Source organism: Ochotona princeps, chromosome 2, assembly GCF_030435755.1.
Source record: "Ochotona princeps isolate mOchPri1 chromosome 2, mOchPri1.hap1, whole genome shotgun sequence".
NCBI lineage: Eukaryota > Metazoa > Chordata > Mammalia > Lagomorpha > Ochotonidae > Ochotona > Ochotona princeps.
Genome location: NC_080833.1, coordinates 166,359,134 through 166,503,312, shown reverse-complemented (window position 1 = coordinate 166,503,312; position 144,179 = coordinate 166,359,134). Strand labels below are relative to the sequence as shown.

The 144,179-nt window shown below is 47.3% G+C and overlaps 1 protein-coding gene across 2 annotated transcripts; it reads right to left on the bottom strand.

Annotated features, from left to right (window-relative positions):
• Positions 1–41,519: 41,519 nt before the first annotated feature.
• VIPR2 (vasoactive intestinal peptide receptor 2) lies at positions 41,520–141,845 on the bottom strand. 2 transcript variants are annotated; one of them, XM_058660745.1, is made up of 13 exons: positions 141,726–141,845; positions 139,136–139,235; positions 105,157–105,264; positions 101,249–101,346; positions 73,079–73,176; positions 54,723–54,864; positions 49,500–49,650; positions 48,662–48,722; positions 47,699–47,768; positions 47,175–47,266; positions 43,324–43,453; positions 43,212–43,253; positions 41,520–41,796 (listed from the first exon to the last, which is right to left on the bottom strand). In XM_058660745.1, the coding sequence occupies exons 1-13, from the start codon at positions 141,750–141,752 to the stop codon at positions 41,623–41,625; spliced, it is 1,293 nt and encodes a 430-aa protein (XP_058516728.1). In that variant the 5' UTR covers positions 141,753–141,845; the 3' UTR covers positions 41,520–41,622. The 2 variants fall into 2 exon arrangements, with proteins under 2 accessions (XP_058516728.1, XP_058516727.1); XM_058660744.1 differs by lacking the exon at positions 141,726–141,845 and adding an exon at positions 141,135–141,419.
• Between the last annotated feature and the right edge of the window lie 2,334 nt (positions 141,846–144,179).

Here is a 144,179-nt window from a genome sequence, read left to right as displayed (position 1 = left end):
TGAGTGTGCAGAGAGAAGATGTAACAAGTTGGCAGCAGGGATGTGAGCACAGCTGCCAAAGTTTGCATTGTTACAGCCCTTATCTAAGAAGCAGACTCTTAAAATTCACCATGACCTTTGTTTTGGCAGCTGCATTGAAGCAAGGAATGACATATGTAAAGTCATCGGAGTGTGATAGAAGTGGTCCTTGACTGAGGAGCGGGTGTCCAGGTGACTGACTGGGAAGTAGAAAGAGGCAAATGGGAGAGCAACTGCAGGCAGAAGCTCTGGGCTGGGCATAGGGGTGGGAAGAAGACAGATTGCAAAGCCAGAGAAAAAAGGATCAATCCTTTTCATTCCTGTAGGAAAGTTCCTGTTCCTAAAGACATGAACACTGGGAGAGGGGGAATTCTCAGTGCAGGTGGGACACAGCTCCTGGCGGGGGCGGGGGAAGAAGACACAAAGGGAGATAAGAAATAAAAACAGAACCAGTGCATCAGACAAGGACAGTATCAGAATGCCCAGTGAGGAGATCTTCAAAAGAGGGAGCTGCTTTTGAAGTGGGTTAGAACAGTTTCTGTTTTAGATTGCCTTCTGTCTGATGAGAGGTTTGGTGTTTAGCCAAACACAAGAGGTGGATGATCATACTGCACAAGATTGTTTTTGAAATTCTGTTTTGAAAAGGAAAGTAGACAGAAGGTGCCATCTCTCTTCAGTAACAGCAGTGAGTCAGTCTGCTGCAAGACCCTTAAATCATCACGGTATTGAACATAAAACTCGAGGCTGATAAATAAACTAATAACACTACTTTAAAAATATCTCCAGCTGCCACTTGCAATCATGGTATTAACAGAAAATGAAGGTTTTAAGTTGTTTTCATTAATATCAGATAATGATGTTACAAATCAAAGCCATGGTATAGGAATGGAACTCGAGCACTCAGCACATTCATTGTTCGTCACCGTTAGCAAGCTACTGAGTGTTTGCTTAAGAGAGAAACATGGCTGCTGCTACTATTCAAAAGTCTAGTGTGAAATGGAGAAAAGAAAAATCTCTGTGTAATTTGGGAAGCAATGCACCTCCTTTGTCTCAGTTTCACACAGCAATTGAAATGGAGCTATCAAGGTGATAATTAGGTATCTATATTGGATATGATATGTCCAGAGTTATAATGAACATATCATGGATGTCACATTGTGAACATCTCTAGTACCCCAATAGTAGTCATCACACATGCTGAAACTCTCTGTAGGTCAAATTCGGTCTCTATTGAGCTATTACCGAATAAGCTGTTCAGATTTTTATTTTTTATTTATTTTAAAGATTTATTTATTTTTATGGGAAAGTCAGATTTACAGAGAGAAGGAGAGACAAAAATAAAGATCCTCCATCCACTGGTTCACTCCCCGAGTGGCTGTAATGGCTGGAGCTGAGCCAATCTGAAGCCGGGAGCCAGGAGCTTCTGGGTCTCCCACGTGGGTATGGGGTCTCAAGGTCCCAAGACCATCCTCGATTGCTTCCCCAGGCCACAAGAGGGAGCTGAAAGGAAGTGGAGCCTCTGGGATACAAATCAGTGACCTTGAGATTCCAGTGCATGCAAGGGGAGGATTTTAGCCACTAGGCTACTGTGCCAGGCCCAGATTTTATTTATTTTTAAGAGTTATTTATTTATTTATTTATTTGAAAGTTGAAGTTACAAGAGGGAGAGGGAGAATGGCAAGGAGAGGAAAGCGGTAAGGGGGAGGGAGAGTGAGAGAGAGGAAGAAAGAAAGATCTTTAATTTGCTGATTCATGCTCTAGATGTTTACAAAGGGCAGAGATGAGCTGATCCTAAGCTAAGATCCAAGAGCTTCTTCTGGGTCTGTCACATGGGTGCGGTGCTCAAGCACTTGGGCCATCTTTTACTGCTCTCCTAGGTGCAATTACTGGGTACTGGATTGGAAGTGGAGCAGTTGGGATGTGAACGGGTGCTTGTATGCAATACCAGTGCCACAGGCAGCAGCTGAACCGGGTAACCACAGTGCTGGCCCCTGTGTTCAGGCTCTAAAGTAGGCCTTCACTTTATCATCCACAACTGAGCTTACTAGGAAGGTTTACTCTTGGAACTTCATTGATGCTACTTATTTTTCACGAGTTTACCCTCTTTCTAGATAGAGTGCAAAATCACAAGGCTTATATGCTAAACCATAAACCTCAAATGTCAAATGTTGATAAAGAAAAGTCAAATTAATCCACAGCCATGCCTTTTCACATATGTGAGGTCCCTATGGAACTCCAGGATTGGTCTCTGCGTTTTACATAAACTCCATGAGTACACACACCGGAAACCAGAGCCCACACCGGCTACAGCAGGGGCTTGTTTAGAAAGCAGATCTGTTGCACTTCCCTTTGATCAAGTTTATCAACTCTTAGAACCACAACAGTTTGGTGACCCAAGGCTAATCATGTGTGTGCTGTTTTCCACAGCTTGTGTGGATGACAAATTAGCATGCTCCTTTTAAAATGTACTGCTGCAAAATTCCCACGAGGGCATCTCATCATGTCTCAAGCGCAGGTGTCTGCCAGCGGGGAGCCCTTCCATTACAAGCCGCCTGGTCTGTAAGGCATTCTTGGGGTGCTGCCAGGGAGGGGCCCTGGCACACAACTGCCAGCGAGAAGAGTCCCCATCTTTCCCTGGGTAAGCATGTGCTTTCCTGCAGCTCTGTATTTGTTTATTTTCTACATGATGTGAAAAGACTTAGATAATATTGTCCTGCTACAGTTAAATTTAAAACAATATATTTGTTCAAGAGGAAGAGACAGACATGAGCAGAAAGGGGAAGGGGGTGGGATGCTTCAATCTGCTGGTTAATCCCAAACACCTGCAATAGCCAGGGCTGAACCAGGCCAAAGGTGGGATAAAAACCCAGTCTGGGTTTCCCGCATAGATGTCAGGGATCCAAGTATTTGAACATTGCCTGTTGTCTCCCAGGGTCTGCACTGATGGGCAGTGGGAACCAGGTGAGGGGCATCCTGTGTTGAGCAGGAGCTTGGGCAGACCCAGGACCTGTGCAGGGATTAGGAGTTTCAGCACTGACAGCATTGAGCTGGAATCTGACCTGGTGGCTATGATTCTGCAGTCCAGGTCCTCATCCTGCAGCTCAAGGCCCATCAGATAGCTAAATATCCACAAAAGTCAGTAGGACATCAGTTTGTGTGGATTTTACTGTCTCATTCTGTGGGTGCACAGTGACAAATGGCTTGTTCTTACAAAGCTCTTCCCAAGCACTGCTACAACCCCAGCCTCCAGTATCTGAGGATGTCTCTGATGGGACAATGTCCATGACATTATCATCAAATCCTGACCTTATGTCCTGTTTAAACTTCTATTCCTCAACTCCCTGGGCTGGGCCCAGGGAAGGGAACTTTGTCAGCTTGGCCTTCCTCCCCAACCCTCCCTATCCATGCATGCAATAGGCAGACATGTTGTTTTCTTCTGGCCCCAAATCCTCTTAATGTCTGACTCAGAACTGCTAATCTTGTGGATTTTCAAGAGTTTATGGTTTGTGAATTATTATGACCACTCTCAGGGGAAGAAGGATGGGGTTGGCTTTAGAGCCATGCCAACACTTGGGGGAAACATTCCCAGGACACTTTGTTTTGCAGGACACCCACGGTCTGACACTGCACAGGGGAGGTGACCTTGCCTCTGGTGTGAGGCTGCACACCTCCCTATATGCCACCCACACAGTTGCTCCATGGCAGCTTGGGTGGAGCTTGGGGGCAGAACCAACCACTTGCGCACATCCAATCACACAGCTCCATCAGGGATCCAGCCCCTGTTCAGTTCCATCAGGGATTCAGCCGCTGCCCAGCTCCAACAGGGATCCAATCACCCAGCTCCAGTAGGGATCCAGCCATCACCCAGCTCCAATGCACTCAACACCCTGTGTACTTTCTCTATTGCTACTCAACAGCCTCATTTAGGGAGTTAGAAAATCAAGACCTGTGCTTCCTAGGGCAGGTGGGAAGAAGTACACTGAGAAAAACACAAGGTAGGTTGCATTGCAAATGTGAAGATGTGAGGAAAAGTGGATTCTTTGGACTGGACCACGTAATACCATGGTGGCTGGGACTGCTCCCTGGAAATTTCATCTGAGCTTTCTCAGGGAGTTGGGAAACAGCAGGCCTCTGTTACCAGCAACCAATATGGGTGCCAGTTTGCGCCCCAGCTACTCTACTTCCTATCCAGTTCCCTACTAATGTGCGTGGGAGAGTAGTAGGAGACAACCCAAGTGCTTGGGCCTCTGCACTCATGTGGAAAACCTGGATGGAGTTCGAGGTTCCTGGCTTTGGCCTGGCCCAGCACAGGCTGTTGCAGATGTTTGAGGAATGAATCAGCAGTTGGAAAATCTCTACAGCTACTCCCCCTCTCCTGTTGCTCTGACTTTTAAATTAAGAAAAAAAAGATAAATCTTAAAAGATAATTCTATCAATCTCCACACACAAAAAATTGCAGATGCATTTTCTTAAATTTTATTTCACTTTTGAAATTTATTTTTTAATTGAAAGAATTCCAGAGAGAGTAAGAGAGACAAAGAGTGAAATAGACAAGGAGAGAGAGTCTTCCGTCTGCTGGGTCACTCCCCAAATGGCTGTAAAAAACTCAACTGAGCAGACATGATGCCAGGAGCCAGGAACTTCCTCCAGGCCTCCCATGTAGGTTCAGAGGCCCAAGGACTTGGACCATCTTTTACTGTTTTCATGGGTTGTAAATAGGAAGCCACATCAGAAGTGGCACAGGCAGAATATGGACCGGCCTCCATTTGCGATGCAGACACTGTAGGTGGAGGATTAACCTGATATGCCACCATGCTGGCCTCTGCATTTTCAACAAAGGAATATTCTAGAGTCAAGGTAACCATCACACACCCTTTGTGATGTATCTTTGGCTATGGTGAACTTGTGTAGGCGATTCTCCCCTCACACATTTCACAGAGGGCGGGGAAAGCATTTGCAGTAGGATCAACATGTGAGGATGATCCCAATTTTCTGCTAATGTGCATCCCGAAAGGCAGTAGGTAATGGCTTAAGGAGCTGAGTTCCTGTCACCTGCGTGGGAGACCCAGATTGAGTTCCTTGGTCCTGGCTTCAGCTTGGCCCCGTCCAAACTACTGTGGGCGTTTGGAGAAGAAGCTAGCAGATGGAAGATCTCTTTTCCTCAAGTACATAAAATAAGTAAATAAAACGTGAAGATGCAGCTGACCACCATCCCTCCTCCACCCCCCTCTCTCGCTGGGACAGCATCCCTGCTAGTCCTCATCAGAGGGTGATGAGCATGGCTCAGGTAGATTGGTTGCCATGTGGAGACACTTACAGACAAGAGGTCTGACACTCACCCTTGATCTTAGAATTGGCAACGTGACATTTCCTAGCATGTCACCTACACATTTGGCACTTGGCATACATCAACATTGTTGGGTACTGAGACACAAGGCCTTTAGAAATAAAAAGGCTTTGCTCATACCATCTCATGGTGCATGGCACAGACTCGGCCTGCCACAGCTCACACTGAGGGCCAGAGCTTGGGATTCGACTCTAGAGATCATCAAGGGGCAGCCCAAGCCAACAACCTCCCACATGCCTGGGTCTCACAGACAAGAAGAATCCCAAAAGAAAACCCTGGGCGGTATCGAATGGTTGCCCATTGTTTTATTTTGGCTGGTAAATGCTGAAGACAGCAATCTCGTTTGCCTGTGTTCTTCACTACCTGGATGAAATGAGTAGCATTGGTGTCTTAGCCCATTATTGCCATCACTAAAACACCTGAGGGAAGCTGTTCATGAAGGAAGATGCATTGGGCATCAAAGTTTGGGGGATTCACTGTCCAGGATGGGGTACCCTCTTTGGCATTTGATACAGGTGGTGGATAGCAGTAGGTGTTTGTAGGGGACACTACATGGCCAGCTGGGACACAGGTAGCAACAAGGAGCTCATTCATCAGTGAATTGTATGTTTCCCTTGGCATGTGATTCGAAGACAGAGACCAATCCCTGGAACCTTGCCAATCTAACCACATCTTCAGACTCCACAGCCAGATTAAGTCTGTACCCTTGCTCCAACCATCATTAATGTAAGATTTTGGGGACCATGGGCTTTTGGAGGGGTGCACACACTAACATCCACATATAGCTATTGAGAACAGCAACTGAGGCTTCTGACTGCTAGCCTGGTGTTCTTCTCCCTGTGAAACATAGTGTGCACCCTTGGGAGTCTGCAGAGTGGGACATGGTGCCCGTTAACTTCTCAGCTGGACTGTCCTTGGAGAGGGCACCAGTGTTTCTGCAAAGAGCAGGTGCCGAATGGCCTGGGGCGCTGGTGCCAGGGCAAGTCCTCTCCGGGCTCAGGAACAGCTTCCTGCTGAGTGACTCCTGTTGCTCTGCCAGTCAATCAAACATCAAGTCCTGTCAACTGTGCGGGCCAGCAGGGCAGGTCTCTCTTACTTTGTCCTGGATGTTTCAGAGGATAATCTCTGGAATTTGTCCTCTGACCTTCCTTCCAGTTTTGTTCTTCCTAACTGCCATCTCCACAGAGACTTAGGTGCCAAGCACAGGGCAAGCGGAGCTGCTAGCCCAGCTTGCCAGAGGTCTGTGTGAAAGGACCCTAGGGTGTCATTCCTGTAGTTTCTGGGCTACTCTTCACATTGAAAATGTTGTGAGGTTTGGTAAGGCTAATGCCCCAAAATGAGCTCCCATGGCGGGTTTGCATAGCTGGCCCGCCACGCTGATTCAGGTTAAGCTCGTTCCCATTTTTTTTCCTTTAGCCCTCCCTTTGAAGCAGTTGACACAGCCCGAGGACAGTTTTTGGGTCTTATTTAAAGGAAGTTTGTTGTCCTAAACTGCTGCCCAGAATGTGTGATGTTCCCTTCTACTGAGTTGAACGGCTGTCATGTTGACTTAATTGTAGATGGCTTCTATCTCTGAAAATGAAGAGCCCCATTCATCCCAAACTCTTGCCCCACAGTGCAACATCTGATAAGAAGACGGCTTCCCACCTGCAAAGGGAGGGGCTGGCCATGTGAGCTGGGCATGACACTGGTCTCCTTCCTGGAGACGGGGGCTGTGGCTGACAGCTACAGGGGGCCACGGGGTACTTGTCCAGTATGTCCAAAGCCCCATCATGACCTCGGGGAAGCAGAATCTTTTGCAATTTTTTCTGTCTTGCTGGTAATAAACAACTACCTTCAGGTGATGTATTTGTTGGTGAAGGTCATGGGATTGGGACAGCCCTGGGTATCTTTGACAAAACAGGTGGAGGGTGGACATTAGGACTCAAATACACGGGTGCTCCTTAGAAATGTGTTGATGTGTGACTGCCTATTGATTTCCTAGGAGTTGGTGGAGTGCTGTTTTTGATTCTAGGAGTAGACTTTTATTAGGGAAGATCTGTGAGTTGGCCAGGGCTGTAGTTGTCACACTACACTTGTAGTTGTTGCACTCCTGTGCAAGGATCCATGCCCCCCACTTTCAAAAAAAATATTTGCTTATTTATCTGAATGTCAGAGTTAGAGAGAGAGGTGGCAGAGTCTCCCGTATGCTGGTTCACTCCCCAATGGCAGGGGATGGACCAAGCCAAAACCAGAGGCTAAGAGCTTTATCTGGATTTCCCAGGGCAGTAGCAGAGACCCAAGGACTTTGGCCATCTTCTGCTGCTTTCCCAGGTGTGTTACCAGTGATCTGGATCAAAAATGGAACAGTCAGGATTCAAACCGGCAGTGGTTTTACCTGCTGTGCCATCACACTCAGCCCCTTCCCCCCCAACTTCTAGTCCTTCCAGGCTTTGTTTTTCATCTACAACAACACGTCTGGTGAGCATCTGCTTCACGCCCAGTGATCCAGAGGGCTCCTGTAAAGCCTTGTCCTTCACCTGCAGGGTCTTAAAACCAAGCAGGGAGCCTGAAGATGTTGGGACAAAACCAAGCAGCTGTACCTGAAGATGTTGGGACAAAACCGAGCAGCTGTGGGAACTCACAGAATGCCGATCCAGCAGGAGTTCACGGGAAGAAGAGATGTTTGGTGAAACCACTTACAGAGGATGCCAAGCTACACTAGGATTTAAAGCTGGATCTTCTGCATAAAGGGTCGGGGGTCTAAGAGGCTGGTGAGCTGGAGCCCACACCATGCATCAGACTGCTCAGGCCCAGGCTGTGATAGCAGCTGCCCCACCCATGAGTCTGTCTCCAGTGCAGGTGGTACATACCTGGATGGGTCTGAGTGTCTGGCCTAACCCTTCCTCAATGGACCAAACTGGGGACTTTTATCGTCAAGTGGGACTCCGACTCCCTGCCCAGGTGTGTCTCTCCAGAGAGCTTTGGGACAGACACATGATGCTGAGCCTGGCGAATGTATTTGTCCTCCCCCTAGAGGTAATTTTGTTGCCTATAGCTTGAATGCTTTATTCTGCTCCTGAGCGATTCTTTGATGTGGAAAAGAATTATGAAAGAACAAGGATTACAGATGATTTTCAGAATGATGATTCTTTGTTGAAAATAGTACGTGATTTGGTATCTTCCTTTATTCAGCTAAGATTGACTCATTTCTGCATCATATAGTGAACAAGAACAGACAGATGATAAAGACAATGCAAGGTGCACCCCTTGGTCACCCTGGGGGCTCCCGTGCTGCTTTGCCATAGCACCCCAGGGTTGTCAGCGTTCCTTGAGATTCACATTGAAGACGAGGAGGAGGCCAGGCTTGTGGAAGGTAAGATGAGATCTGGGGAGAAGCAGTAGGAGGGCATAGGCATCATCTCAGATGCCCGTGGTGCTTCCCACGACTCAGTCACCTCCTGGTTTGTGGAGGTGGAGGAGGTGAAAGTGCAGGGTGGAGGGTGGGTCTGAGCCTGTCTCCAGCCTCCCTAATGCCTGGTAGACACACTGGGCACAGGCCAGGCCTACAACTCTCTTCCTCTCCAGCATCTATTCAAGTCCTCCAGGACTTGACCTACCCACACACAGGGCAACAAAGGTCGGAGTCTGGTGGTGGCCCCAAGCCTGGGAGAAGGCACAACGGAGGGCAGAGTGGGGGTTATTTCTGGTGACTCAGCTGAGAGCTGCTTCTAGTTTGCAAGGGACTTCAAGACCCTAGATATTAATGGAATGGGACGATTGCTCAGGCAGGATGTAGGCTGTGGTGGGCTGGGCAGACTCTGACGCTCAGACCAGACCCTCTCCTATTGTGGCCTTCCTTCCCTGTCTCACCCCTTTATCCCTGTTGGTCCTGGAAGCTCCAGTGACCCGCTTTGGAGTCTAGTGTATTGTGTGTGTGTGTTTGTGTAGGGGTTTCTGACTTTGGCCCTTGTCTCGGGGTCACTCCTACATGCTAAGCGCTTGGAGAGGGGTGTCACAGGGAACCTGCCTGTACCATGAGCTGCCCAGTCACAGGCTGAGAGATCTGTGGGTTCCTAGGGTTGGGTGGTGGGAGAAGGTGCCTTGGAGGAAGATTTCTCATGAGCCCAGCACAGGTGTCAGGGCCCGAAGAGGCTCTGGGTAGAGACTGATATGTGATTGAACAGGTGTTCACGCTCTAGAATGCTGAGCTGTGGATGTTTTATTATTTATTTATTTTTAATTAAGAAATTATTTGCTTAATTTATTCACAATTCAGAGAGACAGAGATCTCTCATCTGCTGATTCATTCCTCAAAGGATTCAATAACTGGGGCCAGCCCATCAAGGCCAGGATCCAGGAACTCGCTCAACCCAGGGTATTTGTAAAATGGAAAAATCTAAGCAGAGAGGGCACAAATGAGCTGAGTGGGCAGCTGATTGCATGCCACCCACTGTAGAGGGCATAGCACAGCTGTCCCCGGATGCTCACTGGACATGAGGATGCAGAGGACTGTATCTTGTTCCTGGGCAAGGCAGATTTCCTCAGATCCTCCCAGTTCAACAATGAAATGCTTGACTTGAAACGAGTCTTGAGTGGTTGGATCTGGCGTGTTCTGAAGGGTGACAAGTTTAACAGCCCATAGAGTACATTGCTGCTTCTCATGGACACATGACATTGAGTTTTCTCACATTTTTATGTAATCCTTTGGGGTGGCATAGGTGCAAATTTACCTCTTGCAATTTTTTTTTAAAGATTTATTTTATTTTTATTGGAAAGTCAGATATACAGAGAGAAGGAAAGACAGAGAGGAAGATCTTCTGATGATTCACTCCCCAAGTGACCGCAATGGCTGGAGCTCAGCCAATCTGAAGCCAGGAGTCCGGAGCCTCTTCCAGGTCTCCCATGCAGGTGCAGGATCCCAAGGCTTTGGGCCGTCCTCGACTGCTTTCCCAGGCCACAAGCAGGGAATTGGATGGGAAGTGGGGCTTCCAGGACTAGAATCGGCAACCCATATGGGATCCTGGCACAATCAAGGCAAGGACTTTAACCACTAGGCTATTGTTCAGGACCCTACCTCTTGTAATTCTCACAAAACTCCCCAAACCCACACAGCCCCTCTGTCATAGCCTAGGGAACTGTCCCATCAATGTTGAAGAGAGATAGACCAGAACTGATAAGAACACAAATCCCAGGGCTGGCATTGTGGCTTAGGGGAGTCAAGCTGCTGTCTGAGACTCTGGCATTCTATTGAGCACTGGTTCAAGTCCAGGCTGTTCTACTTCTGATCCAGCTTCCCCTTCATGCACCTGGGAAAACATCAAAGGATGACCTGAGTGCTTGGACCCCTGCCATCCATGTGGGAGGCACGATGGATTCCAGGGACCTGGCTTCATTGCAGCCATGTGGGGAATGAATCAGCAGATGGTCTCTCTGTCTCCCTCTCCCGCTCTCTGTAAATCAGACTTTCAAATGAATGAATGAATGAATACATACATACATCTTGCAAAAAAAAAATAAAGCTCACAGATCTCTCAAGGACAGAAAACCACCACACACAGTGAAGTAGAAGGCTAGATGGGAGGAAGCCGCCACAGTCCCAGATATGCCAGGTCAGGAAGTTGGCTATTCTGCAGCTGTGGGCAGAGCACACATTCTCCTTGGACTGGTAAGGGATGGCTGATTAAGTTGCCACCTGCCCTTCAGATAAAAAAAAACGCAAATTGTAACATGCTGAAAGCAAGATCATGGGCTCCAAAGGGTGAAAGGTTGTTTGTTTGTTTGTTTTTCCAAATCAATCTTCCCTTGACTTTTCCACTTGAAAGAAGTAGCCCTTGAGTGTTTGCACATCCAGGAATGTGCAACCTGCATTGTCATTCTGTAGTGAGTAGGCCCTGGGTCTCTCTGCCTCTGGCTCTGCAGGATGCCCAGGGTCAGGAGCTGCCTTCCCACAGCACAGTTGGGATTCTCTCCTCCAGAACATTCAAAATCTCGACCACAGAGATCCACGTGCTGGGAAACGGAATAAGATGCAAGGGACTTCAAAAAAGTCAAGGGAAATGTTGGTGCAAAGATTTTCAAAATTCGTTCATGGTTTTTCCAAAGTATGTATTTTCCATCAACGTTTTGAAAACTATGAGTGTTAATGAATTTTAAAAAATTACATCAAGATAAATTTGCCTTTTATTGTGATTTTCATGAATTTTTTGAAGTATTCTTATTAATGAGAAAAACATATTTGACATGAAAAGGAGAGACTTAAATTAGCCAATTAAAAATGACCCTAGGGGTGAGTATAGTCGTTTGGATGCCTGCATTCCACATTGGAGTTTGTGGGTTTGAATCCCAGCTCTTCCCTCAATTCCAGCTTCCTGCTAAGGCAAAATATTGGAGCTAGCAGATGCTGGCTCCAGTCGTTAGGTCCCTGCTACCCAAGGAGGGTTTCCTGGAGTAGCCAAGGTCGAGCTCCTGCTTCCTGGTCCTGACCTGACCCAGCTCTAGCGTGAGTATTTGGAGGGTGGACTGGAAGATGAAAGAGTGCTCTCTGTCTTTCTTTAAGTCTCTCTGCCTTCCAGATAAAAACAGGGGGAGTAGGGGGTGGTGGCAGCGGAGGATGATTCAGCAATTCCACTACTGGATGTCTGGGCAGAGGAAATGACATCAGCAGGCTGAAGAGATGTCTTCACTCCTATATTTATTGCAGCGATATTCACAATAGCTGAAAAATGGAAGCAAGTTGAATGTTCGTCAACCGATGAATGGATACTTAAAATGTGTACACGGACACAATGGGATATTTTCAAGCCATAAAAAAAGATGAAATCCTGTCATTTGGGACCATATGAATGAAACTGGAGGACATCGGAATCAGTGAAATAAACCAGACACAGAAAGGAAGCACTGCATGATCTCATTTACGTGTGACATCTAAAAATTGGATCTCATTGAATTTGAGAGTAGGAGATTGGTTATCAAGGCTGGGAAGAGTGGAGGATAGAAAGTGAAGGAAAAGGTTGATTCATGAATACTAAGGAGAAACAAGTTCTAGTGTTTCCTTAAAATGGTAACTACAGATAAAAATAATGGGCTACATATTTTGGAAAGACTAGAAGAAAGGATTTATTAAAAAAATATTCAATTGAAAGAGTTATAGGGCGACATAGGAAGAGAGAAAGAGAGAGATATTTCCTTTGTTGGTTCATTTCCCAAATAGTTACAAGGGCCCTGGCTGAGCCAGGCCACACCCTGAAGCTTTATTTGGGTCTCCCACACATGGGTGGAAAGGGCCCAGGTATTTAGGCCATCTTTCTCTGCGTTGAAGGAGCTGGATCAGAAGTGGAGCAGCTGGCACACAACTGGTGCCCACAGGGGACACCATTCCACAACGCTGGCACCAGAGAAGGCATTTTAAACTTCTATTGGTTTTTTTTTTTCTATTTTGATTAGTTTTTTCCTTTTGGATTTTAAATATTTTTTATTGTAAAGAAACGATAAACTTCTGAGTTGGTTGATGTTTACCGTGATTTGAACTTTATACTAAGTTTACTTCACATCATGATTTAATTATCAGTAAGGAAGGACAGATAAGCAAAATCTATTCCTTTGTGGAAGATGTCAATGTAAATACTCACAACTGGTAAAGCAGGAAGTAGCATTTAAGATTATGATTGGCAATGTGATGGTGATGATCCTAGTATCCAAGATGAGTCTGAAGTGGATCTTGGGTCTGAGGGTGGGTCTGGGGCAGAGGGAGGCCTTTGCTTATACTCCATCTTAACACTTATCATCACAAGTGTGCTTTGAATTGCTTACAGTTTCTTTTTAGAGATTACTACTGCTTCTGCGTTTGGTCTTTATGGAAATGTTTTTATTGTGACTATTTCTGGCTCACTACAAGCCTTTAGTCATAAGACGAGTTTATGGTTCATAGCACATGGCTTGCAGTCAGCGGCTCCTGAGGCGGTACAGCTGGCACTCTGATCGGTAGCCTGGAAACGTCACAACGAAAAATGAAAAACGGCTGCACTGGTTGTGGGAGAATGTGCTGGCTTACCAAACCTGCTCCTCTCCAGCAAGAGGCAGGTTTTGGTTAGCCCATGGGCCTGTGGGTGTAAGCAGATGGAACTGGAACACCTGCATCTCTGGGGCACCCAGACCAGGTACAGGGAGGAGAGACAAGATATCGAAACTCTGGCAGCCCAGGGTTGAGTGTCCCTGCTTCAGAGCAAAACTGCTTGACCCGAGCACCTGTGTCTTCAGTGAAACTAAACTTTATACGTGAGCTCCTGTCATTCTTGCCCTCTACTACATCACTTCTTATTCCCAGGGAGACAGCTTCGGAGAGCTCCCTCTGGATTTGTAGAGCCTGGGCTCAACTCCTGGCTGCAGCTTGCTCACCTCTTGAGCCTTGCTTTCTGCATTTGTAAACAGAGCCAACAATCATGCTCAAGATGGGCTGCTGAGGTGATGAAAGGAGGTGATGCATCCTGGTATGTAGAAAACTTTCAGTGAATGTTGCATACTAATATGATATTATGAAAATTGTATTAAATGCCTATTATGCATGCAGCACTGTGTACTCAGGGTTGGTGCGCAGAGTGACAGCAAACAGTACCTGTCCCCAAGGAATTCACAATTCTTCCGATTGACTTGTACATGCAGAACAGTCAACAGCAATTATACATGCCATACGGGCTTCACTCACTCAACAATTCTCTATTGAAGGGTCTCTGTCAGACTCCAAAGCAGGCACTAAGGTTCTAGAAGCAAGGTAAGACGAGTAAATGGAGTTTCGTAGGGGCATGGGTTCGAGAAAGCTGCGAGGTTGGGAGATCCCTGCTACTGCTTGTGTTTATAAATAAGATGTGTCCTCAACAGCCTAAAGATCAGAGAGTGCCATATGGCTCATCTCAACTCCAGGATTAGGAGAAAGCAGGTGCATTCTTGGGGAATGGAGTTCAGTCCTCAGGCGATTCATGGTTTCTCCCCCAGAAACTATTTCAGGCATTGCTGTAAAGGCCACATGCTCTGAGCTCCCTCAGCAGGAATTTTAGTGCAAGGATGGTTTGTTTCAGAGTTTACATATTTCTCCTCCTAAATATTTGAAACTGAGACTATAGTCTGGGGCTCCACACACTAAAAAAATAAGCTTCTACTTTAACTTTATAAGCTCTGGGGATTTCTATTTATATAAACAATGACCAGAACATGGAGAATTCATCAGAACCTACAAGTAGAGGAGTTAGACTGAAGGCGACAGACTTGGTCTGAACACTTGGGTGAGAAGTTGATACCCTTGGCTGTGGATTCCTGGGTAATGCTTAGGGATGTGCCATTGGGAGGGATGTTGGACAGCTCACCAACAAAGAGTTGGCCCAAGGTTGGACAAGCCCAGGAAATCATGAGACCGGCTGTAGGCAGGGGTGTGTGGAATTTGGTTTTGTATATATTTGCTGCTATGATTGGTAAGATTTTTTCATATATTCAGACTTGGTCCAAGCTGCTGTTAGAAGCTTAGAATTAAACAAAAAAGGATGGAGAGAAGATGACAGGAAAACTGACAAGATAAACAAGTAAACCAAGAGAAGGCGAGTGCTAGGCATGGAGAGAATGTCTTGATGGGGTGTAAAAACTTGGAAAGTTAGATGAATTTGAACAAGTTTGCTGCAGTAAGCAATTGGATTTGGGATTAGAAAACATGGATTTAAGTTGGGTTTTGCCACTCAGGGATGATGTGGGAAAAAAAACATATCTAACTGTTTTCATTTTAATTTATTTGCATTTTGTTTACAGAGTAGAGAGACAGAGAGAGAGAGAGAGATCCCATCTGCTCGTTCACTCCTCGCTAAGTGTCTGCACCAGCCAGGATTGGGCCAGGCCTGAGCCAGGAGCAAGGAGTTCATTCCGGATGTTTGACATGGGCAACAGGGATCTGGCCACTTGAGCCATCACCTGTTGTGACTCAGAGTGTGCGTTACAAGGGCACTGGAGTTGGAAGCAGAAACTTGAATCCAGGCATTTTGATGTGTGGGATGTGGTGTTCTCAATGGCAACTGAAAGGCTGTGCCAGACTCTTTGCCCCTGTAACTAATTTTTGTCCCAGCACTGAACTGTTGCAAACCAGACAGAATACTCTGGGTGAGAGTAAATTCAGTTGCTCCCAGAGAAGTGAATATTAACCCGTTTCCCATGCATAGGAAAACTGCCTGATACGTTTTTCTCCTTTCATTGCTTAGCTATTGTTTTAGGCCATCCCCACACTTCTCTGGAATTTCTAATATTTTCTTTGGACTTGGCCTAGGGGCTGCATTGAGAATTCTCTCTCAAAGTTCCATCATCACCTCAATCTTCCACTAGAGGATCAAATTCTGTCTTATTTTGGGATGGAAAACTGTTTTATGCCACCTTATATCCTTTTTTTCACTCTGTGATTTATGATATCATCTCAATGCTTTGGAACCATCTTGGCCCTTTATTTTGTGGAGCTCCAGAGAGCAATTTTCTCTTAGGAAGACTGGTTCAGGCAATAGAAAGCTTCAGATCTCAGGACATCGTGTGTGTCTGAGAGGCGATTTTTAAAAAACCAACTGAAAAGCCAATTAACTTCACTTCTTGGCTTTATTCAGATGCCCTACAACTCAATCCTTGGGTAGCAAATTCTATGACTCATCTAGCTGCTTTGGGAAAACAAGAAATTTCCAAGGAAAAAGAAATTCTCTTGGTTGTTTTGCCATAGCCCACTCTGGTGAACTTTGTCCCTTGTAAAAAACCTTGACTTCCTTTTTAGTTCTCAAGAAATGAGAACCATATGACTGTTGGGATTCTTCCCCTTAGTCTCCTGTAATACCATGGTGCTGGATTCTTCATCTGTTGCTAGATGAAGTTCAGATTCTTCTCCATTGACTGTCAGCCTGTACGCTATCATAAAGGCAGGAACACTGTAGAAAGTAAGGTTTCTCATGAATACGTAGAGAAGACTTGTGTCTTTGCTAAAAACACAAATCCTTGCACTATAATGTGTTCAGTCTAGAACAGGTCCCGGGAATCCCCATTTTTTATAATTTTTTAAAAATTTTCAAGCATGCCAGAGGATACTATGTTTTGGGAAGGACTGCTGTGTTTCGTGATTGGCCAACCTAAGCACAGCTTCTCTCTTCAACAATGTGTGAAAAGGGCATATGCAAAAAGCAACAGGATCCCAGACCCTGAGGGACAGTTGACAGCAGACATAAATAACGAGGTGGCATGTATTAACTAGGTAGCTGAGTGTGAAAAGCAGCATGGTTGAAAGAGATGCTGAGATGACAGAGAGGAGAGGAGAGGGTGGTAGAGTATAGAGCTCCAGGGTTGTCTATCGGTCACTGTCAGTGCTGAGTAATGACCAAGCTCTCCTTATATCCTCAATCCGGGTCACAAGCCACATCCAAGCCCCCTGTCAGATGCTAAGCTACTGATTGTTGAGGCTACCTCTGCTCTTAATTTCCATACTAGTAAATGTGTTAGGAGCCTGAAAAGGTTTCTGTTCCTTGTCAATAGGACAGTCCCTAACTCAGAAATGGAATGAATCTTCTCATGAAATTCAGTGCATTGGCTAGAAGTGTTTCTGGCAGAATGTAACAGGGTTCTAGCTTTAAATAGCATAAATAAATAATGGCTTATTTTTGCCTGTATCACAGTCAAACAAGTCCAGTGCCAACACTGGTCCAGTGCCGTCTCTTCCCCTTGAAACTTTATATATAATTTAGGCAGGAAGAGAAACAGACAAAAAGATAGCCAGGCTCACTTCTCTTTTATCAAAAAAGCAAAGTTTCTTGGTCACCCTTGGTAACTCGTGTTCATTTTGTAACGGTGAGACTTGGGTAATGTGGCTGGCTCCATTGCTGAGACCAATAATTAGTCAAGGTTAGATTAGTATCTAGTTAAGCTTAGATCAATGACCAGCCAAGATTTTTGATCAATAACTTCACTTACTGGAGCTGGCTCCTCTGGCTTACAAGAGTCAATGTTAAGTTTCAGGAATTTTTAAAAGCCATTTATTGACAGACAGCCACGATTAAAAGTAAAATTTTATTGTCCTAAGACAATTACAGCAAGCACATTACATGAATTACATATGATAATATTATATAAATATACATATGATAATATTATATAAATAAATAGATGCAAACATAAGAAATATTAAAAATCCATCATTTCTTTACTATTATCTATGTTTTGGGGACATTTCACATCTGTTGTAGCCATATGCAGAAAGCTGTGTGGTAGGAGTATTCAATCAAAGAAAATGACAGATTTAGCAATAAAACTTATCCTATATAACCAAGAATTCCTTTGGCCTTGGTCAATATTCCAGGGAGGCCGTCTTTAAGTCCTTGGAATTTCATGAATGATAGGAGTGGCTTTGTGGTTCATGCATGCTCTCAACAAGGTGACTCATTGGTGAGCTCTCTGAGAAATTAAGCCAATGAGATGATTTAAGATAAGGATTGGCCATATCAGAGGGTTTAGAACAGTGAGGCTTTGAGCCAGATGATACCAATCCAGTATTCTGGGAGGGAAAGAGACTTGAGATTGAGCTCAACTTCATGACCAATGAGACAATCACTCATGTCTTTAATGAACCTCAAAAAAAACTTTGGACACCAAAGATTAGGTGAGCTTTCTGGTTGTGCTGTGGGGTGCTGCTGGTCCTGATGTCTTTGGATGGCTGTGTCCAGGTTCTTGTCCTCAGCATAAGAAATAATTTGAGAACAAGTTTTATTTGCATGCAAAGCAAGGGTACACATTCAAGGGGGGTGTGGCCACCCTCAAAAGTGAGCTGCTCTGTGTGATCTGGAGAGATAGTGCAAGCTGTATGGGGCAGGCCCTAACTGAATATTCATAGGGGAGAAGAGTGAGAGAACCGCCCACTTCCCTACTCATTTTTGGAGATTTTAGAAGCCTCAAAGTCTCCCATAAACAACTGGAATCGGAGCGTCAGCATTGTAATTTTATTATAATGATACTGCAATGAACTAAAAGCCGTCACAGCAACTCAACTGGCAGCTGTGTGGTTTTGTAGAAGTTGTAGAAGTTGCATGGATGAAGTTTGATTGGGGAAGGCAGGATGGAAGCTGAAGACTGGTGCTCAATTCATTTGGACATATTGGTTTGTCACAGATCAATTGTCTGGGAGGGAGACCCATCCTGACTCTAAGGGGTCCCTCTCAGATCTCATACTAATGATTCTTTTATTTTTTTCTGGTTCTAATTTGTATTCTTTCAGTACAATAAAGCTAGCATTTCCCCCCAAATTCTTGAATTATTCATAAAAAAAATCTGAGCTTGTGGACCATTGAGTCTCAGAGGCGAGATCTGCAATTAATACAGGGCTTCATCTAACCAATAGAAAGACCATGAAATCAAACACTGAGGCTTCCCCAAGGAGGAAGAGATTGCTTGAGGATGGCCACATGGGTGTCCTGTCTTGGGTTCTAGCCTGTTGGTCTGTTCTGCAGGTTACATACTTGTTAGAGCCATAATGGCAAGGCCCCAGTTCCTGGAAAGACTCTCGCCACTCTGCCACTGACACGAAATCCACATCTACACTTACATTTATGGATCTGTTGCCACTTCCCCCTCCTTTATGTAATCCACAGCTACAACTACATTTGTGTATCTGCAGCTCTCTCACTTCTATGGATTTGCATCTCTGGAGAATGCTGACTGATGCAGAGTGACTTGTGAAAATGCAGTGACAAAAATTCATTCAGTGAAAAAGTATGTCTATTGCATGTAAGTAAATTGGAAGGATTCTATTTATGGTGGCATGTAATTTGTGGATAAAACTGAAGGGTTAACTTCAGTTAACCAAGAGCCAGATTCAGTTAACCAAGATTCAGTTAACCAAGAGCCAGACATCTAGACTTACAGCCACAGAGGTGCAGAGGGGAGCAACCACTTCCTTGGCAAGCTGAATAGGAAGTTTCAGGCCTGGGCAGCCTCTTAAGCTCTGTGAGACCAAGAGCCAGTCTTCTGACCAACTAACTTTATCTTCATTTGTGAAGTAACAAGATGTCATTTAATTATAAACACATCCCACACTATCGAGAGAGCAACCACTCTGCTGAAGTCAAACACTCCCATTATTTCTACTGAACATGCCCTCTAGAAACCCAGAGGGGTCGGAAATGAGAATAGCTGTTGAGCTGCTTTTAAGCTACACTTCTGAAGGCTATTTTATAAAATGGATGGTTCCAGAAAACATTCTGTAGTCACTATGTTGAATGATGGCACAGTCATTGATGTAGCCCAAATCCCACTTTAGCAAATTATTGTATAAATAAATTATTGATGTGTGAGCAGAAGTTGGTTTATAATCCTTAGCATAGGATCCGCTAATCCAAATATTCACATCGTAAAATTCTAGGAAAGTATTCAAATAATACTTGAATAGAAATCTTTTACTTTTAGGGCCAAGGTTTCCTAAGACAAGAAAATAGTTGTGAATGTAATTACATGGATCATGTTGGGCTGGGCACATGACAAAGGTAGGGGAATAATTTAACTTTGCTGTTGTAAACAGAGCACAGCTATTCATGTTGGTGTTAAGGATCCTCTTGGGTAGCCATCTGTGCATTGGAGGTGAGTGGTACATGGGAGTGGTGGAGGAAGCTGGAGCTGGCTTGTGGAGCCTTCTCTCTTGCTGGGGTGCCTGACTGTGAGTCTGCATTAACGTGACCCCAGGGAGCTTGGACAATCCTGATGCTTGTGCCAAGCCCCAGGCCAATAAATCCTGGACACAGAGAGGGACTGTGCTTCATGCTGTGGAGCCTGCAGGTGTTTCCATGGCCCAGACAGTGCAAAGGGGCAGCAGATGGCTGCATCATGTAGGCAGTATTCCACCCCTTGGTGGCCTGGAACCAGTCTGTTCACGCATACTCATCTTCCCATTCATAAAGGATTCTGCCTAAACTTCTGTGGTCCTGTCATACTGCGAGAGAAATCAAAGTTTGGAAAATAAGGTTCAGAAGGAGGTATGCTGATTAAAATGCCAGGCCCCATCCAGGATCTTTCTCTCTGTTCCTGGGGCTACCAACTGCAGAGTGAAGAGAAAGAAGCTCCAGCGAGGATTGGAAGCATCCGTGTGGCCCCAGGACTCCCTCTACTGCCTGGGCAGCTCTTCCTGTCTCATCAGTGTGCACTCTGTTAGACTGCTGCCATTTCCACCCACCCTGTGCCAAATGGGAGCTTTCCTGTGGTCATTGTGCCCTCCATGGCTGTACCTTTTCAGTCAAAAAGCAGAGGGTGCCCTTTGGTGTGGTCCATGCCCTGACTTGACTGAAGGGACACTGGGGGTGTGGGTTAGGCCTTTTCTTATGAGAGAAAGGGAGTATGGGGTTTCTTACTGTAATTGCAATATGGATGTCCCTCAACACTTGTCCATAGCCATGGGTTACCTCTGACTCAGGCCTGCTCTGACAGGTGGCTCAGCAGCATGTATGAGGAGACTGGAGGGAGTTGTACTCCTCTCCATGCCCACATGGTGTGCCAGCACCATAGGAGGAGGATTAAGCTGATCAACAACTTGCTATTTAAATTTCCTCTTTGGCAAGTAGAGGGGTGTGATGACATAGTTACCGCAGGCCTCTGCCAAGGTAGAATCAAGTCAAATTCTTTCCCACCCTCAGGCTCTTAGAAGGCAGCCTCCTTGATCCTGAATCTCTGATGATGTCATTGTTGATGGATCAATATTTATAATACGTTCACCCATTGTGCTTGGACTGTGATCTTAGCCATTTAAAATGAAAACCCCAACCAGGGAAAGATGCTTTTGGTGAAGGCCTGCAGAGCCAGAACAGTGTTCCTCTGCATGACCTCCTCACATAGGTGTGCTGTGGGGTGAGCGGATGAATTCTGCTAGGTTGGGTCCCACTCACACACAGCACACCCCGGGCACTCTGCATCGCTCCCTGACTTGGAGTCAGGATTGTTTGCATCTCTGGCTCTAAAACGCTATGCCTTGTCCTTACTTAGCTCTTACTCGGAGTACTCCTTCCTCTGTAGGCTGTGAGGCCAGTGAGCCCAGAGGGCCCAGAGCAGAGCAGCCTCTTCAGGGCTGTGGGGAAGGCCAGGTCCACGTGTCAGAAAGGACACAGCTTGGAGCTTCCCAGTTTCCATTTTTTTCCACAGAGCCCACTGATCTCCTTTATGTTAAAGATCCCCAAAACACATATGCACCTTTTTTCTGGAGATGAGGGATGTAGGTTACACCTGTTGCTCTCTTACAAGAGAAGGCCTTGGAAATGGCTTTGCCTTTGACCTTAGAGAGGCCTTGGACCTTAGAGAGACCACAGAATCAGCATTACACACGGTCCTAAGCCAATCCTTTCTCATTTGGGCCCAGGGTGGACAGGGCAGCTGGGGCACAGAAACACCTGCTTTTCACAAAGTGATCTCTGCTTTTGCTGAGAACTGAAGTATTTTTTCTCAAAATAAGAAAAAAAATTGTTTCATGACTCCTCATTTCTTTCCCTCCCTTATTTCCTTCCTTCCTTCCTTGCTCTTTTTTTCCTTTACAATCTCTGTTTCACCAACAGCTTCTCAGTGGTGAGTCAAGACCACTTAGGTCACTCTCACCTTCCCCCAACCCCAACTCTCTCCATCCTAATTAAGGGATTTGCATCCTAATCCCATAGGTCTGCAGCCACCTCATATTTGTAATGAATATTAAAATAAAATGAATAAAAATATAAAACTATGCTTCAGATATTAAATACATACTTAATGGAGTTTTATTAAGTGACAGGCACTTATGGTAAAGAGTAAGTCCCCTCTCTTATGGAACTCATATTTGGCAGATATCAATAAAACACAATTATTGTGTAGGTCAGCCAAATCATGAATAGCAATATTTTTTTTAAGATAAAGATTGCCATTTCCTCTCCTTCTTTCTCCTTATCAGCCTTTCTTCCTTCCTTCTTGCATTTTTCAATCATTCCCCCTGGTTTTCTATATTGTTCTTTTGTAAATTGGTTTTCTTTTTTTTTTTAAAGATTTATTTATTTTGATTACAAAGTCAGATATACAGAGAGGAGGAGAGACAGAGAGGAAGATCTTCCGTCCGATGATTCACTCCCCAGGTGAGCGCAACGGCCGGTGCTGCACCAATCCGAAGCTGGGAACCAGGAACCTCTTCCAGGTCTCCCACGCTGGTGCAGAGTCCCAGTGCTCTGGGCCGTCCTTGACTGCTTTCCCAGGCCACAAGCAGGGAGCTGGATGGGAAGTGGAGCTACCGGGATTAGAACCGGCGCCCATATGGGATTCTGGGGCGTTCAAGGTGAGGACTTTAGCTGCTAGGCCATACCACTGGGCCCTGTAAAGTGGTTTTCAATCCATAAACTCATTAAGGGATGCAATTCTCCTGTAGATCTATAAAAGAACCCCAAGGTATTGCCTGCAGAAGTCCCTACCCAATTTGTGGGACTTCTGTTCCCTCCCACCGGTCCTGCAGAGCCTCTCTCGGGCATAGCCCATCAGGATTCCTATCCTGGGATGGTTACCTGCTCCTGGATGGGATGGGGCCTGAGGAACTCCTAGTTTGGGAGGAAGATGAGCCCTGCAGCCTGACTGCCCTACAACCCAGGCTATACCTCCCGAGACCCTGTCTGGATCAAGCTTCCTCTTTGGTAAAGACGGGATTGAATTTAAGGTTGCCCAGGACCCTGTATGGCATAATCAGGTCAAATTCCTTTCTACTCTGACTCTTGGCAGATAGATCGGCTCCTTGCTGTTACACTCCATTGCTGTCATTGTAGATGTATCAAAATGTGCAGAAAGCTCACAAATCGTTCTTGAGTTGTGATCCTCATAATTAAAAATGAAAACCCAAACCCTCAGCAAGTACTTTGTAGAATCTGAACAGTCTCCCTTGGTTGGTCTCCTGGATAATCTCACACAGGTGTGCTGTGTGAGCTAGGAAATTCCTCCAGGCTGGAGCCCAATCACCCTGTGAGTACTGGCTGTACAAGCATCAGTTCCCAAGTTGGGATTAGGCCTCTCCCCAAAGGCCAGAATGTCCTTATTTTCTTAAAACAATAAGAACAATACTTGCAAGATAGAGATCTCTCTTTCATCTACTGGGTCACTCTTGAAATGCACCCAAGAGTTGGGGTTGTGCCAGGCTGGAACTAGGAACCGGGAGCTGGGAATTCTATCCAATACTCCTGTGTAGGTGGCAGAACCTAATCACTTGAGCCATCACGAGCAGGATGCTGGAGTCAGAAGCTGGATCTGGGTATTGAACCTAGCTCCTCTGAAGTGGACTTGGACCACTTAGCTGCCAGCCTACCTGCCCACCCCTCCTTCCACCGTGGGAGGCAGAATCTAAATGCGTCCCCCCCCACATTGGTTCATCTGTTCAATGACAGCTCTGCTGTCTACTGCTGCCTCTCATGCTACAGTGCGGTGTATGCCAGCCAACACCGACACTGGGACTAAGCATCCTTCCTCTTCCTCTCTTGCTCTGATCTTCCCACATGAGTGGCTGCACTCTGCTATCTTGCACCTCTGAGAAACTCCAGCTTTCATGAGTTAGCGCCAGAAGACTTATCCCCCAAGCGTTCTAAATCCTTCAACTCTTTCTTCTCTGATACGGTTCCTGTGCTTTTTTTGTTAACAAGGCACTTGGAGCCCAGACTGTCATTCCTGGTGTTCTAAAAGCAGATGTCTGAGAAACTGAAATGCATATTTTCCTCCACAAAGATGAATAATCCTTAGATGATCACTGCTCAGAAGCGGTTCCCCGTCCACCAGAAGTTGTTTATGGGAAGCTGAGCGAGCTATGGCTCTATCCACAGCAGAAAGCCAGTGTGCTTGGGTGTGGCTGGTGTCTCCTCTCGTCCATCATCATTCAGGCTCCTATGAGTCTAACTATGCAGCTTTTATTAGTGTTCTGAGCTGGGATGAGTTTGTAAGGAAAGAATAACGGTGGCGATGGTGGCGCATGTTCTGAGCCTGTCAGTGCCGGAGCGCTGTGCTGGGCGAGGAAGCAGGCGCACCCTGACCTGCCCTGCCGCAAAGCTCTCCAGGGCGCCAGAGCCAAGAATGCAAATGAACCTGGAGCACTTTTGCCCTGGTGTTCCTTTCTGGAGAGGAGGGAGACAGTCCAGGACGCAGGTCACACAAATTCCTGTAAAGTGAGACAAAACCTTCCTTAGGCCTGATACAGGGTTCAGATAAAACAACAAAAACCCACCTGTCCAGGAAGATGAAATCTATTGTTTTTTAAGAAGTTCCTAAGAAATCTACTTATCTGAAGAAAGGCTTACTCAGTAAGTCCTCTTTGAGGTGAACATACCTTTCTCAGAACAGAGGTTAGCCCTAAGTCCACAGTTTCTTTGTCAAAAGTCCTGGGGTGCCCCACCAGCACCACTCTGCACACAGCCTCCCTGGCCTGACGTACACCTGCCATTGCTCGGCCTTCAGCCACCTCTCAGTCCTCAGAACGGACCCTCGCTCGCTGACCTGTTGCTCAGACCTGCTGTGGGATGAAGGCACTCAGTTGCTGTTGATCCCAAGGTGTGTGGGTGGTGATTTTGTTTATTTTTATTTAAAAAGTGTAGCATCAGAGGAAAAGGGAAAGATGGAGAGAGAGCTTCCATCTGCTGATTCACTGTCCACATGACTGCAGCACTCAGGGCGGAGCCAGGCTGTGGCCAGTAGCCAAGAACGTCACCCTGATCTCCCGCACAGGTGGCAAGGACCCTAACACTTGGGCTCGCTTCAGCTGCCTTCCTAATAATACATGAGCCAGGAACTGGATGGGAAATGCAGTGGCAAATGGTAGCTTCACTTGCCGCGCCACAGCCATGGCCCCAGACCCAGCTATTTGAGACTCACCCCTGCCTCTCAGAACTTGCACTGGCAGGAAGCTGGACTAAGGGAATAAAACCAGAACCCAAACCCAGGCACACCTATATGGGACCTGTGTGTTGTAACTGCATCTTTGTTTTTATATTCAGGTTTCTACTCTCTATTTTGTTTTGTTTGTTTTTACTCTTACATTTTTAATTACTATTGAACAGATTACATACAGTTTTGAGAAGACACCAACGTGAGAGTTAAGGACAAGTTTATTGTCCCACCTCACACAATGCTCCCACCCCGCACGATGCCGTTTCTTTCTTTTCCTTCCTTCCTTTTTAAAAAAAAGATTTATTTATTTTATTACAAAGTCAGATATACAGAGAGGAGGAGAGACAGAGAGGAAGATCTTCCGTCCGATGATTCACTCCCCAAGTGAGCCGCAACGGCCGGTGCTGTGCCGATCCAAAGCCGGGAACCTGGAACCTCTTCCAGGTCTCCCATGTGGGTGCAGGGTCCCAATGCGTTGGGCCATCCTCGACTGCTTTCCCAGACCACAAGCAGGGAGCTGGATGGGAAGTGGAGCTGCCGGGATTAGAACCGGCGCCCATATGGGATCCCGGGGCATTCAAGGCGAGGACTTCAGCCGCTAGGCTACGCCGCCGGGCCCCCTTCCTCTTTTTTTTTTGAAAGGCAGAGTTGCGCATGCGCACACGCGCACACACAGGTGTCCCATCTGCTGGTTTATTTTATAAATGGCCACAGTGTGTGGGACTGGGTCAAGATAAAGGCAGGAACCTGAAGCTTCATCTTGGTCTCACATGTTGGTGGCAGGGGCAAATTGAGCTGAAATGATAGGCCTGGCACGAGGAACTCCACGTTGAGCTGTGCTCCATCTTAGGTGAGGTAACCTGTACTCCCCAGTTGGTGGGACCGTATCCCAGCTGAGAAAACCACATCCTGCTTGGTAAGAACACTTAACCCCGTGGTTCAAGTATGGCTGGGAGAAAAATGAGTTTCACCTGGTATAGCAATTAAGGTTTTAAAGATAGTAATTGTTTTAACCCTAGGATAGTTCCACATTAGCTCAGTCCCCTTAAGCCCCTCCCGGTTTATGCAGTTCAGAGTTGAGAGGTCTTTGGGGCATAAGCTGTTGATAAAGGACTTTTAAATCTTATCAGTGTGAGTTTCTCCTCTGTAATGGCTCACTTGGGTACAACAGAACAGCTGCGCTTAGAGCTTGCACTCATGTGGGATGCTGGCTTCAGAAGCTGTGCTTCATCCTCTGTTAACACAACACCTGCCCCCTTTCATTTTCAAAATTTTATCTGGGGCCTAGTGCTGTGGCCTAGTGGCTAAAGTCCTCGCCCATATGGGCGCCGGTTCTAATCCCGGTAGCTCCAGTTCCCATCCAGCTCCCTGCGTGTGGCCTGGGAAAGCAGTTGAGGATGGCCCAATATCTTGGGACCCTGCAACCGTGAGGGAGACCTGGAGGAAGTTTCTGGTTCCTGGCTTCAGATTGGCTCAGCATTGGCCGTTGTGGTCACTTGGGGTGGGGGGGAATTAACAGATGGAAGATCATCCTCTCTGTGTATCTGACTTTGCAATAAAAAACATCTTAAAAAAATTTTTTTATCTGTGTGTTTGAAACGCAAAACAACAGAGGGAAGAGAGATCCTCCATCCACTGGTTCACTTGCTGAATGAGTGCAACAACCTGGTCTGGGTCCTGCTGAAGCCAGAAACCAGGAACTCATGCTTTTAAACAAAATTATTTTTGATGATATTTACATAGTTATTAGGGTGCAAACGGTCAAGGGCTAGCAGAAAGTGCATGAGACCATTATTTCCACATTTTAGTTTTTCGTTCCCGTACCTGGGGAAGGAGGAAGATAAGGGGAGAAGCCACACACAGCCTCCCAACCATCCCAGGATCCCCGATGTGGGGCATGCTCCAAGGCCCTGCCAACACGGTTTTGATAGTTCAACAGTTCCTTGCTGTTGATCTTGCCACTCCAATTACGATGAAATTTCTCCAGAATCCACTGGCTGACATAGTCCACTTTAGAGTCTCCGTTTGCCCAGGAGACTCTTGCCAACACTTAGCCGGGGTAGTTCATCGACTTGTTTTGTCCTCCATCCTCTGTTATGGTACCAAGTGTCCTCTCCAGGCTCCAGTGTACTGCATATCCTCCATGTGCACCTGAATATACTGTCCACTGCTCCATCGGAGTCACTGAGGAGGCCCAGCTCGGACACATGCACTCCAGGTCAGACCATGGAACCTGCAGTTCTCTCCATGGTTGGAGTTCTGAGTCCAGCGGTTCAGTCAGGGTGATCCCCAAAGAAACCCTGTGTGAGGTGATTCCAGACCTGATTCTTGTGTGTGCTTGTCAATACAGGGTCTGGCAGAGTCCGTTGCCCAAATCAGCCTATGCACACTGGTAGTTGCAATTGCTGGGTCAGTTGTTTCCAGCCCTGTCTTCTACACAAACCAATGGATGTTGCAGGCCAATCTGATCCTGCCCACGACACACTTGGCCTTCACATAAACCAGTGGAAGTTGCAGCCTAGTTGGAGTGACACCTAATAATTCCCACCAGGCCTGTCCCCTGCCCTGGTTCCCATGCTTACCAGTATGTACAGCAGACTGGTTCAGTCTGTCCCACATCCCATTCTGCTCTCATACATGTCAATGGGCACTGAAACCTAGTTCAACACAACCAGCCTTCACTATCCAGCCCACACACCTGCTGACGGATGTTCCTTTCTGTCTAGCCATGCCTGCCCTAGTCCTGGTTCTCATGCTCACCAGTGGCAGTGGCAACCCAAGAGGGAGATGCCCACTGTTTCCTGACTGGACCCACTCCAACTCTCGGATCTTGCACTCTCTAGGCGGTTCTGCAGTTCAACTTGACAGAATGTGTGCCCCACCCCAGTGCCAGTCTCTGTCAGCTGATGCTGTGGCAGGTCCAACCAACCCATATGCTTTCTGGCATATGCATGTACCAGTAGGTGCAAACAGCCCAGCCTGGCTTTCCTATAATCCAGCTCACATGCAGGCCTATAGGTGTAGCCCTGCCAGACCTGGGCTGCCCCTGATGCCAGAGGGAGTAGTGGCTCAGCAGGGGAGCCCCCTCTGTCACCCTACCAGGTTCCCCCTCTCCCTCCGTGTCTCATGTGTGTTGGTTGCACACTGAAGTGCAGTCTGGCATGGCCCACCTCACCTTGGCATTTGCCAATTGGTGCTATAGCCTGATCTGGCCCAACCCACCCCCAGTTCTAGCTCATGCTGGTGGGGGCTACTGCCTAGCCCAGCTCAGCCAGCCCCTAGCCCGGCCTTGTCTGGGATTTCAGCCTGACCCGACATGACCCACATACCATTTTGATTCTTGCCAGAAACTCTTTGTTAAAAGAAGTGTTAAGATTTTAGTTCTAATTTATTGTGAATAATACGTACTTTGAATTATTTTGATTGCATTTGCGTATATAGTTTGAGAATACATAAATAGGTGTTCTAATGCCAATTATTTTATATATCAATTTTTAAAAATTGCACATTGATGAATTTTATGTTTAGACTCAATGTGAAATCTTCCCCTAAAGGAGATATTACCTGCAGATTATTTTAAAACTTATATCTGAGAAGAAATTTCTGTATCACTGGCAATTACTTTAAATATAAATGGATTAAAGTCTCCAACCAAAAGTTAGAGGTTGTCAAAATAGGGAAGAAAAACCATAATTCAATCATGTATTCTATGTGAAAGACTCATATTGGATTCAAAGACCCAAGTAAGTGGAAAAAGATTATTGATAAAGTGTAATCAAAAGACAGCAGGATGACTATCCTACTAAAGGAAAATAGACTTTAAATTAAAAAAAAGTTTACATGATACCAAGAATGGCATTAATAGAAGACATAGAAAGACACAATTATAAACATTGATGCCAACATCAAAATAACGAAAGCAAAAATGGGTAGAATTGAAGAAAGACGTAGCTAGTCCTACAATACTCCATTAGACTCAATGCTCCGTTCTCAGATTCTTCTTCCTAGCATTCATCTGGAATCATGAGGGATTTTGAGGAGTTGAAACAGCTTTTAAAAACAAGAACAAAGCCAGAGGACATCCTGATTTCAGACCTACTTGCTGCTAATTGAAACTGGCATGAAGACAGAAGTAGATCAGTAGGGTGGAATAGAGAATTCAGAAACAAATCCTGGCGTCCATGACCCGACAATTTTCAACAAGTGTTCCAGGACCATCCAAGCAGGCAAGGGCATCCGTTCAGGAGCGGTGCTGGGAAAGCTGGGACGAGGCTGAGCCCTGATGCCCTGGTTTTAAACTACCTCTCGACCAGCTCCTCTTTGGGACCTCGCCCGCGCGGAGGGACGGTGGAGCCCAGGAGCCAGGCTTGGGATGGCGCCTCCATTTCTCCCGCCTTTCGGTGTCTGTGTTTCACAGAGCGTGCGACTGTGCAGTGTTGGGACAGGCAGTCCGGAGGTTCACGGGCTCTGTGGTCCGTAGGAGCCTCTACGAAGAGGGCCAGGAAAGATCTGCTGTTTTCTGTGGAAAACAAATGGAAGCTGCTGGCCGTGATGACTTTGTGTTCTGGGTCTGGATTTGCCGCACCCTTCCTCATTGTCCGACAGCAGCTGCTTAGGAGATGGGGCTCTGTGAGATGACATTTCAAGACATGCAGTCTGTGAAAGATGGATCAAGCTCTTGAACTCAGAGCGTGCTAGATATGTTTGTCAACAGACTTCTGACATGAATGCTGGCTGCCTCTTCTCTGGCACAGGGAATGCGATAGTGTAACCGTACCTACCTTAGGATTTGGAGCCTGTTCCACTGTTAGTTTCTTAAGACATGAATGATTATCCTGCCATGTTACTTTAAAAATTGAGGTTTGATTAATTTAATTTTAGTTTTTCTGAGTTAAGACATTGTTGGAAAGTTACAACATTAGAAAATGCGAAGTTAAAAAAAAGACTATTTTATGATCTGAGACATGAGGGCTGGGACCTCCACATGTGGATTTTGGGAGTGCTCTCTGCACCTTTGCACTCCCAGAGCCCCAGGAGTCTTACTCTGTAAGAAAAGACACATTTGGGGCCCGGCGGCGTGGCCTAGTGGCTAAAGTCCGTGCCTTGAACCCCCAGGATCCCATATGGACACCGGTTCTAATCCCGGCAGCTCCACTTCCCATGCAGCTCTCTGCTTGTGGCCTGGGAAAGCAATCCAGGATGGCCCAAAGCCTTGGGACCCTGCACCCTCGTGAGACACCTGGAAGAGGTTCCTGGTTCCCGGCTTTGGATCAGCGCAGCACCGGCCGTTGCACTCACTTGGGGAGTGAAGCATCAGATGGAAGATCTTCCTCTCTGTCTCTCCTCCTCTCTGTATATCTGACTTTGTAATCAAAATAAATAAATCTTTAAAAAAAAAAGAAAAGACACATGTAAATGTGTTAGCTAAAACATGGAACGATAAGTTTATCAAAACAAATGCATAGTCATTGGCCCCCAGTCATAATCACATCTACATGTTGTGCATTTGCTTTTGGCAGTTTTAACGTACTTAATGTGAATAAAGACTATAAATATTTTCAGTTCTGTCATACACATTATCTTTTACAATGAAAAATTCATAAGCATCCCCTTAGGGGGATGTAATTCCATTCTATCCAGTAAGTGGATGGAGTGGATTCGTCTTCCTACTTGTGTCCAGTTTTTGCTGTGATGTGAATCCTTGCACTTATTATCATTTCTGCTTCAAATGGATGCGTAGGTTACTCATTTCTCTAATTTCCATGGTAAATATAATTTCTTTTCATTAACCTAAGATATTGAAATTTCGCTTGTTTTTTCCCTCTCTAATCTATTTAGATGTGATTTACTTAAATGTTAATCACTTGCTGTTTTCTAGTTATTGGTATTAGTTTATAGTTTATTTCATTATGGCCAGAGAATCTACTCTATATGATTTTATTTATTTGAAACTCTTGAAATGCATAGTCCATGTTCCTGAAATTGCAAGTGCACTTTGTTTTTTAAAGAAGATTTGCCTTGTTTTTATTTGAAAGGTGGACTTACAGAGAGCGAGAAGAGACACACACAGAGAAAGAGCTTCCATGCACTGGTTCACTCCTCACATGGCTTCAGCGGCCAAAGCTGAGCTGACACACAGCCAGGCGCCAGGATTTTCTTCCAGGTCTCTCATGTGTGTGTAGTGACCATCCTCCACTGCCTTCTCAGGCCATAAGCAGACAGCTGGATTGAAATGCAGGAACCAGGACATGAACTGGTGTCCACATGGCATGCTGGCACTTGCAGGTGCCACTATTGAGCCACTGCACTGGCCCCCTACATACACTTGAAAAAGAAACATTCTCCAACTTTTTGGTGAACTGTTCTGTTGATTAGGCCAAGTTGGTTAATGCTATTGCTCCAGTGTTATTGCTCATTAAACTCACTAGGCTTTATTTCCAGTTAGCTTGTTTTCTTGATTGGAGAGAGGGAGGGAGGGAGAGAGAAAGAAGGGCAGGGAGGGGGAGTTTAAAAAAATTCCAATTATAATTATGGATTTGGCTGTTTCTAGTTCTGTCAATTTCATTTCGTGTATCTTGAAGCTCTGTTTCTAGGTGCATGCACGCTTCGGATCATTCTGCTTGCCTGGTGACCCTTTGTCATGGTAGAAGAGGAGGAAGAGGTTGAGTTTGGCATGGGATGTTCAGGTGAAGGCATCTGCTATACGGAACAAACACAGGTTGGAAGTCACATTGTGCCAGTTTGCCTGATGTTAGAGAGCTGGACTTTCCCTCTTTTTCCAGTTCATTTGACCACAGAACGCCTGTCCTAAATTTCACTACTCAATATCCTTGCTAGGTGACTAATTGGAACATGCAATTTGTGCTGCATTATTAATGGCTTATTTGCCAGAGTTAATGACTGCAAGGAATGTATGATGGTGGGAATTTCAAGTTGCAAGCTACAAGAGAGTTATTTTGACGCTGACAAATGCCTTTCCGATTGCATAGGGAACTTAACTGTTCCTTCTGCTCTTGGTTAACTCTTTCCCACTGTTCTGAGCTCACCTGAGAATGCAGAGCCTTGGCTGAGGTGGCGTGCATTCAGAAGGGAGGTGGGACTCAACCTTCTTGAAGTTACCTTTATCATATGTGGTGTTTTCTACGTGAGGGTCATCATCCCATATATGTGCCTTTTCAAAGGATTTGTGTATTTATTTGAAAGACACAGTTACAGTAAGAAAGGGAGAGTCAGGGAGATCCTCCATCTACTGGTTCGCTCCCCAAATGGCTGTAACGTCCTGGGCTGGGCCAGGCTGAAGCCAGGAGCTTCGGGGTCTTCCATGTGGGGAAAAGGGCCCAAGAACTTGGAGCATCTTCTGTTGCTTTCCCAGGTGTATTAGCAGGGAGCATGGGGTAACTGGAATTCAAAGCCATACCTACAGGGGATGCCAGCATTCTAAGTGGTGGACTTTCTCTACCACACCATAGTACCAGATCCCATGATTCTATAGGATGAATGATAATTTGTTTAGCCATTCTTTAACAATTGGATGTATTGCTTATCTCCACTTACTTGGTATTGATATTATAAATAACATCATGATGATCATTCTTATACATATCATTTGCGTATTTATTATAGTGAAAAGTTCTAGGAATGAAATTATTGGGTTAAATGGAATGAATAGTTTATAATAATATAAGCAAATATAGTTAACATAAGTTTCACAATTTTTTTCACTTAATGATAAAATGATATTTAAACTCAAAATCAGAGAAATCAACCATCTAGGCTTTTATCTTGAAGCAAATAATAAATACTTAGATAAAGGGATAGAGCCCTAAAGTCCATAATAATAATGGAAATAAACTGGTAGATAATATTCACTATAAAATATAGTAAGTATGACATTGAATTAGAATACTATACTAATATCACCATAGATGTTTATAGTATCATGCTATATAATATACTCTAAACTGATCAACATTATAACAGGAAATGTGCATTTCTTGTCTTTTTAAAAAATATATTTGTTATTTGATGATACAATTCCATAGACTCTGGAATTTCCCTTCCCCCACCCCTCTCCTCCTGACACTGATTTCCCACATATTATTACAATAGTATAGTCCTTCACAACCAGTCATAAATTCATCATTGAGTTATCTAAGTGTAACCTGACACTGTAGGCATGGACAATGGCAGAAAGTCTAGCATCCCATTGTCAAGATAAATTTAACAGTTTCATAGGAGAGTCCATCTTTGATTTGGAAATAGAGAATGCATATTGTATTGTATTGTATTTTCACATCTCAACATGCCAGTCTCTACTATCCAGTTACTATACATCCCTTTAAGTGAAAAACCACAAAACAAAATCAACAACAGGAATAAAAAATAGAAAATTAACAACACTAAGTTAAATAACATGCTACTGAACAACCGATGTGTCGCTGAGGAAATGAAAAAGACAATCAAAAACCTTCTTGAAGCAAATGATGCTATTCTGTGACCTATGAGTCAGTGAGAAAATGAATAGGGAAAAAACTTTTTGAATGAATGAAAATCACACTATATAATATATTCTAAGCTCACCAGCATTGTAACTAGAAGTGTGCAATTTTTACAAGCAAGCATTGCATCTAGTTTCAATGTTCTGTTTCTTAATAGAGACTATAATCTTTTCCTTCTTTTTGCCATTTACAATTTTTTTTTGTATATTGATGTATAACTTCTGAACTTCAGGGCACAAGGTTGTTCCTGGACGGGTGCACAATAGTCTCTCAGGCTGCCCAAATACAGGGCACATGATATATTCCAGGCAGGTGGGCAAGAGTTGCTCAGGAAGTCAACACCAGAGAGCACAGAAGTTCCAAGAAGGCAAACACCAAAGTGGCCAACCCCAGTGCACAGTCACACCTGGGTCTGGGTTGTGCCAAGAACAGAAGTGCCCCCTCTTTATCAGGCTGTCATCAGTGAGACCCTGACAGTCACAGATGTGGTCCACGCGGGGACCTGCAGGGCTTTGTTGCAATCATTAGTGATCTTTGGCTCTAAATATCGAGTGTCTGGCAAACACACTGTGTGGTTGCCTCCCGTCGCCTCTGTGCTGCTGGGATTTGCTAACCGCAGTGTTATAGAAATAGTTTTGTCCAAGAGAGAAGATGAGAGAAGTCTTTGGACAATTCCCTTTGGTATAGGAAAGCTTCTATAAGACAGGGAAAAACCATACATTTTTCTTTCTTCAAAGAATTTTTCATGCCACAGATTTAGAAACAAATGATTAAGTAGACTAATATTTTCAAAGTGATGTATTAGGGCTGGTGTTGTCGTGTAGTGAGTTCAACTGCCACTTGCGATGCTGGCATCCTACACAGGTGCCAGTTCGTGTCCCAGATGCCCCACTTCTGATCCACCACTCTGCTGGGAAGGCAATGGGGGTGGCACCAGCATGGGCCCATACCATCCATATGGGAGACTCAGATAACTCTCTTGGTCCTGGGCTATTGTGGCCATTTGGGAAATGAGCAAGCAGATGGAAGATCAGCCTTTTTCTCTGTCTCTCCATCCCTTTTTCTATAACTGTATCTTCAAATAAACAAGTAATTTCTTTAAAAATTAAAAATCAAAAAGCAGTATATTCACTGCAAAAGAGCAAAGGGTGACATTCGCTTTAAGGCATAGCGTGGCATCCACAGCTATGTGGACAGCTGAAGAGAATGCAACAGTCATCATACCTTAATGTGGAGGAAACCCTTAAATCCTGGGACCCCCCATATCTGGACATTGTCTATTTCATAGTCTATCCCTACTCTTTGGTCCCTGAAGACCACGGCTGGTGCAAGGGTGCCCACCTACTTATTTCTCCATCAGTCAGGCAACTGCAGAGCCCGCCTTCTCCAAACTGCCTTGACCCTCATTCCATTTTCCTAAAGAAGCCACCTTCTGCATCCTAAACATGGTCTGTCCTGCCAATCTGACCTGACCTCTGAGCTCACGCACGTTTTCTGCCAATTCCTTTCAGGGGCTGAAACTGACCTCCAGAAAGCAGCACCCAGCTCTACACTGGCCTGCACTGAAGGCTGTTTTCAAGTCATCATCTTTCATCAATGCCACGCATCCTCCTCTTAAACCCAATACAAGTCTGATCTTTTGCAACACTCACGTGTCGTCCCATGGTTAGACAGATGGACAGTGAGAAGACACTGTAGACATATATGCTTGACTACAATATGTATTTATTGATCCATGACCATTGATCAATTGTTCCCAGGATAGTGTATGAGCAAAAGAACCAAGTCCATGAATCAAGAGGAACTTTTTTTTATTTGAAAGGGAGAGATAAAGAAATTGCTCCCCAAACACCTTCAACAATCAGGGATTGGTCAGGCTGAAGTCAGGAGTGAGAAACTCGATCTCCTGTGTAGGTGGCGCTTTAAAGCCATCACCTGCTGCTTCCCACAGTGCACATCAGCAGGAAGCTGGAGGTAGAAGCCAACATCAAATCCAGGCATTCCCATATGGGATGTGAGTATCCCCAAGCAGGGTACTAAATGCTGGCTGTCATCAAGGGGGTTCAAAGCAACCCAAATCCCTTACATAGTCTTTTCCAGGAAGTGCAGTGGCAACCCCTGCACTTGGCTTCTCACAATCTCCCTTTTCTTGTGCATTCTCTGCTCTGCTATGTGGAGCTCAACTTTGCCTTCTCCTGGGCTGTATCGCCTAGCTTGGCCCCATGATCCTGCTCTCTGTATCTCCCCTTCTCTGCCTTCCTCAGACTCCCCTTTTCCAAGCCACGGCCTTGTGATATGCAGAAGGCTCTTGGGAGGGAGGGAAAACACAGAGTCAGAGAAGCTCCGAGAGAGAAGTGTGAATGCTGCCCTGTGGGCAGTCCTCCCTGGGTATTCATGTGCACGACAAACACATGCCTATTCCAGCCGTGCAAAACCTAGGCTAAGGTTTACAGAGACCGTGCCTGACATGTCCAGCCCAGAGTTCAGAATAAGCACAACATTTTCACTGCGGAATGAAGACTGTGAGCACACAACCCACTCATGCTCTACAAAAACGTGCATACTGCTGAGCCACAGCAATATACAACCTGCTTTTGAAATATGTCATTACTTATTGTATACTTTGGAAATTGCAGATTTTCCATATTCCAGATTCATGAATATATATATACACACACTATATATATACACACACACTATATATATCCACACACTATATATACCATGACAGCTTGGTTCTATAAGGTGCCTGGAATTGATGTACAGCTGTCCTAGGCTTTATTCACATACAACCCTCACACAGGAGGGTACGAAAAACCCCAAATCTGAAAACACAAGTGTTTAGTCCCACTCGGTCTCATGACTTTCTAATTATATTCTGATAGCTTGTCATCCTGTCTCATATCCTCAGTTTCTGCTGTGGAACAGAAGTAGCTTCAGAGACAATGTGGTAAATCCCTGGGGTATAAATGGCCCTGCTATGAGCGTGCTGTGTCCAGACTATGTCCTGGGAAGATGGAGAAGGAACTGAATCTCCCATTGGGCAGACCATCTGCCACCTGTTGCCACCTGTTCCATTTTCCTTGTTACACCTCCAGGCAGCATAAAGGAAGTAAGAGTCCCTTTTCTTTCCAGTTTTCAAACAGCGCTTTCTGTATAAAGGGTGCCCTAAATCCTTTGTACTATCCATGTCCCCACGCAGTGGGCTCTGCATGCATCCAGTTTCTGACAGTGACAATGCAGAGCCCACCAAGTTTCTGCTGAGCAGCCACTCCTGGTTTTTGTCCTATTTTCCCCAGAATAAAAACATTCATTTGTGAACTGGTGAGCAGGCTATGCACTGAGTGGGTGGTGGCCTGGAGAGGGCAGGGGCTGGTCACTCATCTGGTGATGTTCTGGGTCAAGTGGAGTCAGGGTGTTCAGTCAGAAATGAAGACAAATAGCTGTAAAGAAAGCTTACTGTCCCTCATGTGGAGAGATGCTCAGATTAAAGCAAGCAGCTCCCTGGGCTCCAAAGGATGGGATGAAAGTACGGAGGTGCTATCATGGTTTTAGAGTGGGTGACATGCTACCACAGACATTTGTCCAGGCGAAATGTGCAACCCTTTCCACACAATGCTCTCACTTTCAGAAATCTATCCAATTCGCATACTTGGGCAAATGTACAAACATAATAAAAAACAATTCACACACTTAGCAACAGGTCGAATGAATGATGTCCACATTGTGGGATCTACTGAAGCTGTTAAGAATAACATGGGTGGGGGGGGTCCTGGATCGGTAGCCTAACGGCTAAAGTCCTCACCTTAAATGAGCCAGGATCCCATATGGGCATTGGTTATATTCCTGGTGATCCCACTTCCCATCTAGCTTCCTGGTTGTGGCCTGGGAAAGCAGTCAAGGACGGCCCAACGCCTTGGGACCCTGCACCCGCATGGGAGACCTGGAGGAAGTTCCTGGTTCCTGGCTTCGGATTGGCTCAGCATCAGCCATTGTGGCCACTTGGGGAGTGAATCATCGGATGGAAGATCTTCCTCTTGCCTCTCCTCCTGTCTGCAGATCTGACTTTTCAATCATATATGTACAAAAAAAGAATAACATGGGGCTTCTCCTGCCCCACTGGGGTGGTGGGTGCTTAGTTGGTGAGCCCCATGGCTGGGGGGTTTGATGGGACCCGGGTTGCCTGGCCCTGGTCCTGGGGCCCACCTGTGAGAATTGTTCCTCCTCAGTAGATGGCTGGTCCAGATGCATATGGAGGACATGGCAGCCCACTGATGCATGCAGATGACGTCTGGCACCATAGCAAAGGAAGGAGGGCAGAACAAACTGGACAACTGCCCGAGCCAACAATGACAGCAAAGAACTGGGTGAATGGAGAATGTGAGGTTGACCATGTCAACCAATGTGCATTGGAAGGGGGCCCTTACCCTTGGATCTGTGAGATCAACAGCATTTGAAAACTGGCAAAAGCAATTGGGCAGAATCCTTAGAGCATGCTTCATACCGGGCACCATGGTCTGTCATCAGAAGGCTGATCTACATCTCCGGGTTCTGGGGTGGTTGAGAGGCTGGGTATGGCTTCTCCCCTTATCTTCCCCCTTCCCCCAGATACAGGAAGAAGAAATAGAAAATTTGGAAACAATAACCACACCCACTTTTCCCTAAATGTGCATCCTTCCCACTCTGATCAACATCATCAAAAAGAAAAAAAAATTTAAAAATATTAAAAAAAAGTTTAAAAAGAATAATATGGTCTGGGGGACCAGCCAGGAGAGATTGCCACCAACCCACACTCTGGAAAAAGCAGGCTGCAGAACCTCCACCTCTATGCTGTCATTTCCATGGATAAGAGAAAGGATAAGAATGAGGGCTGGGCTTGTGCAGGGGGGAAAGTTCTGGGATCAGAATCTGAGGTTCACCTTCCAGGGAATATTTGCCTTGCATCGGTCATTTCATAACTCATCTGTATAACATTTGCAATCTGGAAACCTGGAAAAACAGCCACCTGGCTCAGCATTCCCATATAGGAGAGGCAGCCTCTTCACAGCAGCTCCAAGCAATCCTGTCCGGCCCAGCGCCCTTCCACCTGTTTGGAGCACTTCCCCATGTTAATCAGGCTGGCACTAAGCTCCTGCTGCAGTCAGAATCCCTGAAAGGCCCTACGGCCAGACCTTTATCCTCTTTCCCGGCTGCTCTGGAAAGTCAACTGAGAGCACTTCTTCTGGCTCATATCCAAGTCCAGCCTCTGGGGACAATCTGTTAGCAGTGTACTGTTTGGCTCTTAACAATGTAGTGGTTTGAGCATGGAGTGAAAGTAGATTTTATCTGCCAGTGGCATTAACACAGTTCAGAATCAGCACACACACACACACACACACACACACACACACACAGATGCACATATAAGCCATCACATGAATGTGCACACACATGCATATGTGTGCATGAAAACACACTTGCATACACAAATTCTCCTACAATCCCTGTCTTGCACACTTGTGTGATCACACATGTGCCTATGTGCACAGACATGAGACTACATGCATACACACATGCATGAACTCAGTCATGTTCTGATTGACAGGTTCTCAAGTCTTTGATGCTGAGTGTTCAGAAGCCACAGGTGAAAGCTAAGTGTACAAGGGCCACACCCCCAGGGCGACAGCTCACATTTCCCAGTCCTCACAAGCCAACCTCTGTTGAGGATGTGTTAGCAGGTGCTGGTGTCTGGCTAAAGGGAGAGGTGGCCATTTGCGGTGTCTTCACAGGTGCCAAGTGCCCACTCCTCCCTCATTCAGACTTTGTTCTCCAGGTGGGAGTATTTGTCTGAATGCTGCAGCACGTGGCTACCAGGTGTGAGGACAACAGGGCCCCAGGGTTTTGAGATGGAGTCAGACTGATTTCATACTTGGCATACAGAGAGGAAGCCAGGTTGATTAAAGTACGTACAAGGTTCATTCCCAGCAGCCAGTGGAGCCTGTGGATATTCCATACACATCCATAACATTTAAACACATGCTGGCTGTGTGGGCATGGAGCTATGCAATGCTACTATTGAGTCCACAGTCCATGGTCTTCCTATTTCCAGGCAAGAGATGGGCCTCTTGCTCCATTTAGCCCTGGTGCATACTTAGCTAAGAATGCCTTAAAGCATGAAGGACTAATACTCCCCCAATGACTTCCCCAGTGGGTGATAGCCACCCTGATGACCACGATCCCAAAGCCCTGACCATGGCCTGTACAGCCCAGCCAATGACAATGAATACTCCGATGATGGCTGATGGCTACTCGCCGACCAGTGGCCCACAGGATCTCAGTGCCTGCTCAATGTCATCTAGCTGCTGACACCACCTTTCCTGCTGGGGGGAAAGCTGTGTTTCCTTGAAACCCAAGGAGATGGGAAATGCCCTGACCTTCTTCCCCCAGATAAAACTCCCACTGCCTTTCCTTACTCCTGCAAGGGCTGTGCTAAAAGCCTTACCCTACTACACACATGGGACCTGCAGTGTTTCCATTTACAGGGGAATCCGTGGGGCAAAATGTGCTTAACGTTGAGTCCAGGAGTCAAGGTGTCTGCACTGGGCTTGCGCACAGTCATTGGGGTCTGGGAGAGTTGTAGGGACAAAGACTGGAGGCTGAGAATGGAGACTGTGCCCAAATGTCCTGCCCCCTTTACTACCCTGCATACCCCCTCAGGAGATTGTTTCAGACATTTCTGCTGGACCTACCTTTCCAGGCCTGCAAACATCCAAATGAAAGAAAGCTAGGCTGCTTTCTGCAGTATTGGATATCGCCATGCGATACTGTTTTCTATTGTAACAAAAACAAATATCCATCTAAACAGAAACAATCTTAAAATTGCTCTCATCAAAAGACCAGGTTTCCCATTTCCACCTGCTGCTATCCCTGGGCCCACATGGCCCCATCCTCTGTGACTATAGTCCTGCCTGCAGCCTGAGTTGGGTGAAGTATTTGGCTCTGTGGCTGCTGCAGCGTGACAGTTGAGTCCTGTAGACAGAACACAGGGCCAGAGAGAGGCCCCTGGTCACCTGCAAGAACATACAGGTGCTAGACTTTAGACTTTGGCTGGGGTGCGGGGGGGCTCAATGAAGGGTCAGTGACCTCCCACAATGATCTACTACCACCCGGTGGTCTTCTATGGGCTTTCTTTGGTAAGACAGAATAGCTCCATGACAGTGGTGGGTTGGGTGCTGTGGTGCGGAGTCAGGGAGAGCGCAGCTGGGAAGGGCAGGGCCTGGGGGAGGTGGGGACATGAAATTCCAGGGTGGTGGTGGTGGAGGTGGTGGGAACATGGATGCCTCCTCTGATGATTTTTTTCTGGTCCATCTTGGTTTGCAGGAGTTACTTTCCAGAGGGCCCAACCCAGCTTCTGTACCAGCGTCTTGAAGATACTAGTGGCCCTTCTTGGATGGAGGCCACCAACGCGGTTTGGATACTAGTTCGGTGCTAACGCCGTCTCAAGTTCAGGTCTTCAGTCCCCACTGACAGGGCAGTGAGTTTTCCCAAGAGGCAGCACACAGAGTGGAAACCTTCTCGTCTCCCTTTAGCAGCTGTGGGCCATGGTTCTGGGCCACGGCACTCTGTTTTGAGACTTCAGGGACCACCCTCCTCTCCCGTTTTCTTGACAACTGATCCATCTACAGGGCTGAACAACATTATGAACAAACTGCTCTAAATGCTGGAGTTCAGCAATCGTTAGCATTTAAGCCAATTCGATTACAACATGACCTGTGGTACACATGTGAATCAGCTATAACTGGGTAGACCAAGTTGAGACCCTAACACGTGCACCAGCAGGAAGTGAGCACACTACACTTTGCAGGAACCCTACAGCCTCCCGTTGCACCTTCATCTCGGAGTGGGCTAGATGACTGACGTCTCTGTCTGCAGGAAGGACTGGGCGCGGGAGCCCCGGTGGAACTGCAGGGCACTCTCTGAGCCGTGCCGGGAGATGGATGAGCCGTGCAGCCTGTAGTCCCGGCTCCTGGGCTGGGTTGGGCACAGTCCTCTCCACTTTCTTTTCAACTCACTCTGCACCTGGGGGAGTTGAGGGCATCAGCATATGGTAAACTCACATTTATTACAGGTACCTCCTGTAAAAACACAGCTCCCGAGAAATCGCCCATCGGCTCTTCCTTCTGCTTAAGTCAGGTGGTGGAGAGAGCGCTGCTATCTGTCTGCATCCCAACCGGATGGGCAAAAATAAAGATAGGCATAGGAGAGGGAGGTGTGGGGAGGAGCCATGAAGACTGCTCCAACTACGGGGTGATTGGTTCTGAGAGCTGGCCAAGACTACAAACAGGGGCTCATGTACCTGCTGCTGCAGACAATTAACAGTTATAGGGAAGTTGGTCTTTAAGGACTGGATCCCCATTTCCTCTATTGCTTGTGCAAGGCAGGGAGTGCTGGCCCTGACCAGGGGACATAGGGTGGGTGAGGACAGGGGGACAGACGGGCTTCATGGGATCAGCAGAAAAAAGCTGATGGCAAGACTTCCCAGGATTCTGTGGGCAGGCAGTATCATAGCGGGTACTGGGTGTGGCCCTGAGGGGTGCGTGGGTCATCATGGCCTGGGCACATGTTAGAGAGTCATCAGGCCAGCTGCTTCCCCAGCTAAGGCATGTGGATAGAGAAGGTGCCACACGCACAGCAGGCTCATGGAAAGTGACTGTAAACAGCATGAATGGCTCAGCTCCCAAGTCACTAAGGTTGAACTAGGAGCCTGGTGACAGAGCAAAGTCAGCTCCACCAAAGTGCTTCTCATGGATGGATGAGGCTGAGCCGTAGGAGAAGGCCTTGAAGGGGTGGCAATGTTGCCTGGGGGAAGTGGGCATGGCTTAGGTGAAGAGAGGGTCATGGGTAAGGGGAGCTTCAGTATAGAGGGGAAAGAGATCTCTGCCCAAGCCCAGGCTTAATGTGGAAGGACAAGACTCGGCATCTCTCAACATCCCAGGTATGGAACCCAACAGCCCTCTCTCCAGCTAGGCTCCAACTTCCTGGGACACACAAATCATGCTGGCAACCCAGAGGGCTTGGAACCCAACAGCCCTCTCTCCAGCTAGGCTCCAACTTCCTGGGACACACAAATCATGCTGGCAACCCAGAGGGCTTGGAACCCAAAAGCCCTCTCTCCAGCTAGGCTCCAACTTCCTGAGACACACAAGTCATGCTGGCAAACCAGAGGGCTCTGCAGCTAATCCTGAGCCAGGCTAATGCAGTACATCATGGGCCTAAGGCTTGGGGACTGGCGCTGGAGAAAACCACTGGAGGTTAGCCCAAGTACAGAAAAACAGAACAGAGCTCTTGCTGCTCAGTCCAAGAGCATGGATGCCTGGGCAGCGAGACTAAACCCCCAGGAGCTGGAGATGGTTACCCCACTGGGCCGAATGCATTTCTGAGCCCTCAGACAAATTGAGCAGTGTGCCTGGCTCCTGAGGTGTTGAGGGACTTACCTCACTGTTCAGGAAGCAGTACAGAACAGCCACAACCAGTCCCTGCAACGAGAAAGGCCCCATCAGCCATGATCTCAGCCGGGTGGCAACCTCAGCACCCTGCCACACGCACCTGGAAGGAACCGAGGCACAGCTCAAACAGGATCTGGTACTTGGAGGAGATGCCGATGGGAAACACGGCAAACACCATGTAGTGCACGCCGAACAGCGGGATGAGCAGCAGTGTGGACTTGGCGAGTCTCCTGTACTCAGGGAGGAAGAGGAAGGTTCGCTCAGCAGGGGGCTGGTGTGTGCACGCACACATGCATGCGAATGTTTCATATCAGCTTCATACCGGGCAAGCTGCTGCATGGGGGTGCAGGCTCCTGAGGCCCATGCCCAGTCCACTCTGTCCTCCCTCCTGCACTCAGCTACACTTGTTGGTTTAAGTACAAGAGGCACGACTGGGATGAGAAAATAACTTTGCCCCCTGAGGGCATCTGGCGGGGCCCATTGAGGCTGGTGCCATCCTTAAGACTTTGCTGACCCGTCTGTCTTTAGTTTCAACAGTGGAGACCCCACACAGGCACGTGAAGAATCAGGATAGTTCTAGATTCCATGCAAAGAGACACATTCACAGCACAGGCCAGTGCAAACATAGAGGGGGACCTTTACACCAAGACTGAGTCCGGCAGGTGCCCCCACGGAGGCCGTCTTTCAGCCTGGCCACCCTGAGTTGTGCGTGCAGTTGGGTGAGTGGAGCTGGAGGCACTTTGTCAGTCACTCCATCCCAGAGTTGCCATCATCTCTCATCAAGGCATACCTCCAGACACACTCAACCCTCCCTCCCTAAGGGCCTTGCTCTTGGCCTCTGTTCCCTATGCCCCACCAGGCAACTCTATGTCAGTGTCTCACCCCCACACAACATTTATCTAAACCAGTGCTTTTCAAACCCCAAGTGACTCTAAATCACCTGCAGGCTTTGGTAAAAATACAGATTGCCATGAAGCAGGCACTGTGGCTTAGTACGTAAAAAAGCTGTCTGGAGCTCCAGCATCCCATGTGGGTGTTGATTTGTGCTCCGGCTGCTCCACTTCTGATCCAGCTCCAGGCTAATGTGCTTGGGGAAGCAGCAGAGGATAGCCCACGTGCTTAGGCCCTTGCCACCCACATGGGGGATCTGGATGGGAGCTGCAGGCTCCAGGCTTCCATCAGGTTTGGCTGCTGTGGGCATTTGGGGAGTAAACCAGTGGTTGGAAGATTCTGTCTCTCCCTCTCTCGCTTTGTAGCCCTGCCTTTCAAATAAATAAAGAAAACCTTTTGAAATGTGCAGCTCACTCCCAGCTCCACTCGCAGAATCTCTGACTCAGAGAACCTGGACCACAACCCAAGCACCTGCATTCCTATTCAACTGCCCAGCGCTGCTGCTCCTGTTGTCTGGGGACCTGACTCTGAGCACCCTGGCTCTGAGTTGGCGATGCTCACTAGTGCACAGTGGAATCATCTGGGAGCCTTCTCACGTCCTCTAGTCCAGTCACGCATGCTCCAGTTACGCTGGGTGGGCTGTGGATCAAGAGGCGGAGGTCGCCAGGAAGGGCCGCAGCCCCGGCCCTGGTGCCTACAGCACTGAATAAGTGTCCCACTAATGACATTTATCCGAGAGATCAATATCTCTGAGACGACCAGGCCATCTGCTCCGGAAAGCCAGGAGCTGAAGGAAACGGAGCGAAGAGGCCCTGGCCTCCCGCTGCCTCTCATTAGTCACCGCCTGAGCACCAAGGAAAGCCACCAATTTCTTCTAAGCTATTTTTGAGGCCACTGCTTCAAATCTAGCACTCATCAGCTGGTAAAGGAAGTCCTAGAAATGTGTTTGTTTCTCCCCAAGCCCCTCCCAAACAGAGCAGAGCATCTCCTGGTAGGGAAAGGGGAACTACAGCAAGTGGGATGTCCCCCAGGTTGGGGAACCAGGACACACAATGGAAGCATGGCCCATTCCACGGCAGGGGTGGCTTTGTCTACAAACACACAGGTCACCAGCCACTGTCCTGGCCCATAGCCACCAGGCCCATAGCCTGCGCTACACCCGACATCTCGCCCAGGGTCACCTGTGGCCCAGAGCAGGGCTCCACAGAGGCTGTAACTTTAAAAAAGATTCTTTTTGGTAAAGTTTATTTATTTGAAAGGGACAGAGAGAGAGAGAGAGAGAGAGCGAGAGAAGAATGGATGGATGGAGGGAGGGAGGGAGGGAGGGAGGGAGGGAGAGAAAGAGAGAAAATGAACTTCTATCCACTACTTCACTGGCAACAATGCCAGTAGACAGCAACTCCTACTGGGTCTCCCATGTGTGTGCAGGGTCCCAAGCACTTGAGCCAGGAGCTGGATCAGAAGCGGAGCAGCCAGGACTCAAACTGGCTTCCCTATGGGATGGTAGAGTCGCTGTATGCCACAATGCCAGCCCTGCGAGCTGATGTTGCAGAGAACACACCCACAGTCCCATCACTAAACGCCTGCATTTGCTGTTATACAGTGTCTAGAGGAGAGGTCTGGATGAGGCTGCAGCCCTGGTCTCCTGCCCAGGCAGGCGGAGCTGCTTCTGGAGCAGAGAGCTAGACAGAAAGGACACTGCAGGACCCAGGGAGCGGCGGCTCAGAACCCTCTGCCCTTTCTGCTGTCCTGGAAAAGAACAGATTGCATTATCCCCACTTAATTTTGTTTCCAAACTAAAAGCATCCATCTCTGAGATCTACTTAACTCACATTCTCACAGGGCCCAAAGCAAAGGTCAGCACAGTAGCTAAACGCGATTTGCAGAAAATCAAAATTCAATTTCAAGGGCAGCCAAGAAAGCTCTTAGCCTGGCTTCCCTGCAGCTGCAGGCGTGGGGCCCAGGAACTGCCAGGTTTCTTCCCCAAGCCTCTGCTGCCCGGCTCAGCCCACGCCTTCTCATTCACGGTGTACATGGAATCCCACCTCTATGGCCGGCTGAGCAAAGCAACACCCTGTGGACTCCAGGGTCCGCAAGACACAGTTACATTCATCTCTTTACCAGCACTTCTGGTGCCAGAAATAACCTCAATTCATCCCCATACACTTAGTGACAAATGTGATCGTTTCTTCCATTTCACAGATGAACAGATAGAGGCTTGGAGACTTCCCTCTAGCCTTAGCAATAGGGCTACTGCCTGTCAGACCCACCTGTCTGAACCCACTGCTGTGTTGTCCAATAGAGGGGCAGGAGGGAAGTGCTGAGGCAGACACTGGGTGACCTGCCCAGGGCATGACTCTGTTGGTCTGGCTGCCATTCCAATCCAGTCTGAGCAGCCACTTCAAAATGAACTTAAGTAGCTTTAGGTTACACCTGAACTCATAGACTTGATTTTTCCTTATTTATTCTTGCTAAAACTTTCTGGAATCCATATTTCTAACTTAGTCCATCACGAATTAGCTGTGCGACTGTGGTGACTTCCTTCACCTCTGCTCTCTTTCTTTAACTACCAGAGATCAGAATAACTTTTCCCACTCCCACATTGAGTTCATAAACACCTGCTGAATCATTCCTCAGCACTAGGCCTGGTGTTCCATCCAGCAGGAGTCAGGTGGCTAGAACCATGTGTTCTGCTGGTAAGATGGCATGGTCAAGGAGAAAAAAGCAAATATGAACAGGGAACGAACCAACACGTACAAACGCATGTCTGCCATGGGATGTCCCGGTGGCTTCACAGGCAGAACAGCTGTGTCACCTCCATCAGTGCTCTGGAAATGCTGCCATGTAACCTCTCTGACACAGGGAGTTTGTGCACATCAGCCAAGGGCCATGCCCAGCACCCAACCAAACCCAGGCCCTGGACTGCCAGGCCCCTCTTTTTGGGCTGCAAAGGTATTCTCAGCCAGTCAGCACCATTTCCTTTATGGCTCCCATGCACCTCCCTAGGAACGCAGCCTTTTCTGGGTGGTGGGTGGTGGCGAGGGACAAATGCATACTCACTTATACTGTGACTGGTCATTGCCACCCACGTCAGGGGATGTCAGCTTCTGCAGCAGAATCCTTATGATGTTAACGAAAAGGACAAAATTGACCTGTGCAAGAGAGGTGACATTTTAGTGGGTGGTCTTCCATAGCAGAGAGGCAGGCAGGAGGTTATTTGCTGGGTTTCCCCTGCTCTGTTGTAGGCTGGGCTCCCACACTGCACTTGCTCTGCCCACCACGTTGGGAGCTGGACAGTTCCTCTCCACCAAAGTTATTGCTGTGGGCCTCATGCTATAGCACTATCAGCACACTAACTTTGGAAATTGCAACTGACAAATGGAAATCCAATGTGGCCCTCAAATCCAGCTGATTTCCATGCCCCATGAAGTCCTTCAAGGGGTGCTGATTTTGTTCGAGAGGCCTTTCTCTTGGAAGACCAAGTAGTCCAGCTCACTCATAGCTAATAAGGCATAGCAGGATGCTCTCTGCCCAAATGTGCAACTCAATAGACTGTTCATGTTTCAACATCAAACGTTACTTACTATAATAGAAATTAAAATTGGTATTCGGATAACCCACCAGGGAATGCTGTGGTCGTTGGTATCCCAGCAACTGTTGGAGAAAAGGAAAATTGGGTCACCACTGACTTCATCTGTAAACTAAGCACCAAGGGGGTCCATGCACTCCTTGGAGTTACCATTCATAAGGGCAAGTTGAACAGAACCTGTAACTCCCCTGCTGTGCACCAACCACCACTTCTGCTCATGTCATCTGGCTCCCTGAGCTGCCCCATTCACTCCACTATAAACACACAGTCACTCTGCACTTGGAGATCGTGACAACTCCTGTCCTACATTTAATTCTTCTCAATGTGACAGTCTGCTCTGAAGAGGCAGGTCCCAGAAGGAGCAGGTCAGTCACAGAAAGGCCAGTTACCCTTTGAGTTGATTGCTGTTAGAGAAAGCAAGAGAAAACAAGCAACCGTAGGCCCCCCGTTTCAGGTGCTGTGTTGCTTGGTGGTAGATGAGGTTCCTTACGAGGCACAACATTCATGGTGGGACTACCCCATGCTTGAGTTTAGGGCAAGGTTCCAGCTCGCTGTGGACACGCAACAGTGAGCTCTGGGCCCTGTTTTAACTGATGTTCTTGATGGGGAGCTGCTGTTCTGGAGAGGCTATCCGGCTGCCCATCCCACCTGTTCTTCATCACTTCTTCTGGGGAACCACACTTCCACTCTTTCCTTGCTTTTCTTTTGTGGATTGTCATATCACCCAAGAGCTGGCCCCTGTCCCTGCCTGGTTGATGGCAATCCGTCTCTCAAACAGGTCTTTCCAACTCCTGCTCTGTGGATCCCCACACATGCTCCCTTCCTGGATGCTTGAATGCTGTCTACGTATCCCTCAGCTGCTGAACAGAGGCTCGTGTCCTTCTAACCAGGGAACACATCTCTCTCTAGGTTCCAGACGTGCAACCATGATTTTCAACGCCATTTGACAGCAACGTACCCTGTGTCTTCCAACGAGAGCCTGGCCGCGGTCCATGCGCCTATGCACACAGTGGGGATCCCTGCAGAGAGATGCCTGGTCACACCATCCTGGCGTTTCTTAACGAGAGCAGCAAGCTCCAAACCAACTGTGTGCTCAACAGCCTGCCCCACCTGGGGTGGCTAAAGAGCAACTCTGGCTCATAAACGGAGATGAGGTGTCTGCTGTTACAGCCTGTGGAGCTTGCCTTTTTGCCTCTTCCTACATGGGTCTCCCACCTGGTGCGGCTGCCCAGTCTGGACACCACAAGGCTCCTGCTAATGACAGAGCATCTGCCCTGCTGCTCTTTGGCCCTTTCTTGCTTCTGCTTTTCTTACAATGGATGTCAGCTGGACTTGGAAGAGGATAAACTGTAGGTTGTTTGTTGGTGGCTCAGTTTGAATCGGGGGCAAAAAGGACAGGAATGGGTGACTAGAGCATTGCAAACCAGGCTCATGCTCACCAGAAACACTACCAGGTTAATTTCAACACACTATATGAATATACATATCATATATTAATACCACAAATGAATGTTACTATTATGTTACACCCACATATGGATATTAATATTAATGACCAGAAGCCCTAATATGATTTTTGATATGGCCTCCCATCAGCATGCAGGTCTCTCACATAGCACTGGAGGCTTCCTGCATCAGCAGCAAGGTTGTTTTCTGAGCAGTCTAAGTCTGTACTGATGACCCCTGGGACAGGGAGCATAGCACTGGAGGGTTTGCATGGTGGCTGTGGGCAGGAGAGACTCTGTAAGGAAGGAGTCTGTAAGCCTAGAGGTGTAGTGCACGGACGGGGTCCTTACCCCATCCGATCAGCAGATAGGCCAGGAAGCACCTGTTGGGGGAGAATATGGCCACCAGGAGGGTGTGCAGGTAGAGTCCCTCCACGAGGAGCCAGTAGAAGTTGGCCATGATGCAGTACTGGAAGAAGACCAGGCTCAGCTTGCAGCCAACCTGCAATACATACACAGTGCTTGGCGACAGGCTCAGCTCACAGCCGACCTGCAATACACACACACACACACACACACACACTGCTCAGTGATTGAATCCCACAGGAGATGAAGAGACAACATCAAGATGTGTGGTGGAAAACACATCATGTACTTGCGTGTTTACCTGAAGAATGATGGACAAACCCGGGTGGGTGTGCAATCCAGTGGCAAGGACATTGGCCAGGAATGTATGCCAGGTGAGACCAGTGCCTCTTGTTTACCTGACACCAGGGGCCAGTGCACGCAGCCTCTGGAATCCCTTGAAGGTAAACAGAGGGGAAGGAGGCAGCTGCACACAACCCTCCCCAAGAAGCCTGTGTGCCTCACTGTGGGGTCTGGGTGCCTCACTGTGGGGTCTGGGTGCCTCACTGTGGGGTCTGGGTGCACTCACTGTGGGGTCTGGGTGCCTCACTGTGGGGTCTGGGTGCACTCACTGTGGGGTCTGGGTGCACTCACTGTGGGGTCTGGGTGCCTCACTGTGGGGTCTGGGTGCACTCACTGTGGGGTCTGGGTGCACTCCCGAGCGTCAGCATCCTGTACATCCTGGGACCTGTTCTCTCCCCAAGGCTCCACCTTTCTGCCCTTCAGTGTCACTTCCTCTACTGGATTTTCCTTCTCTGCTCTTTCTCTATTGTCCACTCAAGGCCCTCTCCCACCCTGGAACATGGCCTTGGTGAAAAGGAAGAAAAGAAGGAAGAGGAGGAGAAGGAGTGTTCTTGCAGGCCAACAGGGAATTGGGTCATGTGTCATGTGTGGGGGAGGCACTAGCCACGCTGGGATTCACCTGTGCCAGGACTCCGGGCTCAGGACGTCTTGGGTTCTGCCTAGTGCACCTGTAGCTCACTGGCCTCTCTCTCCCTGAACAGAGAATGAGAACAGGCAACGAGGGAAGTAAAGCAGCCAACCGCAGGCGAAGAAAGTCTGAGGAAGAAAAATGAATGGACCAAGCCTAGAGTCCTAAGCTTTTCTTTAAAATTACAGGTGACTGGGCCTGGTGCAGTAGTTAGTGGCTAAAATCCTTGCCTTGCACGTACTGGGATCCCACGTGGCCACCAGTTTATATCCTGGCTGCTCTACTTCCCATCTAGCTCTCTGCTTGTGGCCTGGGAAAGCAATAGAGGATGGCCCAAAGCATCCAGATGGGAGACTCGAAGAAGCTCCTGGCTTCAGATTGGCTGAGTTCCAGCTATTATGGGCATTTGGAGAGTGAACCAGGAGACAGAAGATCTTTCTCTCTGCCTGCCCTTTTGTCTGTAGATTTGCCTTTTCAATAAAAATAAATAAATCTTTTAAAAAATTATGGACAATCTTGTAAGTTCCCCACATGTAAAGGGGTAGCTTAATTTTCGGAAATTTAATTATAAATGAAAAAGTCAAAGGGATACACAAGAGAAACCTGGCCAATGAATTTGGAAAATATTTTCACTGGGAAAGATTACAGATGATTTACAAATAGATTATTTTCATCGTTCAATCCTGGTATGGCACAAAACATACCAGGCATTTCATTCTCATAAATAAACAGAAAAGGCCTGCACTTAATCACTAGGGGCATATAATGTGTGCTGGGAAAGGTGAGTACTCCGATACCCGTTCTTCTATATATGCAGACACGTGTCAGCATCTCAGTATGGAAGGACACCTGCTGATGTGTACACACGCATACCCAGATATGTTCCATTGGTAGACACAGATATGAGACTGATGAATACATCTATAGATGCAGGTGTATAGAAGGGAAGGAGCTCATGGTGTGTGAAATGTGTGTGATGAAACCCCACTCTCAATGTGACAGCGTCATGAGGATAAAGCTCTCAGGGACGGGGCTGGTGTCTTCATGAAACTCCTGGGAGTTCACTCCACCCTAGATGCTGTCACATCTGCTTGGACTCTCTAGCACTGTGAGAAGTAAGTACCATTGTGGACGCTGCCTGGCCCACGGCCTTCCACTTAGCAGCATGAGCTGCTGAGCTGGACACCCACACCTGAGCACTTCACTGTATGTTCCATCTGACGCAGTCACACGCGCAGTGGCATCTATGGAGGCAGTGAAGCAGGTAAAGCTAAAAGTGTGCGTGACTGGGGCAAGAAGCTACAGGGCTTGTGCTTGCCCCTAAAACCGGCACTGTGCACCCCCAAATGGGCAGGCCAGATGCGAAGGATTTCTATGATGACCTGCTGAGTGGGGAAGTTGCAGAAAATGTGGACTTGGTATAATGCCACTGTCTTGCTAAGATGTGACGAAATATTATCTCTCTTTTGATCTGCTGGTTCGCTGACAAGCAAATCCTGTAAGGGCAGGATGTTTGGGGGGGACAACCAATCTCTGTCAGCTTCACCTTCCACAGCAGCTTCCTTCAAGACACATCCCAAGGGATCATGAGTGACGTGGATGGGTGTGTGGGGTCCCATGGGTGGCAAGGTGCCCTCCAGAGCCTGTTGTCCAGACAGCTGCCCAGACATGCTGCTCAGCTCATGAGGCTTACCAAGGCCAGGTGCCCATCAGTGGCAGATCCCTGACCATAACTGTGGTCATATTTGGGAGCTTGTGAGTGTGTTCATGTATGTGTATACACGCATGCACATGCGTGCACATACATGTATTTTGCAGGTGTTCTGTAATGTTGTCATGTTTTTGTATGCTCATGAGTGTGTATTATGCCTCTTTGTGTATACATATACACCCCTAGGAATGTGCGTACGTGTGCCTGCATGTGTGTGTTTTTGCAGGTTCATGTGTTCTCGTGGAAGGTGCCCGCTTCACTGTGCTCTACTCAATGCTCATCTTGGTCCCTCTGCCATCTTGACCCCTCTATGATACTGTCTGGGAAGACACCCAGTCCAGTCCACAGCCTCAATCTTTTGGCTGTCAGCTTCTCCCAGGCCACCTAGGCAATAAGCTGTGTCAGATAAGGGTTCCACTTTGACTAGGTGCAGCTCTGGGGCACACAACATGGCTCAGGGTCACTGTGTCCATTTACTCCATGACTAGCAAGCAGGAATCAGATGTAGAGAGGTTGAGGATGGTTTGAAGAGTCCACGTGGAATCTTTGGCCAGCAGGGAGAATTGACTTTTCTGCTTGCTCTATTTCACACTAGGCAGCTCAGAGGCCCCAAGGAAGCCAGGCCCAAGGAGCCTTCCAGCACTTCTTGGCCTTGGAGACCAGTTCATAGTCTGGGCCTTTCCAAATATCTGAGACATCCACTTATGGGACCAGCCATCCATCCCTGGTGTTCTGCTTGGGAGAATGATGATGATTTGGCAAAACCCAGCTGGGAAGAAAAACATCTCGAAAACGCAACTGAAAGGTAAGGATACATTTTTGGCTAATTTATTCTAAATGTGAGCATTCTTTACAGGTAATAACAGGGGAGACTCCTCCTTCCTAGCCCCCTCCCGTCTTCTGTCCCCTTTTTCCTCGTGACTCTCTGCCTCCACCTCCCTGCCCCACCGTCTCCTGCTCTCCACTCGCAGGTACAGGAATCAGGGGCAATCCGATTCAGGGCACAGTTGTACTCATGCCTCCACTCTCCCAGAACTTAGCCCCAGGAAATCAGGAGCCCATGCCCGCTTCCTGCCTCCCAAGCTCCAGTTGGCAGCACCTGACAGCTGCACTGGGCCTGGTGGCTTCTGACTCTTGAGGTGCATGTGGCCCTGGGTTTGGATTCGGTGACTCCTGGGAAGCAGGAGGGTTTCCCTCACTCCAGTGTCCTCATTTACAGAATGGGGTAGTTCCTGTTCTGCCTGAAATTGAGCAGTGTCCTGTGGAGCTCACACAAGTAGCCTGATACTCAGAAGAAACTCAACAAGTGTGTGAAGGAGGTCAGAGACCTGTACCCAGAGGCTGGGTAATGGCAGGACAGGGCCATTGGGCACTCCTCAGACTCCACCCTGCATCAGAGTTCATGCCGTTCTTCCTTGGCCCCTCCAGAAGTGGGGCCCCTCTAAGACTTCTGGGTCCTTCAGGTCTAAGTAGTGAAAGTCGCTGCTCCAGGCAAACACTGGGTCTGCATTTCCGTAAACCAAGCTCCAAGGAAAGAGAACTGCAGAGCAGAGCTGAAACCACTGCAGGAGGGGGGGGTCTATGTTCTCCCTGTTCTCTGTGTTGGTGCATGCTCAGTACACAGGGATAAGGATGGCCTTGCCAGGTACAGGATCTTGTACCTAATGCAATCCACGTGCATCCTAAGCCAGATCATCCTGGGAAGTACATCCGCGTACAGAAAGACCATGATGGCCTGTAGCTTACCAAGAGCTTCCTATTTTGGTGTTCAGTTAATTCATATCTGTCCACTCTAAGCAACTGGGCCAGTGATAAATCCATCTGCTTAGAATGTGAAAGTCTAGTCCACCTCCTGATCCCCTTGGTGGTAGACTACAGAAACCCATGGCTGGAATGTAAGAAAGACTTGAGAGAGTAGCTTGGATGCAGCAGGTGCTCAGGTCGGAGCTGCTGTATACAGTTGCCTTGATTGGCCCTAAATAACCACCGTATCTGTGAGTGTGGCTAAGCAAGTGTGGCGAGTGTGAAACAGACTCTGCCGTATGAAAGTAAAGCTTAAATATTCAATCATCTTGTATCAGAGTTGGACCAAGGACATTCACACACATACAACTGGAATCCCAACTGAGCACTGCATGAAATTTATTCATGGTGCAGACCAGGGTTCCTCATCCATCTAGATGGGGGCACGTTTGGCTCAGATACTGGGTGACATAGCTAGAACATGGAGCCGCGGAGGCTCCACAGGGTCAGAATGCCCCAGATGGATGCTTCTGTTGCTGCCCTTTGGGTGTTGTGGTTCTGCTAGGCTCAACGTGCTGGGCTCAGGGCCCTTTAACTTTTCAGTAGTGGCCTGTTCCCTGACTGCTGTCTCTCTGCCTCTGTGTGAGCGCCTTTGTTTTGACCGACCACCTGGGCCTACTTTGACCCCACTGCTGTCAGGCCCTTTCTGTACCTTGATGTGGCCCATGAATGGCTGCTGAGATTGTGTATTCTGCGAGGCTCCTGCCAGCGAGCACCGCCTTACCCAGGATGACGGCTGGTCGGGACAGTGCAGCGTGCCCGAGCTGGAGTAGAGGATGTCGTCCTTGACCAACACTGAAATGGCTCTCAGGATGAAGGAGAGGAACAGGTTCAGGTGGATGTAGTTCCTGGTGCAGTGCAGCTTCCTGTGGGAGAGAGGAAGGGAGTAGGGGAGAAAGACCATCAGACACCTCGTCTTCAGGTCTCCTTTCTCTGGAAGTTAATCATGTTCCAACAGGTCCTTTCCAGGTTTGCATTATGATGCAGAGTTTTGAGCATAAACCCTTTCCCTTGTTTCAGGCTAGCTGATGAGGTTAAAATTGTGGCAACAGGACTGCAGGACTCACGCCCAAGCCTGTCCTGCATGGCAGGTGTTGAAGCCAGGCTGCTCCTGGGCTGGGGCTGCTCTTCCCCCAGCCCCTTCCCATGCCCACCACTTGGCTCACATCCTTAGACGCAGACATCAAGCAATGTCCCTGTTCCTGGCTCCCTCCTGCTCTGATGAGACCTAGGGGGCCAACAGCCTCCGTCATTCCCTGAGGGACAAAGGCTTTGCTTCCAGTTGATGGGAACTTCCTTGAGCAGGTGGAAAGGCTGCCTTCTATAAAAGCTGATTTTCTCCCAGTCCATAACTCCTGGAATGTCCAGTCCCGGGCTGCATTTGTCTCCCCGTCTCATGGAACACAGCAGCGCCACTCAATCCTCTTTGATGCTCAGAAACCATATGCTCCTCATAAATCAAACACAAGGTGGCTTTCCTGTAACCCCAACTCAGTCCCCTGTCTTTGGTACACAGGCTTAGGTCTGCCCCTGACCCTCTCCCCACCCCTGACCTGCGTTGTCCATGAGCTAGCTACACACCACAAATGAGACTGAAATGCAGTTTCTCTTGGGGAATGCATTGAAATTTCAATTTAATTTATTTCAATTTAATTAAATGAATTTTAATTCATTGAAGATTGAAAAATGGAAGCAGGGTAAACTTTTCCCCTTAAACCTAACTTTCTTGTTTTGATAGCACTATTTCACTTTAACTGTTGCATCATGCATGATGTTATGTGTGTATTCTGGAATGTGTACACTAAAACTGGCATAGTTAATAACAGTAGATTGATTTTTTCCTGCTGTTTATGAGTGGAACATTGCATTTCAGTATCCATCATATACTGAAATATTTATATATTTTCTGAAGGCAGTGTAGAAGTTTAGTAATACTTGCATAAATCATAATCAGTCATTAAGCAGAAATTACTTTTCTAGTTTAATTATTATCACTTTTCTAGCTTAAAGTACAGGCAAATTTTAGAATTTAAAATGAAAAAAATACTATGGATATAGAATCCAATGAAGATGAGCAACTGACTAGTCCAACGGCCAGAAACAAACCAACCGGAAGAGGGGGTACGTTGTGAATTTCACATAAATGGTACCTGCCATTTGCTGCAGCAGAGAACAATGAAAAAGCTCTTTGTTGTGAGGGAAAATGTTTTGAGATGAAGTAAATGAGTCAAAGAAATGACTTCAGCAAATATGTATTCAATTTGATAAGAAGTTTTCTATCTACAGTCAGAAATGGATGAAATGTATCACCTGAAATCAGAATCAAAATTCTTTCAAAGAAGGTCCACAAAATAGTAGGACAGAGTCCATCAAGGGTCACCTCCCTTAAGAAATACTAACCAGCTTAACAACTTAACCCAGTCACTCTGGAAAAGTCACCCAATGAAGACTTTGCCGAGAGAAAGACCGCTGAGACAAGGTACAGTATGTTTCAGCCATTCACGCTCTGCCCCGCTGCGGGATGGCAGTCAATGATGGCAGGTCCCAGGCCTGGTACGGGTGCCCGGTCCACCAAGTCAAGCTGTGTTTGCTTCAGTCTGAAGGACAGTGTCAAGTGTGTGCTATGGCTTCGCTGAACTCAGCACTCTCTCGGAGGGTGGGGTGCTCCTCCAAGCCAGCAGAAGCCACCCTGAGAAGCTGCTGCCTCAGGCCGAAACTGGCAGTAGAGGAAAATGAGAGGCCCTCTGAACACCTGCAAGAAAAACCTTGGAAATGAGAATCTTGGGGAAGCAGGGCTTTGAAAAGCTCCCCCATAGAGAGGGTATGTCAGAAAGTCTGTGGCAAGTGGAATTAAAGATGAGTTTACTTTGGCGCAAACAGTTTTCAAATCCAAGAACTGAAGAGGGTGTTCGAACAGTTCATGAGAATGCATTTTTCGGGACCGGTGTTGTGCTGCAACGGGTCCAGGTCACCACCTGTGACGCCAGCATCCCATCCAGATGCCAGACTTCTGATATAATTCCCTGCTAATAACCTGGGAAAGAGGCAGAAGGTTCTCGCGCCAGGACCTCTGACATCCTCACGGGAGATTCGATGAGGTTCCTTGTTCCCGACTTTAGCTGTTGTGACTATTATCTGAATAGGGAACTGGCAGATGGAAAGATGGCAGCTCCCTTCTCTCTCCCTCTCTCTTTCTCTCAGTTTCTCCCTCTCTGTAACTCTTTCAAATTAAGTAAATAAATCTTTTTTGAATTACTTCTTTTTATTAGGAAGGCAAATTTACAGAGAAAAGGAGAGACAGAGAGAGAGAGCCTACATCTGCTGTTTCACTCCTTAAATGGCTGCAATGATGAGAGCTGAGCCAATCCAAAGCTAGGAGCCAGGAGCCAGGAGCTTCTTCCAGGTCTCTCACGCAGGTGTAGGGGGCCCAAGTCTTCGAGTTATTCCCTATTGCTTTCCCAGGCCATAAGCAAGGAGCTGGATGGGAAGCAGAGCAGCTGAGATACAAACCAGCACTTATGTGGGATGCCGACATTGCAAGCCATTGTGCCAGCCACATGTAAATAAATCTTAAGAAAAGAAAATCCATTATTATGAAAGGAGCTACGCATGGATTTCAACAATGTTTTGCACCAAAACAGACTTATCTTTTAATTCCATTTTCCACACACTTTTCAAAGTACCTTTGTGCTGGGGTAGCCAGAAATGACTGTGCATTCTTAGGGCAGGATCCATAGGCAGAAGAGATCTGAGAATGCCACTGAGCTTCTACCCCAGTTGGTGTTCAGACTCAGTAAGAGCAGCAGTGAAGTGGAGGCGGAGATGAGCAGCCTGGCTCAGGCTGGAGCAGCGTTCTCAATGAAGACCCACCGGCAAGAGACTGTTCTCTACTGCTCCCGCCCCAGCCCTCATACCCCCAGATGTCTGAAAAAAAATCTGCCATACACCTACTTGATTGCTAACCCAATAGAATGAAAGTTTCAGGACCAATGAAGCCCAACATGCTTTTTCAAAAATATTTTTATGCCACTCAGTAAACAAGTATAAACCATAGCAAAGCATAACAGCTCCTAGACAGGAAGATAAATTGACTTCCAGAGTTCTCACAACATAGTCATAGAAGTGCAGTTGCATCAAGAATTATAAATCATGAAAAGAAACAGGGACGTGCGCAGGCGTCACGTGAAGTGGGTTTATTAGGACAAGACTTTAAATCAACTATCTCAAATATGCTACAAGAAAAAGCATGGAAAAATAAATGAAAAAATCATGAGAACAAAGTCTCAACAAAGGCAGCATATCAATAAAGGTGCAGAAGTCACAAGAAATAACCCAGTAGAAATGTCAGAGCTGAAATATGTAACAATTGCAAAATTCACTAGAGGAGATCAAAGCCGACAGGAGCAGGCAAAGGAGCCAGCGGACTTGCGGATGGGTCAAGTGAAATTATTCAGTTTGAGAAGCAGAAAGTAAAACAAAAATGAAGAAGAATGAACAGAATCTAAGCAACTGACGGGAGTCCCAGAAAGCTGACCTAAAGTCCTGTGAAATGATAAAGTACCTAAATTAGCCAAAACAATCTTTAAAAGAGCAAAGCTGATGGACTCATTTTCTTGATTTCAAATCCTGCCACAGATCACTTTAATCTATTCCCGTGGCACTGCCAATAAACTCAAGATGTGAACCAGCGTCCAGATAGTATCCACACATTCACAGCAAACTGAGTTTTGATGAGAGTTCCAAGAACTCGAAGGGGAAAGGACAGTTATTCAGCAATTGGTGCTAGACAATTAGATAGCCACGTGCAAAAGCATAAAACTGGACTCCTACACCAAAGCATGTCTAAAAATTAGCTCACAATCTGTCAAGGACCTAAATATAAAAATTAAAACTGTAAGACTAATGAAAAGTCATAGGGACATACATTCATGTCCTTGGATTTGGCAATGATTTCTCAAATGTGACTCCAAAAGCACAAACAACAAGACAAAAAGAGATGAAATGGACTTCGTAACAGTGAAACAGCTTTATGTATTAAAAGGCATTATCAAAACAGGTCAAAGAGGACCACAGAACGGGAGAATGTATGTCCATGCTACATATAGATGCTCCATTCCCAACTAACCAGTGTGACCTAGGGTTTTTCCACTTTCGATGGTACATGAGCAAGCCACACAGATGCAACTGCAACTAAACCTCAACATTTTTGCATTTTTTTCTGGCTAAATATACACAGTGTGTTACTCTTTCATGATGCTGGGCAGCAACAGTGAACATCAGCTCTGCCAGTCAGACAGAAGGGGAGACAATCAACCCCAGAGTGTCCAGTGTTGCTGAACTCTGACCGATGATAGTCCAGTAGGCCAAGTGTATTCAGTGCATTTAGAGCCTAGGATATTTTGGGATTTTGCTTAGGTTTAATGGTAACCCTCTCTTAAATCAAGGAGCAACTGCACCTGGTGAGGGTTAATATTCAGACTATATAAACAAACCTTAAAATTCAGCCAATCTAATTAGAACATGGGCAGGCATTTTGACCATAGATTGCAATGAGGAGATAAACAAATCAAGCACATGAAACTATGAGATAACACATCACATTCACTAGGAGGGCAATAGTAAAAATATTATAATTTTATAAATATTATATAAAATATAATTATTATTATAATTTTAAGGGAAAACAGAAAATGACACATGTTGAAGGGCATGAAGAACAATCAGAACCCTGTTAGGCTGTTTGGGGAAATATGAACTAGCACAGCCCCTGGGCACAACAGGTGCCCACTTCCAGGCACACGCTCCCAGAGCTGGAAACAGGTACTCACACACACCTTGTCCACAGCAGCTCTATCCTCAATGGGAAAAGATGGAAACAACATAAGCACTGAACAGATGAAAGGATAAACAAAATGTGGCATGCGCTATGAAGAAGTGGAAGAACTGTTGCAGGTTACAACATGGATGAGTGCTTGAAGACATTATGCTAAGTGAGGGAAGCCAACCACAAAAGGCTACATGTCCTATGATTTTACTCCCATATAACAGCTAGAGCCAAGAGTCCAGAGCACATCAGTGGGTTCTGGGGACTGGGAGTCCTGAGGGCTGGCTGCTCTCCACTTGGTGTTTCTGTTTGGGATGGAAAGTCTGGCTCTAGAGAATGGGAACAACTGCCTATTGCTGGGACAACACACAAGGCTGGTGAAATGCACACTTCAAGAAGGACAAATGATCTCTTTTATGTCATATGCATCCCTTAATTAATCTAACTTTTAACCAAACTGATTTTAAGCTTGAAAAGTAGCAAATGCTTTTCTTCAGTTTCAGATGCTTTTGTGTAGGTAAGAGAAACTTGCTGGACAATAAACACACTTCTTTTCGAGAATTTCCAAATTTTATAAATAAATGTCAATTGAAGACCCAACAATTTGACATTTTCATATAAAATACTATGTCTGTGATCACCTATGGAACGTGATTTTTAGCTGCATATGAAAAGTAAAGTTGCCAGTGTGGCAGACACTGAGACAGCACAGTAGGTCAGAAATCTGAATTTACTGAAATTCGTTTAGCGTTTAAAACAGGGGACTGTCTCCATTATTATTTCCTCCTATTGTGTGGTGCTATTGAAAATATTTGTGTTCAGTCTTCTGGAGCATACACGGTAAATATCATCAAGAATGTGGTTGCTAAAATCTTTCAGGACATATGTGCAAACGCTGAAAGGATACACAACAGCAGACAACGAGCATAATGAGCCTGTGTTCTCCCTGCCAACGCTTGTCAGTTGAGTCATGGAAGAATTTTACAAGATTCACTCACTGCGAGTCTTGAAACAATTGGAGTGCTTTCCAAATATTCAATAAAACAATGCAAGAATAATTTATGTTTTCTCACTGCAATCTCATTCAATTTGAAACCTCGAGAAGAGGAGAACTCATTCATGAGGTAGTGAGGAGCAGAAAAATATGTTGGCTGAAAACTGTCCAAAATGTAAATCATCACTAATGATTATTCTAACATGAATCGATATTTATATTCTCATTGCAACAAACAGAATCCTATAAATTGACCAAAAATACTGTGAACACTCAGAGAAATCTTCTTTTTTCATATTGGTGTATTTAGAACTACTCAACAATTAGGCATTACCACTTTGAATTTGACATAGATAGCACTGAGTTGACACAATAGCTAGTAAATCCACTTAACTTGGACAGACATCATTAGAAAACCAATGCACTGTACTTCCAAGCTGATCATTCTCGGAAAGGTAAATTGGTTTCCTCAATGTGGATGTGAATACTAAAGAAAAAAATCGACTTTTGGTGTTTAGCTCCATTGCAGGGAACCTTTGAAGTACATCTGGACAGCTGAGGCATATACAGATGTTTGAATAGCTTTTTAAACTGTAATTCACTTTTTATTTTGAGAAGCAGAATTTATTTTGAGAAGCAGAATTACAGAGAGAATGAGAAAGAGAGAAAATCTTCCACCCACTGGTTAATTTCTCAAAATACAGTAATAGTCAGGACCGGATCAGGCCAAAGCCAGGAGCAGAGGTCTCCACTGGGTCTCCCACATGAGAGCACATGGCCCAAGCACTTCGTTTGTCTTCCTCTGCTTTCCCAAGTTGCATTAGCAGGAAACTGCCTTGGAAGTGGAGCAAGTAAGACGCAAAGCAGCATGCTGGGGGCACAAATGGTGGCCTCACTTGTGACGTCACAAGGCGTGGCTTCAGTTGTAATTTTCATAAAAGCTAAATGCAGATCAAGTATTTTCAATCAGTGTAGTGCCACATTGAGATTCAGGAGCTGGTGCAGTGGCACAGTCGGAGATATCATTGATAACAACCCTGGTTGCCCATATCTAAGTCCCAACTGCTCTATTTCCAATCCAGCTCCCTGCTGATGTGCCTGGGAAAGCAATAAGAGGGACTGCTCATGTGCTTGGGACCCTGTGCCCATGTAGGAGACCCAGATGGAATTCCTGGTTCCTGGCACTGTTCTGGGCCAGCTCCAGCTGTTGTGGCAGTTTCAGGAATGAACCAGCAGATGGAGGATAAAACCGTCTCTCTCTCTTGCTCTGCTTCTCAAACACACAAATCATCTTTCTTTAAAAAACTGGATTCTGAAGATTTATTGTGACCATGAAGCTATAAAATAGCTCATTAATTTTTTATATGACCGCATACTGATTTGACAATATTTTGGATCTGTTGATTTAAATAAAATGTACCACTAAAATAAACTTCACTGGTTTCTTCTTCTTTTCCAAATGTGACTGCTGGAACATTTTCAATGATACCAGTGCTCTGTGGCATGTTGTGTTGGACACCACTGACTGGGTCCCCATCAGAGCCGCCTGTCTGGTCAGTCTCTCTCTTTCCTCTGGTGCCTGTCCAGTTCCTTCCCAGGCACCACACACTCCCTGGTGGGATTTAATGACATCTTGTCCAGTGCTAGCTCCACAAACCTTGTTAGGTGCATTTGCCCAAAGCATTGAGGGCTTTCTCATTCATAAAACATCTCTAATTTGCCTTTTAATGAATGCTAGGGCTCCCTATTCTTCATCTTCCATTTTTTCTTGCATCTACTTGTATAGTAAACAGGCTTTGTATATTTAACTTTTACTCTGTTTTTCTGCCCTGCATGCACTGCCTATAAAAGTCTCTTGGAATTCTGTTCTTCCTTCAAGAACCTCATCAAGATGCCAATGTGAGCTTTTCTTTGAGCTGAAATTTATGTGGTGCTTGCTTTTCTAAGAAATGCTAGGGACATTATGTTTGTAACTCTCATAATAAAATACTTAAATTCTGTTTTGAAGAAGACTTAATTGGATCCTTGATGTGACTTTGAGGGCACAGAACATAACTAGTAATTTTTTGTATCCAATTTATCACCACCTGCCAAGTTTATTTACATGATCCAAAACAGATTTTTATTACTTATTTGTTGGTCTTCTTACCATGAGTTGACAAAGCTTGTGTAATTCATCCTTTTTTTATAATAAATTCTTGCACAAATAGCATTCCTTCGATATTCTGAGGGTGTACATTGATTCCACAAATATGATTTTCAACATTCCTAAAATACATAGCTTTTAACTGTTTGCAGCCATCAAGAAACAAAATTTTCCACACAAATGCACTTTCAGAATCACTCACTCTGTAAGTTCGATCAATGTTTCAATAGTTGGGGCCTATTGTTGTGGCGTAATTAAGATGCTGCCCGTAATGCCAGCACCCAAATGGGTGCCAGTTCATATCCTCGCTGCTCTGTTTCTGGTTCAGCTCCCTGCTAATGTTCCTGAGAAAACAGTTGAGGATGGCCTGAGTGCTTGAGCCCCAGCACCTACGTGCAGACAAGAGTAAAGCTTCTGGTTTCTGGCTCCAACCTGGTCCAACCCCAGCAGTTGCTTGGGAATGGAACAGTAGATGGAAGATCTTTCTCTCTCTCTCTCTCTCTCTCCCTCTCTCTCTCTCTCTCTCTCTCTCTCTCTCTCTCTCACTTTTTCTCTCCCCATCTCCTCCTCTCTGTTAAACTCTGCCTTTCAAAGAAGTAAGATAAATCTTTAAAAACATTTAAAGCACATTAAAAATACATCCAGAATAGGACATACAAGAGAGACTGACCAAGCAGCTTATCTGACTATCTCCTCACTAAAGGGTCAGCTTGATTTTGAAAAGTTGTCTGAGGGCTCACTGAGCAACTGTGGTAGTTGGGACCTGTGGGACCAGGAAAGACACCTTCAGGAGCTCTATGCTGTCCGGCGTCTGCTGTGTCCTCAGGGCCTACAGGGCTGAGCAGAGAACAGAGGCACTCTCTCTGGACAACATGCAAGTACAGATGACAGCACCTTTGGTATAAGCGGCTCTGATTCTGCAGAAATGAAGATGTGGAGACGAGCATCCAAAATTCTGGTTTTTGTTTTTTGTTTTTTGGTTTTTTTTTGCTTTCCGATGTACCTGTGTGTTGGTTGAGAGATTGAGAAACTAAGCCAAAGGCAGAATGTTAAGAAGAAATTTTAGTAACTTCATGGTACTGGATGACAAAAATTGGAATCTGCCTTGGTGGAAGGGTTCCAAGCCTGAGACTAATAAAGAGCTGAGGCCCAAGATTAAAGACAAACCAGAAATAAACCACTGTCACTGAGCATGAAATGTAGCCTCAAATCAACTTAATCCCTGATTGGCTCAGACTGCCCATTATGCCATAAAAAATACTCAGTCCTTCCTAGTGAGTGCATATAAGACCTCGACAATGCAAGTGTTTGTAATTCAAGAAAATGATCAGATATACAAGAGACAGGGCTAAATCAGAGACTAAGTTTAAAAGAAACACAGACAACACAAGATCAGACAAGACATGGACTATAAAATTACTCTGATAATCAAGAAAACAGTTGAAGTGATGGAGAATCTTCCTAGATATTGGAATTAAGAAAATAAATAGAGACACTAAACCTTGAAAAACCCTGAAATATGAGGTCAGTGTTGTGGCGCTGTGGGTTAAGCTGCCACCTACAAAGCTGGCATCCACTATCTAACACATGTTTGAGTCCCCGTTGCTTGGCTTCTGATCCTGGGAAAGCAGCAGAAGATGGCCTGTGTATTTAGGCCCCTGCAACCCATGTGGGAGACCTGGGTGGAGTTCCTAGCTCCCAGCTCTGGCTTGGCTCAGCCCCTGCTGCTGTAGACACCCAGAGAGAGAACCAACAGAGGGAAGATCTCTGTCACTCACTCTCCCTTTCAAGCAAATAAAATAAAAAAATTTTAAACCCTCTCTAAAACAAGTAGATGAGGAAGAGCATTGTGGGATAGCATGGTAAGTGGCCTGCTGTCATGCTTGCAGCTGTGTGGGAGCACCTGATTTGAGTCCCAGCTGCTCTGTGCTTCCGATATAGCTTCTTGCCAATGTGCCCGGGAGGCAGCAATCTTGGGTCCCCGTTACCCTTGGGGAAAGCTGGATGGAGTTCGGCCTGGCCCAGCCCTGGCAGTTGTGGGTATGCAGGGAAGAAACCAATGGATGAAACATCTCTGCTCTCCCTGTGTCACTGCTATTCTGCTTTTCAAATCAATCAATCAATCAATCAACCACACACACATCTAACAAATGGGGCAAGCATCAGATTAGACACAGTCAGTGAGAGCATTATGAAGTGGATCAGTAGACTCTGTCCAGATTAAAGCAGAAAGTAATGGAAAAGCAGACAAGGGTACATAGTGAATCATGAGAATACTGAACATAACTAAGAATGGAGTTTCAGAGGGAGAGGAGGGTGAAGCAGAAGCAGTATTCAAAGAGAAGCTAGCCAGATTTTTTTGAAACTGATAAATATCAATCGCAGGTTAAAGATATTTCATAAACCCCAAGAAGAAGGGTTTAAAAAAACACAGGTTTGATCCCGTTGGAGTGTAATTGCTAAAATCTAAAATCAGATGAAATAAAAGGCTTTCAAGCACCCAGAGGAAATGATCCATTACTTCCAGCGGCACCAATAAGACCCCGGGAGCTGACCTTTCGAAGCAATTCAGGATGATGGCTTTAATGCAATGAAAGACAGCAAGTGCCAACAGGGCTTTCAGTACTTTCAAAAACATACTCAGAAGTTGTCAAAACCCGTAAGACTTGACTGCTAGAAGGGCTGTGCTGAAAGAAACACTTAAGGGGAGCTTCCGGCAGGAGAAAAACCATTGCAGGTAGAAACGGGGACTGTGGGAAGGAATGAACACCAGGAGAGATGACTATGGGGCTAAAACACACTGGCTTCTGCAACTCATACTGACGAGTTCTGGGATTCAGAATACACACGGAATTAGAACACCTCACGAAAGTACAAAAGCAGGAAGAGGGCAAGTAGAATTAAAATGTTGCAAAGATTTGGAATTGACTGGGGAGTATTCAAAGCAGTAATTGAAGGTTAACTTCTATGAGAAAGCATGCCTAGTTATAGCTGAGGTGGTGAGACAAAGAATAATAGAATGTATAATTAACACTCCGAAAAGGGAACACTGGAGCAATTTAAATAACTTGATCGATTCAAGAAACAAGAAATGAATGCAAAAACAACAAAGAACAGTTGAGACAAATACAAAGCAAAGAAGCAGAAGGTAAATTAAAGTTCAAAGTTGTCAGCAATTAGAATAAATAGGAGCACAAAAAATGCTGCATTGAGAAGTAGAGATTGTGAGGCAAGAGCCAAAAGCAAATCCAAATTCAGTGGGACTTAGAACACATCTCGTTTAAACAGGAGACACGAGGAAGTTGAAATGATATCAGAAAAAATACGAGATGAAAGGAATTAATACTAATATCAGGTAAAGTAAATCTCTAGGACAAGGTGAATTATTAAATATGGTCAGTTGATAGAGGTGTGCTTCCAAAAGCATATATACAGCAAATAGTGCAAGAAATAAAAGAGGAAACAGGCAAGCCTACAATTACAGTTGGAGTTCAATTCTATTGCACTGACATAATAGCAGTTAAAATAATTAGTGAAGATTAGAAAATCTGAAATAACATGATCGACAAGCTTGACAGACATGACGCATACAGGATGAAAAACGAAAACTGCAAAATTTACACTGTTGAAGTGATTGCCAAAATATATTACATGTGGATTGTAAAGCAAATTCTCAAAATTTCAGACAATTAAATATTGGTTTATGGAAAACACTGATGAAATTGATAACACTTTATTCAGCACCTATTAAGATAAAAAGAAAACACAGGAGCACCAGAAATGAAAAAACAGAGACCATATAGGTCTTATGAATATCAAAAATATTGAAAATATCAGTGAAATGGACAGACTGCTTGAAAAGTAAGTAACATAAGGACAGAAAATCTCCCTAGTCCTGTCTGTTCACATACTGGAAGCCCAAATAAAAACCTGCTCAGTGAACTCTGTCAAGATGATTTCTCTGATGAATTCTTTCAAATATTTAAGGAAGATTGAATCCTGCATCTGCCCAAACCATTAACTTTTCTATTCATTTTATAAAGCAGCAAAGAAAAAAGCATCAAATGCACCTGGAACTCAAAGGGAAGGAACAGTGTAGGTCAAACAATTTCATGAACACAAATGCAAAAATCCTCAATAGATTCTAGCAAAATGAATCCAGCTATATGTTAAACAGAATGCATCACAGCCAAGCAAGGCTATGTTCACTTGTAAACATAAAATTAAACAGTCATTTATGAGCCCAAACACTCAGAAAACTGGAAAGGGAAAGGAACTTCCTTTGTCCAAGGTGTTCATTTTCAAAGCAGCTACAGCAAACACACTGCTTATGGTGAAGAATGGGGTGCTGTTTCCCTGAGATGAGGAACAAGAAGGGGCTGCCTGAAACTCCCACTTCTGTTTCACACTGTACTTCACAATCAACACGAACTGCACATATCCCAATGAATTTACAGATTAGAGAATTCCTATAAGTATTCAGAAAGATTACTAAGTTAATATAAAGAAATTTCTTCTTCCAGAAACAGTTAAAATTTAGTAAGTTATTTATAATAGAATAAAGAGATATCTATGAGTGACGACCAACTATGTATAAGCCTTTTATCAGGACACCAACAAGTTGAGAGAGTAAAGAAAATTAAATCCCGAGGGAGGATGTAGTGTCATTATAAATTGAATGATTCAAAATGGGAAAGATGCCCCGTATATCCAAGATGATCTGCTGGTTCAATACCAAACGAAATTTCAGCAGAATTTGCTTAATGCATCTAACTAGCTGAATAAAAATAAGTGCATGAAAATGCGAATGGCAAAGTTCTTCAGCATTAAAAAAGAAAAGAGTGGATGAAAATACTTATTAAAGATAGGGCAATTATAACAAAAAATAAGCCAGTGACAGCTGCAATACTCATACCGAACCAAAGCCTACACTATATGAGTCTTAAAAATGAATAAAAATTAAGAAAGGGAAGGTTGGAGGGAAAGGAGGAGACCAAATTTAAAATGAGCAAACCCTTGAAATGCTATTTTTTTAAAAAAAGTTTTCTAAAACATGAACTCATTATAGCCAGGGAAATTCAAATTAGAAACATAATGTTCTATTATTACAGACCCACTAGGATGGCTGAATTTTTTTTATTATCATTTTATGATACATTTCCATCAATCCTGGGATTTCCCTCTGCACCCCAGTTCCCTCCCCACTCCCACAAAGTTCCCCTGTATCATTACTATAGTATAGTTCTTCATACACAGTCACATGTCCATCATTGTGACATGGACAATGCAGAGTCCAGCATCCTACTGAAGATATAGTTAACAGTTTCATTGGGAGTCCATCTTTAGTCTGGAAGTGGAGATGCATACTGCATTGTATCCTCACATCTGGATATGGCAGTCTCCTTTATACAGTTACTACTACACATCCCATTAAATTAAAAGCCACAATACAAAATCAGCAACAGGAACAGAAACAGAAACTTACAACGCCATGAAGTTAAATAACATGCTACTGGATTTGATAGTTTCCATTACACAGTTACTGTGCATCCCCTTAAATGAAAAGCCACAAAACAAAATCAACAGGAAGAAAAGAAGGAATTAAAAACACCATGAAGTTAAATAACACGCTACTGAATGACTAATGTGTCACTGAAGAAATGAAAAAGAAAATCAAAAAGCTTCTTGAATAAAATGATATATGAGTCAGTGAAGAACTTAATAAGAGTTTTGAAGAGATGAAACACAAAAAAAATCAAAATCCATCAGCTATAGTTTCCACTGATCTTTGTTGGGGATATGTCTTCTGTAGGCAACAAACAGACGGGTCTTGTTTTTAATCCAGTCTATTAATCTATGATGTTTGATTGATGATGATACCAACTGGTGGCAAGGGTATACAGTAAACAGAATCCATGACCACTGTTGGTGGGCATGTGAGCTGCTGCAATCACTTTGGAAGTTACTTAACAGTCTTTAGAAAGACCAACTCTACACGCAGCACATTACCACTACACAGAAACATAAAATAAACACAGATTTAAGCCTGCTCTTTAAAACGTTCATTAGAAAATGGATTAAAAGGTCAGTACAAAAATTGTTTGAAATCCATGCATAGTGTTTAAGTAATACACATTTTTCATGACATGCATACAACTAAAGATCTATGCATAGTTTTTTCATAACATTTATTTTATTCTTTTCTTTTTTAAAAAAATATTGATTTAAGAGACACAGAGGGAGACAGCAAACACATTTCCTTCTGCTTGCTTAGTCCCCAGATGCCCACAGTGGCCATTGTTGGAACGGGACCTAAGCTGAGAACTGGAAACTCAATCCAGGTCTCTCCCATGGATGGCAGGAAGCCAGCCACTTGGGATCTGTATGTGCAGAAACTGAGTCAGGAGCCACAGCCGAGTGCTAAACCCTGGCATTCAAATACGAGACATCAGCATCTCACCTATGACAACTTTTCGGCCAATACCAACTCCCACAACATGTAGATTTTGCATGAAATTTTTAAGGTCTCTTATATAAACACACAGCAGATATAGTGCTCCCAATTCATGAGACTATCAATAGCATTATTTTTTATGTCCCAAACTGAAAATCACTTATGTGATTATGAGTAATTAAATAGATGACTTCTAATACATTCTTTTCTACAGCTATAAAGTAGAACATGATAATCACACGCAAAAGCATGAATGAATCTTCTCACAAAATTATGAAAGGGACAACCCAGGCAGGAGTATATTTTTATGATCCCAAGATAGTATTTTCAAAAAGAGGCTAAAGTAATCATTGATGCCAGTGGTTATGGACTCACAGTGGTCACTCTGCTGTGAAGATGTCTTTAGTTTTTCATGCAATTACTCACCTGGCTGGACACTGGATGCTTACCCACCGTTCTGAGTGTATATTTCCTCTATAAAGATTTGTTTTTGTATAGGCAGCACCGCCCCACTTCCACAGTAAGATTGAAGAGCTGTGAGCCTGGTCTGTGATGTCCCTGCTGTTGTGGGAGCCCTTAGAAGGGGCTGCAGGGGCTACTGTGTGCTGCCACGCCAGCCGCTGGTAAACCTGTGCCCTGGTGGAGCGCAAGTGGCTCCCTCAGAGTGCAAAAATTTGTCTATTGTATTGTTTTATCTGTTACTGCCTCTCAGGCTAGCAACATTCATCTCTTTTCATTATTGTTTCCCTTTTTGCTCCTTTCCCTCCCCCTTATCCATGTCTACAGGGGACTGGGGTCTGGGACTACAGTTAACATTTAGAGATGAGTGCATTTTCGTCCCAGCTAGCAGGTCATATCCAAGCAAATACTATTTGCTGAGTGTCTCAATTTTCTACTTCGTATTCATTGCTCATCATGTTACTTTCATTAATAATTTAACAATAACATTAATTAACAAATTTGAGACAGAAAAAGACAGAGGCATATGCACCGGCAGAGCTTCCACTCACACTCACTCCCCAGATGCTGCAATGGCTAGGGCTGGGCTAAGGCCAGGGTCAGAAGCCAGGAATTCAATGCAGGTTTCCTACTTGGGTGTCAGGGAACCAACTACTTGAGCTCTCACTGTTGCCTCTCAGCATCTTCCTTAGCAGGAAGCCGAAAGAGAAAGCTGGAGCTTGGTATTAAACCAGAAACTCCCAGGGGGACAGGAATGTTGTTAACTCCTGTCCCCAGCTGCTCATTTTAACATGTCTCTTCCAGGTATGGAGAGACCAGTGGATGATAGATCTAATTGCTAAGTATGACTTCCAGAAAAGAAGACTGGGAGCTATTAGTTGGTTCTGGCTCCAAACGGGTTTTGTGGATGTGGAACACCTGACAGTGACCAGGACATGTGGCTGTTGTGCCAAAACCCTGTTTCAGCACTGCTGTGTACTGTCAGCCCTGCAACCCTGGGGCATTTTGCAACCTCTCTGGGCCTCCCCTCTCTGGCAAAACTGGAATGGCCACAGGACTTAGTGATGAAGAGAAAACTGAACTAAGTAAGCATCTACAGATTACCCAGCATGGTGGGCATTAGTGATTCCTGCCCTGACTGCTGGGCTCAGAGCCCCTTCTCCGTGTGTTGCCAGGTAACACCTCCCAAATAAAACCAGGGCTTTACATTGTACTTTTGGATTTGGATTAAGAAAGAAGCCATTTCCTTTCTCTGTCTGCAAAATAGAAGCACAGTTACTTAATGATTTCTTCCTCATGGGGCTACCGTGAATCAATGCTCATCGACTGCAAAGAACTGGGTTTTTCACGTGTGATTCCTGGGACAATGGCACATGATACTGTTCTAGTCTAGCAAACACCACATGTTTAGTTGTCAGCAAAAAGACATCCAATGCAGACAAGTCTCTTTACAACTCAAAAAGTGCCACTGGCAAGTGACTAATGATGTCTTCTATAGAAGATGGTGTTCACTGCCCATCAAATCATTTCATACTCTTCCAGGATCAATGTCCACGTGTGCACTAGTTTCAAAATGCTATCAGGTTGACTAAGTGAACACACCATGCTGTACAAGTGGATGTATGTCAAGAAGACAGACTGCTTCAAATTAAGGGAACAAGTGGAAACTTCCCGGCTTATCCTCTGCCGGTTTACCTCTCAAAAGCTTCCTTTTCTGTTGCATTTTCTCTTTAACTATGTAAACACTTTAAACTACACAGAAAAACACACATGAACATTCAACAACTATTAATACTAGCGAAGCCTTTTTAAAAAGAGAGAATCAGGCTCTGACAGATCTTCCCTGCACACTTCCAGGTGTAACCCTGGGCTTTAGGTACAGGTTCATGGCTATGAGTTACCAACCATAGCTGAGATCTCTGGAAATTGACACATGAAACTAAGGAACACCTGCTGACTCTCGCTATATCCTCACCACCCCTGAGTCATTTCTTTTACTTCCATATGTAGACATCCAGTGGATTGTTTGAGGATTTAGAACTATCCTATTGGTTCTATCACTGACGTATTTCAAAACTGCACTGGCCAGAGTTTGAATTATATATTAGCAAAAAGAAATGAGATTTGTGGGGATCACAACACTGCCAGAGGTGTGACACAGTAGGTTAAGCCTCTGCTTGTGACAGTGGCATCCCATATAAGCACTGGTTCAACTGACTGCCCCATTTTCGATTTAGTTCCCTGCTAATGTGCCTAGAAAAGCGGCAGAAAGTGGCTCGAGTGCTTGGGCTCCTATGCCACATGAAGCTCTGTATCTCGCTGTCTCTCTGATCCTTCTTTCCAAATTAAAAAAAAAAGAAGCAAAATACTTTCAAAATAAGCTGGGTGTATTCCATTTTATTTAGTACTAGTGAGCTGCAGACTGGTTTTAACTCTAACTCACTTTGTTCCTCTGTTCTGGCATCAAAGCCTCTATGCTTTCACCCTGATCAGGCACCTGTAAAACAGTCGTTACATATCAAAAAGGATAAAGCTCAAAGTGGTCAGGAAATAACCTAAATTCACTACAAGGGGAAAACTAGGCAGAGTTGAGTATTTCTTTGTGCACAATGTGTTCTCTAAACCCTTCCCATGCACTGTCACATAGAATCCAACAATCTTTAGACACAGGCTCCATGGGAATCCATATACTATAGCTGCAGAGAAGGGTTCACCTGCCCAAGGTTGCAGAGCTACTAAAAGACTGACTTGGGGCTTGAGCCACTACAATCTGATTCTTTCCTGCATGAGCTTAAACACAATTCAGCCTCTCTCAGCTTCTGTGTGCAAGGGCAAGATCACCTTGCTTCTGCATTATACAGCCATTTGCATAACCACTGAGTGATGAATGAGAGCTAAGTTGAATTCTTATCCAAAGCCAGTATTACATCTTTATGTAAGAAGTGCAGAATATTGAAATAAAGACAGAAATGTTACCACCAAATTTCAGACCAGCACTCTGCAAAGGAGTTGTCTAGGGTTAGCACTGAGAGAAGGCTGGCTTTAGCTGGGAGGTACTGATCGATCTCTCTCTCTCTCTCTCTCTCTCTCTCACACACACACACACACACACACACACACACCCCTTCCCCGAGGTACCCAGGAGGCCTACACAGAATCTGTACCTATCTCTTTTTGCAACATTGGCCATTTCCACTCCTTACCTGAAGAGGCAAAGAATTATGCTTCCGGTTGCAAGAGACATCAGAGAGACACTGTAGCCCAGGGTGTAAATGGCCTTCACCAGAATATAAAATGTGATCTACAAAGAAAGAAAAACACATCCGTAAGTCGGGGGGGGGGGGACCAGCATTGGGCATCGGGAGCTCATGTGCAGTGCCACCACTGTTCCCTCTGATGGAGGACTCTGCCCTGCTGACTACCTGGAAGGCACTGACCAGATCCTTATACACATCTACTGTCCTGACCCAAGCGAGGATCATCACCACTCCGCGTACCCATGTCTTGCAATTCATCATGCATGACTTTGTTTCTGAGTGAAGCTATCTGGGGAGAAGGAGGTGAGCCATTGCCAGGGAAAAGCCAAGTCTGGAGGCTCCGGCCATGGGCCCCCAGTCAGCACTGCGGGAGTGCGAGCTGCTTTCCAGGGTATGTGTTTTCATTCAGCTCACTGGACCTTGAGTCTGCACTCAAACCTGTGCGACTTTGCAGGTGCATGTCAACGTTCTCGAAGGAGGGCATCCCCTGAGCAAGAGCCGGGGCTGAGCTGCAGTGTCTGGGACTTTGCTTTTTCTTAGCATCTTCTGGTTTCACAGACTGACTGGCTCGGTGCTTTCAATCGCCACAAAAATCACTGGGCATGGGAGGGGAAGAGTGACAGTCACTGTGGCAGGTTCATGAGGAGCTCTGAAACACGGGGACTTGGCACAGAGAGGAGTGGGGTCTGCAGAAGTCACTCCTGTGTAGGACAGGGAAGAAGAACAACACGGCACATTCTCACCTCCCGGGACACGCTCCCTGGCCTGCGTACTGGTGAAACCGATGCCCACACAATAGCAAGGCTGACAGCCCATGTGTTCTTACACAACGGATGCCATCTTTGCCTACAGGACGGTTCTAATCAGTGGGCTATTACTATAACAAAATATTTGAAGCTGTATGATTGTAAAAAGAAGTCCACCGAGAAGGCTTGAGGGCCCACACCTAGCGGACTGTGCCCTTGCCAGCTGAGGTGGCTCAGGGTACAACGAGAATGAATGATACCAGAAGGAGAGTCTCTTGCAGGGGCAGCAAACTATATACCTCAGTTGGGAGGCTGGGGGCAATCAAGCACCTTACTGTGGGAGCTGGTCTCCTGTGGATCAGCAGTAGGAGCAGGTGCAGTGGCCTGGGGCATCAGGGGGCTACTAAAGAGGTGCACTGTGGAGAGTCATCACGACCACCCTCTGATCACACGTCAGTGTCATTGCATAATGCAGTTCCCAGAGGCAGCTATGTGGACTCTGCTGGCCTGGCTGTCCCTGGCCTGAACAGTTTCCACACGAAAGCTCAGGCAAGTCCCAGAGCAGCTTCACCTGCTGTGTGTCTGGCCATGCTGACGGTGCTACCAATGCCCTTAGAACTCTTGCAGCGGCATTGTGGGTAGGTCAGGCTTAGGAGCAGGTGAGGGAGATACTCAACAGCAAGGGCTTTTGTCATGCTCTTAAAAAAAAGCCAACTTTCATGGGTTTATTTCAATGTTTCTGAGCTGTGCTAAAGTCTCAGCCTAGACTCAGATTCTGGATAAGTGTCCCTGCTGGTCTGCCCTCTGCTATTGCCCCACTTTCTACTCCTCCTCTGCAGCTATGTGGGGAAGTCTCTGAAGGGATGGATGTGCAGGAGGTTGCGGGTGTCCCTCTCCTGCTCCCAGGCTCTGGATCATGGTGGCCACTTGGAAGCACAGCCTCTGAAAGGCCTTGCCTCTGTGGGAACATGGTTCTCATGAGCTTCCCTGACTGCCCAATCCTCTACAGACTGACTCTTCCCCTGGCATGGGCCCAGTACTCCCGTTTGCACATTGAGCTAATGATGTTCCTTGTACACACAAGTTCTGATGGCCTCAAGTCCACACTGAAAGGACAACCGATTAACCAGGAGCATGTGTCAACACCTAGTGTCTAGAAGTAGCAGCACAAGAAATGGGCAGATACTGTGGACTACCAGGCTGCAGAATGACTTAAAGGAGTTTCTTCTGCCTCAGACCCCTACCCTGCCCAGGATCCTTCTTCCTCAAAGCCCATCTCCACCTGCTGACTCACTCAGTGCTGTTGACTCTGGTGCATTGGGGGTTTGCCAGGTGCCAGGAGCCACCTGTGATGACTTGCCCTGCCTTCAGCCACAAAGCCGATCATGGTGTCAGCACCTACATAATCTTCATTTTGCTGCATGAATGAAAAACACGTCCTGAGTACAGACTTTGAGGCTTGAGCTGTGAAACAGCAGGACATTTTGCATTAAAAAAAATCCACTTAACCCAGCATGTGTCAGAGATGGAAATGGAATTGCTGGGAAGAGGCTCTCCTCCTTGCTCCTGTGTTGTTCTGTTGGGTTCTGGAGGCCACACAACATGGACAAGCTCTGCTGTGGGGTGCCTCAGGACAGGTTCACCTACATTGCATCTGCCACCTGTTCCCTGCATCTCCCTCCATCTTTTGCCACAGTGAGAACGGGAGCCCAATGTTTTCCTCACGCTCAACGATCACTTTCAAAGGCTTCCTAGATGGCTAATTAAAGTTTGGAAATACGACGCTGGTGAAAAATCACTCAAGTAATCAGTAGGATCCTCTTGTAGTTCAAGTAATGAAGGTTAGCACAGCTGTGAGCTTGTAAGATAATTTATTGATATAATATTAGAAAGGGATGCTTTTTATTTTCCACCATGTTAAATTTCAATAGGCAGTCAAGTCTCCCATTAAGAATCGAAGTCTGGCACTCCTCAATATGCCCCTTGCTGTACTGGCTGCTTAAACCTGAATTCACATAACACTGAAACCCAGTGACTTAGTTGCAGCAGCCACATTTCAAGAGCTCCAAGCTACTGGTCAGGGGCCTTCACGATGAACCAAGCAAAGACCATGTCCATCTTCGAGGCAAGCTTTATGGAGACCACGCAATGACCACCTGTCATATACCTTCCCATGAGTTGTTAAGTGACACTCCTCACACCTCAACCTTACTAACAGGAAGAGGAAGTAACACAGGACTCCTGAACACAGGTGGGTAGAGGCAGATACCCAGAAACACGATGACAACCGACAGCTGGAGATGCAGGGCCGGTAGCCCAGGCTCTGTAAAGTCCTCCTCCAGATGGACCAGCATGCCCTGCTCAGAGCTGCTATAACCTTTCCACAGGTAGTCCCGGGCTCAGCCAAAGTGGTGAGCCTATGCCTGCCTGTTGCGTGGGAGTGACACTCCCCTCATGATCTCCATGTCGCCCAATGTGCTTTCAGCAAGAAAAGCCTCGCTCAGTGTAGATATTTTCAGTCTCAGAAACATACAATAGCTCTGCTCATTACAGGGTTCCGAAAACGCTGAGATGACATTGCAGGAAGGAAGAACGATGCCACAGGAAGTGCACGCACTGGGGAAGGAAGGGACTGCTCTGCCAGCTGCGCCTACAGAGAAAGTCATGGTCGCAGCAGAAGTTAATTCCAATGCTGATTCGGGAGAGGTGTGTAGGATCTTGATGTTCTCTGTGTGGATCCGAGAGCCCGTAGACGCCAAGGAGAAGGGCCAAAGTCATTTCATCAATCTCACACCACTGCCTGCACTTGCCAAAAGAAGCCAGTGGCACTGAGCAGTGGTTGATGATAAAATACAACAACTGCCAAGTTCAAGAAGAGAAGATTGCCCAGCAGCGGCCAGCCCCACGCTGCAGAGGCGCCGCTGACCAGGCCAGGTGGAGGTGCCGCCAGCTCACCTGAGGTCTCCAGTGAGGAACAGCAGGTGGCTCACACATCAAATACTCACTGAAAACTCTGAGCCCATCTGACCATAACTTGAAATAACACGGGTCCCTTTAAAAACTTGGTCACGCTCTTCTCACATTTTTCCCCCTTGATGGGGACTAGAATGAATTGCAATCTGCCAGAGAAAGCCTACATGTTTAGTCTAACAGCAAAGCTGCTGACCCCAAGTCCAATGTTCTCTCCCTGAGACCACCCTATCTAAAGACATTTCCAAAGCTGCAGAAAGCCTTGCTAGGAGGATTCTGTGCTGCAGTGTGTGTGTGTGTGTGTGTGTGTGTGTGTGTGTGTGTGTGTGTGTGACAGTTGGAGCTCCTCTTTGCTCTTCATTCGTTCTTGGCATGAACAGCACAGACCTGGCCGGCCTAGAGTTGACCCAGGCATGGAAGAAGCAGCACATTGGCCCACAGAGGCGACCTCCTCCCTGGTATCCTAGACTACACCACTGCACAGTTTCTAGAAAAAAAAAAAAAAAAAAAACAGATGACAACCAGGTCCTAAAGACTCCTTGACAAGTCTAATTTAGGCCTTTTGTCCATTTTATGCGTTCTTTCCAGATTCAGGATTTATAAATAGGACTAGGGAGAATAAGCAGCTTTCTGCTGTTTTCGTTGGTGGCAGAATTTGGGTTACGCAGTTAGAAACAGAAGTCTTCAAGCCTTCATTAAAATGGACAACAGTCATACACAGAACGCACATCACTGCCCCCCAAACACCAGCAGCACGGTCACGAACGGGGAAACCTGCAACGCCCAGCTCTCCTTCTCTCCAGGTTCATGGCATGAAACACACCGGGTATCGCCCGACAACGCCTGGAGTTGCTTCATTCTGTTCTGATTCAACGGTCACTCTGTGCACAGAGTTCCACAGTTCGGTGCTGTTCCCATCCAGTATTTACTTTACTTTGTAGTCCTCCCCCTCCTCTCACACCAGGCTTCATTATTGCTTTACCTTGTCAGTGTCTAATTGTGTTTTCTTAAGTTTATTTTCTTGCTCCAATTCTTTTTCTTGGGAAGTAGGGAGAGATGCATATACCCAGAGAGAGAGAGAGAGAGAGAGAGAGAGAGAGATCTCCTATCTGTTGGCTTACCCCTTGAATATCCTTAAGGATCCAGACCGGGCCAGTCTGAAGCAGAGCCCAAGAGCTCAATCTGGGGCTTAAGGGACCCAAGTATGTGGACCATCGTCCCATGGGACATCCCAGGGTGTGCATTAGCAGGTGTGGAGGTAGGCCCTGCGATGTTGAGTGGATGCGCTAACCTCTGTCCAATGCCTGCCCCATTCACACTACTTCTTGACTTTAATTCTACTTTGTTTACCATTTTTCTCCAGGAATACATTCTTTCAGTGTTTTTCTGAAGATGTCTTTTTAAATGACCTTTCAAAATGCTATTTTATTTGAGAGGCAGGGAGACACAGAGGGCCAGATTGCCATTTGCTGGTTCACTCTCCAAATGGCCTCAATGGCCAGGGCTATGACAGGCCAGTCAGGAACCTGGAACTTCATTTGCGCCCCCTGCTTGGGTGGAAGGGCTTATCTACTTGGGTTATCTGCTGCTTTCCGTAGTGCATTAAAAATTTTTTTTTTTTAACATTTATATGAAGGGAACAAATTTGTGTTTTTCATGAATACGATTTTAAGAACATAACGCTACTTCCCATCCCCCCCTCAGCTCTCGCTCACTCCACCCTCCCTCCTCCTTCCTTTCTTACTTTTCTTTCAAGCTCTGCAATGACATATTGAAAATATCTCTTTCTTTCCCAGGGCAATTAGCTGAGTGTACAGGGATATTTAAAGAGCTCATGGGAAATACATATTGTGAAAAGCCTCTGAAGGGATTTCAACTTTTTTTTCTTGCACCAAAATAAACTCTGTTTTTTTTCATTCTGGTTTTCCATGAACCTTTGGTTATCCCCTGGCACAATGCTAAGTGGACAAGCACGTTCTCTGCACACCGGGAAGGCAGCTGCTCTCCACTCTGCTGCTCTTGTAAGCTGGCGTCCATCTCCCAGTTCTGAATGTTTTAAGACCCCTAGCTCCTAGGTGGTTTTTGGTTTTCCTGTAATTGCTTGACTATTGACATTTTTTTTCACTTGCTGTATTTGGGGTTACCTGGATTTCACATCTGAGGATTGGTGCCTTTTTAGAATTCTGGAAAACTTGCAGTCATTTCTCACCGCAGTTTCTGAAGCTGAGACTCTGAGTAGACCAGCCAGGCCTCATTGTATCCCATGTCTCATCATGTCCTACTTTTCCGTCTCTTTCCTTCTTTCTCTATGTCCTTGGGATAGTTTCTTTGCATCTATCCTCCACATTCCAGGATTCTCTCTTTGCTAGAGTCTGCTTTTCCATTGAATGTGTCCATTCATTTTCATTTTTAAAGGATCTATTTTTATACCAAATAAGGTTCTTCTCAGAGTACCTCCTTTTGAGTTAACATATTCATTATCACTCATTTTTCTTAATTTCAAGTGTACATATTCACAGCCAGTACATGATAACTTTGTGAGCTGAAGTTCTGGTGTCATTTTACTGGTTTTTGTTGCGGGCAGATGGTTGTTCACAGTGCTTTTTCCTTGTCTAGTTTGTGAACTTCGATTCTGAGCTCAGGCTTGGAGTTTGTCCCTGAGATTTTTTTTTTTGTGCAGGCCTGGGTGAAGATGCTCTGCTCCAGAGGGAACCCACTTTTGTCCTGCAGGTGCTCATCAATGTTACCAATTCCAGACAGCTGGTATATGTGTGTCCCAGGCCAGGACTTCCTGGAAATCAGAAAGAGAAGTCCAACAGGGAAACCCGCCTGCAGGAAGGCAAAGGCAGACAAGAACACGCTCCTGTCACCTCCATGGTCATATTCTGGTGCAAAGGCTTTGTGACCCAAGCTGTTCATCCACAACCCAGCAAGTGCCCAGAACAAGGCAACCTGATCGCCTGTCACTCTGACTCTGAGCTCTCCTTGTTGCGATTTCTTATTTTCTTGAAGTCTCAGCTGTGCATTGTAAAGAATCCTTGTTATGTTTTATTATTTAGCATTTGGGGATGATGTGTGAGACTTTTTAATTCCAAATTTCTCACATAAGATTTGTATTTCTTGCTGAATGTATTTGGTATCACAGATAAATTTAATTCAATCTTTCACTACATTATAGAACGCTTAATTCAGACCAGATAGTGTGCACAGGATTGTGGGAAACAGAAGGTCCAATACAAATAGCCATATTCTCTTCACACAAATGTTTTCTGAGGAGAAAAAATGTGAGATAGAAATGAAGAGATGTGGGAGTTAAAATTCCTGTGTCTGTATTCACTAACAATCGAGGAATGCCTACATTTCAAATGACATGAGTTGTTCAAAGCTGGTTTAGAGTTTACACACTCCACGTTTTCCACCACTTAAGAAGGTTGAATTGGGTGAGTCTGAAATTATCTTCTTCAGGGAAGTCAAGCTGACAGCATGGCAGACTGGGGGCCTTCAGCCTTGCAGAGAGGGAGGGTCTTGTCAGGAACACAGTGCCAACAACAACAGCACGAAGGACCAAGTCATGCCAGAGTGAAGACTACTAAACTCATTGGGGCAAATCTCTGGACCAAGAGCTCCCCTGTGGTCAGCCAGCAAGAGAACAAGGCAAAATCACGAGAAAGCAACTGGGACCCAAGCCAAAGAGGGAGAACGATCAATGGGGATTTTCTGGGTTGCAGAGATGTTCATTGATCTCCTATGTAAGAATTCATCTTAGGACATGGACTGAGCTAAACCAGGGCATCTATGAGAGGAGTGCCCTCAGGGTGAACGCGTGGTTCCCAGGGTCTCACTGGCACCTCTTCTCCATTATTCCTATACTTCAGTCTTCCTTCGTCATCTGCTGCCCACCCTCTCACACACAGCTGTAATCATCCCTGTCTGAAAGTTGGGCTCAACAGTAAGATGCGCAGCCTCAACTATTATGAAGGTTTTCCTGATATTTACAGGCGAAAAGAAAACAGGAGTTCTCTGGCCTTAGAAATAGCAAATGGAGAGAGTCACATGTGTCCCCCCAAATCTTTCGGTAAACTGGAATCATAATGTATAACACAGGCACAGGAACAGGTCAGTTATGTTGTCTGGACCGAGGGTGTGAAACTTTTTTTCTGCCAAGGGCCACTTTAGCATCTACAGCATCATATGCAAACCATACAAAATCATGCACTTAAAAATTAGGCTGCTATAGAGCTACTGAATGTCAAATCCCAGAGCCAGACCAAATGATTTCACAGGATGGCCTGTGGCTCAGATGTGCTCCGACCAGCCTAGACTCCTGCATATAATCATTAATTGTTTCCTGGATGAGTGAATCATCACATTGGCACACGGCAAATGCATGCAGAGTGAGAAGAAACAAACAAGCAGGAAGTCCTGGTTCTTTATGGTTCAAAGAATATCATACATATGGTTGATCGAATTTCAGAGATGTCTAAAGTTAATGAATAGTCAACTTCTTTTCTAAATAGGTAAGGCACTTGATAAGTGAAAAGCAGCACATTTATCTGAAAAATAAAAATACAACAACATTTCCCAAACCATTATCAGTGGCAAAATTACATCCTTACATGCCTTTGTTAGTAAAATTATAAAGTATTCATCTAAAGAAGCTAGAAAAACTAAGAGAGCCAGAAAAGTCACACAAAATAACAAGCTAAGCAAAAAGAGGGAAATGCAATGATGAAGCACTAAAGCTAAGGATCAGGTTGGTTGTTTCTGGGGCCATGGATGCATGAAGCCATGACTGGGTGCCGGCCTTACTGATGGCTGGCTGAGGGCTGGCATCACGCTGGTACACATGGGGTACATGAAGCCATGACTGGGTGCCGGCCTTACTGATAGCTGGCCAAGGGCTGGCATCACGCTGGTACACATGGGGTACATGAGGACACGGCTGGGTGCAGGGCTTACTGATGTCTGGCTAAGGGCTGGCAGCACATTGGTACACAGTGGTGTGCAGTAGTACCTTGCTCTGGTGAGTAAATGCTCAGATTAACAGCAAACCCATTGGATACTCTCTAGTGTGTCAGCTAATACAGTAGATATGTTTGTTTAGGAAATATCAAACAAGAAAAAATGAGAAATGAATATCCACAATATGCTTTACACACATATTTTATCTAGAGTGCTTTGTACAACTCTGCTCTCTGTAAGAGGAAAAGACACCAGCGATGCACTGGCCAAGAGAGAATCTAGAATCTAGAAAAGAAAAGGCAAGAGGCCATGGATTTTGTTTACATTACAAAACTATTTTAAAAGGTGAAGATCAGAGCAATACAACAAAATGAGGGCAATGTTCTTAATGGGTAAGGAGCTCTCATAGTGAGTAAGGAAGGAAACAGAAAAACTGGCAGAGGATGCAAGCCGAATGAAAGCAATAAAAACTTGATAACAAATCAGAGAAAGCCTTTTCTCATTTTTAGTAAGGAGCAAAATGCAATTAAAACAGTAAGATGCTTCTATGCAAGAATTTCAAACTGTTTTTCAGCATACGCTTGTCTTCTGTTTTCACTTTTCAAAGATCTTTCTAAAGCGCCCTCACAACTTTTTACTTGTAAAATTGGTGGTAACTGAAAATAGCAGAAAGTTACTGACATTGTGTGCGTGCTGTGGTCTGGATGGTGTGTCATTTCCCTGCCCCCAGTTCACAGGCTGAAATCTAGCACACAGTGAGGGCACTAAGGCCTCTGAGAGGGCAGTCGGTCACCAGCATCATCAGTCTCTCATCCACGGGATCAGAGCCTTGTGGCAGCTTTGCTCCTTGTGCCACGTGGGGACTCAGTAACAAGGCCCCATCTCTGAAGTGCATTGGGTCAGCTGGCACTGTGGTCTTGACCTTGCTCACACTGCAGACAACTGTGAGCAACAAGGTCCTGTTGTTTGTAAATCACTTATATTAAATGGTGTCGCCCAGCACCATTTAATGTCTGGGATATGCTCTGAGAGACACCTCAGTTGGTGATTTCATTGTTGCATGAACGTTAGCACATGCTAACATAAACGCACATGGTATAGACCAGTCACTGGGCATGGTCAGTTGGTGCAATCAAGGGTTCAGAACATGTCCAGGATTCTGCCAGCATAACATGGTCTACTATTTTATAGCAAACTTTGATAAGTAAGAGTATACTGTTAACGTAACAGTAAGGGTATAGCACGGTATAGCTGAATACACTACTGGTTGCATTATCTTTTATATCTTTTACATGACTGGCAATACAATAACCTTGCTTACAGCGGCATCACCAGGAACATGTGACTAACACACTGTGCAATGCTGTGTTGAGGGCTAGAAGGTCACTAGACAATAGGGATTTTTAAGCTGCACCGGAATCCTGTAGCACCATGGTTATATATGCAGTCTTTCATAGGCCACAGGTTACTGTCTAGGAAACAAAGAATCTGTGTTTATCAAAATAATTTCTTGTGCTTTATGTTGGCTTTATCACCTTTGGTTTTCAGTTTCATTATTAAAAGATACACAGTTTATTAATGTTTAATGCATTTTTAAACATTTTATTCGAACAGTAGAGAGATAGAAAGAGAGAGGAAAGAAAAGAGCTTGGAATTCCACCTGGATCTCCCACATGGGTGGCAGGAGCCAAATGCCATCTTCTGATGCTTTTTCAGGCACATCGAACTGGCACTTGCCCATAGGATGCTGGCGCCACAGGCTGTGGTTTAATGTGCTGTGACACAAAGCCAGCCTGTCTGCCTGCCTTTCTTCCTCTCTTTCAGCAACTGGGAAACTTTGTTTTTGCCTTTGGAATCTTTGTTGCTTTTGTTTAATGGTAAAGACCCATGGTCCCATTTGCTCAAATGCTTTGAAACTTTTGACATTTTTGAAAAACTTCTCCAAATCAGATTTTAAAAGTAATCTGTTTTTTTTTCACCTCAAACTAACTTTGAGGAGTTTCCTGGTAAATCTCAAAATAATTTGTTCTCTCATAAGAATAGAGAAGTAAACTAATTAGGCTTATTTGATGTTAAATTGTGTGGAAATGCTTTTCAAAAGGGTGATCACTGACTCCATTGTATATTTATATAGCTATGCTATTAACATAAGTGTTCCAGAAATTGCATGAATTTCCTGGAAATTTAATCTCTCCTGCTATGATGCAGTCAGTCATAATTACAGCTATTCTGTTAAGATGTTAATTATGAACTCTTATCAGATCTTTCACCAGGGTCACGCTAGGTATTTTCCATTCACAGAGTCGCTCTGTGATTCTGAGGTTTCTCTGGACGCTTCCGAAAGCAGTCATGAAATCAACTTGCAGAACAATCTGCTGAGTGTGACCTTCTGATACCAGTACCATTGGACTGGGTAAGACTTCCCAGGACTTTGATGAAAAACGAATGAATTCACAAAACTACTAACCCAAAGACCAAACAGAACAAGAACAGATGAGCATATCACAATTTTCACGACTTCTTGCTATCATATGTTCTCTCTGAAATAAGACAGCTTTCATGCAGAGTACAAAATAAGTAAATATAGGTCATCAATTAGATGCACATATTCTCATACAGTAACTGTATTAAGGGGAACAGCATACCAGGACGCAAGGAACACTGCAGCACGCGTCTCCACTTCCGAATGAAAGTACCACTCCAAATGAAGCATTTAAACGAACCTCTTCAATAGGACACTAGATTTCCTACCTTTGTTTATACCCACAAAAACAGGATACACTTAAATAATAGTAAGCTAAACTTGCAACTGTTACTAAGGGACTACACTACTGTGACAACATGGGGAAAAATGGGAACAGAAATGGGGAGGGAGGAAAAGGAGAAAGAGTGAGGAATCACCATATCTACAAAACCGTATCATGGAAAATAATAATTAAAAAGGGGGACGGGAAGAAGAAGGCTTGGGCAGGAAATTCACGTTTGAGAATGTGCAGAGAATCACTCTTTCCCTGCAATTGTGTAAGTGACCAGTTCAGGTTCAGTGAGACTCAATGACTTGCAAACCAATGAGTCCTCTGGTGATTATCTTTGGTGCAACCGGAAGTGAGAGTAGAGACAACGATCGTGTCTCAGTAGGATGAGGGAGTGCACCTGCTATCAATTTTGGCCTTTGAGGTTTTTCTATCAAACTCTGGCTGAATCTTGAGTTTGTCTGTTTTCCTCTGACACTGGTGCAAACTAACCATTTCAATTTTCTTCTACTCATTTGATTTGGAGTTACTAGAACCAAAACTGCCCTAAATCTTGAGCCCCTGCAAATTAAAGATGTAAAACTCAATGCAAACTTCAGGGAAGATTCCAGGACATTTCATACACAGACCCTTCTGTGCCTGCTGCTGTGGGAACCACCGGAGACCTCCAGAACACCTGCTGACATCACCAAAGACATTCAAAAAGCAGGCCAGAGAGATCTAGCCAGCTAAAACTGCTACTCCAATTACACCATCATAAGATACTTTGTGCTCAAATCCAGGAGTCTGTCAAGTGGCCGTCTTCTGCACTTAGAAACTGAGTTTATTATTTGTTCCAACTATTCACCTTTATTTTTCTTTTGTTTTCTTTTGTTTTCTCACTCCCTGCTCAGCTCTGCCTTAGAAGGAAGCTTGGCTGCAACACCGCCCGCTCAAAGGAGGCAATCTCACATTTAACTGTCGTTAGTAATCATGGCACGATCCAGCACTGGAAGGCGTGCATGCAATATTCAAAGGCTTATTTTCTCCAGAGGGAAGAAATTTTCTGTGATGTGCTTCTGAAAGGAAGTGATGTGTCCCGTCCGATAGAACGGGAGATTAGTTTACTGGGAGACACACCCACAAGACTGTTCCTTGGTTGGGAGGGACCTCTCCTACTATAACACCTTAACAGGTGCAGCAGAACCTATAAACGACTTAGCCAGATCTGTAACAGTCACACAGCCTGAGATGATCTGCTAGCCAAATGAAGACTGTGTGTTACATCACGTTGTGCTTCAGGAAAGAACTAATGAAAAATTAAAACTCAATTAGATATTATCCAGAAAATGCACTTTGGTTTGCAAAAAGTCAAGCCTGAATCTCATTACAGCCCATTCAGATTTTTTTGGCTGGTTACATTTGGGTAAGGGGGCACCTCAGCTTCAGGGAAGTTTGGGATCCTCGGCCTCTCTCGTGCACGGGTGCTGGCTGGCTTGGCAAACACCCTCCATGAAAAATCATACTTGAAGAAGGCCAGAAAATCTGCTTAGATTCTTGTTTGCAACTTTTGGATGCCCATGTAAAAGGAGCAAAGCACGGTGATTAAGGATAGTAAGTAGTTGGTTCAATTTTCGATCCAACTGAGAAGATCAGAAGGGGAAATATCATTAAGAATAAAAATAAAAATGGAGGCGGTGAGGAACCTTTTCCTCAGATTTTAAGATTCACACCAGCTCATCAGAGTTCAGGGTCCCACTGACCCAACCGTAAGCAAAGCTTGAGTTTATTTCCTTCCAGAAGCACTCTGCACATCGTAGCCAATCAGAAACGGCTTGAGTGTTGCCCTATGCAATCAGAACTTTCCTACAGTCTACAGCCTTTACTATAATCTTCAGGAAATGAGCTGCTTGGGCAGTTTAGTTTGGAAGACTCCATGTTTACAATTTGTTTCTTACTCATGGAAACATTCATACCAAGTCAATCTCTCCGAATTTTCTTTTGGTTTTCCCAGATTGCCTACCATATGCATTTGAAGCCTGGCATAGTGTTAGGGTGTAAAAAAGAATGGAGGAACTCTGACGGGATGTGCATCTTGTTTTTATTATGCAGCCAAATAAGAGTTTTAATAATCTGACAGAAAACCTTTAATTGTACCCCTTAATTATACTGTACTCAGGATTATATAACTAGGTTTCAGATTCAATCCACTTCTGCAAACAAGCTTGGAAGAGCTCATCGCTAGGATCATTGTCTCTGAAACTGTCATATTCATTTTGGATATAACATTTTGAAAAGAGAAAGCAGCATAGATTTAAAAATGCAAAAAAAAAATCCCTGCATGCTGATTATTTTTTAATGTCCACACTAATTTTCAGTATATTTCTAAGAGAGTATTCTGATTTCATCTTATCTTAGTCACCTGATTTGCTCATTTGAATTTCTAACACAGTAGAACAGGTTGTGCTAACAACAGTCAGGCAAATATAGAGAGATGGGCAAGCAGAGTGTGCTACCACTGTGGACTCTCTTGGAATTACACAATGCACGAGGAAAGGTGATTAGGTCCTCCTTAATTAAATGCAAATGAGGCTCACCACCCACCTTCAATGCATTGACTTGATGCCAATGCTATCGGACTTGAGATCAAGGTGCTGAGTTCAACAACAGAACTCAAAGGGGTCGGTCTCAGCACTGAAGGGTAAAATTCACACACCCAGCCTTTCTCCTCCCCTTCCTGCCCCTCTTGCCTCTGCTTGCCTCAGCCTCACCTGCCAGCCCTTACTGCCACACACAGCCACTGACTCAGTCTCCATACTGCCCCAGCTCTGCTGCTCACTCTCCTTGGCTCCCTGGAGCCCCTTATGCCTCTTCTTCACTTCGAATGAAGATCGCTCCTTTTTCATCCAGACCATCAGATGGATACAGACATAGGAAGTGCTTCAATTCCTCTCCCACCTGCAAACATGCCTCCCTGTGCCCAGCACTTTGCAGCTGGCTGTCTCTGCTCTGGTCGCATGCCAGGTCTCCTCAGGGGAGAGCTCTTGCTCACTATGAAACCAGTGTTCAAGAATCCCATGCTCCTCTCTCCCACACCCCTCGTCTCAGCATAGACCCTTCCCACATCACATCTATCTGTGCAGCTCGCAGAATCTTTGGACCCTCAGTGGAGGGTGTCTGGGTTGTATTAGGGTGAAGACAGGAAACTCACGGGGCAACAGGGAACCCAAGACTGAGACGCCTCTCTTGAGTCCCCAGGGACAAGCTGCCTCTGTTTCCTCAGAAACACATTTCCTATTCTTCAACCGCAGGGGGCAGCTGGAAGCTTCAATTCCTGCTGGACATGGAATCCTGGGACAAAACCATACCTAGGATAGTACACAAAACCAGCATCTAGTAACCTGAGGCCTCGATTTTATCCAAAATATTTACTTTTTAAAAAATCATGTATTTATTTGGAAGTCACAGTTAACAGAGAGAGAGAGAGAGAGAGAGAGAGAGAGAGAGAGAGAGAACAGACTGTCCATCAGTTTGTTCACTCCTCAAATGGCTGCAATGGCTGGGTATGTGTCAGACCGAAGCCAGAATCCAGGATCCTCATCCCGGACCCCCATGTGGGTTCAGTGGTCCAAGCACTTGGGCCATCCTCCAATGCTTTCCCAGGCATATCAGCAAGAAGCTGTATGAGAAGTAGAGCAGCTGCGACTTTAGCTGGCACCCATATGAGTTGCCAGCATTGCAGGTGGTGGCTTAACCCATGATACCTCAGTACTGGCTCCTAATCTCTTATGTTGCCTTCTTTTCCTTAAAGAAGCGTTAAGCCTTCACAGCTGACTGCCGCAGGTGCAGCTTTGGACTATGGGCTAATAGCTGAAGAGGCTCCTGCTGGAATGGCTCAATCCCTTGTGTCCTCCTGCTGAGCTGGCAGTGGAGGCACCTGCAGGGGCATCTGGAGCTGCTCCCCCTGCTGGCCTGTCCTGCTCTGGCCATCAGATGCTTTTGGTTACCCAGCGTGGGCTCTGTGGAGAGCCCACATTTCCTCATGTCTAGCACAGCGACACCACACCTCCTGTTGATGTGAGAAGCATGAGTCTTGGTGCTACGTGACCTTGGCAGGAGAGGTGCTCTCAAATGGAACTCTGAATGCAGCCACAAGCTTGAGGCTGTCCTTCATCAGCAATCATGTTTTAAAATGCATGTCATCACTGCAGAACCTTCAAGGCAAGCGTCCAAGGGGTCAGTCCCTTTCTCAGTACTCTGAGTGTGGCCCCAAAGGGTCTGGAAGTGAGGACCCACAGCTTCAACCCTGCAGCTCTATCTCAGCACTGCACAGACAACTTCACACCCAGCCCTGAACTTCAAGGACTTCCCTGGAAAGGGAATGGTGGTGGTGGGGTGGCGGGTCCTAGAAAGAAAGCGGGGAGATGTTTCCTAACTTGTGAACCTGAGCTGGTTTGCCTCCTGGGTTGTTTCCCAGTCTCTGACAAGCGCATTTGACAAGATGCTCTCAGATGTCCTTCCAACTCCCAATTTCCCATGGGTCTGTTGCTCTGGAGAGACAATGGCAGACCCATTCCAGGGTCACTGGCTGGCACTTGTGGTCCCCAGAGGGCCAGAATTTTCCTAAGCCAGGTGTGGTTAATTTTTGTGGTGCTATGGGATGAATGATAGCTCCCTTTCCTTTCACGAAGAGCTAGGTTTTGTTGCCATGTTGTGCTGTTATCCTATTCACAATCTTACAGTCAGTTTGGTAGATAATAGTCAACACATTAAAAATAAAAACGAAAGAAAGAAAAAAGAAAGGAAGGAAAAAGAAAGAAAGAAACAAAGAAAGAAAGAAAGAGAAAGAAAGGGAAAAAGAGGGGCAGGAGTCTGGCCTAATAATTAAAACACTATCAGGGACACCCACATCCCACATCCTAACACCTAGGTTTTGGAACGACGTTGTTGCATAGCAGGTAAAGTTACCACCTTGAAGCTAGCATTCCAATATGATGCTAGTTTGAATCCTGCCTGCCCCAATTCTGATCCGGCTCCCCACTAATGTGCCTAGGAAAGCAGTGGAGGACAGGCCAGCACTTGGGCTCTTGGACCCACGTAGGATACCTGGATGAAGTTCCTGGCTCCTGGCTTAATCTGGGCCAGCCTTGGCTATTGCACCAGCTGGAGTGTGAACCAGCAGAGAGAAGACTTATCTGTCTCCATGCCATCCCCACTATGTAATGACCTTTCAAATAAATAAAACAAGTCTTACAGAAGAAGGACAATTTGAGTTTGAGCTCTGACTCTGCTTCTGACGTCAACTTCCTGCTACTGCAGACTCTGGTAGGCAAAGGTGATGGCCCACGCAGCAGGGTTCCTGTAACCCACACAGGAAGCCAGCACTGTTTTCTGGGTCCTGGCTTTGGCTTTATTCAGCCCCAGCTGTTGTGACACTGGGAGAATGAACCTCTCTCCTCTCTCTTTCTATATACAGCAAGTTAAATCAATCAATTAATCTGTAATTAAGGAGAGCCAGAAATTGCAGTTTTTGCTTATATCATGGCACATGGCATTGTGTGGAGTGTGTTTCTGACTGTGGGTCTCAAACGAACAGCTACAAAGCCCTTTGGCAAAACCAGTGAGTTCCCAGCATGACGCTGGTGTAGCCGAAGCCTCCGAGCTGGTGAGGCCAGCAGTGGTCCCTTGCAAGTGGACATTCCCAGGAAACAATGGAGAACAGCCTTGTGTTGCTTGCTCACCTCCTTATTCAGCTGGTTTTGCAAACTCACGAGGCAGACACCCTGGTGTACCTGATGGGAACCAGTTCTGCCTGCCCTTGGCTACCCTTATCACTGACTGGGAAGTGACTTTCTTCTTTCAAGCCCCCACAGTTAGCAGCTGTTCAAGCACCATGCAACCAGCACGCTGTGGATGTACAGAACCCAGCCCACTGACTTCTGAGAGTTAACAACAAGATGGACACACGTCAGGACAAGGGAACAAGGAGCATGCTGTCTCCTGCTGAGTTCTGTGGTGGCTACAACACTGCAGAAAAGTCTAGACTACCTGACCAAGGAGGATGCTTCCAGTGGCAGAAACCTAGGGAGCTCTTTGTAGGTAAGGGACAACAGTGAGGAGCCAGGTGGCTGGGAAGGCTGGAAAAGATGGGCAGGTAGTCCAGGCTCACTGGGAATGCTTTCTGCTCTTTGCCTCAGTGATTCTGATCCCTTGGCCTGGTCCTCAGACAACCTGCAGAGAAGCTACTGTTAAGTGACTCCTATGGGCCTTCCGGTGTGGAGTCAAGGGCATGGGCTGGTCAGCGCTTATAGCGCCCTTGTCTACCCAGCTTCACACTGTAAAGAATGCCTGCCCTTTGGCAGGTATGCCATGAGCTCAAGGGTCTGTCCTGCAGCCCTCGTCTTGTGTTGGCTTTGGAGCAGGCTGCAGGAGGAATTCTGGGAGCCCCTGAGTATACAGTAGCGCCCCCTGCTGCCTGTTCTAACCAGTGCTGGAACTCACAGCACCCTGAGAGGCTGGCAAAGGCTTGGCCGAAGCTCAGCTCAGCCAGGACAGCTTGTGCCCAGGAGGAGCTCATAGCTTCCACTATGTGTTGGAATCACAGAGGCTAACAGCCTGAGTGTGGGGTCGGTGTGCAGTCTGCTTTGCAGGGGGTACCGTTCTGCTTTGGATTGGCCATGTGGGCATGAGTCTAGGCTGATTCCTGTCACCTTGCTCTTCAGACCAGCTCCTGCTGGGACATTAGCCATGAACTTCCAACAAGACTCCGTGCTTTGGATATAGTTCTCTTCCCATGGTTTCTCTGTGTACTCTCCAGGAATGTGGAATGGTGCTGGACACAGGGTATGAACACATGGTTACTTATTGATAAAGTCGTTGATAATAATGCACATGCCAGGACATTTTGTTTACGTGCCAATGCGTGCAGTGGAGATGTGTTTAGCACACTCAGAGCTCCTACGGATAAGTCAAAGCCAGCTCTCACCTCAAACGGTCCAGAGAACAGCTATGGCTTTGTGAAGACGGATGCTACCACAAGCCTAATGGCTGGACACGGACTCCAGAACAAGCAACACCTGAGAATCCAGGAAGTAAGGACAGGGACAGCAGCTCCCATGGACTCCCTGGCAGACTGGGGTGCTAGGACACCAGCAGCGTGTCTATTTCTACATGTGTCGCCTGCAGTGCACATGAGCCTCTGCCCGACAAAGCCAGCAAAGACCCACTGGCCGAGGTAGGTTCCTTTTCTGCCTGTCCCCAACACGTCATCCATTTCAACTGGACTGCTGTCCAGTGCTCACAGGATACAGAGCACAGCTAGGGCCCAGTCCCCTTGTGACCTGTGCCACTGGGCTCAGGAAGACCCCCACATCGCCATGGACAGAATAGCACAGTGTCTCCCAAGCTGGACTAAGTCACGATGGCAGGGGGGGTTTCCTGTGCCACAGATGCAGCCCTGAGTGGGTAGAAGCACAGGAAAAGGGCAGAGCAAATGCCAACAGTGATGCTGGAGCCCACTGCCACTGTCTCGGTCATCACTGCCTGCAAACAGTGGTCAGATGGTACCCTTGACCTGTAAAGCCTTAGTTTCCTCATCTGAGAAATGGGAACAGTTGGTGTTCCTGAGGGTTAAGTTATACAGTATGGCCAAAGTGCTCAGAAAGGAGTTAAGTCCTTGATGATGATGATGATGTAACTAATAACGTGAGTCTATTCCAGACCTTAAATACATGCCGTGGCATTGGTTGGTGTGGGAACACCTAAGCAAGTCATCAGTCACTTTCTAGCTCATTTTATCCTTCTGTAAGATGAGTCATCAAAAAGAACAAATCTGACTTGTTGCCTCAAAGAGTATATGGGTCCCTCACAGCCAAGACTACTTAACTGGCTGTAGGCAAGCTAACAGATGGGAGCTTGCACTCTCATGACTGTGGAGCCTACACACACACACACACACACACACACACACACAATGGCTCTGCATGAGCCAGGATGACCTTGAATGGAGAAATCAGCATGCAGGGAACAGAAAGGTACCTGCTAAGAAAACAGACCAGAAGGAACAGCCGGGGCAAAAGGGGACCATAGTTGCAGAACACTCTCCAAGATTAGTTGTGGGGTAGACTTGGGCTCCTGGTTACTTAACACACAGAGCTGAGCTGAAGGTAAGTGGAGAAAATCTTCATAAGTATGTATTCTGGGAAAGACCTAGAAAGATTCCAGAATAAACAACATGGAAAAGCTGTCCGTCACAGTTAAATATCATGCCAAATCTAGTCCTGGATAAAGCTAAAGAGGAGAATTGATGAAACTAGAGTAAAAAGGCAGATTAGAAGTTAGCATTAGGGGCGGACATGATGGGTCAACTGAGTAATCCTCCGACTGCAAATACCAGCATCTCATATGGGTGCTGATTTGTGAACCACCTGCTCCACTTCCTATCCTGCTCCCTGCTTATGTCCTGGGAAGGCAGCAAAGGATGGCCCAAGTCCTCGGGCCCATACATCCATGAGAGAGACCCAGAAGAAGCTCCTGGCTCCTGGTTTAGGACTAGCCCAACTCTGGCTGTTGCAGACATTGAAGAATGAACCAGCAGATGGAAGATCTTTCTGTCTCTTCTCTCTCTCCCTGTGACTTTGACTTTCAAGTAAAATAAACATTTTTTTAAAAAGAAGTTAGCATCAGAAACTTAAATTTCTATAGATTTAATATAATCCTGGGGTTACAGAAGAGAATACCCCTGTTTTTAGGCACAAGCCCTGAGATTTTAAGAGGTCAACAAGGCATGAGCTACCTCTTCCCAGGGAGGGAGAGGCGGATAGAGGATGGAAAGCAAGCCCAGGAAACCTTAGCAACTGACCAAGAGGACTCCAGTCCACCCCAGGAGACTGAAAGAAGTGGGTAGAAAATGCAGATTATTTAAAAAATCCACACCAGGGTGGAGGGATCCCAGCCCTTGAGCCATCACCTGCTGCCTTCCTGCACTGGCAGGAAGCTGAGCTGGAGGTGGAGGAGTGGGACTCCAAACAGGCCCTCTGACACAGGATGTGGGGGGTACCAGGCGGTGCATCTTGTCTTCCATGTCCACAGCCTCTTGGAAGGACTCTCGATGAGCAGTGTCCTAGTCATGCACTCCCATATTCTTGACTACCTTGAATACTAAGTTCCTAACCTTTACATAACTACCATCCCCTTTTCTAGGAGACTCTATCCTAAAAGACCAGGATTTCTTTCTCAAATCCCTCTCCCTCCTTCTGTGTCTTCTTTGGCCTTGAAAAGTCTGATCTACTTGTTAGGCAAGTCGTGAGCAACCAGTACACAGGTGCAGTCACGGCTGATAGAAAAACAGCTCATCAGGGTGATGGGAGGTGACTTCTGAGTTCCGTTTCAGCTCTTGCCTCAGTGGCCCCATGCAACTGCAAGTCCAGCTCTCCGCCACCAACCCACCCGCTCCTGGCATAGTCATCCAGCCCACCTGTCCACAGCTGATGGCCTAACCAGCCCTGCTCCAAGGATGCCCTCTCCTCGTGCTTGACAAGCTGTCGGCACTGTTTCATGGAGCACAGCACTCGGTGCGCCATCAGAACCACAGTGCTAAACCTTCCTTCTGCCGTGAGCTGAGACCTTGGCATATGTCTGGAAGTGGATGAGGTGAGTGCAGTCTGAGCACAGCTGGTGTGGGCCCATCTCCATCCTTGCCTCACATCAGCTGGCTGTGCAGCACCCATCTCCAGCTGAGCTGTCCTGTCACTTCAGGGGGTTCCTGCTTCACACAGCAAACATGGGTGTCGCATGACTTCTGGAACAGTGCACCCACAAGCCTGACACCAGCTGAGAAGCTTCGCTTCCTTCAGGGTTCAGATCCTGACCCCAAGACACGGTAGGTGTCATCTTGGGCAGGTGGTTTGGCAGGTGTCAGCTAGATTAAAAACCCTAGGGCCACAGAGCATCCCTAAAATACCAGCCGTGCTGTGTGCTGTGATGTGTGTCATCAGGGCTGGGGAGGTGAAGCCAGAAGTCAGTGGTCTAAATGCTGGGAGCAGAGTGCATAAATATTTTTAGGAATATGGCATAATATGGAAGAAATGTGTCCACTTGACGCATGGAGGGCGGCACTGCCAAACAGCACTGTTGGCTAAATTTAGCATCAATGCCCTTTATCAAAGAATTATGCGAGCAAATATCTAATACAGACCTTGTACGAGAGTGGATCCCTTGAGCACTGACCATCAGTGTGCTGCTGGGCAGTTGTCCCATGTCACAGGCCGCTGCCCCACCCCCACCGCCGGCTTCCTTGCCATCTTTAACCCCAAGACTCAAGGCGGTGGGGGAGGGGTGCAAGCACTGGATTCATAAGAGACTCGACTGCTCTATTGCCACCAGAAACCAACTCAGCAAATGCGCCCAAATCCCTAGAAAGTCTGCTCTACTAGCTCCGTCCTAGATTGATCTTAAAATCACTGAAAGCAAACTCCTGCTTCTGTTGGGTTTTGGGTGGGATCACCCATGCTTTTGAAAAGAAGTGTTCTTCCCGGTGCTCTAAGTCTCAAGTGTGTGGGGCCGAAGGGAGGTTTTTAAGAAGCCAAGCAGCGATCGAAGCCAGTCCAGAGGTTGGAGGTTTCTGGAGCCAGGAGACTCTGTCCAAAATGACTCGGTGCTCAATGAGTGATTGCTGGTGGAACAGGCCCCAAACTCTGGGGATCTTCTGGAGATTCAGGATCTCAAGTGCCACTGCAGACCCTGAGCTGGGACCTACATCCTGGGCGGATCGTAGGAGCCCCATGTGCACCTGTGATCTAAACACAGCTGGGAGTGTGGTGACTGCCAGCCTCGCTCGTGCAGGATTGCAACATCATGCAGCCATGCTCACCTGAGCTGTTTGTCATCATGCGGGCTCCTGTTTTGTTTTTCAAGCACCATCATGTTCCACCCATCATGTTTGCCCAGCAGGCTAATGTTCCTTTAAATCCTTCCAAGGGATTGACCCTGCCTGCATTCAAGCACTGAGAGATAAAAGGCTTAAGAAGAGGGTCACCATGGAGCATGAAAGTAGTTTTGGATAAAGGATGAAGAGCTTGGATGTGAAAACTGGTGACAAAAGGGTGGGGGGACCCTGACATGGCAGATTCTACTGCAGGACTTGCAGGACTGGCACAAGTGTGTGAAACCCAAACGTTGAAGGCTGAGGTCACCACTGTGCCCCGGGGTGAGGGCTCCCTTGGGCTGAAGTAAGACACAGTCATTCGGGATGCTTGCACCTTGTATCCTGCAGAAGATCCACCCCTCCCTACCGACCGCACTCCAGCTCTTCAATTCCCCAGGCTTTATGAAGGTTCATTTTTTTCTTCGATTCAATGACTTTCCTAGCTAGTAATGACTACACACACTATACCCAGAGCAGAGTGGGGCTGTGAACGTGCAGGAAATGCAATTCAAAGCACACATTTGCAGAGAAGGAGATGGTGGGGAGATGCAGCATGGAGTGTGGGAGAAACCCAGCCCACTCCCCTGGAGGCTGCCCGGTGCTCGCAGGGCAGATGGATGCCCCTACTCGGGCACTGCATGCCCACCTGGAGCCTGTCCTGGCATCGTCTGGCAGTGTATGCCATCTGCAAAGCTTGTCTCCAAGACAACCAAAGATTCAAAGTATCTGAAGAGTGAAAAACACAATCAGGAAGGAAAACTACTCATTTTGGTTTCTTTTATATATTATTGTTTTATGATCCAGTTTAATAGGCACTCGGGTCTCCCCTCCCCCATTTTGGTTTCTTGCCATCACTTTCCTCGCTTCTTCACAGGAAAATTAGCTTTGTAATCCATTAGCAAGGAATCTAGATTTAGGATATCTGCAGCAGCTTTGGAATGTTTAAGTAAGCAGGAAAAGTGTTAGGCAAACTAGATGGAAAAGCTTCAGGTTTCACAGATGTCCTGGGCTTCATACAGACAGCACTGGGCTGGGGCCCTTCGGAAGCACCCAACAGAATGAGAAGAGTTCTCCAAGCAGTATGCCAGGGATACTTCCTGGGCTGTGACCAAGAGGTGTCAAAGAAGCCAGGGGGTCATGTGTGCCTTCCGAGGCCAGCTGAGTTGTCACCATGGGCATTTAGCTCAGAGCAGAGGTCCCCAGGAAATGCTCCTTCATGGAATGAGTGAACAATGAACGCACGAGGGAAGGGATGAATGGACATCAGGCCACACCTTCTAAAGGGACCTGAGCATGCAGCCTGGTCAGTTGTCGCTATGGAGGTCCCAGGACACTGCCCACTGTTGGCAAGGTTCCTGACACCCCACAAGGATCACCTGGGGTGAACGACAGATGTGTGCCAGCCACAGACCTGGTGCCGGTGCTCAGCACCTGGGCTCCATGGACACGGGGATCTCAGCATCTGGGCTCCATGGACACGGGGATCTCAGCATCTGGGCTCCATGGACACGGGGATCTCAGCATCTGGGCTCCATGCTCACTGGGATCTCAGCACCTGGGCTCCATGGACACTGGGATCTCAGCACCTGGGCTCCATGGACACTGGGATCTCAGCACCTGGGCTCCATGGACACTGGGATCTCAGCACCTGGGCTCCATGGACACTGGGATCTCCCTGTGCTCAGCACCTGGGCTCCATGGACACTGGGATCTCAGCACCTGGGCTCCATGGACACAGGGATCTCAGCACCTGGGCTCCATGCTCACTGGGATCTCAGCACCTGGGTTCCATGGACACTGGGATCTCAGCACCTGGGCTCCATGGACACTGGGATCTCAGCACCTGGGCTCCATGGACACTGGGATCTCAGCACCTGGGCTCCATGCTCACTGGGATCTCAGCACCTGGGCTCCATGGACACTGGGATCTCAGCACCTGGGCTCCATGGACACTGGGATCTCAGCACCTGGGCTCCATGGACACTGGGATCTCAGCATCTGGGCTCCATGGACACTGAGATCTCAGCACCTGGGTTCCATGGACACTGGGATCTCAGCACCTGGGCTCCATGGACACTGGGATCTCAGCACCTGGGCTCCATGGACACGGGGATCTCAGCATCTGGGCTCCATGGACACTGGGATCTCCCTGTGCTCAGCATCTGGGCTCCATGGACACGGGGATCTCAGCACCTGGGCTCCATGGACACTGGGATCTCAGCATCTGGGCTCCATGGACACTGGGATCTCAGCATCTCCTCACCTCCACCATCTGTCCACAGAAGCCCTGAGGTTCCTGCTCATGGAGGCCTTCTCTGCAGCTCATAAACACATCTGGCCACATTCTTAGCAGGACCAAGCCAGGGGATTCCCATGGTGAGACAGGCAGGATGCAACAGAGACATCGTCCTCAGATCCAGCAAGCTGTCCCTGCTCCCCTGAGAATCCAGGGTCCTCAGGACAGGGCCCAAGAACTCTTCTTTCTGCAGCAACAATCAGCTCAGGTTAGCACCTTACTCTCATTCCAAAGCACACTTTCCTGCCTTGAGTGGATGAGATCACTGCGCAGGGATTTGGCAACTGAAACCCACAGTGCCTCACCCCCTCACCCCCTTCCCAGCTCCAAAAATATGTTCTTCATTCATACTCAGCATGGATGGGGTGGGGACTGGGCTCTGCAGAAGCACGTGAAAGGGTGGCATCTGTACTCTGCTTTCTTGATGGGACAACTGGGGTTGAAAGTGAGATGGCTGTCAAGGCCACAGGCCCCAGTGAGGACTCCAGCCCGGCTCAGGGCTCCTGCTGTACTGCGCTGCTTTCCTGGGGGGACGCCCAGCCTGCCCATGGAGGAGCAGCTGGGCCTTATCTGTGGGATCTGAGAAATGCAGAAGTAGACAGCACTAAACACATTGAGGCTGACCTGGGAGGCAGCCCTGCGCCATGTGCAAAACAGGATGTGACTAACTTGCAAAACCTGTAGGATGCAAACAGCCACTCGAAGGATTTAGGGACAGGCAAGGGGACAGGAAGGTGTGGCACACAGGAGCCTCGAGTCACATCCTGCTGGACAGGGCCTGGCCTGGCACGAGGAGGAACATGCTTGCAATAGGCTGTCAACACTGTTCTCTCCCAGTGCAGTTCTGGTGGCTTGCCTGGCTCACCAGCCTAGCCTCCCATGTGTCTTTGGGCATGTGTGGGTGGAGCTGATTAATCCTAATTTCCATTGCTGTGCTTACCACACCACATCCCAGTGCATGGTGTGTTGGCTCGGAGGTAGCTCTGCCTGTGTGCCAGCAGGAATGGGTGCCGCCCAGAGCCCCACTTACAAATCAAAGGGTGACAAGGCACCAAGAACATTAAACACACTTTTTTGGGGGAAAAGCTAATGCCTATGATTACACATAGCATGAACAGAAAGCGGAACAAGGCACGCTGGGCTGCACAGTCCCTGATGAGGTCCTTCCTATGCCTCACACCACCAGGGCCTAAGAGGAAACTCCCTTTCCCACAGAAGCCTGGAGCAGGTGTTACCATGTGACATCACATGAAATAGAACCAAAGGACTGGCCCAGAGCAGCATGCATGACAGGGAGCTCAGAAGGCTCCCCTCTCCTCAAAGCTGAGCTAAAGGTCTGGGTGCAGCATCTTCCCTGTAAACCGCCCCTATCCCTCCAGGGCTGAGAGTGGCAGACGTGGGAGCCAGGGCCCCTGACACCCAGGTGTGTTGTATGCCCTATGGTAGCACGTTCCAGCAGGGCTCTCTCATCAAGGCCTCCTGCGTGTCCCCAAAGGACCAGCACCATCCTGGGCTGGCTGTCTCGCCCAGGTGCAACCCAACCCAGGGCTGGGGCTTTCTGTTGCAGCAGGAGTCAAAGTTGGCAGCACTGCTCCGGGGCCAGACAGATGAGGCCCCAGCCGCAGCTACACTGTGAGCTGGGCAGTAGGCCTCAGCACTTCTGTAATCTCCATTTTCTGCATCTGGGCTCTAAGCTGTCTCACCAAGCCCAGGTGAGCAGTACACTCTCACAAAAGACTACTGCCATCAACCCTGCCATCCTCATGAGCCAATAATCAATAACTTGGGTGCAAACATCTGGCCGTGTATTGTAGCTCTCAGAGAAGAGAACAAGCAGTATGGGGCAGTCCCAGGCATAAGCTGAATTACCCATCTCACTCACTCCCTCAGGGCCTGGGAGGGCAGCTCTGCCAGGAGAGCAAGATGAGCTAGGGCAGCCACAGCTACATGGCAGATTACCTCATGTAGCATTTTACAGTGTTGCAGAAGGAGTGTGCGTGTGTGTGTGTGCGCGGGCACGTGCGCTTGCCCAGGCTCCAAAACACAGCCCAAGTCTCACACTTAACACCTGTTCAGGAAGATGTGTCTGCACACACCCCTGTTTGCAGGTTCATTTGGTGCTCATATCCACACAAGGCTGCCAGAAGACACGCAAAGGAGCTAAAACACACACTCATCCACCACGCCACACGGCTTTGGAAGATTCACATGTGGGTGGAACAGCCTTCTCTTTCCTGGGTTTAGGTCAAAGGAACTGAAATCAGTCTGGGGAAGAGGTGTTTGCACTCCCATGTTCATTGCAACATTATTCACAATGATCAACAGATGGAAACAAAAAGCTATCCTAGGGCCCGGCACAGTGGCATAGTGGTTAAAGTCCTCGCCTTGCACGCGCCGGGATCCCATATGGGTGCCGGTTCTAATCCCGGCAGCCCTGCTTCCCATCCAGCTCCTTGCTTGTGACCTGGGAAAGCAGTCGAGGATGGCCCAAAGCCTTGGGACCCTGCACCTGTGTGGGAGACCCGGAAGAGCTCCTGGCTCCTGGCTTTGGATTGGCTCAGCTCCAGCCGTTGCGGCCGCTTGGGGAGTGAACCATCGGACGGAAGACCTTCCTCTCTGTCTCTCCTCCTCTCTGTATATCCGCCTTTCCAATAAAAATCAAAAATCGGGGCCCAGCGCCGTGGCCTAGCGGCTAAAGTCCTCGCCTTGAAAGCCCCGGGATCCCATATGGGCGCCGGTTCTAATCCTGGCAGCTCCACTTCCCATCCAGCTCCCTGCTTGTGGCCTGGGAAAGCAGTCGAGGACGGCCCAATGCATTGGGACACTGCACCCGCATGGGAGACCTGGAAGAGGTTCCTGGTTCCCGGCTTCAGATCGGCACGCATCGGCCCATTGTGGCTCACTTGGGGAGTGAATCATCGGATGGAAGATCTCCCTCTCTGTCTCTCCTCCTCTGTGTATATCTGGCTGTAATATCTATTCTGTAACCCACCAATTGGGTCAGAATATCATTTTAAAAAAAAATTTAAAAAATCTTTAAAAAAAAAAAAAGTTATCCTAACATGTATTCCTTGGATGCACTCTTGTTGTTCTACTGATTCACGAACTGCTGCCTATCTGTATGTCTTCTGTTGACTTCTTGCCCCAGTTCTGGTCACCCCCGCTGCGGGCCTCGGGCTCAGAACACTCACGATGCAGTGGAAGGCTGGTCTCAGCCTGTCCCGTCCACCACCAGGTGTTTCTTTACTATCTTGCAAACACACAGACAGCAGGTCAAGGATGCTTGTACCTCCCAGCCTCCAAAATGATGGAGTAGAACACCAATCCCAAACGCTAAGCAGCAGGATCCATAGCGAGATTTCGCTTTCATCTGGAGAAGCCGTAGAGGACAGGGAGTCCACCCTCGGCGGGAGGCACAGACGCCGTCGGCCCTTCCGTACTGGGAGGTGCATGGTGACATCACAAGGGGCCACGCCGGGGACCTACCTTGCTCTCATCCTCAGAGTCACTGTAGCCACAGGCATCTATGAAATCCGGAAACATCTCTGACCAGCCATCACTTGTACAGTTTTTGCTTATGTTTCCTGGAAAGCAAAGTTCAAACATGTCATCTGCAAATTCCTGAAAGCCGATGCTCAGAACAGCACTCGGTCTGTGCTGAAGCCGGTGCTGCTTTAAAGCACTTCTCAGGCCCAGGATCAGAAGGAGCAGGGCCTGACACTGGCAAGTCCTTCCTCGGCCTTCTCACTGGGCCACTGACACACCACAGGGTGCTGCTGGGGCCTGAGAGGGGCCAGTGCGTGCACTGTGCCATAAGGTCATGCCAAGATAGAAGTTGTAATCTTAAGTGAGTGATTGCACACGCAGGTATTGATGTTCTGTGGCAGGAGCCAATTCTTGACAGACTCTCATATTCTGTTACCGTGAGAGACAGCTATGGCCAAGCTCTGATGGCCAAGTCTGTGTCACTGGCTCCACAAAGCTCCACCAGCTCCACAAAGCTTCTTCCCCCAGGCTAGCTCTTCACTTTTCACGGCCCATGCGTAAGCACAGGGTGGCTCCACTTGCTCACTGATACTGGAGAAGATGATTGTGGAATTAAGATTTGAAGGATATAAACTAAAGGCACTCATGATCGTGCAATCCCATTGTTTGCCCCCTAGATACTTCACAGTCATAATCAAGGTCCACAGCATGTGTCCCTAACAGGAGACAACAAGGAACGGTGACAGATGGGAAGGAAGGGAATAAGGGTTACATTATCCCGAGCCAACCACGGCTCGGAGTAGCCCTGCCTGTAGAGCCGCTGCTGCTGGGACTCCTGCACACTCTGCCCTTGGCCCAGCTGACCTGGTGCCTATGTCTGCAGCAGCTGCCCTAGGTCTGAGGTCAGCACGTGCCCTCTCCTGTGTGATGGCTTCTTTATCTTCAGGGAGAAAAGAAGGTTCTGAAGGTTCAGTTCCCACCAAGTCGGAGAGTTCAGGTTTTCTGGTCCCTAAACCTCACAACTTCTTCATGCTATGGCATCCTCCATGGTCACATGTTCTGATTAGTCAGGGCATCGGGGGCAACCCCCATTAGCTTTGTGGTGGTGAAAGGCTCGCAGAATCCATGCCACATGGAGTGGTGGAGGTGAGCGGTAGGCACCATCACTGCAGGTCTGCACCATCCTCCACTGAGGCCCCCCGAGTGTCCTGGGAGCTGCCCCTCGCTCCATGTATGTTTGTAGGGGGAGCTGTTGTGGACTCAGCCTTGCATGCCAGGTTAGCAGATGGACACCATGGGGCTGTCCCACCAAAGGCAGAAAGTTCAGTCAGGAGCACAACAGACCCGAGCCGCGAACACTGCCTCCCAGAGCAAAAGTAGGTGCCATCCCTCAGTGCTGTCTGCCTCCACCTCCCTCTGCCTTCTCTCTCTCTTCTTTCTGCAGACAAGAGGTTCCTGATCTCCCGCAGAAGATGGGAGCAGAAAGTGACCAAAGACCCCAGGGTCCAGCCCGGGCCATGAGAGAACACACCTGCCATGTCCCAGCACCACAAGGTCGGTGTAGGATCTAGAGGAGAAGCTGCCACTGCATCGGGGCATGAAGACAGTGGAGCAAGTGCCAGGCACTGGTTGCCATGACGACGTACCACGCCACCTGTGACTATGCCACCATACGTCAATTTTCTGAGCTGGAGAGAAAATGGGTTTTTACTAGAGTACAGATCTAGGCCTCGCACCCCTGCATGTGTGGGCTGAGCTCATCCTGAGCATGTACCATAATCCAGTTTTCTCTGCAGCTCCTGTGAGAAAGAGGAACAGCTGTCGAGCGTGTAGCAGCATTAGACTGGAAAGCACCACACAGTGGCCAAGCCCACATGTAGTTTCGTTTCAAGAATGCCAGCCTGTCCCTGAACTGCAGCACTAAGCCAATGCCAGCCCTGTCCAGATACAGGCCTGCTGAGTAATCGCAGAAGATGCTTATCTTACTGTACCAGAGATGAATCTCCATGCAGACAGCGACACACAAGAATGCTCCAGAAGGTTCATGAAAAAATGCTATCAAAGCTAACTTTAGGGGTTGGTGCTGTGGTATGGTAGGCCAAGCCTTTTTGTGCAGTGCTGGTATTTCGTATAGGTACTAGTTTATGTCTCAGCTCCCACATTTCCAATCTAGCTTCTCCCCACTAATGGCCTGGGAAAACGGTGGACAATGGCTCAAGTGCTTGGGTCCCTGCGCCTATGTGGGAGACCTGGCAGAAGCTCCTGTCTCCTGCCTTTGGCTCAGCTCCGGTTCTAACTGCTGCACCCATCTGGGGAGTGCAGCACCAGAAGATTCCTCTCTCTGTCTCTCTCGGGTCTCTCTCTCTCCCCCCGCCCCCAGCTGCCCCATCTGTTTCTCCTGCTCTCTAACTCTACCTTTTGAATAAAAATAAATTCTTTACAAAACACAAGCTTATTTGGGTGCAAAATGTTTTGAAATCCACGCATCACTGCTTTTTATTCCACAACTTCCGTGAATAACCTGACTAGCCTCCTATTTGCTGACAGTCTGTAACTGTCATCTCACAGATGACATATGCGGTCAGTTGAAAAAGTAGAAACAAATATGCTTTAGATTATCTAGTTGTAGTTTCCCAGTTGCAAGGAAACTCAGCAAACTCCATCACTGTAATGAGCATGGTGCTCCATGTCTCAGAGGAAAACAAAAGTGAGAAGCATTTAACCTCAAACAGACAGGAAACGGAATTCTCCCAACGAGGGCCCATGACTGGCTCAAAGCAGAGACTGGGAGTGAGCACCTGGGGCTGGGAACCCAGATGGTTCCCATCTGGCAGCGCCTAGGCTCAACGCCGCAGCCAGACGGTCCAGGAACTGTGGGTCTGGTGTCTGCCAGCGTGAAAATTGCCAGGCTGCTGTGTGCTTTCTGGAAGCATTCGGAACCACACGTCCAACCAGGAAAAGCTTGAGTCCATGCCAATTCATTTGGAATTTCCAGGGGGAATAGCCATTCAGCAGAAATGCAACTGATTAGAAGGGGTAAATTTCCAAGGTCAGGCCCTCAGCAGTAACTCAGGTTGTAACTTGCAGATGGCAGTAGATGCTAAGGCAGGCCTGACGCAGCCTTCAGCCTTGCTGGATAAGGAAGGAACTCAGGGGGTGAGATGAAATATTCCTCTCTGAATCTCCTCTGCTTTTCCCCAGCCTTGACTGCAGTGCTCTGTCTTAACAAGTGTCCACCTTCAACCTCCTCTGCCAAGACACCAGTGAGCTCTCCAGAGTTCTATTTCCCTGCTGCATCTTCTGTGTTCTTAGTACAGATCTTCATGTTAAGGAAATCTAGATCACTTAAAACCACAATGCCACAAACCACGACGAGCTGAGATGTACAACTTGAATTGAGAGGGCGTACCCTGGGTGCACAAGTGTCACATTCCCAGTAAGATCAGTCTAGTTACACGGGGTGGGCAGTGGAGAATGAGGTCAACTCAGTAGCTGCCACTGCTCTTGCTGACCAAGGCTTCCCTTGGGGAGCCAGGTCTCCAGGAAGCCACGTTGCCTTCACTGGCCTCGAAATCCGCTCCTGAGGATGTCCCCTGTGAGCTTGGGGAGACTTCACAAGGTCCAACAGAGCCTTTCTTGGGCTCCTTTCCTCCACCCCACTCCCACCTGGCCCATGCTTTGGGTGCGTGGATTTTACTGTCTCTCCTCCCGAGTGACTGTCACAGGATTCTCTTCCATCGTTGCATGGTATCCTCCTGCTCCTTAAAACCCCATGCTCACCCCTACGTAACCCAGCTGTTCCCTGACTCTACCTAGCAGCAGGAGGTGTCACCTTCGTGGACAGAGCCAACATTTCCAGATGCAAGTACCCTGGGAAAGGCCAGGGGGCCAGCACCCACAGACAGTACCTGGTTTGCTGTAGAAATTGCTGAACACCTTTGGGCAGGGCACCGTGACGGTCTCTCCCACGTCCGCAGGCCGCCAGCACGTGATGTTGTCCCAGACACCGCTGCAGGCTGCAGGGAGAGGGAGAGCAGGTAAAGCCAGGCACACATGCGCAGCTTGGGAGACAAGATCCCATTTGTGTAAAAGCTATGCAAACAGAAAACCAATTCCTCAGGTTCCTTTTTCTGTGAAACACACCTGCACCAACGCTAAGCCTGAGAATATAGCTTGTGTGATCATTTTAATTAGCTGTGGAGAGATAAGCAGATCTGTCAGGGGAAGTATTCAAATAATTCCAGGCATGCCATAGGTTTAAAGACTATTTGATCTTTTTTCAAAAACAAAATTATTTTATTTATTTGAAAGGCAGAAGTAACAGAGAGAAGAGACAGAATCTTCCATCCACTGGATTATTTTCCACATGGCCCTTAATAGCTGGAGGAGGTCAGGCCATAGCCAGGACACTAAAATGCCTTCTGGGTCTCCCCTTGGGTGGCAACAGCCCAAGCATTTGGATCATCCCATTGCTTTCCCAGTAGAGAGCTGGGCAGGAAGTGGAGCAGCTAGAGCTGAGCCTGTGCCCACATGGGATGTTGGCATTGTGGGGCACGGTTTTATCGGCTGTCCCACAGTGCCAGCTCCTCAAGTTTTACTTTAAATGCATAAATATTAATATACTTTTAGAGTACAGTATGCTTATTTTAAATATTAAAACAATTTTTTTGATGATGTTTGTATGGTTGATCAGGGTGGGAAGGATGAAGGGTTAGGGAAAAGTGGGTGTGGTTATTATTTCCAAATCTTCCATTTCTTTTTCCTGTATTTGGGGGAATGAAAAAGAGAAGGGGAAGAGCCATGCACAGTCTCCCAATTGCTCCAGTACTGGGGAGTGGGGAAAGGCCACCCGATATCAACGCAGGGTCCCGATGTGGCACACGCTCCAAGGGTTCTCTGCCTGTGTGGTTTTGCTATTTCTGAAATGCTGTTGATCTCGCTGATCCAAGCACGAGGAAACCCTTCCAATACCCACTGGCTGACACAGTTGACCTTAGAGTCTCCATTCGCCCCAGTTTTTGCTGTCATCATTTGGCTGGGGTAGTTGTCCAATTTTCTCTGCTCTCCTTTCTCGGCTATGGTACCAGATATCCTCTGCAGGCTCCAATGGACTGCCATCTCCTCCATGTGCATCTAGGCCAGCCATCTACTGCTCCATCTTTTCCACTGAAGACGATGAGTTTCTGCAGGCAGGCTTAAGGACCCAGGCCAGGTGACCTTGGCCCCACCGGATCCCCCACCCACCCCGGGGCTCACAGACCTGGAAACCACTGTGCAGGTGGGCCAAAGAACCCCCTTCCCCCAGGGCTCACAGACCCAGCACCCACCATGCAGGCAAGTACAATATGTCTTGACACATGCATGTATTGAGAGATGATCAAATCAGGTCAATAAGCATATCCATAACCGAAAATACTTCTCATTTTCTCTGTGGTGAGAGAATTTAACATTCTTTTGAAATATACATCCTGTTGCTATTACTTGTACAGAGGTCTCTGAACTGTGCAGTAAAATTACCAGGCCATACGGCTCTGCTCTAGTGGAAATCCTGAACACTTTGACCAATACATACCGCTTTCCATCCATACCTTTGCTATTTAAATTCCAGGAACACACTCACTTGAGGAAAAGCTAACACAGAAGCAGCAACGGCTTTCCTCTATGCCATCAACACCTGCACAACTGTTGCACAAATACATCATAGAGCGCATCCAAACTTCCGGTTTGAATGCAGGAGCATTTTACTTGCAGCAACATGGATCCGTCTCTGAAGGTTGGCCATATCCACATTTTGCAGAAGAAAGCACTTTCTAAATGTTTTTGTTTTGATAAAACCCAAAATATGTTCACTGTAAAAATCCAGTTACATAAACCCATACATTATGCCTTTACACATTTAAAGAAAACGCTGGTTTTCCTTAACCATGTTGCAAACGAGTTGCTGAATATAAAACAAGGCTGAAAAGCTCCAGGTGTGCGCCTAAAGGGCTCGTCAGGTGCACACAGCCCTGGTGAGGCTAGCAGGCAACTAAGTGTCAGCACAGGCGGGTGCCCAGCTGGCCACGTGAGTAACTCAGGCGCTAACCAGAGGATGGATGGTGAGACGCATCAGGGCTGGGCTCCCAGCGGGGCATGAAGAGAGAGAACGTGATGATGTCCAGACTTCCAGGGAAAACACCGCAGGCATAAAGGAAAAGGTCACCACACCTTATAAAACACTGACATCTGACGGCTTGTTGATGGCTGTTTGGAAGCTCGACTCTCTCCGCTAGAAAACGACCGATTTCTGCTTTAATAATAGTCATGCCTAAGGTCAAGTTATTTTAAAAAGCCTGTAGTAATGCTTGAGACAAAGTGTGTCCTAGTAATTGCACATGCCCTCATGCTCACCATTTATGCTTTAAACCTTCATGGCAAGATGTCAAGTGTGTGTCATTTCCGGTCATCTTCTGATTACAGCAGGATCCAGTTTGGCTCAAGTATCTAACGTTTAATTCGTCATCCTCATCTGCCCCTGGTTGTTAAGTAAGTCTTCCCTTTATTTGTGCCCTTACTGCAACCCACATACGAGGAATGTGCTAGAAGCTGTGAGGCTATAAACAGACTGGAGAGGTTTATGCCACCGACATGGCAGTGGTTGATAGAGGAACGAGCAGCAGAAGGGTGGCCCCACACTGTCCTGGGCAGGGAGTGGGTGCGGGGCTGGCAGGCTGGGAGTGCGGTGCTTATTAACACCATCAGTCTCTAACAGGTGCACTGTTTGCAGTGGGTTTCTCTCTGGCTTCTAAAACCTCACAAACAATGACATGCAGAAGTAGGAAGGGCAGCACTGAGAAGGGTACAGACAGCTTCCAAACTACAAAGACTGTATGTTCCCTAACTGGGGGCACAGCAGCATCTTGCCAAGAAGATCCTGTCCAAGTTTGAATTTTGAACAACAAGACCTTGGCCCTCTGTCCCCTCCCAGGTTTCTAGGACTCTGGAAGCCACATCCAAGCAACTCGGAAGAGCAGGACCTCCAGGAGGCCCAGGCTCAGCAGCCCGAGTGCAGAACCAGCAGGAATAGGATCCCTGAGCTCTGGGGAACAAGCAGAATGTTAGCTTATCTTATGAACTGCGTTGCCTCAGGAGTGTTTTGTGGTGGCTGCTCTGGTGCGTTAATGCTGATGGATAGAAAACTAAGCCATGGAGAGTGAGAAAATGGCTATTCCAGGCAAAGCAGCAATGAAGCGCTGCTTGTTAAAGGATTCCACTGTGACCGCCAAGACGTAAACCAGAATGTATGGTAGGAGGCTGGTCCCTGGGTATGTGGGTGATGAGGACAGCCTAGGAACAGGCATCTTCATATGCAGTAGGAAATTAATGGACAGTGATGTGAAGTAGGAGAAAACCTAGCAGCATTAGCATGTTGATCAGAAATACGAAAACCAATGCTGGAGAAAGCAGCTTGTACCCCCGGGGTGAGAATCGGGGTGAGGAGGGCGGCCAGACACCTTGATCTCTGTTGAACGCCTTGTTGCACCATTTGCTCTCTACAGCTTTGCTCTGTCTGAAGATGAAAAATCAAACTGTATTAAAACATTGCTAAAACATTATTTCATATTTTTTAAAAAAATATTGGACAGGTTGGACCTGGTGCGTTAGCCTAGTGGCTAAAGTCTTTGTCTTTCATGTGCCTGGAACTCATATGGGCACCGGTTCGTGTCCATTCTGGATGCTCCACTTCCTATCCAGCTCCCTGCTTGTGGCCTGGGAAAGCAGCAGAGGACGACACAAAACAAAGCCTTGGGACCCTGTACCCGTGTGGGAGACCTGGAAGAAATTTCTGATTCTTGGCTCCTGCCTTCGGATTGGCTCAGCTCCAGCTGTTATGGCCTTTTGGGGATTGAATAGGCAGATGGAAGATCTTTCTTTTGTGTTTTCTTCTTTCTATAAACCTGACTTTCCAATAAAAATAAATAAATCCTACAAAATAAAAATTGGACAAGTAAAAGAAAATACTGTGTGAACAATCAGGTGCTGCTACGGTTTGCGGCGAGAAAGGAGACAGGAGGTCGGTGGTACTTCACACCCAGGAGCAGACGCCACCAGGGGCCAAGACACTAGCTACAGAACAGCCTCCCAGTGAAGAACAGCACCTCAGCGATGAAGGCACGTGCGGGAGATAGAACTGTCTGGAAAGCACTGGATGGTCTGGGGTTTGTGAAATAAACAGCTACTTGTGCAGCTCTGAAAGCACCAGCAAATGAAGAGGAAGAAAGAAAGAGGAGGAACTGGGTAAGCGCGCCACGAGGGAACCTGGGGAAGGAACGGGGCCTTAGGGCTAGCTCCGCCCCACGGCCATATGCTAAGAGGCAGGACGAGTTTGGGAGGGATCGGAACCTTGGAACCTTGGACCAGAAGCCGCTGGGCCGCCCCCCAGGACTCTGCATGGTACTGGGGGGCGGCCCAGCCAGGCCGGACCCAAGAACGAGGCCTCAGCATGCCAAGACCACCGCCGCAAGGCAGTGAGGGTGTCCCTGGCTATGGGCGGCCAGTGCACCAAATGGTGCCAGGCTCTGCCTGCTGGCCGCCGGCAGCAAGCTTCAGAGTTTTTATTATCAGAAATAGCTGCTTAGGGCCACCCTTAAATAAGGCCAGCCTGTGTGTAGGTGAGAGATAATTTTCTGTGTATTCCCAGTAATAGTAACCATAAACACTAGGGCAAGAGTGGGACAGAGACCTGAAGGTTTGAATGAGAGCACCCATAAGAACTATTAGAGCCAGACTGATCCACCAAACAAACCAGGACCCAGAAGCTCGAGAGGCCTAGTAGGGAGATAGTGGGCACCTCCTTCGTAGTTTCTTTTAGGATCCCCGCAATCGAGCTTTCGGTGTCTGGAATATAAACATCAAATGACAGAGGACAGAACAAGTCAATCGACCACCTCAGCTGTGTGTTGACAATGAAAAAATCGGGCAACTGGAGACTATGATGGACAATGTCAATCAGTGGATTCTCCAACGACCGCATCGTGCCTGGAGTGGTGAGACTGGCAACAATACAGTTCTGTAGAACTATCAAAACCACTTTGCCGGCTCTGCCTTTGGACCGGAGATGGTCTCCCCAAGAAACTGATAGACATTTTTGGACGGTGGGATGTAGGACTTCTTGCCTGGTGGATGTGCGCAGTGGGGGAATCCCAGCTGAATTTGATCCGTGGTGGTGCAACAAGGTTGAGGAATACATTATGGTGGTGGTGGGGGAGAATCTCAGGGCCTATAGAACCATGACACATAATGCAATGTAATTAAAAAAAAAAAAAACCAAAAATGTAATATGGCAACAGGGTGGGGCGGTCCACCGAGGGGGGAGGGTACAGGGAGGGGTTGGGCAAAACATAAAAAAATGAATAAATGAAAAAAATAAAATAAAAAATAATTAAAAAAAGGAGGAGGAGGAAGACAAGAAGAGGGAGAGGGAGAGATGGGGGAGAGGGAGAAGGAGAGATGGGGGAGAGGGAGAGGGAGAGATGGGGGAGAGGGAGAGAGAGAGATGGGGGAGAGGGAGAGATGGGGGAGAGGGAGAGGGAGAGATGAGGGAGAGGGAGAGACGGGGAAGACAGAGGGAGAGACGGGGGAGAGGGAGAGGGAGAGACGGGGGAGAGGGAGAGATGGGGGAGAGGGAGAGGGAGAGACGGGGAGAGGGAGAGACGGGGTAGAGGGAGAGACGGGGGCGAGGGAGAGACGGGGGAGAGGGAGAGACGGGGGAGAGGGAGAGATGGGGGAGAGGGAGAGGGAGAGATGGGGGAGAGGGAGAGATGGGGGAGAGGGAGAGGGAAAGATGGGGGAGAGCGAGAGGGAGAGACGGGGGAGAGGGAGAGACGGGGGAGAGGGAGAGAGCGAGAGGGAGAGACGGGGGAGAGGGAGAGACGGGGGAGAGGGAGAGACGGGGGAGAGGGAGAGGGAGAGACGGGGGAGAGGGAGAGACGGGGGAGAGGGAGAGACGGGGGAGAGGGAGAGACGGGGGAGAGGGAGAGGGAGAGACGGGGGAGAGGGAGAGGGAGAGACGGGGGAGAGCGAGAGGGAGAGATGGGGGAGAGGGAGAGATGGGGGAGAGGGAGAGGGAGAGACGGGGGAGAGGGAGAGACGGGGGAGAGGGAGAGGGAGAGACGGGGGAGAGGGAGAGACGGGGGAGAGGGAGAGACGGGGGAGAGGGAGAGACGGGGGAGAGGGAGAGGGAGAGACAGGGGAGAGGGAGAGGGAGAGACAGGGGAGAGGGAGAGGGAGAGATGGGGGAGAGGGAGAGGGAGAGATGGGGGAGAGGGAGAGGGAGAAATGGGGGAGAGGCGGAGAGGGAGAGATGTGGGAGAGGGAGAGGGAGAAATAAGGGAGAGGGAGAGATGGGGAAGACGGTGGGGGGAGAGATGGGGGAGAGGGAGAGGGAGAGATGGGAAGATGGGGGGAGAGATGAGGGAGAGGGAGAGATGGGGAAGATGGGGGAGAGATGGGGGAGAGGGAGAGATGGGGAAGACGGGGGAGAGATGGGGGAGAGGGAGAGATGGGGGAGAGGGAGAGGGAGAGATGGGGAAGACAGAGAGAGGGAGACGGGGAAGAGAAGCAAGAAAATGAGGAGAAGAAGCAAGTGTTACCAGTTAGAGATTCTGCAGAAGTTACTTGGTGAAATTCAGCAGCCAGTCCTAATTTTCACAAATCCCAAATAATGTAAAATCATGAAACATTCCTAACAGAAGAGGATATGCACTAAACGCCGCAGGTAGTACTAGACACATTTGCACACAGTGTACGGCTCCAACCAGGCCTATTCAGGGCACAGGTGACTAGTGGTTTCGTTCAGATGGGATTTACAGGGACAGGTATTTGGCACAGAAGCTAAGACACTCCCTGGGACATGCACACCCTTGTTAGTGAGCCCACACTCCCGTCCCCACCAACTCCCAATCCAGCTTCCTGTTCATGTGCAGCCCTGGAAGCAGCAGATGACGACTGAAGGGCTCGGCTTCCTCCTCTCCCCAGGACAGAGAACTGAACTGAGTTCCTAACTTCCACTTTGAGTCTGGCTTATTGATACTGCCGGAAGTTGGAGAGTGAACCAGCAGATGGGGGGGCGTGTGCTTCGTTCTCCCATGTGTTCTCAATCATGTATATATGTGCATGTGTGTGTGTGTGTATCTGCCACACAAACAAACAGGAAGATAGAGGACATATTCACTAGTACTTACCCCGATATAAGTCAAGGACCATCTCTACTTTCCAGCTTCGGGAAAAGCCTCTACTGACCATTTAAATGAGATGAAATTGAATGCAATGATAACTTTGGTCTCTGAGTTGCAGTAGTCACACTTGAGGGCTCCACAGCCACACAGACCTAAGAGATGCCACACTGGACATTTCCCCCAGATGGACATCTCAGTGGACAGCACATTCCTAGGGCCAGTCACAAAACAAGCAGGAAATAAACTTCACAAACCAATCTCGCTAATCAGGGCACTAAAAGTGCTGACAGAAAGCAGTAAGCCCACACTGATGCTAGAGGGAAACTTGCTCAGTCAGGGCAACCAATCGTCAAGGTCATGATTATCCCAGCTAAAAATGTCCTGAAAGCATTACCTAAAATGTCCATGAACAAATATGAAAGTGAAAGATTTTTGTTAAAAAATGTATTTTCACTTATCACCCAACTCTTTCCCGTTAGTCAACAGGAAGAGCAAGTTCCTTCTCCCCATTTAAAGCAGCAGTATGTGGTTTGGGCTGGGCCTGAGCAAAGCACAGAACCACAAAATACACTTTAAACATCTTGTTGTAATTTACAACATAAGAAAGTGCGATGATTAAGCTTAGAATGATTAAGTTTAGTAAGGGCTTTCCTTGACACAGTGGGAGGGTCTGGCTGTAGGGTGTATAAGGTCTGAGAAATTGTGTGGTCTGACCCCACCAAAGCAACATAGGCAGGACTTGAAATTCACTAAGTCTGCTGCAGAACACTATTTAAGTTGATAATTTTATATGGTCCCTGAATGGACTGATGTAATAAATACCCAAGTGGTCACAGGCCAGACAAGAAGGGGGTCCACCTGCTGTGGCTGGTCATGACTGTTGGGCTTCCGAATCTTTCCTGTGTGAAGCATCCTCTGACATGTCTGAGTATTTAAAGAGCGAGTGAATTTTAGTCTCTTACAAAGTCTTCCCAAACTGTTACAACTTTCTGTTTCACCTCTAGTTGTACAGTGCTTAGCAGTTTGTTTTTTCTAACTTCCCAAAGCGTAGGAGTGGGTTTTTTCCCCATAGGATCCCTGTGGACACACTCTGTAATCCAGTGGGTAGCAGCCCTGACAGAGGTGTCCACATGTTTATAAAGCAGGCCGGCTCCCAGGGCTACTGTTAGTAGGTCCTCCCCTCCTCTCCAAACAGCTTTCCCCAGCACAACCCAGGCTCCTGTCCTAATTCTGAGCTGGATTGTCCCGGGACCAGCACTGATCATGAGAACTAATGAAGAGTGCATGCAGGCTTCTGGTCACAACCTTGGGCTGGCAGGCTCTGCCCTCTTTCTAGAAGATTCATGCCTTGGAAAGATTGGCCCTGTGGGTGGATGGGAGTCCAGTGCAGCCATGGAAAAGAGCCACATGCAAGGGCAGGGAGATTCCCATACCCTCTAGCCTTGGGTTGGCACCAACACCAGCTCAACATGGCTAATGAACGACCCAGCAGGTACAGGCAACACATCCAGTAAGACTGGCCACACAGCTATGGGAAATAAATGGTTGGTTTTGATTGATTCCAGTTAGGTCACTGTATAGCCACACTTTGCTAAACAGAAGCAAGCCCTACAACACTCCTTCCTGAGAAACCCAACCACAGGAGTCAGAGGCGGTGGGCATCCAAGAGAGACTTGCTGATACTTTGTGTGACAGCGTGGTTAGTGAGGTACACAGGACAAGCAGAGTGGGCAGGGCCTGGTCAGTCCCTGTCGGGTAGGCCACTGCAGGAAACGTGCTTCTGGAGGTCTCGCCACATTGCAGTGTAGACTGATCGGCACTGGTGGTTAATTTCTTGTCTGCAAGGCAGTTTAATCTCCTTGTAAATTATGTGCTGGACTTAGTGCTTCAGAAATACTGACCGGACTGTAATGCAGCCTTCAACCTCTCTGAATTCCTGTGGCACCTTCCATGGGATGCAACATAAGCAAATGGTGAAGGAATTTATGAACGGTATGGTCTTATTTATGAGCCAAGGAGTCAATGGATGGAGGACATGTCTGTCCCATTAATGAAATTCCAAGGGGCAAGGCTATAATTTCATTGTGTGAAACTTCTAGCTGAAGGAGAAAGTGCTACTAGGTGGGGAGGAATCAGCCACAGTTAAAAGGAAACATTACAGTTCAAATCCAGTCCTGTTTCTTTCATTGCAAGTATGTGCCATGCATAGAGTCCAGTATCTTATTTCCCAGCTGAGTTCAACAGTTTCTTGGGGAGACCAACTCTGGTCTGAAGGCATAGCTGGCAGAATATCGTTCCGACCCATTAAAAGCCATAACATAACATCAACAACAGTTTCCAACATTATGGGATTAACTGACATTGTATTGAGTGACTGATATGTTAGAAAATGCGGGTTCTTAACCATATCCTGTGACTACTTCATTAACATTTCAATTACAGTTTGTATACAACTGGCTTCTATCTATCTTAAATTGGCTATAGGATACTATTCAGCTGTCTCATGTCTATTTTCATTTTAATATTCAGCAGTTTATTGTGTTGAAGCATAATTTTTACTGAACTTGGCAGATTTTAGGATAGTCTAAACTGGCTTATACCTTTTGCAAGGCATGTGACGCCTGTTGAGGCATAGAACACTGTTGGGAGGGGTGTGCAGAGAAATCCTCCATACCCTAGTTAGGAGTAGTTTATTTTTGTGTCCTACCTAGTAAGGTATGAGTGAGTCCCCACTGATCGTTTCCTGTTTAGTTCTAAGCTTTCCTTGTTGTACTCTGTCTACTCTAATTTTTTGTTGTTTGTTGGTTTTGTTTTGTTTTGGGGGAGCTCCAGGGCGACCCTGATGGTCATTGTAAGAGAGGGTGGGGATCCAGTATTGGAACTAAGTAAGGACCAGAGAAAGCTCCTCTCCCTGGTCTCGGAAGGAGTTTATTGTTCTTCTGTTTCTGTAGACCGCTCAGGGCTCCTGACTGTTGTTCCGGTGACATTGGGCTCTGCGAGGAGGGATTTGGACTTCTTCTATCCCATGTGGGAGATTCATGTGGGAGTGGATGACCTCAGAGTCCTTAGCCTCCAAAGGCACTCGCTTGCAATGAAAGAAACAAGACTGTATTTGAACTGTAATAATGCAATAAGGTGCAGCAATCCACCATGGGGGGAGGGCAGAGGGGATGGGGGAACATCAGAGCCTATGAAACGTTGTTATAAAATGAAATGCAATAAAAATATATATATTAAAAAAAGATGTATAGAACCTGGTTGTATATAAACTAAAATTGAAATGTCAATGAAGTAGTCACAGGATGTGGTTAAGAACTTGCATTTTTTTTAACATATTGGTTACTCAATACTATGTCAATTAATTCCATAATGTTATAAATTGTTGGTATGTTGGGGCTTTTAATTGATCGGGATGATACTCTGCCGGCTCTACCTTCAGACCAGAGAAGGTCTCCCCAACAAGCCGATGAACTTATCTGGACAATAAGATGCTGGACTCTATGCTTGGTATAGGCTTGCAATGAAAGAATCTCAACTGAACTTGAACTGTGGTTATGCAACAAGGTGGAAGAATCCACCATGGGGGGAGGGTGGGGGGAGGGTTGGAGGGAATCCCAGTACCTATAAAACTGTGTCACATAATGCAATGTAATTAATAAAAAAAGGAAACATTAATCCCTTAGTACCGAAAGAACACATTTTCTTTCCAAAAATATCCCTAGGCAGGTTATAATTCTCACAAGCAGGGATAAAGACATTATATTTGGCTGCGACTTTGGATTTATTTTCCCGTTATTTCTATGATGTAAATATCAATTAATTTTCAAGAGAATCACAACTTGGATTTCTCTCTATATTATAACTTACTTGAGAAAGAGCTGTCACAAATATTTTGTCTTGTTTTCACAGTAGCTCCTGGGAGTTCATTAAACAATGAAGCATAAAGTTGCTTTTTTTTTTTTATAAGTTAAATAACATTGGCAAACATCCAGGTAGATTAGCTAAGATCTAAATAAATAAAATCAGGGTTGAAAAGCAAGATTTGACAATTGACACCACAGAAATACAAAGACCTAGTACGACTTGTTATAAGGACTCTTATGAGTAGCTAGATGCAAACAAATTGGAAATCATAGGGGAAAAAAAAGAAAATTTTTGGACAAATGTAACCTATGGAAATCAAACATGAAGAGAGAAAACCTGAATAGACCATTAGCATGTAATGAGATTGAATAAGTAATGCAAGTCTAATAATAGCAACAGAAACCCAGGCCTGGATGGTTTCACTGCTAATTTTTACCAAACATTTCAAGAACATCTAACACTATTTTTTTCTCAAAATATTTCAAACAATTGAAAGTGCAAGAACCCTTCCGAATTCATTCTGCATGGACAGTATTACGCAGACACCAAAATCAGATAAGAAACACAACAACCACCAAAAGATTATACTCCAGTATTTATAAGACTATAAACCTGTACATTCTTTTAAAAAAATATACTAGAAAAGAGTTTAAAAGCATATCCAAAAGTTCCTATACCATGATCAAGCAGAATTTATAAGCAGAATACAAGCAGGCATACAAGAATGGTCCTAATATGCAAACCAATAAACACATAAACCAATAAACACATCACATCAACGAATGAATCGCAAAAACCATATGAATATCTTAACAGATTCAGAAAAACATTTTTTAATAAAACTCAGCATCTCTCCATGATAAAAGACTCAATAAATTAGGTACAAAAGGGATGTACTGCAGCACAAGAAAGGCTGTATCTGGCAGTTCTGCAGCCAACATCATGAACAATGGAGGACAGCTGAAAAGTGCTTCTATGATCAGGAACAAAGCAACAATATCCTCGTTCACCACTCTTTGTAACACAGTGTGAGATATCTTCGGCAATGCAGTAAGACAAGAAAAAGAAATAAAACGGGTCTTACAAGGAAATAAAAAACTGGAATTCTCCTGTTTTTAAATGACATACACATACAGGAAATCCTAAAAATCCCACAAAGAAACTGTTGAAACTGATAAATGAATTTAGTAAGGTTGCAAAATATACAAACAACATTAAAAAATACTCAGTAGAATTTTATGCACCAATAACAAAGTTATTGATAAGTCAAGAAAGTCTACTCATAACAGCTACAAAGAAAACCAAAAAGAAAATCCAAGAATAAACTTGACAAAGGAAGAAGAAAACGCAATGGAATCTGTGAAACATTGATGAAACAGACTGAAACAACACACCCAGAGAAACGGAAGCTCATACCCAGCTTACAGATTAGAGGAACTAATATTGTGGAAATGTACATATTACCCAAAGTGATTTATGATTCAATGCAATTCCCATGAAATCATCAACAGTACTCTCCACAGAAATAGGAAATACTCATAAAAGTTTTATGGAGACATAAAAGACTTTGAACATCCAGATCTATCATACGCAAAAAGAACATTGCTGGCAGCGTTACAACATCTGACTTCAAAACATGCCAAAAAGTTATAGTAATCAAAATAGCCTGGTACTGGCATAAAAACAGACACATAAACAAGTAGAACAGAATCCAGGTCCCAGAAACAAATCCATTTATGTAGACTCAACTGGTTTTTGACAAGAGCAACAATACACATATTGGAGAACGGGAAAAACAATCCCTCAAATAATAGGTGCTGTGATAACTGAATATTCAAACACGAAAAAAGGAAACTAGCTCCCTCTCACCATATACAAAGGCCAATTCAAAATGGATCAGACTTAAAGGCAAGGCACGAACTGATGAAATTACTGCAGAAAACATAATGGAAACACTTCCGGACATTGGTCTGGGGAAATAATTCTTTTTTTTTTTTTCTTTTTTTTTTTATTTATATATATATATTTTTTAAAGATTTATTCATTTTATTACAGCCAGATATACACAGAGGAGGAGAGACAGAGAGGAAGATCTTCCGTCCGATGATTCACTCCCCAAGTGAGCCGCAACGGGCCGATGCGCGCCGATCCGATGCCGGGAACCTGGAACCTCTTCCGGGTCTCCCACACGGGTGCAGGATCCCAATGCATTGGGCCGTCCTCGACTGCTTTCCCAGGCCACAAGCAGGGAGCTGGATGGGAAGTGGAGCTGCTGGGATTAGAACCGGCGCCCATATGGGATCCCGGGGCTTTCAAGGTGAGGACTTTAGCCGCTAGGCCACGCCGCCGGGCCCATGGGGAAATAATTCTTAAAAATGATCCCAAAAGTACAACCAACAAAAGCAAAAATGTACAAATGGGATTATGTCAAACTTAAAAAGCTTTGGAACCACAAAGGAAACCACAAAGAGAGTGAAGAGGAGAAAATATTTGTGAGCTATTCATCTCAAGCAAGACTAAAGTTCACAATATATAAGGAACTCAACCAACTGAATAGGAGGGAAAAGAAATCCAATTTAAAAACGGACAAATGATACGAACAGACGTTTCTCCAAAGAAGACGTAGAACTGGCTAACAAGGATAGGAAAATAATATTCAACCCCACTAATCATTTAGAAAACTCAAAGCAAAACCACAGTGACTCTCACCCTAGTTAAAACGGCTATTATCAAAAAAGCAAACAGCAACAAACCCTGGCAAGGACACAAAGAAAAGGAAACGCTCACGCACAGTTGGTGGAAATGCAAACTGCAATCATGATGGAAAATAGTCCTGAGGTTCCCCACAACTCCAGAAACCCGATCCAGCTCCCCCACGTTGGGGTATAGGACCAAAGGAATGACATTTGTCACAGAAGCTCTTACACTTGTATTACAACCACTATTCCCAAGAGCCATGATAAGAAATAAATGCAGGCATCAATCAATAGGCGAATGGATCAAGAAATTGCGGCATATACACTCAACGGAATATCACTCAACCATTAAGAATAAAACCTTGTCATTTAGCAGAAATATGAGTGGAACTGGAAGACATTCTAAAGTGAAATAGACCAAGTGCGTAGAGACATGCTTTCATTTAGATGTGGAAGTTAGTGTGTCAGAGAGAGGCAGAGCGTGTAATAATGGGTGCCAGGGCCTGGGGTCAGGATGGATGAGAGGAGGTTGGGGGGAAATGGCTAATGAATCTTGGGGTGCGGTGAGAAGGGACTTCTCATGTTTTACAGCACAGAAGGGTAACTGTGGATGACAACAGCCAGCTGTATATTTCAAAATTGGTAGTAGAAAGGGTTCTGAGTGTTTGCAAAACGAAGAAATAATAAACATCAGATGTAATGAATCTGTCAGGTACCTGGTCTGAGCTCTAATCAAGTAACTGAAATGTTACCCTGTGGCCTGTGTTGTGGCGCAGCAGGTGATGGTGCTACCTGCAGTACCAGCATTCCAAACGGGTGCTGGTTTGAGTTCTGGCCCTGGTAATTTGGCCATCTTCTTTCTACCTCTCCTTCTTTCTCTGTAATTCTCAATTTCAAATAAATCAATCATTAAAATGTCACCTGGGACCTGATACGTATGCACAATTACCAAGTGTCAGTTAAAAACAAAAATAATAATAATCAACCACTGAAATAACACATTCAAGTGTGTTTCCCAACACATCAGGCAACGGTGAGCAATGAAGTTTGCAACCAGCACTGTGATTGGCTCAGGAGGTAGGGAAACGAGAGTGGCTAGGGACAGGACGAACATCATCATCTCCATTTCTTTCTCCAGGTGAAGAGTGGGCAGCCTGCTGCAGGGCAGATACGTGCTAAAGGGAAGGTGAGAAACCAAGCTCTCAGGCAAAGAGGGGCCGTGTGTGCCGCCACCAACATCTAAGAGCAAATACGCCAATCATGTCCTCCAGTCAAAAGGTGAACTTCAGTTTAAAGTCGCAGAAGTGAGATAGAGCAGGCACCGCCAGCAAGCTCAAGGCGCCCAGTGCCAGGCTTGGCGACTCAACAACTCGCTCATGCAACATGGAACAGCTGCTGTGGACCTTGTAGAAACTACTGTTCTACCAGATACCTGCAGTGGAGGCAAGCTTCGCTCCCCTACTGCCTCTGTTCCTGTGATAACTGCCAGGATTCTTCCAGAACATAAGCACTTGAAAAATTCTGCAAGAGGAATATCAATTCCTTGGGTGTAATGGAATATGCCACCAGGCATCATTTTCCCTGTTTCAAGGAGCCACAAGTGTATGAAACCCAGCAGTGAGTCAAGGACATTACAGTGACTAAGTCAGATGGGAAAATGCTATATGCACATCACATCCTGGACTTCTCTTTTGCTGAGAAAAAGGTTCCAGAGCTCAGGGCGCAGGTTCATTTATTTGAGAGGGAAGGAGGGAGGGAAGGAGGGAGAGGAAGAGAGAGAGAGAGAGAGAGAGAGAGAGAGAGAGAGAGAGAGAGAGAGAGAGAGAATGAAAATGAATGAGCAAGCCTTCTACTGGTTGACTCCCCAAATGGCTGTAACAGTTCTAAGTGGGCCAGTCTTAAGCCGGGGGCCAGGAATTCTGCAGATTCTCCCACATGGGTGACAGGGACCATCACTCGTCGCCTCCCAGTGTGTGGATGAGCAGGAAACCGGAATCAGGAGCAGCATCAGGTCTCAAAGCATTATTAGCACTCTGACACAGAATATGAGCGTTCTAACCATCACTTTAACTACTGCAAACACCCATCTCCAGTGGGATGTCTGAACGTGAATAAGCTGACGGATGGAGAAAGAAAGAGGAGAAACAGCAGAGACCTCAGTTCTGGAACAGCTCAGCTCAGGGCCCTCTCCCCTGACCATAATGGAGACACATCATTCAGTCCAAGTGATCATTTTTCCTAACCCAAGAGAAAATCAGCACTTCATACTCCATGGCTATTCCTGGCCTAGATCATTAGGATCAGAACACCACAGTTCTCAAGGGTCAGTGGACAGGACATGGGGTCTCGCTGCTGTACACAGTTCCCCAGTGAGACCAAGAGCTTCACCGTGTGGAGACCAGGTAAAAGATCCAAGGGCTCACTCTACGCATTCCCTACACTTCCATAGACACTAACCCCCTAGGAAAATCAGGCCACAAGTCTCTGCATGTCAGACGTGGTCACCCAGGGCTGTGGGTACAGAGCAGGGGCAGGGGGCACCCTCTCCTGTAGGCATCCCCAGGCCCCTGTAGGGCCTTAGCAGGGCCCTTCCTGCTCCTTCCCCATCCCAGCCTCTCATCCAGGTGATGGTCACTCAGTAGCTCCCGCTGCACAGAGCCCATCTGGAACTGCTGTTGATGCTTCCTAGGGCTCTGATTTGATTAGCCTGGGCAGTGGTTTTGTTTCTAAAGATTCTGGGTGTCTGCAAAATGATCCAGGCTGAGACCCCAATATGGAGTGTGCTACCGTGCAAACTTCTCAAGCTGGCCCCAGACCCTGAGCTGGAAACAAGCACCCGCCATCACCCCAGATTGAAAGCACAGCAAGCTGACGGGGCCACACCCACTGGTGGGCTTGTTGGCTCTGACTACGAGCACATAGCGTCATCTCAGACTCACTCTATCTCTCTGTAGAATGGCGATAATCCCCCATCGGCATATCACCTCATAGATAACTACCCGCACAGCACGGCTTGGCACGAAATTTGGTATGTTACCTGATGTTCCCATCGTGGTGACCAGTGGCCTGGTGCTTGGACTTTGCTCCTTCTTGTAGCTCCCTGCCCAGTGAAACTGGAGACACAGAAGTCAAAACAGCTGATGCTGTCACGTGTGATTGTTGTAAGATCACACAACACATGTTACTGAAAAAGACAGCAGCTGACACCGAGGTCACCTGTTTACAGGCACTGCTCTCAGAGCTATAGACCCAAGAACTCAGAGAACACCTGAAAACCCCAAAGGCAGGTGTGAGTATTGGTCCCATTTCACACATGAGGAGACTGAGGTACAGAATGCTTAATGAACATCCCAAGGGTGGCTGAGGCTTACCACTAACCGTGGCCTTCTCATTTTTGGTGAGGACTTCCTCTCTGGGGTGAGTGTGGCACTGAGAACTGGAAAGACCCAGACACGGAGAGGTAGCCAAGCAAGGAGCTTCCACCGGGGTTCAGGCTCTGGGCCGTATTCTGACAGGCAGCACTGCAGGAAACACCTGCTACCCTCAGGGTGGGGACAGTGTGTGATCAGACTGTCCCCACAAAGGGGCTCTGGTGGCATGGGTGTCTCCACATCTTGGGCCCCAAATCTTTGCCAAGGTCCTGTGACCGCTATCTCAAGGACCCCAAGGCCCATCCAGGTACCACAGGGTTTGCGTTCAGAGCTACTCCTGTGTTCTGCCTCTTGGGTCAGCATAATTACTAAACATTCCTGAATGGGAAACAGCACTTAAAAAATGAATATTGTATTTTTCTCCTTGTATTTGTCAGTCTCTTTCTTAATGCCTTAACATATGCATCTGTAGTCTGCCAGGGAGCACAGGAAAGTAGGAAATGAGGACATTGGTTTAGAGGGTGAGCCAGGAGACAGAATGGCTGCAAGGGGACAGAGTCACAGAACTGGAGGGAGCCTTCTGCCTCAGCCGGTTCACTGCCCCTCCCCAGGAGGGAGGCCACTGGCACGGGTCCCCCGGCCCGTCCCAGGTCATGAGACCACTGGACACAGATCAGACATTATCACCAACTTCTGCTGCATTCCTTTCTGCAGGAAAAAGCCTTCAACTTTTCATTATCTAAGGCGACAACAAAAAGGCCTCCCTTAGGGCCACTGTGTCACAGCAGGTTAAGCCACTGCTTACAACAATGGCATTCCCCTATCAAATGTGCTAGCTCAAGTGCTGGCCCCTCTGCTAGTCTAGCACCTTGCTAATACACCTGGAAAGGTAATACATGAAGGCCTGAGTATCTGGGCCCTTGTCACCCACCTGGGAGACCAGTAAGGAATTCCTGGCTTGTGGCTTTGGCTTGACCCCACCTTGGCCATGGCAAGTGTCTGGGGAAGTGAATCAGCAGACGGAAGATCTCTCTCCCTCTCTCTCCTCCCCACCATCGACTCCACCTTTCGAATAAATACATACATAAATAGATATTTTTTTAAATGTCTCTCTTGGAGGATTCTTTTAAAATGTTTATGGAAAACAGAATTAAAAGGTTAAACTTAATTTTGTGGAAAACATTTTGAAATCCAAGTAGAGCGTTCTCATAATATGCATTTTCTATAAACTTTTCAAAGATGCTTTGTTTGTCTTCAACATTCGATATGCTTTTTCTGGGTATACATCTTAAATGGTAGAAGTCATCTAAACCTGCTGGAAACAAATCCCAACAGGACCTAAGGACAGGCAGAACAGTGGCCCCCATGCTGACTGCCTCGCTGTGTGTAGGGACAGATGCTCACACCGGCTGTGCCCCATCACTACACGTTCATGCTACATAGGATGTCCCAAGAGCACTGGCCCTTCTCACCTGCCCAGTGGGTGACCAGCTGCCTCTGTATTTACCATTACTGCTCACTTAGCAAATGTGTTTTCTGAACCTTAGTGCATAGATTCAGCCCCAAACTTGAAAAGTCAAAGTCTGGACTTGCTTTGGGCTGGAAGCTGCCAGTCAGGACGAGGGTGGGCATCCCCAGGACTGGGTGGTGAGGGCAGCAGATGGGCAGGCCAGTATCTGCTGCTGTCTCCGGGCTCATGAGGTTCAGAGGTGATCTTTTCAGGAGTGCTTTGGTTGTCTGTTCCTGGGCTGTCGCCTACACTCCCCGTAGGCTAGCTGCCACTGGGTTTCCTTCTTTACCCCTGAGGCTGTCTTGCTGGGCAAGCTGGTTTTTTTTTCCGCACAGCCAACAGTGAGGCTCCCAGGTGACCCTCTCTACCCAGCCACAGTCATTTCTCCCAGGGAAGGTTTTCTGAAGCTCCTCCAAGTTTGGCAAGGGAGAGGTCCCTTTCCAAGGAAGAGTTGGAATGGACACAGCATCTCCTGCTTAACAGGGGTCAAGAGTACTTGTACTTTTATCCTGTTCTTTTAGGAGGGATAACAGCTCTTTCCTAGGTAGTGCAGAACATCTTTACTGAAAACGCTTGCTGACAATTGTACAGAGAATGAATACCAGTACAGAAGCCAACTTACGTCCACATCCAAAGACAACCGACTCAGAAGCAAACCATCAATAGACGCTAAAACCAAGGCAGGGAAGTAGAATTTTCTGGGTGCTAGCAAACCCATACATGACTTGAAAATTGCACAGGGTAAAGAAAATCTGTGATGCATGAGATTCTTGGATCACTTCTTCAGTGAGCGACAGGTAGCGCCACGGACATCCTGGACACCCAACATCGTGCCAGGAGCAAGCACAAGGGGCCATCCAGCCATGCTCCTCCCAAGATAGGGGACCTACCTGAGTCTCAGCTAACTTCGAGATCCTAATTCTCATTTAGAGGAAACGCAGACCGTGAAGGAAGCGCGCAGCACCAAGAGCAAACACTGAGACAAACCCAGCAGGTGCGACTGTAAGGTCCTGCTACAAATCCCTTTTCCGTTTGGAGGTCTGGGCTGGAGGGGTGCTTGTGTCATTGTGGGTTATGCAGCTTCAGCTGTACTGACAGGGCTGCCCAAACTACATCCAGTGCCATGTGTAAACACTGACCCCGTCCAAGCGAAGGCAGCACAACCTGGTTTCTGGACTGTGGTCTGTTACATTCCTTCAACAGCATGATGACGCAAATTCTCATCCAGAAAGGAGCTAGATTTTGTTGTTGTTGTTTTTGGGAAACTGCAATTTTTAAAAATATTTGCTCTGGACTTAAAATAGTGATCATGAGAGGCTGAGAAGGAAGGGGAAGAAAAAGAGGAGGTGATTGAATAAGGTACCCAAAACACAGTCAGATAGAAATAGTAGGTTCTAGCATCACCCAGCACAGTGGGTGGCTCTAGTTTACAATAATCTATTATACGCTATCTGAAAAACAGGAAGCGAGGAACTGGTGGGCTCCAAATAAAAAAACGGGTAAGGAGGTAGAAGTACTAATTGTCTGATTTGATCTGTTTGTGGTTCTATACCATACCATGCCCCATAAACATGCACAGGCATTACATGTTAATCAAAGACACATGAACTTAAAGAAGCCAGCACTGTGCTAAAGCACATGACACTGCCACTTGCAATGCCAACATCCTATATGAGTGCCAGATCGACTCCTGGCTGCCCCATGTTTGATCAACTACACCTCAGGCGAGGTCCAGAAGTTTCACTCCACCTTCCGGGCTCACTGCTTGAGAAGCTCACTGACTGTCCAGACCCCTTCCACAATGACTGTGGTCACTAGCAAAGGCCATGCAAAAGGAAACAGGGCAGGTGGAAGGGTGCTCTGTTTGGAATCTATTTTATGTGCCATGGAAACATTCCTCAAGGAGCTGCTGTCTTGCTCCAGGGTAGCTTGCTTGTGTTGAGTTTTGCTCTGTTCTGTTAGTAGCAGACTGAACCAGACACAGACACAGGTAAGCAGAGTGGACCTTTGCAGCAGGCTTCCTGCGCCAGGTGCGTATGTGTGATACCAACTGTGATACCAACCATATTGCTGAGTTCCTGCCATTGAAATAGAAAGGTGGGGAGCTATGCACTCGTGCAAGGCACAGCTGTCTCTTGTCCACCATGACAAATGCTGAGCAAGTTGGTTTCAATGAGTCCTGTGGGCTTTACAATTCTGATGTTGCAGTCTTTCAGAAAAACTATCTTCCTTTTGGCTGTCAAAGCCACTGATTCTCTATGCGTGTTGTCAACTTTGGGGACTAAATGCTGGGCAGAATGACTCACCAACTGAACTGAAGAGGAATCTCTCTCTTTTATTATTATTATTATTATTATTATTATTATTATTATTGGTAAGAGCTTTGCCCTTCTCTAACTACAGCCAAGAGTTCTGGCCAGACAAGTACTCCCACCTACTGGCCTCCCAGTCAGCACACTGCTTATGCTCACAAGAGGCCACCACCTTCACTGTTCTGTGTTCACAAACAAGTCACTGATCAGCGCCTGGCTGGTCCCCTGCAGATCACAGGAGAGGGATGCAGGTGACATGGCTCAACTCTCAGTGCAGACATGTCCAGCCACAGAAGAGCAGAGAGCTGGCCCGGGACAGTCTCAGCCCTCTGATGACTCATAGAGCCCGAAGGTTCCTCCCACCATAGCCATTCGCCCTCCGGTGCCTAGTTCTTCAAGGAGAAAATCTGAGTTAGCCTGGCTCCTGGTCACTTCCACCCTTGGCCTCAGAGCAGCAGCAGTCAAGACTGGCAAGTCTGACAGCAGCAAGTTTGGCGTTTCTCCAATGCCTTTATTTTAACTGTCAACTCAGAGACTTTCAAAATGATGCCATTCATGGACACCTGCTGCTGAGTGAACACTCAGGGCCACTGTTTTGCAGCCACCTGAGCTGACCACACATGACAAAAGGAACTCCACATCATCCATCCCCTGAGCTGAGGGCATGCAGAGCTTAGAGGAACACGATCTTCTAATAGCTGTCCTATCAGGAAGCTATGTTCTGGTAGTTGCATTCCAGGATGTTCTTGTCTTAGTGGTTAAGCCGGCACTCTAGCAAACAAACCTTTGATTGCCTCTGCAGATTCCAGAAGACTGGTCCTTGACACGAGGCTCTCCACGACTTGAATCTTCATTAAGCATCTCTGGATGCTGCCTGTTCAGATGACCAGTTAGGAAATATCCCGCTAGGAAATACCCTAAATCCTCTCAAACCCCAGTGGTTTCTGAACACAGTGACCATCCAAATTCTTACTTCTTTCTCCTTCCCTGAGGCTATACATTCTGTTCTTAAGCTACTTGCCAGTAAGATAAGAAGAGCCACATCCATGCATTAGCTAAGCTGGGTACGGTGCCAAACGTCGCTGAGAAACGTCGCAATTAGGAATGATGACCATAATTGCTATTGGCAGAAGCGCACAGAAATGAAGCCATTTGAGGGAAATGCCCAAAGCAGTAACTTGTCAACACTAATGAAAGAAATATGCCCTGGAATGCAGTTTACAAAATGGGAATCTGCTCTGCTCAGGAGATAGTCATTGCAGGTGCATGAAGATTCCAGCCCAGAAAGACTGACCTGCAAGGAGTCCCTAAACAATGAACAGAACGAGCTCAGGGTGTGACGATGATTCAAATATCCCGCAACAGACACTACACAAACCACGGTCCTTCCAGCCAATACATCTTCTTAATGATGTAACTTTGCTGTGAGAGGTAAGTTGCAGCCACCTGTCTTGTAATTCGCAATGATGAATACTCAACTCTTCCACCAATGTTTATCAAGCCTCTACTACGCTCCCACAGGCTCCACTACAGTTACCTGCCATGTCCTAGAAGTTCCTGAAGGAAGAGTTTTTCCTTCCAGAAGGAACGGTGGAAGCGTGGCTGCACCAACATAGCCACTGCTGCGATTTGCTCCCCAACACTCTGCCAACTTGTAAAACAGTCTGTCCTGGGTTCCTGAGAGAAATGGCCTCAGCAGAGCAAGTGGAAGATGACCAAAGCCCCACACAGTTCTGACTCGAAATGATCCAGAACATCTCAAAAAATATTTTACAAGGAACTCAACTTTTCTAGATGGCTCCAGGATATACCCAACAGCCTCTTTAACTAGGGGGCTGCAGCCAAGGTTGGGGTGAACCAGAAACAGGAAAGTGGGTCACACAAGAATTTTGAAGATTTGTTTATTTTTATTGGAAAGGCAGATTTACAGAGAGGAGAGACACAGAGAGAAAGATCTTCTGTCTGCTGGTCCACTCCCCAAGTGACCGCAATGACTGGAGCTGAGCTGATCTGAAGCCAGGAGCCAGGAGCCAGGAGCCAGGAGCCTCCTCCAGGTCTCCCACATGGGTGCGAGTTCCCAAGGCTTTGGGTCATCCGCTACTGCTTTCCCAGGCCACCGCAGGGATCTGGATGGGAAGCGGGTCAACCGGGAAACAAACTAGTACCCATATGAGATCCTGGTGGATGCCAAGTGAGGACTTTAGCCACTAGGCTACCGCACTGGGCCCCATATCAGAATTTTGAACCCGAACACTAGCACCTTTATTTTGGGAGTGAGGGCTCAGTGAATTCTGTAGGTGGAAGCCCTATCCTGAGAGTTGAACTAACTTCAAACCAAGATGCAAAATCCAGAAGTAACCGATGCTGTTGGAGGAACCAAAGAATACGTCAAAGTGACTTGTGAGACCAAGCCGGAAGTTACTATATATCTTTTAAAATATGCTAAATCCCATAAGGCCCAAACATAAAACTACACTCCAGACTGAGCCTGAGTTGGTCAAACGCTGGAATCCCTGCCCAGCCATCACTGCCTAAAGGAAGACTCGATGGCCAATGGCTCAGAGACTGGAACCTCCCTGCACCTACAGGGTCTTCTGGGCCCTCACCCAGCGCCACATGGTGGCACACAGGGAGATGCTTGCTGAGAACAAGGCCCACCAGTTGGCTAGACGGGTGAGTGTGCACATATCCGGACCTTTCACCAACCACGCTGTTTGCCTGGGTCATCTCAGACGACAGAAACTGTCTCCTTACCCTTGCTATTATCGGAAAACCCTCGTGCCATGGTGACTACCACCTGGGGCATGCCGGTGCCACAGGAGCTCCAAGGCTGACAGGGCTGCACGGTGCTCTGCCTGAAGTCCCCGTGACCAGTCTAGTTTGGAGAGGGTGAGCACTGCAAGGCCTTGCAGCGTGGGAAATCCTGCCACGCTGCTCCCAGAATAATTTCCTGTAGATTTATGACCAGGAGTTGGGTTGCTTCCCGGTGCGTCGCAGAACATCGCTGAACATCGCTCACCAGTGTTATGACAAGGCTGCTCACGCACCTGACAGAGCCCACCGCAGATCCAGGGAGGCGCTCGCTGGCACAGAAACCTTTCCTGGATTGGCTCTCACGTCCAGGCACTTGGTGAGTCCCGCCCTCAGGGCAAATGACACGGAGCCGCCATCCAGGCATAGTAGGGAACAGTGGCTTGCCTGCACGCCCTAGCACCTGCCCACCCTGGACACCCTCTTCTTCCACCCCCAACCTTTCCCTGAGTAGCGCCCTGTCCACCCAGCATCCACCCACCCTGAGACCAGTCCTGAGCAAAGCAGGGTCTCTCTGGACTTCTGTCACGGCCCTCTGTCTCCTGGGCAAACAGAGCTTTCTGCTAAACACTTTGATTAGAAGTCTCTGCATGCCCGCCTCACCGGCCCTCCCTCCACTCCTGCGCCAGACGGGTGAGGGGGCACTTTAGCTCCCAGATGCTGATACTCCCCTCTCCCTCCTGTGGAGATCCTCATCCCTTCCACAGGTACCTGTGGCCGTGTCTCTGCCCCTGCCTTCCCTGAGTGTACTGAGCTCTGGCTCCCAGACAAAGCCAGCTCCCTGGCCCCCACAAAACCCCCTTCACTTCACCCTAGTCAGAACTCCCATTCATATTTTGGTGCCTAGAAGAGCACTGTGAGTAAACCTTCAATATTACAGAGTACCTTGCCATGGCAGGCAGAAGTGTATGTGACACAACATGTCTGGGTGCAGCTGTAGGAAGAGTGTCCTCCCTCCCCATGGCCATCACAGGAGACCCAGAGTCCCCTCAAGCTGGCCAACTCCCTTCCCCACCACGAGCAGGGAGCTTCAGGTGAAGTTCATGATGGTTTAGACCATCTCTGTTCATAACCCCCTGGCTTGGGAAAAAGGTTGCCTTTCAAATCAACAGTTAACCTACAGGAGCACTACCCACAACATGATATTTAAAGTGGTTGCAGACAATATTTTGAGGAGCCTTGGCACAGAGCATCCTGCCCGGCGCAATCCCCACTTCCACAGACAGAACCCAGCTGCCTCTGAGGAGTCCCTGTTTATCCATGGGCATGGAGAGAATGCAGGGGTCCCTGCCAGAGGATACGGGGGAGGCTGTGGTCAGAGGGGCAAGGAGGTCTTAGGTGCCTGGAACCTCAAAGCTGTCAGTAGAGGCCAGCAGAGAAAGTGCTGTGCTCACAAAGCAGATGGGAAGCCAGGGAATCTTCAACTCCAGTGTCACTCAACTGAGTGTGCAAACCACCGCAACGAACATCACAGAGGTCAGACTGAAGCGCAGTGGTGGCATGCTCCTGCCTGGAAGCACCCACTAAACTGGAAGCTAACCCCTTTCTCAAACATGCCTCCCTGTCTCCCAGGGCACCCAAAAGAATTCTGTAAAAAGAGCATGGGCCAGGGGTACAGCTTGGTGGCACAGCAAGTTAATCTTCTACCTGCTGAGTCCCAGCTGCCCCACTTCTAATCCAGCTCTCTGCTGGTGGCCTGGGAAAGCAGCAGAGGATGGCTCAAGTACTTGGGCCCCCACACTGATGTGGGAGACTCTGGAAGAATCCCTAGGCTTTTGGTTTTGGATCAGTTCAGCACCAGAAATTGTGGCCATTTGGGAAGTGAACCAGTAGATGGAAAATTTCTGTCTCAATCTCTCTCTCTCTCTCTCATTCAGTAATTCTGACTTTCAAGTAAAATAAATGAATCTTTGGGAAAAAGAATACTTGATGAGCAGTCTGGGTTCTGGGCTCTTCTACCACTTTGGAAAAATCCGTTTTTCACTTCTGGACTCCAAGCATCTTCATCTAGACAGTGAGGCTCGGTTGGCTGCCTTGTAACATCAAGACTAGGCACTCGCGCAGCTCTGGGCAGAAAAAAGGGGCCAAGGACACGGCCATGGCAGTGAGCATCCCTGCTTTGTTCTGGATCAGGAGCAAGACCTACTTGTGCATCCGATCCCTAACAAGTCCCCTCCCCCCAACCCAGACTCACCATACCCACGTAGTCCCCCACCGTGAGCACCAGTGGAGCTCATAGGGTTGGTTCTTGAATGAATGACTCCCCGCACCACACAGGAAATCTCTGTGGATCCTTTCAGACAAGTCCTGGTGCAGAGAGATTGAGGGGGGGCTCGACTTGAAGGAACAGAAAATCTCTAAGAGGGCGATTTACAGGCTTGTCGTACAAGAGGGCATTTGTCCTGCATCCTGGCATGGCAGCACAACCACAGTGAAGACCCGCACACGCCGGCTGAGAGAGAGAGAGAGCTTGAAGGATACAAGTGGGTGTGGGGCTTGGTCCCGGGTGGGATGGAGTGCAGTGGCACCAGATGCGGTGTTTGGGACACATATGACAAAACCAAAAGCAAGATCAAGGCCTCAGAGTGACCCTGAGCCTCCAAATGTCCACATCCAAGTCACAGAAGCAGTTGCCGCCAATCAGCAGATGAGCAACAGGCTTCTCAGCCCTTCCCTCTCTGTCTTCTCTCTGAGTAAAGACAAAATCAGTTCTCCATCATTAGCCTGTCACTGTCAGTTCCCCACTCCTGGTAGACACAGTTACCTTTTCAGCATCATCTAGGAGATCTTGTGCTCCGTTGTCTCTCAATACAAAATCCCATTTTCAGAGAAATCAAGGGACAGTGCACCCTCACCTCTGCTCACCCCAAAGCATTGCTAGCCACACTGCATCTGGGGTTCCTTGCGAGGAGGGAACATGTCTAGATAAACTTTTTAATCACCCCAATCCACCGGGTGTGTAATTAATACAAACTTGCTGGCAAAAATGTAAACAGCAGGAGAACCAGCCAGCCCATTGGCAGATAACATGATGGCCTCACTTTCACTCGCTCCGTGACACAAGGCAACCGGGCAAAAGCAGAGGTGCCAGTCACAAGGATACTGAGGCCCTTGCTGGAACTGCTACACCGGAACCCCTACACCACCTTGCAAATGAAAAGGTTCAAACCTCCACTCAGTTCCAACCATCAAAACCACACAGAACCAAAAGCCAGCGAGAAGCTGAGAGAGGTCACAGGGGAGCACATGTCTCGGTCCACACAGAAACGGAAGTCATAGCCACATGCCTTTGTCCACCACTGGGGCCACAGGGCAGAGCTGAGATGCCATCTGGCCATGTAGGGCTTGAGAGCTGAGTCGCAACTGAGCTCTGGTATGCCTGCTTCTCACAGCGGCTGCCCAGCCCTCTGAGCCCACCCACCCAGGATAAACTTCCAGAATGGTCTTAAGTGGAAGAAGCACCAGCTGTGCCCAGTCAGAAGAGGTCCCAAAGACAATGTGCCACGAGCATCATGATTATTAAGCAAGGTGCAAGAAAGGGATGTGCCAAGGAGGTCAGGCCAGTTGGAAGTTCTATGGCCACAGGCATGGGAAAAGAGGCTACAGTGGGAGAGCAACCTCAGCGTCAAAGAATGCCCAGGGCATGGGCAAGAAGGACAAGGCATACTCGGGAACCAGACATGAAGAGGTGTGAAGAAGCAAAGGGGGCGTATGCAGGGGGGACAGGGCACCAACAGGAGGACTGTTGGTGATGGCTTGGCATCCCCAGCACTATGGTGAGCCCAAGCTTTAGAGGGATGGAGGACGAAATCGATTTGGCTCCAAATCAGCAACAGAGTAACTTACAAAAAACAGGTGCATCCACTTCAGCATTACTTCATTTGATCTAGCAGTCTCTTGGCATAACAGCTTCGTTCTTCTGAAGGACAGAAGAAATCAGCTCTGGGTCAAGCTACCAAACACTAATTTGCTGTTCACAGTTCCTCTTAGCAGTATTTATATAAAAATGTATTCAGGGTAGAATTTATTTCAATGGGATTGGCTTCTGATGAAAAATAAATGTAAAGGCACTTCTTCCAGAATAAACTATCATTGATTAATTACATATACAAGTCCAGGAACAGATCCCAAGGAGTTTAGGAATTAGAAGTAATCTAGTACCAAAAGGCTCCAAAGCAAAAAACAAAAACCAAAAAAACAAAACACAGACCAGCTATCTGCTTCACCAGCCCGGAGAGCTCCTTCAATTAGAACATGGGACTTTTTATACCAGAGAAAAGGAAAAGGCAAGAAGCAAGCACCTAATTGTCCAGAGGTGGGTCCATGGCATAGTGGGCTAAGCAGCTGTTTGGGCAGCCTGCATCCCATAGCAGAGAACCTGACTCAAGTCCTGGCTACTCCACATGTTCCAATACAGCTTGTTGTTAAAAGCATGGGAAGCAGTAAATGCTGACCCGAGAGTTTGGATCCTGGTACCAACACAGAAGACACTGATGGAGTTCCTTGCCCAGCTGCAGCTGTCAGGAGTATTTGGGAGCAAAGCAGCAGGTGGAAGATCTTTCTTCCCCTCTCTGTTACTCTGCTTTTCAAATAAATAAGCCGTATTTTTTTTAAAAAGAGAGATCTATATTGTAAATATTCACATCTGAAGCAGCATCCTATTCCTTACTCTCCACTGGATCTCCAAACCTCCACAGTTTAGAACTACATGAGCAGACGCTAGGGAGCTATTCATCCAGTTTGCTCAGATCCAAAATGCGGGCTAAGGACCACTAGCAGCAAGCTGGTCTGGGAGCCTCACTCACCAAGACCCTCAGGCTCCCACAGAGGAGATCCATCCACAAAGCAGGAGGCATGCGGGCAGCAGGGCCATGTGAACACACCACGGGTCAGAGCAGGACCTCCAGACACCTCCCCAAACTGGGATGTTCACCCACCTCTTCCCTGCAACACCCCCTCCCCGAAAGAACCATTCATGGAAACTGCCTACCTTTCTCTGTGACAAAGACGTACAAGGAAGGAATGATTGGATGTCCAACAGAGATGCCATCGACCATTCTGCATGTGACACCAGCACCAGAGAAGTGAGAATGCGGCTTAAGGTATTCTTTGGTGCTAGGTAAAGGTGATACCACCTGTGTAGTTAGTGGCTGAAGGCAACCCTTGCGTGCTGGTGAAATAGTCTATGGCCATGAACAAAGCAGCGATGGAGCATCACTGATAGCTGTAAAACACTGCAAACTGCTCCGAAGTTCAGGATTCTAGGACACACTGATGACTATTACACAGCTCTTACTTAAAGGATGAAGACCAAACACATAGTCTAAGGGAATTAGAAAAGAAAAAAGAATGCCAAAAGTAATATTCATATCAGAGCAAATGTGTGCTATTTCCTGTGAATTTGGGTCCAGGGTTAGGGCAGAGAACCATCTGCTGCAGTGCGCAGGTGTCCCTTGGGAGTCCTACGTTCAAATCAGGGTGCCTGGCTCACATTCTGGCTCCTCCACATGCCATGCAGTTCCCTAAAGCATACTCTGCAAGGTAGCAGATGACCCCCTCCTCAACTCTTTTGGCCCCTGCCATCCAATGGGAGATCTAGACTGGGTTCTGGGCTCCTGGCTTCAGCTTTGACTATTGTGAGCATTTTGACAGTGGATGGAAGATCTCTGTGTCTCTCTGACATTCAAATAAAGTGAAAAAATAAATAAATGGGTAGTGGGTTAAGCTGCCATCTATGGTGCTGGCGTCCCAGGATAATTCAAGTCTAGGCTGCTCCACTTCTAATCCGTGCCTGCCTAACATGCCTGGGAAGTCGCAACAGGTGGCTCAAATATTTGCGCCCCTGCCACCCACGAGGAAGACCCAGATGGACTTGCAGCATCCTGGTTTTAGTGGAGCTCTCCCTCAGCTCTTGCTGCTGTTGGTGGAGAGAATCAGTGGAGGGGAGATTCCTTCTCTCTTCGTCTCTCTCCCCCTCGTTCTGTGTAACTCTGTGTTTCAAATACATAAATAAATCATTCTTAACTTCAAAATTAAACACAAAACAGGAAGGAGAACATTCCTCCATGTAGATTGAGACAAGAGGTCTTCAAAAACATTGTGGGAAGTCAATATTTTGAAAAAAAAAATACACCTACAATGCTTCTCAGCCGTTTGGCTAAGATCGAGTGAAAAAAAAAAAGATACATGCATTGCCAAAATAAACTTATGTTTTCATTCCCTCTTTCCGCAGATGCTTCACAATGCCCTCCTCTGTGGCTCTGGGGGTTCTGAGTGGGACACCAGGGAAGCTGCTGTGGTAAGGTCTGCAGAACACTCCTCACTGCATATATTTCCGGAAAACATTTTCCCACGTGTCCACATCACTCACCAGCTGATAGGAATCTTTTCATGAATCGGATCAGCAAAAGCTTTCTAAATACCTTTTCAAATGTCAAGCCCTGCACAGGGCTTGGGAGCCGGAAGGAGAGATGGAAGAAGAAAAGCCGTTGCCTTTTCTCCCCAGGAGAATGGAGCAAAGAGACAAGTCAGGTGCTGACTCAGGATCGTGTCAAGGAAAAGCAAGAACAGCTCCCACATGCCCGGCCTTGGGAGATAACTCCCCATAGGCACCCTGTGATGCGGCAGTGGAAGCCTTGATCCAGTCTTTGCACGTGTAGCAAGCAGTCTGGAAGCCAGAGACGGCATGTTCCTCCACACTGGCCACGGTAATCACGGTAACAGCTTTCTCTGGAGCCAAGGGCAGCAGGTTGACCAGCCGCCTTCTTTCGACTAGGTTTGTTCTCTTCAGCTCTGACACAAACACCCAATCAACGTGTGCTCTGCTCCCCACAGCTCCTGGGAGACGTGGGGTCAAAGGTAACCTTTTGGAACTCGAAGCCCCTGCTATTTGCAGGCATCTCCCACAAGTACCCATGAGGCAGGCTCTCCTTCTGGCCTGCGATCAGGGAGCCATCTCAAATCTTTGACAATTCCTGACAGATCAAAATTAGTATGGTAGTTTTGTTTAAAAAAATCAAAACAACATTAAGTATTTTTTTTTTCTTTTTTTGGCTAGCACCTTGCTTGACCTAGTCCTGAGACAGCATTTACTGTCATCCTCATTTCGGCCATGCACATCCGCCATGGCTCAGAAAGCCGAACAAGCGAGAAAGCACAGGCTCCACCCAGCTGCTCCTCGTCAGAGCCTCCAGGTCTTGGCACGAGACAAGGTAGTTACATGAAAACACCTGTCGCAGGTGCACAGAGGCAGAAAACCAGGCCAAGGCCCAGGGGAACTCCTTCCCTCCCTGCTACAGGTTGGCAGGGACAACGGGTCAGCAATGCCTGGTTTTAAGACACCTGCAGCCTCAGGATACCTCATAGGCACATGGTCCAAGTTAAGTGAATCCCAGTGATGGATCCCTAGCAAGTCACAAAGCTCGAAATACCTAACTGAGGGAATCCTTAGGAAGGGCTTAGTGTTGAGATTGGGGTTTGTCCGGATGCGTTGTATGTTGTTTTTTAAGTAAATATACTGATGACTTAATAGAATTGATGCCTCATTTTCCCCACTTCATTTCTGGAGCTCTCTCACACCAGTTTCCTAATGCTCTGGAATTGAAAGCAGCCTCTGCGGACCCTGTGTGTGTGTGTCACGTCCAGCTGTTTGCTGTGCATCTGCCCTCACCTCGGTCACCACTGAGAAGGCCTTCACTCGGCCCTGGTTTCCATCACCTACAGGATCTTCATTCTGGTTACTTACTGCTATTTATATCACAGGTATTTGCAACGTGCATATTTCAAAGAGAGAAAGAATCCTTGGACACAAGTTATCTCCTCACAGAAACTAGAGTGTGGCTAGCCTTCCCCCGAGGGCCACTGGCTCAGGACTAGGCATTCCTGAATGCCAGTAAGATGAAGGAGTCAGGCTCTGCTGAGCTAGGAAAGATGGGTGCTCAACTAATGGTTCGTCCCACAAGAAGATGCAGGCAGGTTTCCCCAGGGTGGCAACCCAGCTCAGATGCCACACGATCTTTCTCTAAACCAGCCACACACATTGTGGTCCACCTGGTGCCAAGGCGAGCTGAGGGACTTCTGTGCACTCACCTTTGGAGGCTGCAGCTTGAGACATTTGATGTGGTCCATGCACAGCACGCTCACTGCACAGGACATGCACAGGAGCTGTACTGGGTGGGAGCTGACTTCTCTCTGGCGGGCGGGCCTCGGCACCCTCCAATCACAGGGTGGAGCTTGAGTCTGGCCACCCTGCAGGGAGTTCTGGACAGTTCTGAGCGCCAGGCGATCTGCTCAGCTCCTACAGAGTTCTGTTTTTGTTGTTGTTTGTTTGGTTGTTTTTTTTTTTTTTTATGATGTACCATTTAAAGAGCACTCAATGGAAAGAGTGGAGGAGTGGACACCGGCACAGCAGCTAAGACACCACTTGGATGCCTACGCCTTATCACTGACTACTTCCATCCCAGTCTCAGATCTGCTTTCCAATCAGCTTCCCGTTCCTGAAGACCCTGAGAGGCAGCAGACCAAGGCTCTAGTAACTGGGCTCCTGCCACCCACATAGGAAATCCTGATCAAGTTTGCAGCTCCTGGCTGTGGCCTGGATGGGCCCTGGCTGTGGCAGGGCCTGGGGAGTGAACCAGCCAATGGGAGACTCTTTCTCTCTCTGAGAAACAGTGAGAAAGATACACTGACTGCCTTCCAACAAACTTTTTTTTTTTTAAGGAAACATTTTGCATAATGGTGGCATTTCCAATGTCTTCTGTAATAGGCACCCTAACCAGTTGGACTCAATCCTCTGGAATTATAAAGGAACTATAGCAGACCCATCATATCTCATCTCACTTTTCACTTCACGGCACACACATACACTGCTTCCTGCAGCCTGGCCTTCAGCAGGAGAAGGCCCTCACTCAGAGAGCAGGTGGATGGGTACTGCTCCCTCCCAGGTCTCCGATGATGGCAGATAACAGAACTGCCTCTGAGCCAAAGCCAAGAGGCCAGAATGCCTGTCACAGGCCCTCCTGCCCTCCTGTCCCCAGGCCTCCTCTGTCTCTCCTGACCATCAGCTTGCCACCCTTCCAAGTCCTCTCAGGGCTGCCGCTCAGGGAGCAGAGTGACTTCATTTGTCATTTCTCTGAACAGAGACCGACCTGACCACAGAGAAGAGGCAGCCATCGGAAGGCATGTGTGCTGGAGTCACTGGGTTTAGGAAACGCAGGCTCGAAGGAGGGCAGGGAAGGTGGCAGGTAAAGCCACACCAGCCAGCACTGGAAGCCTCAGCCTTCTGAGCCTCTGAGTCCTGGAAATGTGATCCGAACGGTGATGTGTCATGAGTGCAGAAACACGCACTGAGTTTCTGAGACTAAGGATAAAATGTAAAGTGGTTATTGGTTAAAATGATAAAGATTCAGATAATCATGCCTGGGTCCATACAATATATTATTAAAATCAACCATGCATGCTTATTTCGACTCCTTCTTTTAACAGTTACTAGAAAATTCAGCATGACCTATTCAGCTCCCGAAAAAAAATCATGATGTAGAGCAGAGTGAGGAGCACTAAAGGACAAAAGGCCCTGCTGCTATTTATGAACTGGGCCCTTCTGAGTTTATAAATGTGTCGTGGACGCCCAGGTTGGATGTGTTGTGTCCTGGCATTTCTTCTGCCAAGGGCAGGGGACGGCCCCAGTCAGTTCACGGTGTTTGCAGCAGCTCTGCCTGCAACACCAGCAAAGCCAGACTTTCCTGTTTCTTTCCCGACCCACTTCCATCCTCCATATGATCTGGGATCGAAGGTTTCACAACTCAAGAATCCAGACCAAGGCTCCTTCCACGGAAAACCGGAGCTGCCTTGGCAAAGCCCAATAAATCCCAGGAAAGTATTTTAGGAACTGTTGCTCTTATTTCAAGTCATGGAAAGTGTTAGTGTGAAGGACTCAAGTCCTCTTGTAAACGGGTTAGGGAAACTCCCCTCCTCCCCCACACAGCAAGGACCATGTTAGCTTTGCCTCTCTTTGGCAAGGTACAGGTGACTCTGCAGTTACAAGAGTGGGACATGAGACAGTCCGGTCTCCAGCAGGGAGGAGACCTGGTCCCTGAGTCCTGCGCTTACCCTTGTATTTTCCTGTCTGAGCCTTCAGGAGCTCTGCACATTTTGTTTCTTCCTCTTGTATTTCCAAATGAAATCGGCATTCCGGGTGAATGCTGCTCACCTGTTCAAGGCCAAAAGAAACGGAAATCAGGGGAACTCCACAGTGATCATCAAGCAGAAATCCTACCAAAACCCTCACAGTTCTACCAACCTCTCCCCCAAAGCACAACTTCCTGGAAGAGTTACTAAGAGCAATTTTATTATTTACTTCCCCAGAATGTTAAAACTCAACATAATTATTTTTTGAGAAGGGAACAAAACTTACTAACATAACATGCTGCATGTCAGTACGAATGCGGAAGCAATGGAGACCTGGGACCCAATAATCTCCCCTTGTTCAAGAGCCCTCTTCGAGGAAGCTCTTGTTCTGATGGAAGTGAATGCGTGTTGATTGCTCGGGCCTTTCCTAGTCTCTGTCCACGATGGCAGGCAGCAGGTGCAGCATTTGAGGACAGTCTGGGTTCACAGCCCTAAGAGGACAGCAAGACCTGACCACAGGCTCTTAAGATGTGCCAGTAGGGAGCCCTGTGTTCTTACTACCTGTGCAAAGACAGAAAGCGCTGCCACTCAGTCTGAGAAGCTAACACTCGGCAACCTCTGTTTTTACTGAAGTGCAGCACCCTTTGTCTTCACGCTTTTTCCACCTCAACATGCACTCACAAAACCCATAGTTAATTTCCACTGCCTACAGAGATCTCTGTCTCCCTCCCCATCTCTTTCTCTCTCCCTCCCTCCATATTGTGTGCGCTCTCTCTCTCTCTCTCTCTCTCACACACACACACACACACACACACACACACACATTTTGTCTAAGCAAAATTTCATCTGTGCTGAAGTCCTACTAAGCAAAGAGAGTCACACTTTCAGGCACATGAAGGCCATCCACCTCTGGTTACCCTACTGCTCATGTAGGTCTGCCAGAATTCCAGTCAGGAGCAGCCTCCTAAGCGAGCCAAGGACAGACCCAATGTCGAGTTCTTCCCCAGTCAGCCCCTCTTAGAAAGTTGGTGTTTTGTTTTTAATCCAGCAGCCTGTATCTGACTCCCCAGGGTAGACCTGCTGCGTCTTGGCGCCAGGCCAGCCAGTGGGGCAGCCACAACGCCACCAGCAATGACAACTTCGCCTAAACAACTCCAAGCCCAGGGCGCGAGGATCAGAGCAGTACGGGCTGCCGGCTGCTACCACCGGAGTGCACACGAGCAGAGTCTCCAGTAACACCGTGCAAACTTTCTACTTAGAAAAAGGTTTTCCTACACAAGGAGGAAACCCTGAAAAAACACACCATACATTAGTGCACTCATTTAACAAACTTCTGGCTTTATCATTTCTCCTCATGCGCTTAAAAAAAAAAAAAAAAAAAAAAAAAAAGAATATTCCCAAAAGGAAACTCGTCCCAGCCAAGCCACGTCCTGCTCTCCCACACACCAAAGCAAACACGACTGTCCCAGGAGGAGGCGGGAGAGGGAGTTAACGACAACGCAAAGTCCCTTTCCCTCTGAAAGGGAAGACTTCTCAGGTGACCGCGGCGGCCCCTCAGCTCCACTCGGACTTTACAGTTCCGGGGCTCAGGGCCGCCCCATCCAACCTCTCCTGCTCACCCCAGAACCCGCGGTCCAGGACCTGCGCGTCTTAAGTATCCGGGAAGAAAGAGGATCCCGTTTCCAGCAAACCCGGGACGGAAGCAAGGGAGCGAGGGGCTCACGGGTCTTCCCAGCCCCGGAGCCAGTCCGTCACGCTCCCGTGGAGAAGGTTTGCAGCTCCACAGGCGACCCTGTTCCTCTTCCCAGGACGCGCTCGGACAGATAGGTCCCCGGGTCATGCCTGTGGCCCCGCCGCCCCCGGCGCAGCCGCCCTGCTCTCAGCGCTCCAGGGCTCGCGCGGGAAGCACAGCCGGGGGAGCCTCTTGAGGACTGGGGGCGACTCGAATCCCGGTGGAGTTGGGAGGGGAGGTCGCACTCACGGGGACCAGCAGCCAGCCGCAGCAGGTCAGCAGCGCGGGCGGCAGCAGCGCGGGCGCCCTCATCCCGGGCTCAGCGCGCCGGGAGACGCCCAGCACCCGCCGCCTCCGTCCCGAGCGCCGGCAGCTCCGCGGGCTCCACCATGGGCCGGGCCCAGAGCGTGGCGGAGACTCCCTGGCCGGCCCCGAGCTCAGGCTGTCGGCGCACCGCGCGTCCAGCAGCTGCCGCCCAGCGGCCTGAGCGCGTGGGCCAGGCCCCTCTGTCCCCGCCTGGAGCGCGCTCACCGCTCGCCCGCACGTCCCGGCTGCGCCCCGCGCCCCGCCGCTCCGCCCTCTCGCCCCCTGTCCCCGCCCCATGCGTCCCCCTCGCCCCCCGTGTCGCCTTCCTCCCCATCCGTCGTGCTGCTCAGCCCCGCACCCCGCACCCCCGCCTCTCCCTGGTGCCCGCCCCGTGCGCGCCCTCGCCCCCTGTCCCGCACTCTTCGCGACCCCCACCCCTGCTCCTTCTGTCCTGCGGGTTCCCTCTTTCTCCGTTCAGGACACCTCGTCTACTTCCGCAAATCTTGGTCCCCAGTCCCCTGCTGCCTCCCTCACCCTGGGTCCCAATGCGCCCCTCTTCATCTCCCTGACTCTCAGGGGCAAGGAGGAGCAGGTGAGAGGGTACTCAGGGGAGGGCCAGGGGCCTGCCAACTCCGACAGGGGAGGAAGCCACGGCGCCAGGTGTGCACCAACCTTCGGAGCGCAGGGTTTGTGGCACCTGCGCTTTCCTAGGAGATAACTAAGGATGCCCAAGAAAGCGGTCATAACGCTTACAGGATGAGTGGGCTGCCTTAGCAGGCGGTGAGGCTGCTCAGCGGGGTTGGGAGCCCTGGGAATTAAGGGAAGAAACATTGTCATGCGCGCGGACTGGGAAGAGCCCTTGAAGAAGGATGGGGTTGTATTGAAGGTTCAGGGGGGTCTCCAGGAGGAACTCGCAGCTCATGGTCCTCCTTCCCCTGGGACGCAGTGTAGGGCTGGACTGGCGGAGACCCCGTCGCTGCCCCAGACCAATAGCGCCGCCTTCAGGAGGCGGGGACAGCCGCGGACGTCCCTGAAACACCCTACTTTCCTGTTCAGCCGGAGGCATTCCTATAGAGGACACTGGTGGTTAACACCAAATGAAGAAGCCCTGCAATTGAGACCCAAGACCAGTCATTTATTGTTGATTTTTTTTTTTTTTTGTGGCTGTTGCACGTTTAGATAATGAACTGATGGGCTGAAGATCTGCTTTTCGAAGAACTTTTTTTTTTTAAAGATTGACAGTGGCAAATTCAAACTTACACAAAGAAGAATAAGAAATGAAGGAACACCCTTGTGCCCTGTATGTAGGTTCAGCCCAAGGTTCCCGCCCGTTAGGTTTGTCGCTGGCCTTCTCTCCCAGCTTTCCAGCCTGCCTCACAGTGCCCTCATGCTACCTGCCATCCTACCTTTTCTCTGCAAAGCACGACCGTGGGTGCGGTGCGATTGGGATGATGAGTGAGACACGCAGGCTCTCTCCCTGTAGGTGGTATGAGCATCAGTGACAATGGACATGATGACAAATGAAGACCGGAGCAGTGGCTTTTTCAGGGGAGGCCCTTGCAGGACAGAAGGTCTGAGTGTGCTTGGAGGAATGGCTGGGAGTGGGGACATCAGAGAGAACAGTTTAGAGGGACCTGAGGAGCAGGCTGGGTGAGTGGGAACCGGTGAGCCTCCGAGGAAGACAGCAAAGTCAGCGCGGCTTGGGCAGCAGGTGTGGCGTGGCAGAATGGGTCACGCACACACACACACACACACACACACACACACAGGGCTTTTTTCTGTCCCCGCCTTTACAACCTCTATTCAGAATCTCTGCATTGGGGTGGGTGGAGCATGGATCCGCCAGGTTTTTAAAATATTTTATTTTTGTTTATTTATAAAACAGAATTATACATTAAGGGGAGAGATGGAAAGAGAAATCTTCCATGTGCTCAAACCAGCTCTTACCTGTGTTCCACAGGCATCCCAAGAAATTGCTTAACTTGCTGTGCCACGACACTAGCCCCATATGCTTGGCAATTAAAGGTCATGGGGCACTCGTGGGTAGTGTCCCCTCTTGCAGAGGACACTCTTTCTGAGCCAAGTGGCCCCCGTGGCAGAGAGGGGCTCCATGCCTTACACAGCCACTGCTGGCTGGCGGCCTTGCTGGGAACCCCTGCTGCGGTCACTTCAGGCTGTGCTCACATGCCCAGCCAAAGCCTTGGTCCCAACCCTGGGTTCTCCCTGCCTGTCTCACTCGTGTCTTCTGACCACACCTCGATCCGTCAACTCTCACCTGCCTGTGTCTGGGGCTCCTACCCTGGCTTCCTGTGGTTCACAGGGACCTTGGCACCTCCCACTCTTGTGGTCGCCCCAGATGTTCCAGGCTGAGCCCTTCATGGGATGGGAACTGAGCAACTCCCATAGAGAGAATCCCAGACATTTAGTGACTCAACAAGGGGCACCTGGGGTCTTCCTGATTAGAACAGACTGAAAGATACCCCCGTTTAATCACTTAAATAAAGCACACTGTGCCGATGCTTTATACTGCATCATGGGATGCATGAATAGCTTCTTCCTGTCCCCACGGTTCCTGCCCCTGCTTGGAACTCCTTACCAGAAACCTCTTGCCCTATCCAGATAGGTATCTCGGGTTCTGGAGATAGACACGCTGGGCAGAACACTATGGCCTTGGGTACACCCAGCACTCTTGAGGCCATTCCGACTCTTTCATGCTTCATCTTGTAACAGCCTGAATGTTCAGCTTCAATAACAAATTTACTGCTCCTGAGCCTTAGTGAAATTCTAGGATATTGCAGAACATCGGCATTTAGAACCATTATTTATTTGAAAGAATTACAGAGAGAGGAAGGAGAGAGGCACAGAGAAGGAAAGTCTTATATCCTCTGGTCAGCCACTGATTCACTCTTCAGGTGACCACCATGGCCAGAACTGGCCAGACCGAAGCTGGAAGTTTTTTTCTGGGTCTCCTATAAGGCTGGCAGGAAC

Coding starts and splice junctions, on each gene's coding strand:
- VIPR2 (XM_058660744.1), bottom strand. CDS start 141,197: ATGAGGGCGCCCGCGCTGCTGCCGCCCGCGCTGCTGACCTGCTGCGGC. Junction 54,865..73,078: donor ATAATTCTTTGCCTCTTCAG/GTAAGGAGTGGA, acceptor TCTCTCCCACAG/GAAGCTGCACTGCACCAGGA. Junction 43,454..47,174: donor AATGACCAGTCACAGTATAA/GTGAGTATGCAT, acceptor CCCTGAGTACAG/GAGACTCGCCAAGTCCACAC.